The 110,821-nt window shown below is 35.7% G+C and overlaps 1 protein-coding gene across 1 annotated transcript; it reads right to left on the bottom strand.

Moving 5' to 3' along the window:
- Nucleotides 1-5,813: 5,813 nt before the first annotated feature.
- On the bottom strand, nt 5,814-106,578 carry LOC149780779 (membrane-bound transcription factor site-1 protease-like). Its single transcript, XM_089937856.1, has 28 exons — nt 106,411-106,578; nt 104,576-104,681; nt 102,390-102,511; nt 100,571-100,639; nt 96,698-96,746; nt 93,138-93,254; nt 89,161-89,270; nt 85,678-85,794; nt 84,561-84,628; nt 81,481-81,583; nt 80,719-80,795; nt 80,078-80,152; nt 78,732-78,896; nt 69,988-70,084; nt 68,485-68,532; nt 67,887-68,069; nt 64,025-64,101; nt 61,212-61,307; nt 58,751-58,830; nt 38,197-38,232; nt 37,222-37,378; nt 34,106-34,186; nt 28,786-28,829; nt 24,963-25,040; nt 23,672-23,815; nt 22,199-22,321; nt 19,002-19,128; nt 5,814-17,335 (listed from the first exon to the last, which is right to left on the bottom strand). The coding sequence occupies exons 1-28, from the start codon at nt 106,576-106,578 to the stop codon at nt 16,999-17,001; spliced, it is 3,054 nt and encodes a 1,017-aa protein (XP_089793982.1). The 3' UTR covers nt 5,814-16,998.
- Nucleotides 106,579-110,821: the final 4,243 nt, after the last annotated feature.

Genomic DNA, 110,821 nt, shown 5'->3' with positions numbered 1-110,821 from the left:
CACTGTAAGATACTATGAATGAATGGTGTGCTCTTGACACCAAGATGCTATGAATGAATGGTGTGCTCTTGACACTAAGATGCTGTGAATGAATGGTGTGCTCTTGACACTAAGATGCTGTGAATGAATGGTGTGCTCTTGACACTGTAATATAATATGAATGGTGTGCTCTTGACACTGTAAGATGCTATGAATGAATGGTGTGTTCTTGACAGTGTAAGATGCTATGAATGAATGGTGTGCTCTTGATACTGTAAGATGCTATGAATGAATGGTGTGCTCTTGACACCGTAAGATGCTATGAATGAATGGTGTGTTCTTGACAGTGTAAGATGCTATGAATGAATGGTGTGCTCTTGACACTGTAAGATGCTATGAATGAATGGTGCGCTCTTGACACTGTAAGATACTATGAATGAACTAGGCCACCGGAGCGGTCAACATTTTTAGTGATCGAGTGAAAAATATGTTGTTGACACTTTTAGATATTTTGGTTGAGTGAAAGTTGTGCTCTTGGCACTTTTAGGTACAATGGCTGAAGGTTATGCCCTTGGCACTCTTAGATACAACACTCTAAAGTTATGCTCTTGACAGTCTTAGATACAGTGGGTGAAATTTATTCTCGTGACAGTTTTACATACTGTCAGAGAAAGTTATGTTCTTGACAGTCTTATATACAATGGGTGAAATTTATTCTCTTGACAGTTTTACATGCTGTCAATGAAAGTGATGCTCTTGACACTCAAGCAGAGTCAAGACAAAAACATTGTGTGGTATGAATGTGGGACCAGAAATCCTATTCATCAGCACCAATTATAGCAAGATGTGTTGCATACTTGACAAACCTTGGTATCAGTTCAGGTGTAATCTCAGATAAACCGAAGTGTGCTAAATTTTCTTCTATTTTTAAACAAGGACAAAGAAGTAATTCTAGAAATTACAGACCCATTTTATCATAAATTTGTTGAAAAACATGTAGCACAACAGGTTGATGACTATTTTAATACTGTTTAACATAAGGAACAATCAGGCTTCTTTGAAGAATTTTCATGTCAAACAGCTGTCACAAAATTAACAAATTTGTGGTTTAAGAAATGAAAAATGGCAGCTTAACTGGGATAATATTTTTAGACTTGAAGAAAACCTCTGATCTGGTTTCATATGATATTCTCCTAAGTAACTATTAGTATAGATTTCATTGCCATACAGAAAATTGGTTCCTTTTGTATTTTTGTGACAGAAAGCAAGGGTTCTCTGTAAGAAATGTCCATTCAGTCTTAAGTTATGTAAGACGAGGTGTTCCCCAAGGTTCTGTATTGTGTTCAACAAGTAACAATGTCTGTACCCTGGAATACAAACTAAATTTGGACATTAAGTCAGTTGAGGAGTGTTGGAAACAAAATAGAATGGTTAAGTTAACCTAGAACAAACTGCATGTGTATGGGAACATCTAAAAATAACTTTTGAAGTTAGAAAAGGAAGACCAGTCACTGTAGGTTAATAATACTGCAATTGAAAATGTATTGGATGAGATGCTTTTAGGTCAGGCATGGACAACTTCCTACAGGATGCAGGCTGGATAAGTGAATTTTCAAGCCTCACCTTATGTTTTAACTTAATGGATAAAATCCGGTCATGGACGAGATCTGGCCCCATTGGTTGTATTCTGCCCACCCCTGGGGCAATTATTGAAAGACATCTCAAGTGGAAAAATTAAGAAAATAGTAATGTGAGAGCCTCGCATAAAAAATTTGTTTATTAGAATTAAGAAAGAAAAAAATTTTGATTAATAAAATTAAGAATCATCTATTAAAGGTCTCAAGAATTCATAACTTTAATGTTTACATACTTCCAGCGATTGTCTACTGTTCACCTTTATGGGGAAATCATACTAGTTCCCAACTAGCTACAAACACAAGTCTTCAAAGAGAGCAGCACAATAAATTTTTTATGCTTTTTTTTTTTCCTTTTGACTATTATCGAACAGAAATGGTTAAGAATCAATGAGAGAATAGATTCTCTGAAAACATTTGTGGTTTTTAAGTTATCGAAAGAGATGTTCCAGTTTACATTTACCATATAAATTCTAGAATAGGTATGCATAATCTAAATCAATTTCTATAAAAAAATTTGATTGTCCAAAATTTGCATTGAACAATTCAAAGAAACCCTTCAGCGATTAAGTTAAATCCTTAAGAAAATATATATGGAATATTTCAAACCTACAAATTAACAAACTGAAGATTGATGTCTTCACAACTGTTTGGGAGTTTTCTGCATTTTTGTTTTCCTTTAAATTATACATTCAGTTCTGGGATTTATTGTGATACTACTCTTAAGAATTTATTATACGATTGTATTTTTTGTTATAGTTTTAAAATATTCTTAATGGTATGTTTAAAAATTATATATATATTATATATACCTTTCGTACAATAATAACAGATATATGTCCTTTCATAATACATTTAGGAATGTTGATGTAGATGTGTTTGCTTGTAAATACATGTATTACTTCAAGCAAGAGAGAGCTTACATGAAGACTCTTTGCTCTAATATGACTGATAGTAAATTTCTGTCTATTTATTTTTTAATGTAGTAGAGGACTTCGTGGCGGGGCGGGGGGATATCAGTTGTACTCAACTAATTGTGTTAACTCTTTAAATAAAGTTATTTTTATTATTATTATTATTAATATTATTATTATTGTCAATAGGACAACTCGACACTTTTCTCAAATTCTATAGCTGCATCCATTAAGCTCCAGTTCTGCAGAAAGGGATGCATTCCTATTAACCACCATAACTCTAAAAAGAACATCACAAGTACAGAGTGAGCATCCCTTTGTAGCAAGACGTGGAATTCTATGTTTCAGTCTTGTTTTGTCTCGGTGTCCATGTGAATAATCCTCATTCAGTCCCAGCTCTTCATTCATTTTTGCATGGGCTCTGAAAATCCTATTTATCTGAATTATCTTCCCCTGGAGTGACATTTTGACGGGCAATGTTGTAATTCCTTCATCCAATTAAAGTCATATTTTAGTTGTGTATCTCTTTGCCCCTCAGGTCTTCTCAATGAGATTAAGGCATTACTGTTGTATTGGGTTAGATGTTAGTAAGGACTTTGCTTTATTGCCACCGATAATGAATATATGTTAAATGAAACTTTTTCAGATCAGATTCCAAATATTACTGAGGGTTTTGTTAGAAAGGAAACTCTAAAAATATCTAATTCATAGAACACTGGCTTTGAATGGCATGTTGGTAAAATGTTTAAAACTCAGCAGACTACATTGTTGAACCAATGACTTGCATAACATAATATCCATAGGTACAGATATTTTGCAAATGATTGCATAACATAATATCCATAGGTACAGACATTTTGCAAATGACTGCATAACATAATATCCATAGGTACAGATATTTTGAAAATGATTGCAAAAAAGCTAGACATACCCTGCCTATCAAGTCCAGAGATGAAAGCAGTATCACTAATTATAGAACTGTATCTGTTCTACTTATTGTTAGTGGAATTCTAGAGAGAAATATTTTCAATTCATTTTATGGCTTTTATAAAAACAGAAATGTATTTACTCCTATCATTCAGGCTTCTGTCCATATCATTCCTGCTGGACAGCACATCCTGGTTTGATTGCTCCCTGGATAAAGAATATTGATGATCGGAAATTAACTGGCATTTTTTTGATGAAAATCTATGCAAAGATTTTCTATCTGTTAATGATACAACTTTAGCCCATAAATTACCAGCATATTATGTTTTTAAAAAAACTCATTGCCATAGCTGTCATCCCATCTTGATAGCAGACTACAAGCTGTGGGTTTGAGAGGTCCTGTCATCATGTTTTTTTTCTACAAGACTTCCTATAATGTTTTGTTGATCAAAAATTAAAATGGTGCTTGTCATGGAGTTTATGTTTAATATATCCAAAAAAAAATGTTAAGAAAAAGGTATGAAGAGTTTGATTTATTGAGCTTATTTCATTCTTAATTTGTGAGCAGTGCCACATCTTTTGGTTTGTTTTACAATGTCAGAGCTAAAACGTCATCTGAAAGTGAAAGTATGTATGTAATGTAAGTATGCTGTTGTTTCAGCACATGATAGGCTACACAGTGACCAGTACATCTGATGGAGGAAGAACCCAGGAAGAATCACTGACCCAAGGGAAGATGCTTTCTCAGATAACACTGGGTCTTCGCGAGACTAACCCATGTGTACAGTGGTGATATGTCAGTGAAGGTGACTGCCTTAGACCACTCGGCCACCAGGGGCCCACTATGTATGGATGTATGTTATTTGGCACTGCCAGGATTGTAATGATGTGCCATGATACATACATATGTGTATTAAACAGAAGCACCATGATCAGCACCATTTTAGTTCAGGATCAACAAAACATTATAAGAAGTCTTTTAGCGAAAACCCTATGATGACCTTTTATTCAGGTGGAGTAGTGACAACAAGGTTTTCATGCTGGCTGCTGTGTCATCCACATTAGACCACAGATCAGAACCATTTTCATTTAAGGATTAAGTAGAGATCATAATAAGTCTTGTTGAAAACCCCATGTCAGTATGACTTTCCATTCCGAAGAAGTAGTGATAAAAAGATTTTCTGGATGGCTGCTGTGGTGGCCATACTGGACATCAGATTGGCCCTGTTTTCATTTATGACCAAACAGACATCATAAATAGTCTTTTAGTGAAAACTTTATGTTGTTATGACCATACAATCAGGAGTAGTGATAACTTTTTTAATAAAGTATCCACTATGTCGTGACCACATTGGATGTCAGATCGTCACCATGTTCATTTAAAACTGATTGGACATCACATCATCTTTTTGGTGAAAAACCACATGTCAGTATAACTTTGTTCAGAAGTTGTGCCAAAAAAGATTTTCAAGATGGCTTTTGTGGTGTCCATATTGGACATCAGATCAGTGAGAAGCACCATTTTCATATAGGATCAACTAAACCAATGGATGAATGTGTGAGTAAGGTTTCATGGCAATCCTCCAAGTGGTAATCTTTTGCTAATGGACTATTGATGGACAACAGACTATCCCTAAAGCTCTTCTGGTCTAAGAGAAGTATAGAATTCACATGCTTCTGTGTAAAGCATTTGTAATGTCACATAATGTTGTTGTCCACGTGTTCCTCCACTGTATAGAGAAGCGCCCTGTCAGTATATGCATAATACAAGCAAGACTAATGCTACACTAATTTCTCCAAGGCTATACGCATTTCATATTATGATAAACCATATATGCCAGTCATAGAATTGTACATTTCTGCCACACTGATTGTTCCAAGATTATCACTAACAGTCATTTTACATAAATATCTCAACCTTATTTTAATGGTATTGTGAATTCATTTATTTTCATGGAGAATGAGTTTTTGTGGTTTTGTTAAAAATTATATTTTCCTCTGAACTTAAATCTGTAAATTAATGATGGAGTCAAATTGTTTTCCCAGAAAGGTACAGTTTGTTGGACCTTCATGTTGATAACCTAAAGTAACCATGAAATCCGCATTATTCGGTACCTCCACAAAAAACTGATTTCTCAGTATCCTCTACACAAATTTTCAAATTCTGCAAACGAAAGCAAACCCTAAAAATTGAAGAGTCATTTCTGTGACTCGACTAAGACTGAAATGTTTGATTTTGTTTTAATGAAAGAGACATAACTCTATAAAATGTTCATAGGCACTGTTATTCTTGTAATTAGAAAATCACCCATTTAATGCAGGCAATATTAGAAGTTTATAAACACGAACTGACAAAACCCAGAAGTTTCATTTTATTTTCCCCTTGATTAAATGGCAGGTTTATCTTATTCTTATAAAATACATGCATCCAAAATAACAACCATCGACAGCAGGCAGTACATTAACAATGAAAAATAAACCAAACACACACATTTCTTAATTTCATAATCACAAGGCATCTTTCATTAATTTGCATTAAAAAGCACCTGCTTTATGAGTATCCACTGAATATTTGATAGCATTTCTTTTTATATATATATATATATATATATATATATATATATATATATATATATATATATATATATATATATACATATACACACACACACAATACTCTGTTGCTAGGGGTACAATTCTATTTGTATTGTGCTCTGCTCCATTTCAAACATCAAAGCTGATAACACTTTAACAAACTAATAAGAATTTAGTTGCAACTTATAACGTTGATCTCAACTGTAAGAACATCTTTCAAATTTGTTGAAAATATACTATGCCATATTAAAAATTGTTACTAGTTTTGACAACTCAAGATCTCAATTATTCTGACAAAGCAAAAGGTTAGTTTCAGAAGTACAATTTGTTGCAAATGACAGCCCATATGTAAATTTAATACAGATTGACCATTATTGATATCACTGTGGTAATAATTTTGCAACACACTGTGCATAAAACTGGTATTATATTCTTGTATCAATGAAAATATAAACTAATATCCAGTTATATTCATAATACATTGAAGAAAAATACCCACAATACCTAGTAAAGAGGGAACTGATTCATTCAAAAATGCATTTCTGTTCCATTTTCTGACAAATGCTACAAAGCATACTTCCAATGGAAACTGAAATTCATTTACTTCCTCAAACAGCTGGACCTCCATGTTGTCAAGGCCAAACTTGAAGGATGTACCTACTGGAGCCTTTTATAATAGGCTGTAGATAAATATCTTTTGAAGTGATTGATGTTAAATGCATGAAATCTTTAGCCATGCTACTTTTCTCCCATAAAATATTTTTACAACTTTGAAAGTTTTGCTCAGAATGAACTGTAACTTTTAATGATAATGGAAGCTTTACATCTTTCTAGAGCATCTGTCTCGGTTGCGGGAGGTCATGGGTTCGAACCCTGGCCAAGTCATACTAAAGATTTGTAAAAATGGTACTAGCAGTTGCTTCACTTGGTGCTCAGCATTAAGAGGTTAGTGTTAGGACTAGTCGGCCTGGTATCAGAATAATGTGACTGGGTGGGACATTATGCTACATGTCTGCGGCATTATGCCCCGGTGCTAGACATCACTATAAACTGCCACACTGCAGACATCGTAGCGATATGACTGAATTTTGTTTAAAGCTACGTTAAAAATCCAAATCACACACACACACACACATACACACACATATAAATCTGTCTTTTGCTTACCAGTAAAAGTTTCAGTTAATTTAGGAAAGATTAAAAATTTCCAGAGATTTCAGTGGATGTAAATGATATTATCAGCAATGAACTCTGATGTTAATGAAACAATAATGAGGTTATGATATCAGATAAGTGAAAAAATATGTAATAGGATATTTAACTATCAACCAGAGTCCAGTGAACATTCTATCCTATTTAAAGGATGTTCCAGTAAAACATAAAGGATCAGAGAAGGGTTATTTCATATCTGAACAGATCTGATTGATGCAATTAAGAATTTTGTATGATCTCCATTAGGACTCAGATTAATGAGTACCTTACCTGAAACTAAAGCCAAATCTGATAAATTTACTGACAATCACATCCATGTTTTCTCTTAATTACTTTTTGAAAAGTGACTAACAAAAGACTACAGTAAAACCTGCATTGAAAGACAGATGTCACTGGAGACTATATTTCATCTAATGGCTATTTAAAAAAAAACACCTGGGACCCAGGGAAGGTACTTTTAATGTGGGGTACCCAACCATAGATGCAATTTAGAATTTTCTTGTCATTTTAATATGAACTCTTTGACACAAAGTACCCTGGCATATAATTTTAAAAAACTAGCTTCCCTGGGTACCATGTTATATTTAAATGGAACATCCCTGAGACAAATTATAAAGTTAAGTCGAGACTTAAGGTAAATAAATTTTTTCCGTGTACCAATGTTCATGGTTTATGGAAAAATGAAATTTTTTTTGTGTACTTAAATGCATGGGTCAGGGAAGCAGTAAATTCATGGATCATGTATGGGGTCAATTAGTGGCTCGGGGAAGGCTTCTTATTGTTTCTATAGAAAAATTAAATATTTGATTTGTACCAGCCATGAAGATAATGAAAATTATTACATGAAAAAATAGTCTATTCACAGCATATCAATGGTTGATTTAAAGTCTGACTTAAATTTTAACTTGTTTTTTGCTATAAATTTAAGTTCAAACTTAAGTAAAAATACCAGCGCTGATCAAATCCCATAGCCCCAATGAACAGGACAATATATTTTAAAGCTCTTCCTGTTTTAAAACTTGGGCAAGTGCTAATTTTTGTACTTTAATCACTTTATCTATCTTGATCTAGCCTTTCATGCTCTCTGGGAATAATGAATGCTTGATTCTACTCCCATATATCTATTTAAAGGCATTTTATCAACATCAGTGTTCATTTCCTGTATGAACTGATTAAATGACAGTGATAAATATAAATTTAACTGATTATAGAGAGGATCAACTTCAATGTGCGGTAGTGCATTTAAAGCAAAACAATTATGCTAATGTTTGCATTTAAATGACAAAATGTAAGTTATGATCACTGTAGTAGGAGTATTTGTTAAATGAGGTGATATTTTCTGGATAAAATGAAGTTTTTAAAATTAATTTTGCAAGGAAAGTCAAAAGGAAGATTCAGAGAAGGAAAATTCACATGAAAGTGGAAGGATAACGTAAGCTGCTACATAGTCAATTGAGGTAATTTTTCCTCCAATGAGACACAAGCCAGACTCTGTGGCAGGAAAAAATGTCAAATATGACACAACTAACAAACAAATATTCAGCTACAGTGGGTTGATAAATTATCCATGACATTAATTCATCCACTCTGAAGCAAATATGTTTCAAAGTTAATGCAAACAATATCCCAAACTGACATAGGTTGGAATTCAGCTGGTGTATTTTTTAATGGAACTGACAAATTCAGCATTTAGTTAAACAAGTCTCGTGAGTTTTGGATCTCAAAAAGCCCATGAAATTCCTGATATTGGATTTACTAAATGCTATGTGCACTCCAGGATAAGATTGGTCTTAAACTTGTAGCTAATTATAAGAATAGATCAGGGCAAAAGACTTTGTTCTGTCAATAGATCGAGTATTGAAAGAAGTTTGGGAAGGTCTTGAACTCCAGTAAATCCATTCCATTCTTGCTGATGGAAGTACTAAGGCTACCATATCGAAGCAAGAAATATGTATATAAAATAGTCTGAAAGTAACAAAGCTTAAAAATTAAGCCCTTTGAAGAAATAATTTGGTGTATATTGTTCTTTTGTTTTTAAAATTGATTACAATTTATCTCGTGGAACCTAGGCAGGATTGAAATGTTAGGATGAGAGATTACAGATGGGACAAGTAAATTTTCTGAAATCACTTGTCCTGGAGAAATGATTGTGATAAAAATTTTATCACCCCTGAATACTTAAACTTTTAAAAAATTCAATCCTATCACATCACACAGTGAATTATATCCCATGATCAAACAAATGCATATATGAAAAGGACATTAAATAATTTTCTGTCGATCAATATTGCTTTTGCATATGTTTGATTTCATAAATTGTATTAATACATAGCATTATGGAAACAATAAGATAAATTATCAAATAATATCAAGCAATAGAAAACTTACAAACATTTGTTACAAATTAACATACAAAATTATTTCACACAGGTTTCTACATTTTATGTACAATATATAAAAAACACCATTAAAACATGCTGTAAAATTAAATATTTAACAGTACACACTACACAGAAAGCCTTGTTGCAAAGACAACAGAAGCTTAAACCTCCTGAGTCAGTAGATTCTGATTTCAGTGCTAATTATAGAAAGTAACGATAGCCATTAGTGATGGGTAACCATGCTCACAAAATCTAGGTCCATAACTCCTGTAAACACTGACAGAGACCGCTGCAGATTGAACTCCTTCAATGCCTCATCAACATAAAACTGCATACCGTATTTAAAATGCAACAAATCTCATTCAAGTTGCCGACCAACATCCCAATGGATGGATGGACTTGATTACCATGCGCCTCTGCCAACTTTGTCAAACAGGGACCTAATTACATTGAAAGATGTTGAGTCTACTTAGATCCTGAGGTCATTAAGGCTCTCTAATTTACTTAAGTGAATCTTAAAACATGGAATATATTCCTTAAACTTAGGCAAGTTTGCCTTTTTTAATTTATCCTCACCCGATTCATCCTATAATTCAAGTTGAATTTCTTCTTGATAATATACATATTATTGAAGTAGTGGTACAATGGAGCACTTTTCATATCTGACATTACTCTCTATCTTTCATAACAAAATAAATTATATTGCATAAAAGTATAAAGACTACACATGTTAGTACCTAATATTTAGTTATTAAATTAACCTCTCTCTTAAATGTTAACATGAAAAATAAGTCCCATTCTTTTCTGCACATGTATACAAATCATAACAAGTACATGATTTCATTTCAATCCTGTGTCTGCATAACAAAAGGCAAATAACAATTACTGTCAACATGTAAGAAGTTCATGATAATGGTTTAAATAATTCTTTTGTTATGCTCACTGATATATAGTCCAAACACTGCTTACATGAAACCAGGTACACAAATGCAATTCATACAGAAAGGTTGTTCCTTGCAAGAAAATGGTTCAAAATTTGATATGTTCTTTTCTACAAGAATTCTGCAAGAACCTGATTATGGACAATCATTAAATGAGTTAAATCTCACACTTTGTTTCCGATATGCTGGTATACATACTTATTTTGTATATCAAAATAGGAAAAGGTCCAAGGCTTTGTCCTATACATACTTATTTTGTATATCAAAATAGGAAAAGGCCCAAGGCTTTGTAATATACATACTTATTTTGTATACCAAAATAGGAAAAGGCCCAAGGCTTTGTCCTATACATAGTTATTTTGTATACCAAAATAGGAAAAGGCCCAAGGCTTTGTCCTATACATACTTATTTTGTATATCAAAATAGGAAAAGGCCCAAGGCTTTGTAATATACATACTTATTTTGTAAACCAAAATAGGAAAAGGCCCAAGGCTTTGTCCTATACATAGTTATTTTGTATACCAAAATAGGAAAAGGTCCAAGGCTTTGTCCTATACATACTTATTTTGTATACCAAAATAGGAAAAGGCCCAAGGCTTTGTCCTATACATACTTATTTTCACCTATTAACAGATTTTTCAATATCTTATTACCAATCCCAATTATCATTTAGATATGGAAACTGTTCAAAATATTTCATAAACTAATCAATTAGACATGAAAATGGTTCTAGTTCTTAAACTAATCAAATAAACATGGAAACTGTTCAATTTAGTTCATAAAACTAATCAATTAGGCATGGAAACTGTTCAAAATATTTCATAAACTAATCAATTAGACATCAAAACTGTTCAAAATATTTCATAAACTATTCAATTAGACATGGAAACGGTTCAATATAGTTCATAAACTAATGAGCTAGTATAATTACTTTGCAAAAGAAAACCAATATTATGTCCAAGAAACATTTGCAATTCTCTATGGGCTCAGATAGCACAATGGTCATGCTCTTGATCTTTCTCTCTGCAGTCCTTGGTTTAATACTGGATTCCTGCACATGCAGGGGTTAAATGATGACCGATAATGATATGTGGTTTTCTTTGGGGTTTCTCATTATCCCCACCTACATGACAACCCTATGCATCCATACTTCAAAGCAACCCTATTAATCCTATCCTGTTTAAAATGAGCTATGCATAGAATTCTTGTGGCCCTGGTGGCCATTGTGAATGGTAAAATATGTGCCATTTTCATTCTAGAGCAACTAGGAATCAAAAGAAGTCTTTCAGTGAAAACAGAATGTCAAAACAACCAACATTTCATGAGTAGCAATAACAAGATTTTTGAGATGCCTAACCATGACATGTTGGATTGGCACCAGTTTCATTCAGGACCAAGTAGACACCATATTAAGTTTTGTAATCATAATTCAATATAACCAGTTGTTCAGGTGGAGTAGCAATAAGACTTTCAACATGGGTACTATGGTGCCATTTCGGCTCCTAGGTCAGCAAAATTTTAGTATAGGACCAACTAGGCATCAAAAGAAGTCTTTTAGCAAAAACGCCATGCCAAAACAACCGTCCCCTCATGAGTAGCAATAACAAGCTCCTCAAGATGACTGCCATGGCATGTTGGATTAGCGTCATTTTCATTCAGGACCAACTAGGCATCATAAGATGTTTTTTTTGGTGACAATGTCATGTCAATACAACCACGCATTAAGCAAAAGTAGTGATAACAAGATAACAGCTATAACAGCAGTGATACTGGTCATCAAATCTACACCATTTTCATTTATAACCAACTAGATATTATGATTAGTCTTCTAGTGATACCCCATTTCAATATCATATAACCATCTATTTCATTAGTAGTAGCAATATAAAGATTTTAAAATGGCTATCATGGTGGCCATACTGAATGTCTGAGGGCACCATTTTCACTTAGGACAAACTAGGCATTAAAAGTCTTTTAGTGAAAATCCAATGAAGTACAAAACTCTGTCCAGAAGACAGAGCATCAGCAGGTTTTTCAAGATGACCGTCAATAAAGCCAAACTGGATGTCAGATTGCACAATTTTTATTTAGGACTAACTAGACAACATAAGAAGTTTATAGCGACAACCCCGTGTCAATACAAGCATCTGTTCAGTAGCGATAACAAGATTTTTAAAATCATCACCGTATTTGACATTAAATCTGCACCATTTTTCATTGAGCATAAATTAGACATTATAAAAAGTCTTTTAGTTAAAATCCTACACTGATATGACCATCCATTCAGGTGTAGTAACAATAAGATTTTCAAAATGGCTGTATTGGTGTCCCTATTGGATGTCTGTGGGACACCATTCTGATTTAGAGCCAACTAGACATCAAAAGAAGTCTTTCAGTGAAAACCCTATGTCAATACAAGCATCTTCTCAAAAGTGAAGCAAAAACAAGATTTTCAAAATGGCCACCATGGCAGAAATACTGAATGTCAGATTGGAACCATTTTCATTCATTTAGGACCAACAACACACACATCATAAGAAGTCTTTTAGTGAGAATCTCATATCAGTATGACCAACTGTGCAGGAGTAGCAAAAACAAGATTTTCAAAATGGTCACCATGGCAACCATACTGGAGGTCAGATGGGCACCAATTTCATCCAGGACAAACCATACCTTGGATTGAATCTGTCCATAAAGTTTTGTGGCAATTCTTCCAGTAGTTTAATGGAGTCATGATAACAAACAACAGACCTGGATGTGAGATGATGGGCAATGAATAAAAGGCAATCATTTAAGTTCTTTGGTCTATGAACAGCAATGCTAAAAACTGCAAGAGTAGTTGCACACTTAAAATTCAGTTATACACCGCATCCAGCTGCAAGAGAATCAACTCTTATAAAAGTCATGGGAGAACAAATTTTGTTTATGTATGCATCTTTAGATAAAGACTGTAACATGTACTCAGTATAACAGCAGTCCATCAATAACTGTAAGGCAAACTGCAGGACATATGCTAATAAGCCTGTATTATGCACTGCATTAAGCTACAAAACAGAAAGTGCAAAGACATTTAAAAACGTGATTTGCTGATCTGTGCATCTTGAGCCTATGGACATAATATTTACTAAGTTTCATGCAGGGCCCCTACAACAACAACAACTAAGTTTCATACCAATCCATAACAAACTGGAAGATTAGTTGTGCCAACAAGAGTGTCATACACTGCTTTAAGCTACAAGATAAAAAGTGCAAAACCTCAAACAAAACTTGGAGCAAAGTAATTTGTGGATATGTGCATCTACAGATGATGCCCATAATATTTACCAAGTTTAAAGGTAATCCATCATACACCATGACTAGTTGTGTTAATGAACACTACATTCTGCTACAAGAAAAATAAGGAAATAACTTTAACAACATGAGACACAATTGGGACATGATATATGTAAGCACATGAAAGGATATTCATACATGTATAAAAAACAATGAGTGGAAAATAAAGACATAATCTTCACACTGTCATTTAGTCATAAAAAAATATGATATGCATATTTCTGGATTAAAACTAACAAAAATCTTGTTGGCCTGTCAGAATAAGATTTCAGTTTTACCAATTTTTCACCCTCCATTTACTGACAGTGAATCATGGCTGCATGATCTAGATTTATTCTTTTGAGAAAAGACCTTGTTTGTATTAACCTGCAATATGATGTTATACAATATTTGATATGCATTCTCTGCATAATTAGTTAAATAATTTGCATTTGATGTAACTTGCTGTAATCTGAAACCAATCCTGATTAGCAAATAGCAGGTAAAAGTGTCCATTACAGAATAATACACTCCAGTCTATGTCCAGTAGGTGCAACAATATACTGGGAGAAACAGTGACTTAATCAACAACATGATTTGTAGCACTGTTACTTAAGAATGGAATTAAATGAAATCAGGTTTAAACATTTAAAAAAATCAGGAATTTCATTTTTTGTAATTTATCTTTTTATAGGAAATTCTTTATCATGAATTTATTTTTCATGAATGCGAAGCTATTAGGGTGTACATATGGAAAATGGGATAGTCCAGATAACTGAATTAATGACATTAGCTAAATAAGGATCTTCATCTGGATGTTGGATTTTTTCATGATTTTTTGGTAAAAGCTAAAAGTACAAAATATAAATATAAAATAATGTGTGATTAATGACATTTAATATATTACATGCATAAAAAAATGCATACCCATGTAATGGCATGAACAAATATATTTCAGACATTTTAATACGACAAAATACTATTTTAAGGTTATTGTTAGTTTTTATTAGGCAATGTGAGTAAGGTGTTTGGCTAAAGGTTATAGGTGTGCATTAGAGATGCACATACAATACTTGGTTTGGTTGGGCTAAGCCTGTTTCAATGTATTTTGCTTATAAGACAATACAGCAAAAATTTATTTCCTAAATTGCATCACTTCATAATTTTTCAAACTAATCTTAGGGATAATGCATGTCATCTACTTTGAGTTTTACTTGTTATGTTTCTATTTTATATTTTTCTTCAGCTTCAAATTACAAATAAATAAAATGAATTCCTAAAGTGTATTATTTTGCTAATTTACCTAACTTGTTTCACTGAAATTAAGGAAACTTTTATTTTAAAATTATTTTTAAAAATCTGTTTGAATTTTTTCCACAGGGGGCAAGATTTCAGCATAACCCAAAATGTGATTTTCAGATGTCCTGATGCGAGCTTACTTCCAATGCTTTAATAGGCAAACATTCCAGTGCCGTGTTTTTCTGCTTTTAGTAATGGTGGCCATATATGATGATGGATCATTATCATCTTTACCAATTTGAAAGGTTTCTATGCCAGGATGTTTCCTATCAAATTTGGTCAAATTCTGTTAAACAGATTTTGAAAAGAAATAATAATGAGATTTTTCTGAAACAAATTTATAACATGAGCTTTTCTATTTTAGCTATTGGAGCCATATTTGAAGTCAGATTGGCATCTGTAAAAACTTGCAAGATTTTTGCCAGTATGTTTTCTGTCAAATTTAATCAAATTCTGTTAAGCAGTTTTTGAGAAGTCATTAAAAAGGTTGTCTCTATTCTTAGCAACAGTGGCTATATTTGACATTGGATTCTGGCACAATTTGTTAAGATATTAAAGCTTTTCATACCAGGATGATCTGTGCAAAATTTAGTTCAAATTTCATGGTGATCCATATTAAATGCAATAACAAGATTGTGTCATACACTACCAGAAGGCAAAAGGTTAATAACTCTTAAAAATTGCAGGAACAAAGTGATATATTTACTTGCACATCTTTTGGTGATGATCATAATATTTTCCAAGTGTCATGGCAAGCCATGTAAAAACAGCAGTACTAGCTGAACTAATGAGAGCTGGATAGAAGAATGAACAGACACTGGATTAATACACACCCCTGGCTGTAAAGAAGAAACAGTATATAAGAACTAAAATGCCAATAGCACATCATGAAGACAGAGTTTATGCATTGTTATTTGTGTCTAACACTATTCTGATCATGTTATGTTTTTGGCTGTTCTTGAGAAAATGGGTTGTGTGTTCTTGACCTAAATATGCAACCTCACTGTTGTGTTTTCTATGAGTTCAAATTGAAAACACGACTCTAGTAGTGTTGCTATTCTATGTCAAATTGAATGTGGCCTTTGTTGTACTCCTTCACCTTTCTTTAGAGACCAATAATGTAATAATACCTGCCCATGTGGATGTTTATATTAACTAATGACATAACATGTGTTCCATATATTGCAATATTGCACCTGTGAATGGAATTATGTTAACATGTGAAATAAACAAGAATTGCATGGAAGGCATTATCTCATTTGTGAATGGCATTATGCTATTTTATCAAAAGAAAAAGTGTTCAGTGGAAGGCATTGTGAATTGTATTATGTTATTCTATCAAAAGAAAAAGTGTTTAGTGGCAGGCATTATCTGACCTGTGCATGGCATTATTAAGATGTTGGTTTGTGCCTAAACAGATGAGACAGGAATCCTGTGATATAAGGCTACAAACTTCAGGTATACAATAATATTGTACAAAAGAGACAGTAGAATACAATCACTAATGTAAAAAGATATTACTTTAGCATTTTTGAAGATGTTACTTCTGGCAAGTAAGTAATACCTATACTATACGATTTACAGATGAGGCAAAATGGAACATATATGACCTTAAGATAACATTCTATGACAAGGAAGTATGCAATGCTTAATATCATCAAAAGAATACTACATTCAGCATACACTTTAAAAAAATCTATACCAAATATAATTCATATAAACAAAAGCATTTCAAATTAAATTCGCATGCTTTTGGAATAAAAAATAATGAAGCATGAACTGTGTTAAAGCCTTTGAGTCCTATCATACTGATGGGACCTTAGTGCCATATATAATGTGGTGAAATTTTTTCATCCTGGGTCTCCGTCGTTTTGGTTTAGATTTTCCACGATAGTACTGATTGATCAAAAACAGCACGACTAAAGTCAATCCTACAAATGCCAGCACTGGAAAGACAGTCAAATTATCAACTTCCTGAGCAAAATGGCTTTCTTCTTTCAGTGGACTATCCAGATCAAATTCTGCTTGTTCTTTTATATCAGGACTTGGCATATGTTTGTTGATATCACGTTGATTATTTCCTCCTATAGGGACCTCAAAGCCATTTATAGATAAGAGTTTCTGGGGCTGATATAAATTCCTGGAAAAAAAAGGGGAAAATAAAGGAAAGGGTTTCGTGGAACACTTCTCTCAGTGAACTGCACTATAAGAAATGCTCCCTATGTAATTAAATCACATTAAAAAAATCTCAGAAAAAATCTTGAAGTTAGATTTCATGTGATTTTTTTCAATTTAAAAATACATATTAAAAGTGATAATTCATATAAATGACACTAGTGTCATCATGAAATGATAGATTTCCCTTGTCCTCCACCTATGTAATGACTCCTACTGAAAGTACCTAATGGTCTAGACCTCCCAATTTTATACAACTTATGCTACTACCATATGGTCCAGAAATATCAATTTTATACTACTTGTTAGTATCATATGGTTCAGAAATCTAAATTTTTATACTACTTAGATTTCCAATAGCAACATAAAACTAGACTTGTGTTTGTAAAACATACATAAACGTTCACTGCAAACACTAATAATTTAAGTAGCAACAATTTTTAAAACAAACACTTTAATTTTTATATATATTAACATCAAAATCTAATCAGGTCACAGAGAGAGAGAGAGAGAGAGAGAGAAGCATACTAAGTTTCTTCATCGAGTGTGTTTTGCTTAATCTTGCCAGCAAGGTCTTTGTCAAAAGTGTACCAGTCAAAAGTGTAGAAGAAAAAATAAAGTGAAAAGTTGCAGCAGTGGCCAAAAACCTAACAAAATCATCCATGAATTCAAATATGCCCAACAAAATTTCCTTGTTATACCTAACTTGGTTTTTACTCAAGAAAGTTTGAAAAGAGTGTCAAGTCCAAAATGTTTTTAAAATATGTTAAAACAAATATTAAAAATTACTGTAAGGGCATGAAAATAACAAGGTCATCAACACATACAATAAAATATGCCCATCAAAAGCAAGCTCTTGATCATGTACATGCTGTCTCTTTACTCCTGCCTCCTCATAAAGACCCATCCCAATATCAAGAGCTCGATACCTGAACTTGCTTCACTATTGCTGTTCATGCAGTAATTAATTTTCAACAGAAATTTAAAAAGAGTTGGGATAATGGGTTAAATTTGTAACAAAGTAGGAAATAATAGGGAGTCTGACAGAAAAGTAGGAAAAAGAAATAAAGTTGGAAAAACTATGGCCACTGGAAAGACAGTCAATTGTGCTAAGAAGCTACACGTAAAAAAGTGTAGTGTCCAAAAACAAAAACAAATTTAATCAGGTTATCTCCTGATGACTTTAAAAAGTGTAAAAAGTTTCATGACTCTTTTTTTTTTTAACCTTTGCACAAAATGGATTTAGGATAGACTTATGGATACAAGGACAGAAAGCATCAGAACAATATGACCCCTTCTGCTCTCACAGTGGTGGCATAAGTGCTGAATGTAGAAAATTCAAAGTATCAAAGGCACCTCTATGCATCTTTGACATGAGTGCAAAGTTTGGTGAAATACCTTGAACACTTTCAGAATTATTGTTAACGTGTTATTTGGACAAGAAAAAAAATTGTGGCAAGAACCAGACCCTAGCCAATGGCATCAGAAGGATAATTACTGTGCAATATGAAATAGAAGTAAGAACTGTGGCAAGAACTCATCTCCCAGCCAGCATACATCTAAAAACACTGTGTGTTTATTCCCTAATTCTACAACTAGATAAGTACAATAAATCTGAGTCATATACTCACGTGGGGACAGTGATATTAAGGGGCTGGGGCAAGGCCCATGTTAGACTGGGGCAGGGAGGGAGAGGTCTGGACTGGGGAGTCCCAAGGTGACCTTCTGTGACTTTGGAGTAGCGATGTAGGTGGTTCCCTGAAATGCAAAGAAAGAGTATTAGTCATGGTGCTGCTTATTTTGTCTTCAAATATTTGAAACTGTCCATGCAATACTGTATAAAAGTTGTTTATTGTCCTGGTGATGGAGCTTCTTAGTTCAATTATTACAATACTTTATGTGTTTTGATTTTGCACTGCTGTAAATCAGACAATATTCTTTATTATTTATTTAAATTGAATGAAATTTACAGTTTCAGTTTTGCCTAAAATTTAATGGATTATTAATAAAGTGAAAATAAAATAACTTCAAAGATAGCCTTCTATATAATATTAAAAAACATTTACATGGAAGGAGAAAGCAACTCTGTTAGTAAATTATGCTTCTTTGAGAATACCTACACCTTGCTACCACCAGAATCCAGCCCTCCAGGAATGGCAACAGAATGTCATTTTTACTGTCAGGGTATGGTGGTCATCATTGCCACAGCCAATGTTCCCACCAGAATCAATTTTGTTCTCTTAGAAGCTAGATCATGAAGAGAGAAACTCAAGAAAATTGACTGCATACCAGCCAATGGCTTCAATCGTTTCTTATATCAAAACATTGCTTTCATGGAGATCACATGAATCTCAAAAGTTGAAATTTTCTTGAGGCATATGTGATCTTTTGTCAAGCATATGACTCACTTCAGCCATCAAGACTTAAAGGGTTGTATAATCTTTTCTGGCCTCTACTAGATGAAAGTGGCATTGTCTGGCCCTAACACATTTTTTGGTGCATTCCAGGTAGTGCTTGAGAGAGCACAGACGTGGTACTGTATCACTTCATCTTTTGACATCAATAGAGAAGACAGAATGAATGACCACTCTGGCTGCCCCCAGACAGTAACCGGTTCAAAGCTATGAAACCTATTTGTGTCATGAGGACCTCAGAAACATCCAGCTGGAACTAGAGATAATTTGGGTCCACTGAAAAGAAATGCAACTCACCCATCCTGCAAGCCAAAGACAGAAATGCAACTCACTCATCCTTCAAGCCAAAGATAGGTTTATCAAAAACATGTTTAGTTGGACAGCAGTTTCAGCTCAAGCTTAAGCCATGTCAAAACACATGATGGATTCCACTTAGGAAAAATGTTAATGATCTGGTCTGTTCGGGTCAAAGTCGGCCAGCAAATCCTGAAAAATATAACCCTCTAATTTTCATACCTTAAAGTTTCCAAAATCATGGAGCTGTCGCGTGTGACAGTAATTGAAGCTAACTTCTCAAACAGTCAAAGAAAAGGTCAGCCAGTTGCAAGATTTAGGCATTCAAATGGATGATGCTGTTGCCTTTTGCAACATTCCTTAACAATGTGCCACTTTCAAATTAAATGCCTTTGATGTGAAGGGTCTTCCAGTTCATAAGATTCTGTCCTTTTCTGAAGGGCCAAATTTTTTTACAAGAAGCAGACATGATGAAGCCCATCTATGTAGGGATGGAAAACATGCAACCAGCATAGCTTGAACAGATGTGACACTGCCTTGATTTTCTTAGGGATGTTTATTCCTAGGACGAACAGATTATTCACTCAGGACTTTTCCCATCTGAGGGGAGCTACCAGAACTACTTTGCAGGTCTGGCCCATTAACTGTTTAATCAGTCTCAGAGCAAGAATAGTAAGTGACCACTACAGAATTGTAAGATTTTACAAGGACTATTTTTTCACAAATTTCATCCTTCAAGAAATGAAAGGAACCCATTAAAACCTTAATTTCTCGAAGGTTCATAAGAAGCACCCTCTTCTCTTGACTCCAGTTGTTGCCGAACATGGCAAAGCAGGGCAAAAGGTGAGAACCCAAACCAATGAGTTGACATAGCGAATGTAAATCTCTGGTTGGGTTTTCTCCACAGGAATTCACACTGAAAGAAACTGATTGTCTTGCCACTGACAAAGGAACTGTTTCATCTTGGTCAAGATCATAATACAATAATGTAGATGACTGGAAATGGGGTGCTACATGGCCAGTATAGTAATCTGCAGCGGACTCATGAAAATGCAAAATGAAGAATTATGCTGCTACACTGAGCAAAACAAGGGCTTGCAGAAGTTCTCCCACAGATATCCACTCCCATCTGGAGATAAACTCAGAAACTTGATAATCTGTAAAATTCAAATTGAAGGGAGATGAACAAGGTAAAGATGGGTAAACATTGCCTGACAAACAAAGTGCAGAGTTAAGATCCGACTCCTCCCAGTTCACTAGAAACTTCTGGGACAGAAAAGTGAAATACAGCTGTTCACATCCTTCAATACGATTCAATTTACAATGTGTTTTTATACAATATAACCCATGTACATTGCAGGCACTGCTGACAAAGTATGCCTGAACATCGTGATGATGCAGTAAATTTTGTTTGTAAATTCCCATGAGCTGGTACTGAGTCAGTATGGCAGTGCATGTAATTGGTAAATTGTTCCTTGGAATGCAAACCTGAAGGAATTTTCATGAAGCCAGATAAATAGTTATAAGGAAATATGTGTTGGTCAAATCAAAAAAGATTGGAAACTTGTCCTTTTAAAAAAAAGTCATACTGAATGTGAAGTTTCCATCTTGAACTTCGATGTAGTTACATATTTGTTGAACCTGCTTAGATCTATCACTGGACTAAACTTCTCTTCAAGAAAAGTCCTAGTAACTGCTCAAAATTGTGAAATGGTACAAAAAGGTACAAAATGAAAGATATTTATAAGGCCTCTGATAAAATTGACCTGATCAGGCACAAGTAGAAGTAGTAATTGTTGAATGATGAGATTTAGGACAGCCTTTCTATTCCATGAGCCTTTCTATTCCATGAGAGCCCACTCTTGTCTGACTACCATCTTGGTAAGTGGGTATGCTGTTGCACTTTTATGGCTAAAACAAGCCAAAGACGAGTTAATATTTTCACTCAGGAATGTTAGATTTGTGGTAGCAGATGTAATTCTGAAGAAATAATTATATGATGAGATTGTTCATTTCTGAAATAAATGATTTAAATACTGAATGTTCGATATTTTCTGTTGCTAAATGATGTCAAGTAAAAAATGTGTTTTATTCCCAATTCTAATCCCTAAGAAACTCACCCTCCATTCTCTGTGGCATTTCTGGAGTTGGAGGCAGAGTTATCTTCTCTTGGTTTGCAAAGACAGGTGGTGTGATATTGTGAGAAGTATACTCCAACAAGGCACTTAACATCCAGAAGCAGTCTAAAAAAAAAAAAAAAATTCTTACTTATATATGCTGCATGGATTATGAATAATTCATAAATAAAATATACTTTAATTCTTACCTGACTAGCCTTCATCATTTCATGCAGAAATAATTGCAGGCATACATGAAGAGAGACATCAAAATGGTGTCTGAACAATTTCATAAGCATGCTTCCCCTTAACTCCAAATTTAAGTGTCAATGGAGACTGTGCAATAAAAATGGATGACTTGGGTGGTAAATGTAAAGCAAATAAATCTAATTATTTGCCCCTCCCATATGACAATTTTTTTCCAATTATTTTTGAAAGAGTCAAACTGCACTGAATTATCAAATTGCTGAACAATTTTTTTAATAAAAATGTCTACAAATCAAGTTAGGTCTAAAGCAAAATATCTTTGATTCTAGTTTCCCAACCAACCTGTTTTCAACCTGCCAATCCTAATTTTGACATACCAACCATATAGAATTTTTCAACCAATAAAATAAAAATATAAAAGAAATGAATTCTGGACTTACTGAGTGCTGTGACCAGTCTGGATATAATATAATTTCCAAGAAACAGTATTCAACATCATGTTCAGTAACATACTATTTCTCCCAATATTTTTTTCAAGTGCCTAGCTGACAAAGACTAGAAAGCATGATTCAATAATGACTATCTTTGCCTGCTGTTCAATAATTGTGGTCAGCATCTAACAGTTTGATCAGATAAATGCAAATGAATGTGTGTGTGTGTGATTTGGATTTTTAATGTAGCTTTAGCAATTTTTCAGTCATATCGCTACAATGTCGGCAGTGTGGCAGTTTAAAGTGATGTCTAGCACTGGGGCATCATGCCGCAGACATGTAGCATGATGTCCCACCCAGTCACATTATCCTGACACCAGGCTGACCAATCCTAACACTAACCTCTTAATGCTGAGCGTCAAGCGAGGCAGCTGTTAGTACCATTTTTGTAAGTCTTTGGTTTGACTCAGCCGGGGATCGAACACACGACCTACAGCATCCAAGGCAGATGCTCTAACCACTAAGCCACCAGAGCAGTGAATGTAATAAGACAGACAGTACGGATGTAATATACATCATTGCTTTTCCGAGTAATACTAATAGGACCTTTTCTGAAAGTAATGACACTAGTTAATGCGAGCATGGTTCACTTTAGGTAAACTGATGGAAGAAATTTTTAAAAAATACTGTTCCAAATGACCAACCCAAATTTTATTTTAGCATAAAATCAGAAAGGTTTCTCATTTTGGCCTTAAAGAAGATGGTGATAAGATTAGCTCCATAAAACTATGGAATTTTTTAAATTAAATTTGAAGAAACCGTAACAATAAAAACATACCAGTCTGAAGATGGCTGTTGTCCAGGCAGTTAGAGTCCCCATACAGAACTACACGACCCCCTGACTTAGTGACATTGGTTTGATACAGTCCCAGAATTGGGACACTCTGAACTGTCACTGTCTCTCCCTTCAATACTTCATTACCTACAAAAGTCAGCATGATAATGTGAACATTGAGGTGATACACAGGTAAAGAAATATGACCTTAAGACAAAGCAAGTTAGTACAGTAATCAGATATTAGGAGTTTATAAGCTTTAAGCGTAAGTAGCGTCACATAAGCAGTAATTCAAGTTGGAACGAAAATAAAATTAGGCTTTAATTATTTTCTTATTTATAAAGATAGGTTGATCAGAATAATACTTTACAATGAGAAAATTTTAATGTGATTTTTACTTCACTTGTTTCTTAAGTAAAGAAAAGAAAGCATGTTTACATTACAGCAAAACTGCTCTCTTACACAGAAAAAAATGAAGACTATAAAACACTGCTTTTAGACTAAAATCTCATACAAAGTCTAAGAACAATGTGGAACATGGTATTACCTCCAAACTCTACTATGCTGTATGGCACCTGATAAATCAAAATTTTACATAACTCAAACTATCAGCAAGCAATTTATAGGTTCCTGCCAAATGAAGAAAAAGATTGCAGATCTATACGTTTTCCAGACCAAAAAGTAAAAATTTCCAGACTTCCCAAAGAGCTCTAAATCAGTATACTAAAACTCCCAAACGGAAAAAAGCAGTCATATTGCCGATTTCTGACGAAGACAGTTGTAATAACAAAAATTTAAGACATTTTAGTAATTTTTCAATTTTATCAGATATTTTCAAGACCTGGGAAAGCCATTTTCAAAATTGTTGACCTTTTCCAGAATTCCTGATGCACATAGGAACCCTGAATTAATATAAGTTGCAAAGGGAGGTACTACATGTATGTCTGTATCTACCATTGCTGGCAAGACAATAAAATGTTGAACAAGCTGATTGGTAATGTTGTAATGATGTCATTCTGGTTATCACAATTAGCCAATAATGCTGCTGACAATGAACAATCACAGCTGTTACCCTTTCAAAATTTATTATTCATAACTGTAAACTATCACCTGTAAATGTCCAATTAGAGACCAAGAAGATATATTTCTAAAATTCATTTTATTTCCCTAAAAAAAGCAATAGAACAAAAATGCTAAAACATTTGTTTATTCATTAGGCAAGTGTATGCATTTCCTTTTTTATTAAGTGGAAAGTTATTATTCAAGCTCAGATAACACTCAACACTAATACTACCTTGATCTTTCAAGTTCACTGTGATAAGTGTTCCCTCCTCTGGAAACTTGGCAATACTGGTACCAGATGCATAGTACACTGAAAAGAACATAAGGACATTAAACTTTAATTCTTAGAATTAAAAAACATCTTTCTGGTGTATCAGGACACATCCAGCTGTTATACAGATAGGGAGAAAGCAATGTTTAGAGTGAAACATATTTACTAAATACTCTTCATCAGGATCATAATACGTTGTGAGTACATCTTGCACAACCATCCCCCCACAAACTAAACAGATATTTCCTGTCTTTTGGCCTGGCTTGTTTAGCAATAGAAGTGATAAAAGTGTGTCTGTATGCTAAGATAGAAGCCAGACATGCTGTTTACCATTGGACAGAGTGATTGTTACTACCGGAACTATCTGTGCATGTTCTTCCAGGGATATAATTGCAGAGATTTCTTGGGACGGTGTGCCCATATTTTGATTGCACAAGTATTATCAAAGAAACAAATTTTACTTGAATGGCAAGGCATGAATTGGCCTGATTCTGAATGCTGATATAGAATAAGGGCTGTTCCAGTAAAACATATCTGGGACCCAGGGAAGGCACTTTTAATGTGGGGTACTCACCCAAAAATGCAAGTTAGAATTCTCTTATCATTTTTACATGAACTATGTGAAATCAAAGTACCCTGGTATAAAACTATGTGAAATCAAAGTACCCTGGCATATATTTTTCAAAAACTGTCTTCCCTGGGTACCATGTATGTTTAAATGGAACAGCTCTAAGCAGGTTCTGTACAAGGCTATGAACAGTGGTTTGATGGATGTCTTATGAAACCATACCAGAACCCATGGAGAATTCCAGCTCAGACAAAGGGCCAAAAGCCTCAAATGAGACAAATCAAAGTTTGCAAGAAGGCCAGAAAGGCCTCAGATTGTGATAGGAGTTAACTTCTCCTCATAGAGCCATAACAGGAAGTTACCTTTTTATGGTATTAAGGCTTTCATGGGAAAGGTGTGTTTCCACTTGTACCAGTGGAAGAAAACTCTCCATTTCTCATCATAGGCTTTCAAAATGGTGGATCTAATTTCGTGACTAATTCAATCTATCACCTATTCCACGAACAATTTCTTTCTGTCAGCTTGCTCGATATGAACCTGGTATGCAAGTTCAACATACATGGGTTTGGATGGAAAACCCACATTCACCAATTCTAAGTTTAATAGCTTGCTGATCTACGATTTTTCCACTTGAAGAGAGTGATGATGGTTAGATGGCACTCCAAAGTCCTCACTTTTTGCAATACTTTGTCAACTGGAGGGGTTTGGGGACAGGCATATGCATCAAGACCATTCCAATTATGTGAAAGAGCCCATGCTTTCAGACAAATAAACCATTTGCTGTAAATAGGCTGATGCCATGGGAATACTGAATCAACTATGATGGTCAGCCTATATTGGATGTAGCAGGCTTGGATGTTGATTTGCCAATAATAATGTCACATGAGACAATCCCAAACCAGAAGGCAAACATCTGGAGATTTTGTTCTCCATTCGCCTTCTGATGTAACTGATGGTAATCAACCTGTTGGATAGAACGAGAACACCCTCTCCAGATACCATTTCCTGCCACAACTAAAAATCATTTTACTATGGCTTTCAACTCCTCAAAGTGCCAGACTCTCTTCCCTTGATGCAAGTAGGGCAAAAGGTGGGCAACACTGGCTGTTGATCTTGAAATGGGATGCAGGCTGTAAGCATAGTGAGATCCTACCATTTGAAATGGGATGCAGGCTGTAAGCATAGTGAGATCCTACCATCTGATGCAGTGGGACCTCATAGTTTGCCACCTGGATTCTTTTGTCAAGTGGACAAAGTTTTGGTTGCTGATGTGACAGGAGAATCATATGTACTGATCTTATGAACAGGCAACCAAGGATGAGGAGATCCGTTGCTTTGAGGACACCCAAGAGGTAAAAAAAACTCTTTCGCTGAGATACAATTCTCTGAGTAAATGGTAGACACTTTCAGATGATTTTCAATGCACCTTCCTGAGACAGTTCAAGAGGGCTTCAACTCTATGCCCAAGTGAATGAAATGTTGGGATGGGATAAGAATGGATTTTTCTTTGATGGGAAGGAATCCAAGCTGAAGCAGAAGCAAAATATTAGAACATCCTTCTCATGGAGACCCAGTGAACGATATACAAAACAAAAAGGAGTGCCCTGAACTGCTATACAGTAACCAAAAATGCCAACCTCTGGAGTTCCTGGGAAGACATGGGATGGGGAATGTGAATATTTGTATCTTGTAGGCTTAAGTACCCCTTGTTAACAGCATTCAGAGCCAGTTTTGGTGTCTCCATTCTGAACCAAAGTGCCCAGATGAATCTATTAAGACAGCTTAGATTCATGATGAGACTAAGCTTGTCATTGGGAACTATAAACAGTCTGAAGTAAAATTTATCCTTTGAGTCTGCATTACAAACAATCACCACCATTCATTTTGTAAGAAGTGCAATTTTTTCTTGTTGAAGAATATTGGCTTTGTATGGTACTCTTGGGATATCTGTAATGATGGATGCCCTTCACGATGGGGGAGGGTGTTGAATTGGATTTAAAGTACCTCTGAGATGAACTGCAAGATCTACAGTATTCAGGGCATAGTCTGTCACATTACTTGGTAAAGTACTGGGATTCTGAAGTTACGTTACAAAGCCAAGAAATATATTAGTTGGTGTTTGTTTTCATTGACTTTAACAACACTTTAAATGCATTATTGGCTATATATCATGCTGAGGAAATGGAAGGTAAGTGCCCTTTCCAAGGACACACAGCTAGCTGTCCTGCGGTGGCCTGGATGGGTACCAAACCCATGACCATTGGATTACAAGCCTTATCTTCTATTAACTGACCAACTATGACTTCCCATATTATGTCAGCAATCCAACCTGATTGGGTGTTTGTTTGAAGGATGCCTGCTCTTTCTTGACTAACAGGCTGACTGATGTAGAGCTGAATAAGCAGCCACTGATGGTGTATGTGGAGACAGGCAGAACTCTGGTGGCATAAGCCAGAACAATACTTTCTATCAATGAGCAGAAGGCGGAGTCTGGATATCAGCATGTCAAGAAAGTAAGATGGCGCTTTCAGTGTAAATCCTCAGACAAGAAGAAGCTTCCTACAATGAATGTGATAACTAAGCTTGTGATGGAGGTTGTGTGGAATGGATAAGAAGGCTATGGGTTCCATGCAACTCCTATTCACTAGAGTTAGTTTTTTGGCACTGATGATTGCTCATACAACCCCAGACTAGTATAAGCACATACTACATGCATGGCCTGAACTGCTTCCTTGCATAAGCAGAATATTTGGCCCCAATCCCTCTATCCAAGGGCAGACAATTCTAGTCTTACTTCCACCTTGGCAAGCAGATGGCCTATTAGCACTTCTGTTGCCAAAACAAGCCCTAAAAAGTAACAAACATCTTTTTAGCTTCAGTGAGCTGTATTTGTGAGGCAGTAGGTCTCCTCCTTAGTATTACGATGAGGTAACGTATCTAAAGATGAAGCAATAAAGGTCTAAAAAGCATAGAATGTTATCTTAATGAAATACACAAATCCATCAATTATGGCAATAAAGTTATACTGCTTCCAAATAGCAAAAAAAGGTTTAAAATTATAGCTTATTCAGCAATATTTAAGTCAGGTAACAAAGTAAATAAATCTATTATTTGAAACTATCCATAACTGTTAACAAATGTGCATCTGAAAGAAGGAAGACTTTATTAATTAAAAAAATTATAATCAATTGCCAGTCTTTTTTTGTACAAACTTACTATCATGATCACCAAGAGTTAATTCTCCCTCAAAAACCTGGTCACTGTAAAGAAAAAAGATAAAACGTTCATACTGTAAACATTAGGTATGGAATGATTCATCGATGGATTGATGAATAACAAAATTCTACTTTTTAACATCTGTACTAATATAAAAGATTTGACTCTTTGGAATGCTGCCAATACCTCAAGTCAGATATCAAATGGGTTTCTCTCCTAGAGAAAATGATGTTCATTTTTTTCTAAACTTACAAATGAATGTATTTTCTACTGATGTGCATTTTTTAACTAAGTAAAGTGGACAATTAGTGAAATTAGTATAAATACTGTAAGCATGTTGCTTAATATTTTGCTCAAAATAGCTTAGAAGCTTGTAATCCTCTTCTACAAAAGGTCTAAGGATTGAGCTGACTGGACTGGTTCTTAGTTTTTCTATAATAGCGGTATTGTTAAAAACATTCATGAACAAAGGGAAATGGTGGAAAGATAATGGAAACATCATTTAAAAGAGTTTGATAATCCTCACATGGAAAAGGATCAGTATGCACAAACTCTACAGTCATTTCTAGTCTTAAAATAAATGCAAGGCTGACAAATAATGCTTACTGTGTCATCTTTGATAACTCAAAATAAGCAATGATTTAATTTTTTCTCATGTGCCTCAGTACAAGATAAAGTCAGATTACATATTGTCTATTACCCATATATTTTGTCTATTACCCATAAATATTGTATATTACACATAAATATTGTCTATTATTCATATTGTCTATTATCCATACATATTGTCTATTATTCATATTGTCTAGTACCCATAAATATTGTCTATTACCCATATATAATGTCTATTATTCATATTGTCTATTACCAATACATATTTTCTATTACCAATCCATATTGTTTATTATTCATATTGTCTATTACCCATATATACTGTATTTACCGTATATGTTGGGACACCTTATTTGTTGGGACACCATAAATTAATTTTAAAAGTAATTTTTTTGTGCACTGTATGTTCTGGGACAGATTGTTTTCTTCGAGTCGTAAGTTGTGGGACACCTTTTAAATCATTTGATAATTACATGTCAGAAAATGCACTCCAGCTGAAATTTTATTTTAAAAATATAAAACTGTGTACTTGAGATAAAACTCTTTAATCCACTGCAGCAGCATTTCATCAACACAACCCTTCTCCTGCACACGTACGATCTATTCTTTTGGTACATGAATATTTTTTATTAGCTTTCTCATACCGTGAAAAATTGTTAGAGGCAACACACCACCTGAAGCGAAAACTGCAAGGACAAAAGTCAGAATATTTCAAATTTGCACTAGCCTTGCTAATTCTCACACTTTTGACACCCATCTTATCATCAGTCCATCCAGGAATGCGATCAAAGTACACGAGAGTTTCATCCATGTTAATGATCATATTGTTAGCGAAATGACCCGTTTCTCTTCTGGCCTTCACGAATTCATTACATGATTTAATTTTCTCCAAATCTTCTGTTTGATGCTTTGTCATCGATGTTCGCGCATTAAGCACTATATTGTGTAACTTTAAAAACTGTTCCATTGTTTCACTTTATTTTCAAAATTTTCATGAATAGTGGCGAAAAGGAACCAAAGTTAGCTTCCATATCTCGGCCATCTTTGTATATTCAAAGCTAAAATATAAAAAATCAGCATACTTAAAAGAATCCATAGTCGGCTTCCGAGGTCAGCTTGCTTTGCAATAAAATAACCTTTGTATTGATATCCTTTTTAAAAAAATCGGCTTCCGAGTCCAAAGTCGGCTTGCTTTGTAATAAAAATAACCTTTGTCTTTGATGTCCTGTCGGTAAGTTCAAAGAAGAAGTTTACTGCTGGCTGCCAGTTGTGTTTACTTACCACCTGGGCTTCTATGTGATTGGTATCTGTAGTAATAATTAATACAAAGGTGCACTGGTGTCTGCGGGTAAATAGTAATGATACTTTTAAAAGATTGTCACTTGCACTCAAGTGAATGAGTTTTCAAATAATGATTTTTATTTGCGAGATAGTGTCATAAAGTAGACCCAGATATAAATTAATCTTGGCTATTTTGCACCTAACACCGTGCCATGCGTGAATGGCAGTTGTCTTTAATATATCGGTTGTTTATTTCCCTCTTGTTTGTGAAATCGTTTGTTTCTCTTCTAGCCTTCACAAATTCATCACATGATTTTATTTTCTTCAAATATTGTTGGGTCATAGACCTCTGTGCACAAAGCACTATATTGTGTCACTTTAAAATTTGTTCCATTGTTGCAATTTATTTTCAAAATTCCCATGAATACAGTTAAAAATGAACCCAAGTTTACTTCCATATCTCGGCCATCTTTGTATATTAAAAAAAAAAGTAAAAATCGGCTCACTTCACAGAATCCATAGTCAGCTTCCAATGATGGCTTGCTTTGCAATAACATTTGTATTGATATCCTTTACAAAAAAAAGTAACCAAAGTCAGCTTGCTTTGTAATAAAACTAACCTTTTGTCTTTGATGTCCTGTTGGTAGGTTCAAAGAATGAGTTAACTGCTTGCTCCCAGTCGTGTTTATTCACCACCAGGGCTTCTATGTGCTTGGCATATGTGGTTACAATTAATACAAAGGAGCATTGATGTCTGCGGGTAAATAGTAAGGATATTTTTGTAACCCGAGCTGGTGAAAAGATTGTCTCCTGTACTCAAGTGAAGGTGTTTTCAAATGACAATTTTTATTTCCCACATACTGTCATACAGTAGACCTAGATATAATTCAATCTTGATTATTCTCCACCCAACACTGTGTCGTGCGTGTATGGCATCTTCAAGATATTGGTTGACTATTTCCATTTTGTTGGCTCCAGTTTTCAGTCAGATAACATGTTCAACCTCACAAAATTGTTTCTCAGTGTTCATGTAATGAAAAATGTGGTGCGTGGTATCGGACATAATTGATTCACGCTACAATATGGAATCCTACACCACTTATACGGATTTCGTGGAAATATTTTATTCTTTAATGCTCATGTTGAAAAAAGGAATAAAAGATAATAACACAAGGTTAGTTTCTTTCTTTTAATTATCACTTAAGCGTTTTATTTATCTATTCTATTGCAACATGCGGGGGGGGGGGGGAGCACAAATTCAATACAAATTTATTTTGTTTCTTAAGTCTTGGGACATATGACCAAAGTGAAAAAAAATGTTTCACCGTAAGTTCTGGGACAGGAAAAAAAATAATTATTTTATCATGTCCCAACATATGCAGTAAATACGGTAGTGTATATTATTCATTTTGTCTATTACCCATACATACTGCCTATTATTCATATTGTCTATTACCCAGACATACAAATACCCATACATAATGTCTATTATTCATTTTGTCTATTACCCATACATATTGTGTATTACTCATACTATTACACGTATATATTGTCAGTTATTCATATTGCCTATTAACCATACATACTGTCTATTACCTATACATACTGTCCATTATTCATATCGTCTATTACCCATATATACTGTCCATTATTCATATTGTCTACTACCCATCAATATTGTCTATTATTCATATTGTCTATTATCCATACATAATGTCTATTACTCATACATACTGTCTATTACCCATACATACTGTCCATTATTCATATTGTCTATTACCCATATATATTGTCCACTATTCATACTGTCTATTACCCATCAATATTGTCTATTATTCATAGTCTATTACCCATACATAATGTTCATTACCCATACGTACTGTCTATTACCCATACATACTGTCCGTTATTCATATTGTCTATTACCCATATATATTGTCTATTATTCATACTGTCTATTACCCATACATACTGTCTATTACCCATACATACTGTCTATTACCCATATATACTGTCCATTATTCATATTGTCTATTACCCATCAATATTGTCCATTATTCGCATTGTCTATTACCCATTGATAATGTCTATCTTCCATACATATTACAGTTTAAACTGGTATTGTGCTTATAAAAGATGAAGACCCACAATGTGCACACACACCAAAAAGTCCCCCAAAACCATACAAATTTAGAACTGAAAATGAAATGCAATCAAGTCAACTACTTATTTATACAAACATGCACACCAGATTCATACTTGCCATATCCCAGTCAGTGTTTTTGTTTTTTTATATTGAAGAACCAATGTTACTGTATAGAATCCACATGGATTCTTTCAATGACAGTGACTTTGAAATGGACCTTTTGAGCCCAAAATAAATCTCCTTACTCCACACGCAAGCTATCCACAAAGTCTAATCCATGTATGTGCTTCAGAACTAATATAATTGTACAGAAATTATTTTTCTACATGCAGTCACAAAGACCTCAAATATTTACATTTTGTCACAAACCTCTTTAGGCTATTTTCTTACATTAGTGCAAGCTTTTTTTGCCATTAATATTTATTCAGTCTGTTCCTATACCTGTACCCCTATAAAACAAATTTTTCTGTTATTGTTGTTGTTGTTGCTGTAGGGTTTAACGCCACTTTTCAGCACAAGATAGGCCATACATGGCGGCCAGTATTAATGGTGGAGGAAGAACCCGGAAAAACCCCGGAAAGAACCACCGACCCACGAGAAGCTACTGGCAAGCTTTCTCACATAACCACATTAGCTGAATCCGAGACTCGAACCGACGCAGACAGAGGTGAGATGGCAGTGATCCGTAACAGTGAGCGCTTTAGACCACTCGGCCACTCAGGGCCCCCTGTTATTGTTGTATGTATTTACCTATTAAATCAACATGAACTACTAAAATAAAAAAAGAAACAATAAGTTGGCCATGGAACTTTCCCACATGTGGAATTACAGCAAAGCCAGTTCTCCAGCTAGACAGGAACAGAAGAACACCCTTGCCTTACCTTCTTCCCTCCATGTCTTCCCCAAAATCATTTTAAGGGCCATCTACTTCTTTATGTTGCAAAAATAAACATTTATTAAATGAAAAATGGACCACCATGGCTAAATAAGTGCTTCTATCATAAAAGGTGCTCCTCTTACTCGCCCCTCTGTAAAGAATTCCCAGCTAGAGCACTGGGTAAGTTATCAAAAGTTCACATGGCCCAATCAAATAAAACAAATTATCCAATGTCCTTTACCCTTGACCTTGCGATCCCATAATTTGTAGAATTTGTTCGTCTTTTACGCAGTCACCCGTTTGTAAAGTTATGACTTTGGGAAAAAATTCCGATAGACAAATTACTGAAAGAGAAATTAATCAGAGGTCCTGCGTGAGTAGTAATGTAATTATCCATCCCAAACCTGAAAGCCATTCCCAATGGAGCCAACAGTTCATTGAGAGCTGGAATATTGGCACCGCCAGTGTCTGGCATCCACCACTGCCTGCAAATCACCAAAACAAAATTAAAATTGACTACCTGGGCTGAGATAACAAAACTATTCATTAAGATATAATTTCTACAAAATCAAAAAAAATTCCCTCTTAAAACAGTCAAATTAAGAATAGAAGCTTGTGTTTATCATATAAATATCACAGTAATAAGATGAAAAATAGATGTTATAACATTTTGAATTTTTTTTATGCCACATACTGTCATGAACAAATAACAGCCTGGGAGCTAGAACTTTGAGTGTGTGTGTGTTTGGATTTGTAGTTTTAACAATTTTTCAGTCATATTGCTATGATGTCTGTAGTGTGGCAGTTTATAGTGATGTCTAGCACTGGGACATCATGTCACAGACATATAGCATGATGTCCCACACAGCACACAGTCACATTATTTTGACACCAGGCCAACTAGTCCTAACACTAACCTCTTAATGCCAAGTGCATAGCAACGCAGCTGCTAAGTAACATTTTTTAAGTATTTGGTATGACTCAGCAAGGGATCGAATCCATGACCCACATACCTGAGTGAGCTGGAACTGAAACAGACAAATTTTAATGTCATGGTGAAATTACAGACATTATGAAAATATTATGTAGCCATTTGTTGATATATTGACATTTACAACTGATGCACAGCTGGTGGCAGATCCTTGAAACTCTGCAATTGGTCATTACACATTAAAACTGACTGACAGCTGGTGGCAAATCCTTGAAACTCTGCAATTGGTCATTACACATTAAAAGTGACTGACAGCTGAGATTCTTGGAGCTTTTCAGCTGGTCATGTACAATACAAACCGCTCCACAGCTAATGGGAGATGCTTGGAGTTTGGAAATCAGTCATTGACCATGAAATTGACAGCTGGTAGCAGATGCTTGAAGGCTGGAAAGAGCTGATGATGAAAGGTGTGTTCCCTTCAAGAGTGGATGAAAAAAGATTGCTCCACTTCAAGAGTGGATGAAGAAATTAGTGCTTCACTTCAAGAGCAGATGAAGAAATGAATGCTGCATGCCAAAAGTAGATGAAGTAGTGCACCATTTCATGAGCAAATAATGGAAGGAGTGCTCCATTTCAAGAGTGGATAAAAAGAGTGCTGTATTTTATGAGTTGATGAAGAAAGGAGTGCTCCACTTCAAGAGTGGATGAAGAAAAGATTGCTGCATTTTAAGAGTAGTTGAAGTAGTGCACCATTTCATGAGCAAATGATGGAAGGAGTGGTCTATTTCTAGAGTGGATAAAAAGACTGCTGAATTTTAAGAGTTGATGAAGAAAGGAGTGCTCCACTTCAAGAGTGGATGAAGAAAAGAGTGCTGCATTTTAAGAGTAGATGAAGTAGTGCACTATTTCATGAGCAAATGATGGAAGGAGCGCTCTAATTCAAGAGTGGATAAAAAGAGTGCTGAATTTTAAGAGCTGATGAAGAAATAACTGCTTCACTTCAAGAGCAGATGAAGAAATGAGTGCTGCATGTTAAAAGTAGATGAAGTAGTGCACCATTTCATGAGCAAATAATGGAAGGAGTGCTCCATTTCAAGAGCAGATAAAAGGAGTGCTGTATTTTATGAGTTGATCAAGAAAGGAGTGCTCCACTTAAGAGTGGATGAAGAAAAGAGTGCTGCATTTTAAGAGCAGATGAAGTAGTGCACCATTTCATGAGCAAATGATGGAAGGTGTGCTCTATTTCAAGAGTGGATAAAAAAAGAGTGCTGAATTTTAAGGGCTGATGAAGAGAGGAGTGCTCCACTTCAAGAGTGGCTGAAGAAAAGAGTGTTACATGTTAAGAGCAGATGTAGTTCGCCATTTCAAAAGCAGATGATGAAAGGAATGCTCCATTTCAAGAGTGGATGAAGAATGGAATACTCCACTTCAAGAGCAGATGAAAAAAATAGTGCTGCATTTTAAAAGTAGATAAGAAAGTAGCACATCATTTCAGAAGCAGATGATCAAGGGAGTAATCCATTTCAAGTGTGGAATGAAGAAGGAATGAACCACTTCAAGAACAGATGAAAACAGGTAAAAATCATGAGTGAATGAAGATAACATTGCCAAAACCTTCTATTAAACAGTGTAGTTTATACAGCCATTTTACTGGACTTCATAAGAACCAGCCTTTGCTTAATGATGACAACTTTAAACATTTTTCTTCTGATTATAATAATATACACTGCAAATCATGTTTTATTTACAATTTTTCAAGCTATTTTCTTTCTATTAACTACATTGATTTTGTAAGTTTTTATTGTCCCCATGAAAGTATTTTAATAACAAGTAGATCTGTGTTTGTAAAACATGTGTAACCCCACTGCACAACAAAATGTCTAAACAGTTAAAAATGTAAAGATAACTTGCAAAAGTGCTCTCATGGCATGAAAATCTGATGAGTTCATTTCATAATGCACAAAATCATGTATACCAAATTTAATTTGTGTGCACCGCCTCATTTTGCTTACCAGCAGTAACAAAGATTTTGTCAAAAATGTCAAAGTCCAAAAAGTTTTAAAAAGTGTAAAAAATTTAAGATTGTTGCAATGGCTTGAAAATCTAGTCAGATCATCTTGGATACAAATATTCCTACTAAACATCATTTGTTTAACTCAAGTGGTTTTGGCATGATTTTGCTAACAAAGTTTTGTATTTAAAAACAAAAGGTATATATCCAAAAAGATCAAAGATCACCTACATGTGTACAAATAAGTCTACCACGTTTCATTTGACAATGTAAAGCAATCATGGTAAAAGCTTGCTGACAATAATGGATGGATGAACTCAAGATGCCCCTGCTGTAAGCAGTGGAAGCATGACAATCACGATCTCAGATTTGTATGTTGCCACAACAATCATAATGTCAGATTTTTATGTTGCCATAACAATCATGATGTAAGATTTTTATGTTGCCTTAACAATCATGGTGTCAGATTTTTATGTTGCCATAACAATCATTATGCCAGGTAAAACCATTATGCATGGGATGGCCCTCTACTAAATGAAAATACATATACGGTGTGCAAAATCATGTTATGACTGTACCTTGTATTTTCATCATAGAATTTAACCTTCTTCATGACAGAGACATTGTACCAGTCTGCTAGAATTATGACTGACAGGCCATTGTCTATATCTCTCTTTAGTTTTGTCACTTCCTCTGGAAAATACTCTTCCTCGGCATCCACAATTAGCAGGGTACCTAGAAATTAACATTAATTAATGCACTGTGCGATACATTATACATTTAAATTGCAACATCATCAAAGAGAAAATACTTGTTTTGCAATGTTAAACAGTCACAGAATATGAAAAAAGTATTTGGTTTCAGATATGAAGCCAGGGACCAAAACCCTTATAAGCATTATGGGAAATTATTTTACATTGTAAACCCAGTATAATCTGTGCAGCAACATAATTCATTACCTTAGCAAACAATTAACAATTTACTAACCAATGTGAAGTTTTATTCACAGACTACTGTCATTCTACGGAACCTTTTGGGTCCTTTGTATTATTTGCATAACTAGACCCCTTAATTGGTCTATGTAGGCTGATTTAGAAGCTAGGGTATTAAATTATTTATTTACAATTTCAGAATTTTACTTTTTAATTGGCAACATATAACCATTTTTATGCTAAAATGCTAATACAAACATCATAGTGCAGAAATGAAAATAGTAACAACAAATTTAACAATTAAATAAAAAAATGACATACTGATATGAATCATGTTAAAACAAATAAAAAAATTAATTAAAACAAAACTGCACCAATAATAATAATAATAATAATAATAATAATAATAACAATAATAATAATAATAACAATAATAATAAGTCATTTTAAACCTGTTTATTCCTATTTTGAATTAAAATGAATTGTAACCATACTGGATGGTTAAAGCTGGCAAAGCTATGAACCAAAGTAGCTGATCAATGAACTTTATGATTTTAAAGACAACTTCATTTTACATATGATTTAAAAAACAGTAGAGACAAAAAAAATGCCACAACTTACTGTATTGACTGGCATCAAAACAAGTAAATGGAGAGCCTAAAAAGAAATTGTAAAAATCATTGAGAAAAAAAATACTGATTTCCATCTGATACATACAAGTATAAAATACATATGTCTTAACATTTAAGTACTCACATGGGGAATAAAATACATATGTCTTAACATTTAAGTACTCACATGGGGAATAAAATACATATGTCTTAACATTTAAGTACTCACATGGGGAATAAAATACATACGTCTTAACATTTAAGTACTCACATGGGGAATAAAATACATACGTCTTAACATTTAAGTACTCACATGGGGAATAAAATACATACGTCTTAACATTTAAGTACTCACATGGGGAATAAAATACATACGTCTTAACATTTAAGTACTCACACGGGGAATAAAATACATACGTCTTAACATTTAAGTACTCACATGGGGAATAAAATACATACGTCTTAACATTTAAGTACTCACACGGGGAATAAAATACATACGTCTTAACATTTAAGTACTCACATGGGGAATAAAATACATACGTCTTAACATTTAAGTACTCACATGGGGAATAAAATACATACGTCTTAACATTTAAGTACTCACACGGGGAATAAAATACATACGTCTTAACATTTAAGTACTCACATGGAGCAGCAGGGAAGTTTAACAGACCAGTGCGTCCAGCCAAAATAAACCTTCCTATGAGAACTTTCTCCGTAGAAGCCTCAGAATTCAAAAATAACGCCTTCTACGGAAGCTAATTTTCATGCATTTCAGACCGGATGCATCGGGTGGTCGCGCCGGTGTGTTAGTAAATATAGCATCCGAGACAGGAAAAATAAATTACCGGGAATAATTTTTTGTGTTAATTTTTTTGTTGTCATTAGGGGCTGCTTTTTCATGAATAAATTTGATCAAGACCAATTCGATACCGACTTCGTGGATCATGAAGATTGATCGTGATGAAACCGTGCGGCGTTGCCTGAGCGCGGCTGAATAAATTTTTAAACTTATTTATATCCATGTCGCCGTTGCACCAGGTCTGATGAATATTTCTCAGCGTGTGCGTGTCTACGCCATTGAACACCGATAAAATATTGCAATTGTCCCTAATCACCTTTGGGATCTGCGTATATCTCTGTGTTACGTAAATAACATCGGTGTTCTTGTGTCTGCCACGCGAGAATATCCTAGCCGGGTTGGTCTGCTTGTCCAGCATAACATCGTCGAATACAACAAGATTATTAATATCGCCGTCCAAATTTTCCACGGATGGAGCTTCATTGATGTCTGTGATGAATTTGATTGTGCCTTCGTCGGTATTGTCGCTGAATTCTTTTAACACTTGATAACAACGCTGATCATCAACGGATGGTGCAACCAAATACAATTTGTCCCATTTTAGCCATCGCATGATCAAATTCAATAACAATTGCGTTTTACCAGATCCTGACGGGCCAATGATTATCATTCTAATCGAATTCGGTAATGCCGCATGATGTTTTACCTGCTCGCGTCGTTTCGTGGCTGAAAAATCAATTACATTCATGTTACTAGAATACATGGATCTATATTGTGTTAAGTGTCACAAGCACACAGCTACGATAAATCCAACCGAAATCGTTACACGCAACAACAGGAACGCAATTGCAGGAGAATGCGAAGTTTGCAAGACACGCAAGTTCAGATTTGTAAAAAAAAAACTAGAAGAACCGGAGGAGATATCGCAGCCTCCTTGTCAAATCTACCCGGAACTCCCTGGGCAAAATATCCCGGAGAAAAGCATCTGCCAGGGTATAATTATTGTGGACCCGGAACGAGGCTCGATATCAGACTCGACGATAATGACCAACCAAAACAAGGTGAAGATCCGGTAAACGCAATCGATAACGCTTGTTACTATCACGACCTCGCGTATCGCAGCGGAGATTTACAACAAAGACATCTCGCTGATATCAAGCTAATTCACGCGCTCTGACAAAAGTTTCAAAGAGAAATTAGCAACATGGGTGGTAAAAGGCGCGATGAAAGGTAAATTAGTACTCGGCGCTGGTAAATAATATGGAACAAATATATTATTCTCCGCGAGGATTTTGGCGAGGAAAATCAGCAATTGCCAAACTCGCCAAAGCCGCTAAAGTAAAACAATCCGTCGCTGAATCGTGGCTATCGAAACAGGCAATCTGGCAAATATATCTCCCTCCGCCCAAGAAAATACCGTACGCGAGTTTCACCGTCAGCGTCCCCAATGAGGTCCATCAAGCGGATCTGATGTTTCTTCCTCACGATACCGTCGACGGAGTCACATATAAATAAGTTTTGACCATCGTTGATATCGCTAGTAGGTATAAAGAGGCCGAGCCATTATCGAATAAAACAGCAACGGAGATCGCTAAGGCGTTTAGCGAAATTTATTCCCGATCCCCGTTAACATGGCCGAATCTTCTCCAGGTTGATCCAGGTCGAGAATTTCTTGGCGCGGTTACTTCATTGATGAAAAAAAATAATGTGAAAATCCGACGCGGTATCGTAGGTGTTCATCACAATCAAGCTATCGTTGAAAGATTCAATAAAACTCTCGCAGAACGATTATTCGGATACCAATACGCGCGTGAATTTATTCAGGATAATCGATCTCACGATTGGGTATCAAGATTGCCTCATGTAATTAACGCACTGAATAACGAAGTAACTCGAACGATAGCAATGAAACCCGCAATTGCAATCACAAAATCGAATATACCCCTAAAGCGAGACTCCACAATTCAGCCTGTACTAGGTAGCGTCACAGTCAGATATTTATATAAAGAAGGCGAGGCTGAAGGAGGCAGAAAAAGAGCAACCGACCCAACCTGGAGCGTTACAACTCACAAAATATCCGCCATAACAAGATCGTCAGGAAGACCAGCGATTTATATCCTAGATTCGTTAGCGCCTCAACGCGGATTTACCAAAGAAGAATTACAAATAGTACCCAAAGATACTCAACTAACATCAGCGTCATTAAGATAATTTACTCGAATTCGTCCTAGCTGAGATAATTTTCTTACTCTCGACACGGCTAAATACACTAGATTTGACCAGGAAATTCTATCATCGACGATCCAAACTTGGCCATCTACGGTCAATCCTTGCGACGAGTGTATCGTTGTTGCGTATCCTAATTTCCACGGTGATTTTTCTGCATTTATCGCGTCATTAACAAGACTAATATCAACGAAGATAATATCATTTAGGACCAAAATCTTTTCCTTTCCACATGGCAAAGTAATATTAATATTTTGTCGTCGAGTATTAGCGGGCCTGTAGCATAACGGTACCTGCAGCGTTGGAAATTTCTCGCAATGCAGCTTGAATAACATTTCCTGAATAATATCACGAACAATTTTTCTACTAGCAACGATCAGATGATCGGGACGCCACAAATTTAGAAAATCGTTCATCGGAGTCTCGTCGATTATTTTTCTCATGACGTCACACTGAATCTTATTCGGTTGTAATCGAATTAATTTTTTGAATTCGGTCAACAAAATATCCGTAGATCTATAATCAGCGTCGATTTCCTCGTAATAATCAACAAAATTTCTGAGCCATTCATGAGGCGATTCACCATCAATAGGATTAGGTTGGCCGTGATCTCCGCACATTATCACAGCGGTATTTTTTCCTTCCAGCCAAGCTAATATCGATTTTAGTATATCTAAATTTACCGTGCAAATCTCATCGAATATTATAATCTTGTTGACATATTTGTCTCCCATTCGCACTGAGTCCCATGATCCACCGCTGTATTTGAAATAACTGTGATACGTGCACGAATTAACGCCACGCTGCTTTATTTCTCGCGCTAATCTATGTGTCGGAGTCAATACAATCATATTGGAGTTCGTAAATAAATTTATTACTCACGTTGTTTTACCGCTACCACCAGGACCATTTAGGTAGACGAATTTGCTGCGTGAAATTGGGTCAAATGCAGATGCGGCTGTCGAAGATTCCAGAATCGAAGATTCTCCAAATTTATCTCGATGAAATTCATCGCGATCTTCGACATCGGCGTCTTCACAATAATCTAGGATATCCTCGTTTTTTATCCTCCAAGTTCCCCATGAACTACCATTGGTGATTAAATTTTCTAGCCTACACTGGTATTTTTTATCGATATAAAATGAATCCGTTGCGACTCTTACCGCGATATCAGAAAATTTGTTTATCATCGAGAGTAAATTTATACTGACATAAGATATTGGATCAGATGCGCTTAATTTTTTGATAAATCTAAACATGGCATCGGAATTATTATTCTCCGCAGATTTACTATCTGTGGGATAAAATTTAACAATACGATCCCGCGGAAATATCATTACCGACTGCGACCACGCATGTGAATTATGATCGACAATCTCGATTGGTGCTCCTCGGGATCTATACGGCGATGAATATAATATTTCTCCCGATAACGTTTTCACCATGATTGGAAATTTAAGTTTTTACTCAACGCAGCTACATCGTCCACCGATGCACCATCAGCGACGGTCTTCGCCCACGCGTTAATTTTATCCAACCTCAACTAGGTCAAACCAGATCCACGTCGAGCGTTTTTCATATGTTCGATAACACGTTCAGCCACGCAATTTATCATCGGCGATTCTTTCATCGCAGGTAGATTTTTCACATCCGGATTATTATTTAGCCGATAAATTCCATAAACAACTGCACTAGATGGATATGCCCTAGCATAATAAGGGCCATCGATTCCCAGTAATAATCCAGGCTTAGAATTTTTATCGAGAATAACATTTTTCTTACCGCCACGCACTGGATCTCGTTTATCGCGAATAATCCAAGTATCGTCGGGCATCTGTGCGATAAATTTTATTCCAAAGATAAATCGCTCTTCTTTGTGTTCGGTTTTTATGTACTCGATTATTTTCTTAGCTCGCTCCAGGTTCATCGTGGCATCGATGGAATTTGTTTTCCATGTCGACCAAGTGTGAACGGCTCCGTCATCGAAAAATTCTTTCTTCGCCAGATCAGCCTCAGGTATAATATATTCTGCCTCATCAAGATCAAATACATCCATGATTATATTTTAGACAAATGTTTAAATTATAATGAATCAATGCAAGTGGATATTAATCGGCTCAACAAAATTCTGTGACAAATCCTGCAGAGGCGATTATTGCGGCGCTCATATACATGCAATTCGACGTGGCAGTAAAGGACCACAGCGATGTTTAGTTTGTCAAGTTGGCATGCGAGGAAAAACTCGGTTGTGTTTGGCCTGCGGAGGAAAGAATTATCGGGAATTGCGGCGATATTATGAAAAAAGATCCTCGTCGGTGATAACATGTGAAGAAGATTATATTAATCGATTCAAGGCAAATAACGATTTAGACATATAATTATTATATAATGAACTTGAAATCAGTGATTCCAGAAACAACAATGACATGCGAGTTTAAATCTCATCCAACGATCGAGGGATACGAGGCGTCATCAGATGGTGTTGTCAGACATATCAAAACGAAGAAACATGTTGGTAGAGTTGGCAATTCGGGTTATTTGATATGTACCTTCAGCGGGGGTAGAAAAGGAAGATACACAAATTATACCCTTCATAGATTTGTGTTCGAGTGTTTTCACGGACCCATCAAGAATAATTTGGTAATCGACCATATTGACGGAAATAAACTTAACAACAAACTGTCCAATCTTCGCGCGGTAACTCAGAGTGAAAATTGCATATCCGGCAATACCGGCCGCGGATATCGACCAGCTAAGGCGGTTAAATCAATAAATAAAGAAACAAATGAAGAAATCATATTCACATCGATGAATGCCGCTGCAAGGTACTTTGGTATTCACATGGTCTCAGTGCGACGTGCAACAGAAAAAATAATCAACGCGACATTTTCCTATCGATTTGGTGAATGGATCGAGTTTTCTTATATTCCGATAATGTCAGACTAAAAATAAGGAATCGGAGATTCTTCAGGATTTTCTAAAAATTAATTAAATATTACAAATTTGTATAATGAACGAGAAGAATATAAATAACATCATCGAGGCCATCGAGGATTTAAAAAATAAAAATGTAAATTTATCCTCAGATTTAGACACAGGTAAAATCCGGTCCGAATTTGAGACGATCGTCCAAGGAAAACTCGAATACAGATACACGCTACCGTCAGAATACAAATTTATAAAGAAAATCCAGATTGCGATGTACCAATCTCTTGCGACTGTCAGCGATGATCAAATCGAGGATTTTGTTAAATTATCGACGCTGGTAGAAAAAGTTAGGTCGAGTTTGTCTGACGAATATGAGTCAAGAAAAATTACCAGCTCGCGCGTCAGGCAGCTAAAAAAGCTGGTCGATGAAAGTAAAATTAGCATCAAAGATTCTTAAGATTCTTAAAAATCTTTGATTTTCATTCTTGCCACAAAAAAAAACCAAAATTTCAAGAATCTTCGATTCCAATTCTAATTTTTATTATTTTTTTAAATTCATTTTACTGAAATTGTACAATTTTCTTGTTTCTGACTACCATTTACCCCAACAAATTTACGAAATTATATAAATTACTCAATTTGACGGGTATTTACCCCAGCAGATTCACGAAATTATATAAATTACACAATTTGATGGGTATTTACCCCATCAAAAACATAAAATTACACAAATTTCTTAATTTCCCTGATTTTTATTATTTTTTTTTATTATTTACTAAATTAATTTATTTACTGAAATTGTACAATTTTCTTGTTTCTGACTACCATTTACCCCATCAAAAACATAAAATTATATAAATTACTCAATTTGACGGGTATTTACCCCAACAGATTTACGAAATTATATAAATTACTCAATTTGACGGGTATTTACCCCATCAAAATTAAGAAATTTACTAATTTTGAAAAATTTCCTGGTTTTTATTTATTTTTTTGGTTATTTTTCTCTGGCGGGCAGATTTTTTACGATCTCACCAGCAAGTTGATACTCAGCGTTTCTTTGCGTATATCAAGTAAATTTCCATTCTGGTCCGTCAGTTTGAAATTTATCTTCGATAATAATCGATTGTGACATCGCAGATAAAACGGATTTACTGGCTCTTTATTATCAAAAAACCCGGAGATGCGCTAGGTGAAAACGAATATAAGATAAATCCCTGCTGTGCCTGCTCTGACACAGACGAATCCACGTTGTAGCTACCTTCAACGACGTCCGCGTGAAGATAAATCGCGATAACCTCCGTTATACTGACGATACCCGGCGAGATATGCCGCCCTTGTCCGGCAGGATCATTATCGTGTTTGAGCATCGATTCTGATTGTATTTTTTTAGTCCACGCGGCATGTAATTTCGGAAATAAATCATCGATGGTATCAACGACGGATTTTCTCATTTTATCAACATCATAATCGGGAAATTTGAAATTTGGTAGCGTTTCCTCGGTTAATCCAAATACTCTCATGAATTTTTGTTTTTCTCCTGAATTTCTGATCAACTCGAATTTGCTAATAGGAAGAACATAATCGGCAATTGATATATCGTCGATTATCGCCCGAATGAACATGTTGTGATAATATTCAACATCATTCGCGAGTTGATTTAAAATCTTCACGCGTTCGATAATTTCGCTACATGAACCTGATTTATTTAAGATGCATTCATGAAAGGATTCCCGCAATAAATTTAAATGTAATTTATGTTCTTGAATAAATTCGTCGAGGGTTCTTCTTATCAAGATGCCGTCTATGGGGAATATTGTCCTGTTAATATTGGTAGCGTCGAAGATTTCGACATCTGGGGGAATTTTGGGAAGAGGCAACCACGAGAGAATTCTTTCGTCCCTAAAAGTAAAAGCGAACATCACCAGGTTAAATTTGTAGCTGTTCATGAGATTGATGGCGCTGTGGATTATAGGTTTATGTCTGATATCTCCGTACCATCCTTCGTCGGTGGTAAAATCTGATTTTTTTGGCTCCGGTAGTTCTGGAGGAGCTTCTTCGTGCCAACCTGGAATAATAAAATCTGGTTTTTCTGGTTTTACCAGAGGTGCGATTTCGGGCCAACCTAGAACTGTCCTAATCGATGATTGGTAAATATCGACGATATATGGCGATTTTACCTCGATTATCGATGACAGCGTTGGTTCGTGTGCTAATATTTTTATTCCTGGTTTAGCATCGCCGGTTATATTCGATATTCTACTGGTAAGTTCCTTGTCGATTTGCTCAATTTCGTAACTGCCTGTTGGTATGCCAACGACGATCCAATCGGGAGTTCCATCGGGACGGTTTTTATTGGCAAAAACAAGCGAATTATTCGATGATAATCTACCAAATGATTTCGACCTAACATTGGGCCAGCTATTATAGACGCGTAACTGTGACAGCGCAATTTCCTTGACGCTAATTGGTATTGGAAAATCGATACTAAATTCTGGCCTGGTTGAGCTTGCCGATATCAGCGTTGTTATCGGCGGTGTCGTGTTTGTCACGATTTGAGTTAGTTCCGACATTATTGATATTCATTTGTTCAATCTCAGAGTAGATATTTACCATCACGGAAAATTCGAGATCGGATATAACTCCGTCGTTGAGACTCTCAGAAAGCAGCGATGATAATTTCGAATACGCCTCGTTGACCTGGGATAGTTTACTCGTGTACAGAGATAATTTTTCATTTGTGCATGAGGATATTTTTTTTGCGATAATGTTGAGAACACCAGCGATCGTTGTTGTCGACGAGATTATTATCGTTGCTACGATTGGCGCGATTGTTGTCACCGCGGATAAGATTATTCCCGCACCGGCGATTATTGCACTTACCGCGTACACAGCAACATCGATGGCAACTAATCTACGCTGGTATTTTTTTATTTTTATCTGATATTCGTCGAGGAGCTTTTTTAACGAATCCTGCCATGAACGCGCCTGATTGTATCGGTAGTCCGATGCAGTCATTTTATTAGTTAGTTTATCTAACCAATTGCGTGTATTCCGGATAAATATTCGAAAATTACTTGACAATTGGCCATCATCATGGTTCTAATTAGTGGTTCTAGCCTAAAAGTTTTTGTTGTATCTTTAAATATAGTCATAACAAAAAACCCAGGATAATATTCACGAAAATCAGAAATTTCGTCCATTATTACATTGAATTTTGCCATCAAGGTGATAATATATACTCGATATACGCCAGTAATTGGCGAAGTAAAGCTAAATGTGTTATTCTCAGGTGTCCACTCAACATCTTGTATTTTTACCACAAATGGTACATGGCAGGGAAGATTTTCTGTTTCTACCTCCGCTGGTATCGAAATACGCGCTAATCTTCCAAGATTCATTGACGATATATCATCTTTAATATTGGCAATATCTGAATTCATGTAGATAAGATTCGTTAAGGCATCGTTGGCTCTTTTAGTTGCGTAGATAAGATTCGTGTTAATATCGCTAATTTTTGTGGTTGCGTCGAGAAGTTTTGCACTTAAATCTCGAATTTCTCCGTCGTATAACGATATATCAACCTTTTGACGCGCCAATTCACGTACCACGTTAATTTCCTCGTTGATTTTGATAATATCCTCGTTGATTTTTTTCGTTTTCTCGCTGATATCATCGTGCGATGTTTTATCGCTTTTCTGACTCATTACGATATTTATTTCGGTAATATCGGCGAGAATATTAGTAATATCCTCGTTGATTTTTCTTACTCTCTCGTTGAGATCATTGTGCGATGCTTGATCGACTTTTTTCTTTGCTAGTTCGTTTGCGGTGGTGGAGATATTATCGACGGATGTTTTTATATCTTCCTCGATTTTTTTACTAAATTTAGTTAAGGTATCGTCGAGTTTTTTAAGATCGTTATTTAGCCTGTTAAGTCTTTTTGTCACTCTGTCCTGAAGATCGTCGTATAATGTTTTATCAGCCTTTAGAAGCAACGTTGCTGATAGCTCGTTGTCCTTTTTTTCCACATCCGCGATATTAGCCTTCAGGGGTAACTTCGCTATAATATCGGCGATATCAGCGATGGATTTTGATACCGAATCTGACAGGCTAGTAAATTGATTGATACGATCGTTATATTCGTCTCGCTTGATTATATCAGTTATTTTGACGTTGCTTGTTTGTAATCTTCCTTCGCGGCTCTGAAAAATAGCAACTTCGCCAGGATCCACTTCTGACAGCGATAGAAGATTGTTAATATCATCCCTGGTTGCGAATTTTGATAGATCGACGTCAGTCACTTCTGCTTCCTTCTTCCTGTAGATAAATCTACCGTAAATATCAACCATGATATTTATCTACGGCGTATTTAAATACGATCCTATGATACGGGTCGGATGATTTTGAAATTGCATCAAGGACATTAATTGATTCAGGACCGCATATCGGTGGATCCATTAACGTCTGCGTCGGAAGTGTCGAATACCAAATTGGAATATTTAACTTTGACACGTAATCGATAAATTCTTTTGGTGGAGCTAGTCCGTACGAGTCAAAGTAAACAACTTCACGAGGATTAATCGCGTAGGCGACCCAGTGTGCGCCAGGGCCAGTATTTGAATCGAGATTTATTATTCCTGTCTCGGTGGGGTTTGGTTTTTCTGGTAGTTGATCCCGCATAAATACGCCTCTGAAAAACTTTATTTTTTTATTTTTTGCTTCGTTGAATAAATCTAAATTTGAATAGGCCGTGCTAATCTTAGGCCGGATCCGTATGGGGGGCGTCTTAGATAGAGGCCGCTTTCCATTTTTTTACCATATCGCCCTCCCATTACTTTGTGTACTAGTTTGTCGCCTACAGCTCCGGCCGCACCTAATCCTATCGCTTTTGCAATTGCCGGAAGAGCCCCGGATAATAATCCAGGAATAGCGGCTAGGAAAGGGAAAATTCCACCTGTTTTGACCATGTCTCTGATGGCACCTATACTAAGATTCACATGAACGCCAGAATTTGCTGATTTGGCTTTGGTGAAACGTTCACGTTGATTCTTAGTTAGCGACAGTTTGTTAGGCCCGCCCTGAATTTGATCGTTTTTCAGGGTTAATTTCACACCGCATCGCTTTGCTGTTGCTGTTTGGAGTTTTTTCATCTGACCCGGGGTCAGAGTTACGCTGACGTGTTCGTATGGCATATTAATAATCGTTTAATCTAAATTTAGAAATCTTCGATTTTGTTACATTTTCTCGACAGGAGCGTCGATGACTCTCATTCTGCCACTGATGCCTTCCAAGATCATTGTTCTATCGCTGAGAATCACTGCAACTGCTTTATGTAAAACACCTCCAGTGTCAATTCTTGCTTTGAAATGGATATCAACGACGGATTGCCTTACCAAATCGAGATGTTCCAGGGAAAAGTAATAGATAGGATAAAATTTATTAAAATCCAGCTGCGATATTTGCAATCCGGTATCGATATTTTGATCGCGACCCATGAAACTTAGCAAGCGATGATACGCGCGGGCCGTAGAATAATTTTCAAAATCAATCGATATTTCCTCGGATGGTTCTTGTTGGCCATTTACTCTCAGTGATACGTTTGTTGCGCCGATACTATCAAATATCACGTGACTGTATATTTGATTATGTCTACTGGTACGCAAAAAAGCGATAAAGATATGCCTAGGCGCAGAGGTACCTTGCTGCGATGCAATTCGCCAGGTAAAATCACCATTAATATTGGTGTTTATGGAATCTGTTGTTGTTGTCAGCCATGACATGATAGATTTACCACCTTGGTTCATAAACGACAATAATTTTTCTTCTTCGATAATTGATGGGGTTATCGCTGGCATCCACAAGGTAAATTTTAATAATTTTACCTGGCCGCCATTATTCGCGGCATCATTGGCATGTTGCAAACCAGTAGCGGGATCAATAGTAAATTCTCGCCAGATAGCATCGTCGCTGTCCCCCTTTCTGACAAACGTAACGGTGTGTTTTGCTCCGTAGATAATTTTCCTGAAATGCCTACAAAATCCGAATATATGGGATAACGGAATAGCACAAGAGAATCTTCTGCGACCTCCTTCTAGCATAAGTTTTCGCGTGGCAAATCCGAGGTTGTAATTAGGATTAGTATTAATAATCATATCTTCGATACCAGCGGGAGCAGCAGGAGTGGCGCGATCAACCGGTCTTCTAACAATAAACGGATTACTATCGGGATGATCAGAATTATCCTTGGCAAACATCATACTAGGGCCAGCTGATCTGGTAAAATCATCCGAGTATCTAGCTAGGCCTATTATCGTCGTTGCTAAGTCAACATCATTAGTAATTGACTCAATCTCTCTTCCGTCGATCATGTAAGTAGCGTTTTTGAGTAATGCCATAATGCCGTTGTTAACAAATCCGACCCTAAAATCTGCTGCATAGGCGGTATTATCTGCTTTAACAACTTCCCCGACAACTTCGATATATGCCTCAGATGGAAGAAAATATCTTGTTGTATCATGAACTTGAATTTCCAAGCGATTAGATGTGTTTGGTTCAACTGCGTCGTACGAGAAATACTGGAAATCACGCACGGATGTATCTCTACCTACAGGCTCGTCCATGTCGAACACTTCGTTTGACACTTGTGCGAACATTTTATTATTAAGAATTTCATCTAAAACGAAGACCGCCGCCTATGAAACTTGTGTTTGCTACTTCCTTTGCGAGATTTGTGTTAGCAACTTCCTGTGCTAGTTCATTTATTTTTTTATTTGCTGCGTCGTTTATAGCTTTACTGATCTCGGGGGGCATTTCGCTGGTGCTAAGTAATTTGACGGGCTGTTTTTTTTTACGCACCAAATTTGATATTTTACCTTTGACAAAATCGAAGCCTTTACTTGCCAAATTACCAATACCAGAAATGACGGTCTCGCCAATCTTTCCTATTGCTTTTGATGCGAATTGCTTAACTGTGGGTCCGATTTTAGGGACTACTCGCGTGACGAGGCTTCCAACAATATCGCCGAATCCATTGCCGTGAATATATTTATATACAGGCAATCGAGAGTTAACTATGCGGACCTGTCTAGGTCTGCGCTGATGTTTGTGAACAATCATGTTATTTCAATTGTGTTGTTTTAATCGATGAGTTCGTCAACGAGTTCTTTGTAAATGTGGGAGTTAATAACACCGCCGCGAAATAATCGCTGGCAAATATCTGAGGCCTCGTTGATTATTTCATGAGAGTTATTTCCGGCTCGTTTTCCTCCTATTAATATTTCGAGGCGAGATACGTCGTTGACAACGCTGTCAGGGCAAACGGTATATCCGCTTCCTATTTTAGGATCTTGTGGTGGTGGCGTACCTGGGGGGGGGGGGGGGATAAGGATCTCCCCATGTTATCCCGCTAGGATGTTGTGGAAACGATCTGCTTGCTATTAATTTTTTATATTCGCCGACTTCCTCTAAAAATTTTAAATATTCATGATCGTATATATTTATTGGCCTCCCTAAATTACCAAAATAAATTACTGCCGGCCAATCTCCTGATGTGATTGATCCAATGTGCTCTTTTTTCACATATGTTCTTATATTCTCTGTAGTATAATTCGCAGCGGTATCTAATATTTCACCACTATCTTTGATATATTTGATATTGTCTTCTATCAAATAAATATTAGCAGGTTTACTGTAATCAATCTTCTCTCTTGAACGAGATGCAATTTCTTCCTCAGTTAATGTTCGATCTCCCTTGTCCGCAGGTGGTTTGTAATCGCTTGGTTGAACTATTGGTTCTTGGTCGCTCTTATCTTTTTTCTTTGGTTTTTTCTTTTTTTCCTGAGGTCGACTTCTTTCTTTTGGTCTGGCTCCTAATTCCCGTGGTTGAAATTCTTCTTTTAATTCCTGTGGTGGAAATTCAAACTCCTGTGGTTGAATATCTTCTTGTGGTTGAATATCTTCTTCCTGAGGTTGAACTTTTTCTTTTGGTTTTGCTTTTCTTCGTGAAGATTTAGGCTTTTCTTCTTTCTCCTGTCGTCTTTTTTCTCTCGTTTGTTTAATTTCTTCTTTCTTTTGTTGCTTTTCTTCTTCCGCTAGTCCCTTATTATACCGCGATTTTTCAGCCGCACTTGATAAATATAAATTATAAGTCGGATCGTTTTTACTTGCTTGTGTTAATCCAAATTTAGCTCTGAATAATGTATTAATCCAAGTCTCGCGACTTTTTAATTTTTTTAGTCCTTCGCCTGTTAAAAAAGCGCCTCGTCTACGGTAGGAATCTTCGGCAAACGCACCAAATTTCACAAGATCATCGGTAGATTGAATCGGCATTTTCATTATCGTATTCCAACCACTATCGGTAAAATTTTTCTTAATTTCATCGAGAATAATTTGTTTTCTTATAGTAATATTTCCTGGTCCTTGTGCCTTTGGTTGTATTCTTGGTATTTGTGCTGGCAAATCCGGTAATATTCGAGTATGTTCCTCAATATCTCTCAACACAGAAAGAATTCCGCGTTTTCTGATATCCGGATCTTTCACATCACCAAGAAGAACTTTTTCGGTTGTTTCGGTAACTGGCTTTAGCCATTTCGACGATAAATCGGTAATTTCATATTGCGTATCTTCGTGTGCTCGGACCTTTTCCTTGAACAATTTTTTTGCTGGAATAAATTTCTTTAGTGCCGCTAATTGTTCTCGCGCTAATCTAGCAGAATGAGGCTCTCCAACTGTGCTAGTTTTCCGACTCATATTATTTTCAAGTATATTATTTTAATGCGACGTAAAATGGACAAAAGCAGCCCCTAATGACAACAAAAAAATTAACACAAAAAATTATTCCCGGTAATTTATTTTTCCTGTCTCGGATGCTATATTTACTAACACACCGGCGCGACCACCCGATGCATCCGGTCTGAAATGCATGAAAATTAGCTTCCGCAGAAGGCGCTATTTTTTAATTCTGAGGCTTCTACGGAGAAAGTTCTCGTAGGAAGGTTTATTTTGGCTGGACGCACTGGTCTGTTAAACTTCCCTGCTGCTCACATGGGGAATAAAATGTAAAAATAACATGGCTTTAAACTTATGGAATGACAGAGTTGAAGAGTGATATGACATTCTGCAAACCAACTGAAAGTAATTACAATGGATTTTCAGGTCTTGTTACCTCTTCCTCCTAATTATTCCTAACAATTTACCAAGATGCAGTATTAAGATCACTATGAGTCTAAATCCTGAATCATTACAGTAACATTGCAGCAAGGATGGAAGGGATTGATTGTAATGTGCCAGGCAAGTATTTCCGGAGCAGGACATCTCTGGTATGAAGGAGTTTCTTGGGACACAGACAGAATACTGGCCAACTCAGTTGTTAGAGTAGTGTGGGGGTCACTTATTTTTCCTGCCTATGTCTGTCACTAGATCAAGCAGATCACTCACACAGAATCTATACCTGCAGTTTATTTTATGGATCAGTTTTGGTATGTGAACCACTGAACTGGAGGCATAGGCCCATATTCCCTCCCAGATGACTGAAAGGGTGTGGACAGCCATGCCTCTGGGTCTGAGAATGGAAAAATAAAGGTAAGCAGTTTGTTGTTCCACATCATCACAAATAGGTTTAGCATTGGTTGGCCCCATGGCGCACAGACTTGATGGAAGATGGATGGCTGGAGAAACCATTCAATGAAGCAGATGACCTGTTCTTGATAAGGAAAAAAAGCCTACCCAAGATGTGTGGGGCATGTATGTCCGTATGATGCAGGGCACACCAACAAAGGTACTCCCATCCCATAATGCAACAAAGGTACTCCCATCCCATAATGCAACAAAGGTACTCCCATCCCATAATGCAACAAAGGTACTCCCATACCATAATGCAATGGTTCATTGATTTTGTGTGGGTCTGAAGAGAAGATACTTAAAATGACAAAATAAACTTTTTATTGCTTTATTTCTTCTTTCTTTTATTAATGTGTCAAAAAAGTATAATCTATATACAGGCAAGCAAAAGATGTCAGTCAGAGAAAAAAAAGTTTTATCACTGCACCAAAAGCATACTGGTTGCCCGTCTATAATGATACTGTCAATGCCTTTTGGAAGAGTCATATCATAACCAACAGCTAAACTCATGGAATGTTTATGCTGTATGTCTTCCAGGTATGCAGTTGTTGCTGTGGAGACGGTCATACTAAAGTGGAACATGGTGCAGCTCAACATCCCAATGAAGAAGAGATGAGAATGAGGCTGAATGGAATGTGTGGAATTAATACAATACCCTTTTTTTGATTAAATATCAAAAGCCTAATAGCTGGCAGGTAAGTAACAATTCTGTCAATGCCTTCTGGAGAAGATGAACCAGACTGATACAAATTAGAAACTCTATACAGAGATGAACAAAATAATAAGGGACAAGATCCAACTTCTCCACAATGACTATCCTCTCTCTATCGAAATGGAGTTAGAGGAGGTTGTTCACATGATGAATGACAGCCAAACTTTCATAATGTTTATGTAGTTCATTGTCAAGTTATCCTGACATCACTGTAGAAGAGGCCATACTGAAGTGGAACATGGTACAGTCCAACATCGTGATGAAGACCCAAGACTTAGACTGAGGTTGAATGGAAAGGTGAGGCATTGGCACACTACCTTGTGGTACTTTAAGTGAAGGTATTTGCATGATACTGTGCAAATAGGTATATAGAAATATCCATTAGACAGGTTGAGACTGATTGCACATTCATCACATTGCACAGACAGGAAGATGGACCTTGCCGTCCCAATTTTGAACATCAGGGCAGAAATTAGATGAGTCTGCTCAGTCCATAACAAGTTTTGAAGCAAGAAAAAGTCTGGAATTGAAACCTGTGCAGTCTGGTTATCATACAAACTCCACTGCCTGCTTTACCTATTTCATTAAAATGTCCACCTTGGTGGGATCTCTTTGGATCCTGGTCATGAAGGGGGATGGCAGAAGAGGAAGGTGCTGGAGAACAAGATCTCATGCCACTCTAAAACAACTTGGATGTAGACCATCATTTGTTGGAAATATGCTGAACAAAGTCTGGCCAGGACAAAAGAGGTCCCATGCCCACAGGCAAGTCACCAGTGGATGGGAGGGATAGCAAGTCATTAATGGTTTTGCTGTCATGAATAGGGTATGGTAATTATTTGGGCAGCCACCAGAGGCCAATGAGGTTCAACTCTCACCTTTGCAATACTATACTGCATTGACAGAACTTGAGAAAGTAAACTAAACATGCCAGCCGATCCTGAGATAGCTCAGCATATGCTGACTGAACAACCTACCTGAGCCATGAGACCAGTGCTTGAGAGGTTGTCTTGCTTTCTCACATGCTGGTAATCATGGAATGATACCCTTTGATAGTGACTAAAGCTAACATCTCTTCAAACAAGAAAATGAAGAAGTTATCCAACTGAGAAATTTAAGTTTGGAGGGTGTGATGTTATTGTCCTTACACCAGTCAAAGAAAATGCAACACTTCCCCTTGTATGCCTTCAATGCAGAGGACCATCTAGCTGTGGAGATCCCCTCCATTACTGAAGTGCTGAATTCTTTTTCATGCAAGATTCCCTCGACATGAGCCAGGTGTGAAGAAGGAGTTTGATCAACAACAATGTATCACCAGTGACCTTGACTTCTTGAGTAGCTTGGGGTCACCAAACTCTTCCTGGGAATGTCCATCATGAGAGTAAGTAGATTGCTGATGCAGAGGAGAGGAACAATCAAAATGTTGACCCAGGATTTGTCCCAGTGGAGAGGCACAATTAGAACTAGCCTACAGGTCTGGCCCCTTATCTCCTAAAGTACCTTCTGAAACAGGACTATTTGGTGATGGGGAACAGGGAATGCAAAGGCACATGTCCCTTCCCATCTGTGCCAAAGAGCATCAATGGCCCAGGCCAAATAGATCCAAGAATTGAGAGAGGAAGTGGATCTTGATGTCTCCATTTTAAACTCCGAGTGACAATATATTGATCTGTTTCCCTTCTGAACTTTGGAGTGAAAACAAACTGATTGGGCTGGCTCAGGTCTATAACCAGCCTGTTTCCCATTGCCTTTTGGTCCCAGAATGAGTCTCCACTGCCCACTTTGAAAAGAAAAGCTGTCTTTCTGTAAAATGTTAACCTTCATGTGGCCATCTGGGACATCCTTCATGAATGGGGATGGCAAAAACTGGGGGTGGGGTGGGGTGTAGAAAAATGAGATCTGCAGCCTCTGAAACAACTAAAAGGTTGATCCAAGTATGCTCAACAAAAAGAGTCTAGTGCCCATAGGTAGGCTGTCAGTGAGAAGGAGGAGTCACTCTTAAGTACCAGGTTGGTGGAAGAAGAAAACTAGCATTTCTCTATGCCCTCCTGGCCTGCCTGCAAAACTGAGGGACCTGATGATGCCCCTGATGTGGCCAAAAAGAGGAAGGGGTGGGCTAGGACAGTTTAAGTGACTCTCATGTTACCTGCTTCCTAATTTTCTCAATGCAATTCTCAAACTAAAGGGGTAAGCTGAAAGGAAGAAAACCTAGGGCTGTCATATGATGAGGTTTAGGTGAAGAAGAGTGCATGAGTGCATTTCTTCTCACCATATCAGGAAGCATTCTGGGCATTAACCACTGTATGATGCACAGCCCTAAAAACTGGCTTTAAGACATATGGACTCCAATGAATGATCACTTCCAGCTTTTTCTGCCAAAAGGAAAGTTGCCACATAAGCCAAGTACAGCAGTGAGCAAGTTGACACAATGTGCCTCATCAGCTTGGACATGAAGTTAAACACATGTCTATCAATCTTGTAAAACAGAAAGGCAGATATATTGACAGCAGAGATATCTTTAGCCATATATGGGATGTCAATTGGTATGTGTCCAAAAGGTACTCAAAACAATGCAGTGAGAACATTGCTGCCTGATGGCTCACTGGACAAAAAGGCTTTGGCATTACTGGGGTCTTGGATTTTATCAGAAAGATGTCTAGTAAATTTTGCAAATTTTGATGACTGTGGAAGAATTCAAAGAGACAGGTGTTTATTTTCCTCTAATCAGAAGCCTCGACCTTGTATGAATTGCTGCCTTGAAATTAAACTCTGTTCATAGCTGGATCAGAATGCACAATCAGTTCAAAGATGTCCACTTCTCTGCAGGGGTCTCTACTGTTTGGATATAGCACATCACAAGGCAACAAGGATGATGTACCCTCACCATGAATGTTGTGGAATCTGTTGATTGGCAAACAAAGCCAGCCCAGCTGTATCCAAAATAGAATTGGGTCCAGATGGTGATTGTAGTGCTAGGATGGAGTGCTGGTTGGACTGGACAGATGGACAGTAGGCACAGAATGTCTGGTCAGTATCATATGGAACATCAACAAGTTGTGTCAAATTGGGATGGCTAGAAAACCATAAAAATGGCCAAAACAGACAGAACTGTTAGCTGCCGAGCCTGATACCCATAACAGTATATGCAGCATCAGATGTTATAATTTTCATCACAACTGTGTGGGATCTTCATGGTTGGTATTGGTGCCATGCACTGCACACATGCTTAGACTAGAAGATGAATAATTAGTACATGACAGGCATGTTTCATGGTTGTCTTTAGCAACCTTGAATTGCCTGTACTTCTTTCATTATGACATTTCATCCAAAACAACAGTTGTTGTTGTTGTTGTTGTTGTGGGGTTTAACACCATTTTTCAGCACATGATAGGCTATGCATGGCGGCCAGTATTAATGGTGTAGGAAGAACCCGGAAAACCCCGGGAAGAACAACCGACCCACGAGAAGCTACTGGCAAGCTTTCTCACATACCCACATTGGCCAAATCCTAGACTAAAACCCAAGCAGACAGAGGTGAGATGGCAGTGATCCCTAACGGAAAGTGCTTTAGACCACTCGGCCACTTGAGGCCCCCTCCGAAACAACAGAGAAAATGACCAAAGTGCAGTACACACAAATGAAGTTAAACTAGTGATGAGAAAACTGAATCATCTGCAATGTCTACTATGCTATTAAATAAATACACATACGAATATCCACAACTTGTTGGTCAATGAACTGTTTACAAATAATGGCAAAAAATATAAATAAATTCACCTGAAATCCACAAGTGATGTATACACATAATATATCAACACTAAAACTGATTAAATCAACAAGAAATATAGATGAATGGCTTGAAATACTCAATAATTGTCAGTGGAACCTGGAGGTACATGGAACTCTAGTTACAGTCCCAAACCTATGCATGACTAGTAGGCATCCAATATATGGGTGACCATCTAGCGAGGGCAAGGGGAGGTAATTTATAAGTGTTACTGCCCTCTGACACTATGATCTACAGCCAGAAAGATTTTTCATCATTTGGGGTGAGCTGCATTTGAAGCATTGGAGATTTTTTCTCTCAGCCTTCATGCCTGGATGCTCCTACTAAATTTGGTTTAAACTGGTTAAGTGGGTTATTTAAAGCCCAAAATAGCACATGTCACATGCATAAGCTTACTTGGTCTTAAGGCCAGGGGACTTAAAATAACATCAATTTGATTGAAATAATAATAAAGTTTTCAACTATTCAAAGTCAGCTGTACTTACCGAGAACCTCCACAAAGTAGCCATTGGTTCTTAAATATTGGTACATATCTTTGAAGTTGGTGTGAATATGATCCCCATTCCTATAAAAATAATATCAAATGAGCTAAAATAAGTCATACACAATTTGTCTCCCTTTGGATATTCAGATTGTGGTCTTACATGGAGCAAGAAATTAAAATATACATGTACTTTTTTGCCTTTACATCAAGATGTCTCTCAAGGTCATGAAATGAATTCTCTAAACAAGAAAACCAGGAGCAATACATTATATACCCACCCCATATTTAATAGTCCCTTATGTTGGCACTAATAGGGTATGGTTGACCCTGAAGATTAACTTGATAAACAGAAACCATTATTTTGTTATCACACATGCCATGACATTGACTACAGACCTTTAGACCCCAAAATCTAAATGTTTTGTTTTCTAACAAGGTGCAAGCCATCCACAAAGTTTGGTCAAAGAACTAAATCTAGAACGAAGTTATCACGCAAATCTAATTTTTCTTTGATCAAAAGACCTTTTTCTTAGTCTATGTGCAAGCTCTTCACGAAGTTTAGCCAGGTTATGTGGTCTAAAACTGAATTTACTAAGTACAAAAATAAGGTTTTTATTCTTTCAGACACTATGACTTTGACCTTTGACATTTTGAACCTAATTTCATCTGGCTTCTTTCTTATGCAAAGTGCAAGCCATTCACAAACTCTGGTGAAGGTGAATGGCTGAAAACTTAAGTTATTGTAATGAAAACACTTCATTTTCAGCAACCATGACCTCTGACCCAAAACTTTATAGGCTTCATAACTACCCAAAGTACAATGCATCCACAAAGTTTAGTTCAAGTCTGTGGTGTGGAACTAAAGTTATTGTGTGAAAATTATTTTTCTTCTCTCAGTCACAGTAACCTTGACCTCTGAAATTGTGACACCAAATCAATTCTTTCTCCTCCCACGCACCATTGTTTATTTTTTCTATCACAATGACCTAAACCTCTGAACTTTTGACCCCAAATTAGTAAGTATCTTCCATACAAACTGCAAGCCGTCCATAGAGTTTGGTCAACAGAGCTGGTGTAAAACTAAAGTCATTGTCAGGAAATGAAAAATGTAACAGACATAAATACAAATGTTTGTGCATACATACAAACATACATACATACATACACACACACACACACACGTATACATATGCATGCATGCATGCATACATACATACATACATACATACACATACATACATATACATACATATGTTTGAAAGCAGCAAAACACTTTTAATATTTATTCATGCATGATAAGATTCTGAAGCTCTGAAATCCATAATTACATGTTTCTCTGGAATATCCAGTTAACTACATCTAATGCAACATGTGGGAAGTTTGTTCAGAAGCATAGGCAAAAGAGGCACATTTTTTTTGTTTTCTTGAAACAAAAATGGAACTTTCTGCAACAAAAGGGCATTATTTAAAACCAAAGTACTTAATGTCAACAACAATTTAGGATGTCATTTCTTTGAAGGTAAAAACAAACCAACAGTAGATTTATATGTTTAGACTACATTATATAAACATAACAAGAGGCTCAAGTGGACCTCAGAGTGAGCAACAGGCTTACATAACTTAACAATTAATCATTGCACTTTCCTAGTACGTGTACTACTGAGAGAATATGACATTATGTAAACCATTTTCCAGCCTTAATACCACATTTTGAATTTATTTGTTTAGCTGGTCTCCAAAAAAATCTATACAAAGATATAGGCATAATTAATACACACAGCTCTAGCTCACAATAAAATTAATTCAAGATCTTGAAGACATAAACGTATCTACCAAGTTTAATCAAAATGGGATAGCAAGTAGTCTATAGAGAAGTAATAAGCTCAGCCAATTAGATGTAAGATTACTCCACTCAAATAGAAAGATTTCACTTGTTAACAAATCTGTATAATAAAAAAAAACATTCTGCCGATATTGCCAAGTAAATCTGATAAATTCATTCTCTAGAATGGTAACAAGCTGTCACTCAGATAAGATTAACTAATATATATCCATCAATCATGGCAATAATCAAACTCATTCAACAACTCAATGATATAAGAGCATGAACTTTGATGAAATTATTATCATTAAAAATGCCAAAACCCCACATTATTATGTATGGATCTCAGTCATTATCAAATGTGTCTGAGACCATGATGATAAAAGCCAGTATTCCCAGTATTCCAAGTTTGATCAAAACTGAATCTGAAACTTAGCATCCAAAGCAGTGACAAGTAATTGTCACTGGATGGATATATGACAGACACAGGCTCACACCAAAAGCTCACACACAAGAACAGAAAACAGCACAATTTAAAAAGATACTTTTCTGATCTGGTGAAGCAAAGGGGAGAGAATCAGGACCAAAGTTGGAGAGAATCCCTATTTTGTTCTCGAGCTGAATAAAGTCTACATCTTACCAATCTAATGGATCATTCTTCATTCTCAAGTTGTCTCGTGGGAAATATCCAGGTGGATACCTCAGATTGTGATACTGATCCCACAGAATTCTTTGACTGTGATAAGATAAAAAAAAAGATCTTAAAAGGTTTGTGCTTACTCAAACTTGTACTGACAAAAATACAATTAAATTCAAATGGCAAACAAAGTTCAAAACCTCAAGCATAAATTTTATTTTATTAATGCACATATACAAATAAATATAATTGCGACATTATTACTCTGCCATGATTTTATTTCCTTAAAAAAGTAACAATTTAAGAAAATTTTGTTCTCCAAAAATGCTTACACAATGATATAAATAAAAACTCTGCTAACTCTAGCATCATGCCCTTGGAAAGGTAAAACTCATCTCTTTCCCTTCTATGTACCATATAGACAAAGAGATGAAACCTTCATTCATTACCTATCCTTCCCATCGCTATGTGGCTACCTATATAGTGAATGTTTACCAATTTAAGTGCTATATAGTAATCTCCTGATTTACGTGTATTTGACTCACCCTTGTCTCATGCTTACACGAATTAACATTAACACCCAAGCAGAAAATACACCCCAAGATGTATGTCATTCGCATATACACACAAATGCACAGCTTGGGTTTCCAAGAAGGAACCACCAAATTTTTATGAGTCTGACCAGTTATATATTGATGAAATTCGTGTGCAGTGAGGTGAACAACGGATTTACAGTAATGTGATTCAGTAAGTATTCTTAAAGAAACATAATTAATTTCTTCATCAAATATGTTCTCCAATCATATTAACATTGATTTATCGATACTTTTTCCATATTGATACACATACCAATGCAAGAAGTGAAGAACTGATGACAGAAGTCCTTATAAGGATAAACTTCTCCCCTAACGAGAAGGAAGCAGAACTGATGATTGTGTGACATGCGATGTCAAGAAATGAATAATGAAAGATGAATTATGTTTTCTTTTAACCCATAAAAGATCCTGAAAAATCCAGCAAAAGCTATAAACCCAAATTAATGAGCAGGTTGTGCTGTCATTAATTTGGTCATTGGACCCACTAAGTTCAATTCCTTCTATGTAAGGCTAGGTGTCAGATATAAAAGCTTGAGAAAACAGACTGTGCATGCCAGTCAATGTATTCAAAAATGTCTCAGATCAACATGTTGCTCTAAAATTAATGAGCTGTGAATTTTAATGAAGCATCTTGGGTCTTTGACAGACTTCGGTGCATGCTTAACATATCACCAGCTTAAGTCAAGACATGAAGGCTTGAGAAGTCATGTCATGTTTCTAAGTTTTCGCCATGAAAGATGCATTTTTGGGTGTCCCATGTGTGTCTTCAAAGTACTTCAGGTAGTGACTGACAGCAATGACTGGATCTTCCAGTGTTACCTCTCTTGATTTAGCAATTGAAGGGAGGTGAGCAAATGGCTACCTTCTCTTTGTCAGCAGATAGTATCCTGTTTTTGGCAGGTATTTTCCTGGGAAAGTCCTGATTCAACAATGACTTGTCCCACCTGAGAGGGACTATTAGTAATACTCTGCAGGTCTGACCCCTAATGTTCTGCATTATTCTCATCATCAGAACAGTTGGAGGGAAGGCACAGTCCCAAAACCTGACCCAGTCAACATATAGAGTATCCAGGGTCCAGACAGTAGAGTTGAAGGTGAGTAAGTTGTGGTTCCAACTCACTGGACACATCCTAAGTGCATAAAGTAGCTGAAGGACCAATGAAAGAAAATTTTGTTTGTTTTGTGGGGTTTAACACATAAATATACAATACTATAGATGAATGGCAAGAATTCAAGTTTATTTCTGATGGACGATGCGAGGAAATACAGTGTAATGATGGTCAATTTGCTGCGAAAACCTGAACTGGTAAACATCTACAAAATGATGGGAAGCAGAATCAAATGGTGAGTTACATTTGTCTATATGGTATGAAAAGTTTATTTTAGTACTTCTGGAAGCACTGGATTCAAGTGGTAATTGATTTTCCTAACGTTAATGTGATCAAGGAATGCATAAAATGAAAGTAGTGGCTGTTCAGCAACTACAACAAATAAGGTAGATGAAATTTTGTGATACAGCTGTAGAGAATAGGTTTCAAATGTGGCTTAACTAGATATAAAATCTATAAAACAAGTTGAACAATAGTACCAATCAAAAGTAATTTGTATTGTGTGAGAAACTGATTTAGAAAATAAATATATTTCATGTCTAACGATGATGACTTAGAGCTTTTATTTATTATATACTATAAAAGATGATGCAGTACCTAATAAACCTTGCAAATAAAATGCTGCTAGGTGTTATACCACAATATGTGTTGTTAGAACACTTACTGATACCAAAGAGAGGATATTTTCTTGAAATAAGTGAACAATGCATATATTTCATTGAGTGGGTAAAAATACTTAAGATTTTCAAGCATGAGATGAAATATGTCCATTTTTCACGTGGTGCAAGCCAATAATATTTTATGCTCCAACATATTGGCCAGTAATATATATATATAATAGGCTGAAGTAGCAGATATCATACTGGCTCATGTCAACTTTTTAATGTTCTGCTGTGTTTCATGTATATTCACACCAAAAACAGAAATATTAACATTATCCTCCTTCCCATTTCAAGGTAACACATAAAAATATAAGAAAAAGTATTTGCCCCTTATGGATTTGAACTCTGTTCGTTGGAATGCGATGGAGTCATACTTATCACTAAACCATGTCTAAATATAGCATAAAATAAGAAACTTATTCAAGTGAACAAAAAAGATCAATGTTTACCTTTTTGATGGCGTAGGGATGATCTTGACCTTCATTGGAAGTTTCAGCTTGGACACTCTTGGTTCTGTTTCATCAGCCTGCCATGATTTATCACAAAATTCAAATATAATTTCTCATTAATTTGACTTTAATCAATATGAGTATTACTGGACTGATATAATTCTATATCTCTATCATATGTATGTGTTCAATAGTTATAACCACAGTCATGACTTCCTTATCAAAATATGGTTAGAACATCTGCACTCAATATATTTTGGCCGGCTTTGGTGTTTTACGGCACAGGAACACATGAAGGTTATTTAGTGCTGGGCAATCGAAGAGTATCCAACCCAGGCTGATCCGGTCATTAGATTTGAGTCCTCACACTTTGGTCATGAGGAACATGCTGACCATTAAGTGACCATATTAAAAATATAAGATGGAATGAGTATATAATAAAAATGATTGTCAGACACATATTTTGTCTTAAATGGCTGATATGGTATTTGATACAGATGCACAGTCTACGTTTCCCTATCATACACTTAGAGTGGAACTATTTAGGCATTTTATTGGATGTCAGTACATTGGTATTCTTACACAAATTGAAAAGAACATTTATAAATTACAATGCATTTGGAATTTCATCGTCACTGTAAAGCTAACATTATTCAGTAAGCATGAAAGAGGTGATATATAATATATACAAAATCACATTAATGTTTTCATGCAGAGAAAATAACTTTTTTTGATACAGCGTATGACAACACATCTGAGCCTGACAGCCTAAACATATCTCCACACCGTATCAAACTTGTTCTTTTCACCAACAAAGAACAAAACATGCATGGGTTCTGTGTATTGATCATTTATAGTGCTGGATTAAACCATGATTAATTTGACAAGATTTTAATAATCCATTCAATATTGATCAAAATTAAGGAAACAAATTATGCTTAGGTGCTTCAATTCTATTTTGTATATTGAAGATTTGTTTATTTTTGTTAGAAATGTACTTTTTGTTGGTACTTAAATTTTTGGCAAGTATGCCTAGGATGTCTGTTTTCGTTGAAAGCAAAATCCCTTTCCTTACCTCTTAAGTCTGGAAATTTACAAACACAAATTTCCTCAAAATTGGTACATTATAAATAAAATAAAATTCATGGTATTTAAATCTATTTCTATTATATTTTTCTCTTCCAAGTACTTATAAAATATGAGTGCGAATGAATGAATTTGGTCAAATTGGGTTTTTGAATTTCTATTCGTGCATTGCTATTAGTTTTTACTGATATGCTACAAATTCTATTAATACAGTAGATCTGAGAATATATGAAAAGTGAAAAAAATAAAGGAAGGTACATAACAAGTACTGAACCATATATATAACTGTCATGAGTTTGGAAAAGAACTCATTTAATATGGTACTGAAATATGTAACAACCGAATGGACTCAACATATTATTTCACTTTATCAATCTTGTTCATTTTACAAACTCAGAACAAATGCACTTATACAGTATTTTTGTGTTTATCATATTCATGAAACTTGACTGTACATAGATATTTATGCATTATAAAAGAAACTAGAAATGTGTCCTGGCTAAAATAATGCCCCCACCTACATCAAATGATGCAATTTAAGGGCAAAGGTATTATTTAAAGATATTGATTGTTTCGAAATTTATTTTGTGTGGAAACAAAATTCAGCAAAGACATGATGTGATAGGATTGACAAACTTGTGTGACAAAATTATGCTCCCTCCACAGTGATTTGATGTGAAGGGATGGATAGACTTGTGTGACACTATATGCTCCTTCCAAAAAGTGACTTGATGTGAAGGGATGGACAGACTTGTGTGACACTATATGCTCCTTCCAAAAAGTGACTTGATGTGAAGGGATGGACAGACTTGTGTGACACTATATGCTCCTTCCAAAAAGTGACGATGTGAAGGGATGAACAGACTTGTGTGACACTATATGCTCCTTCCAAAAAGTGACTTGATGAGAAGGGATGGACAAACTTGTGTGACACTATATGCTCCTTCCAAAGTGTGACTTGATGGGAAGGGATGGACAAACTTGTGTGACACTATATGCTCCTTCCAAAGTGTGACTTGATGGGAAGGGATGGACAAACTTGTGTGACACTATATGCTCCTTCCAAAGAGTGGCTTGATGTGAAGGGATGGACAAACTTGTGTGACACTATATGCTCCTTTCAAAGAGTGACTTGATGTGAAGGGATAGACAAACTTGTGTGATACTATATGCTTCCTCCAAAGAGTGACTTGATAGGAAGGGATGGACAAATGTGTGTGACACTATATGCTCCATCCAAAGAGTGACTTGATGTGAAGGGGTTGACAGACTTGAGTGACACTGTATGCTCCCTCCTTCGAGTGACAAGATGTGAAGGATGGACAGACTTGTGTGACACTATATGCTCACTTCTTAGAGTGATATGTGAAGAGATGGACAGACTTGTGTGACACTATTATGCTCTTTCCAAAGAGTAACAAACATGACATGATGGGATAGACAGACTTGGATGACACTATATGCCCACTCCGTAGAGCGAAAGGCATGATGTGATGATATAGATGTAATTGGGTAACACTATATGCCCCCGACAGTGAAATATGATGTGATGGGGTGGACAGACTTGGATGAAACCATGTGCCCCTTCCACAGAGTGATAGACATAGCATGATGGCACAAACATACATGAGTGACACCATTGCTACCTCCACAGAGTGACAGAAATGACATGATGGGATGGAAAGACTCTGATGACGCTAAAAAATACCCTCTACAGACTGACAGACATGACATGATTTAATGAACATACTTGCATGATGCTATATGCACCCTCCATTGATTGACAGACATGACAAGATGGGATGGACATAATTATGTGATACTATATGTACCCTCCAGAGTGACAGACATGTCATGATGGGACGGACTTACTTGCATGATGTTATGTGCACCCACCATAGATTAACGGACATGACATGATGGTATGGACAAACTTGTGTGATGCTATATGCACCCTCCAGAGTGACAGACATGACATGATGGGACGGACTTACTTGCATGATGCTATTGGCACCCTCCGGAGTGACAGACATGACATGATGTGATAGACATACTTGTATGATGTTATATGCACCCTCCAGAGTGACAGACAAGACATGATGTGATGGACATACTTGCATGATGCTATATGCACCCTCCAGAGTGACAGACATGACATGATGGGATGGACTTACTTGCATGATGCTATATGCAACCTCCTGAGTGACAGACATGACATGATGCGATGGACTTACTTGCATGATGCTATTGGCACCCTCCGGAGTGACAGACATGACATGATGGGACAGACTTACTTGCATGATGCTATATGCACCCTCCAGAGTGACAGACATGACATGATGGGATGGACTTACTTGCATGATGCTATATGCACCCTCCAGAGTGACAGACATGACATGATGGGATGGACTTACTTGCATGATGCTATTGGCACCCTCCGGAGTGACAGACATGACATGATGTGATGGACATACTTGCATGATGCTATATGCACCCTCCAGAGTGACAGACATGACATGATGGGACAGACTTACTTGCATGATGTATATGCACCCTCCAGAGTGACAGACATGACATGCTTGATATGATGAAGATGGACAGACTTGGATGACACTATACACTACCTTCACAGTGACAGACATAACATGAAGGGATGGACAAATTTAGATGACTTTTTTTTTGTACTTATGGCCTATTGTAACCAATTTTCAGGCATCTAATCCTTTGCTTGATACAAAATGAATGTTAAAACTGCAGAACTATTACATATATTTACCTCTGGAGGTGATTCTACTGTGAGAGTGACCTGTCCCTGAGCAACTCCCTCCCATAGTGCAGCATATTTTGAGACGGAGATCGATACTGCCAAGTACCCAGACCAGGGCCACAAGACTTTTGAGTATGTGAAAGCAACATCCAGGTAATTTCCAAAATGAGGAGCATATGGCTGCCATATAGGCTACAAAATATCATAAGCCATTTGTATCAAATGAATTTAGTACAAACAATGCATAATGTAAGTCACAAGTTTTTAGGTATGTAATTAAATAGTCCATGAACTTTATAGCACAATGATGCTCATGATACATCTTGCATAAAATGATTTTAAAATTTACAGGTATTTTATTTGCTTTTCACTGACATTTTGAAAGTCCATTATTCAAAAAGTTTTAACATGCAGGTCTAGGAAGTTGACAGAACATGTGGAAATTAAATGGGATTAATGTATCAACTTGTTTGGCTCAGTGCAGGAACATGACTTCATGGACATATTTTAAAAATGTACACTCACCTATCATATCACTCAATCAAGAATTAACATTTCTGATTTACAGTATTTGATTGGTCTTAATAAGCACTGTTTCTTGTCTCACCTTATCAATAATTTTCCCTGAGACACCCATTCCATTAAGAATAGTTACCTGGAAAAATTAAAAACAGAGATTACATGGAATTTTTCTATATTTCTTCCTGATAAAAATTTATTAGTAAAATATAAGCAAAATGAAGGAAAGAACCCTCATCATTGTGATTATTTGATTTTACTGTGTTCAAACAGAATTAGAATTATAATACATTACAATATAAAAATTTTAAGAACCATATTGTAAATATTTTAATTATCAATAATCACTTTAAGGAATTAATTTGAGAATAACTGACAGTCCAATAAACCCATATAATGTTAACCCTCTTATTTGCTCTTTAATGGATTTGTTTTTCTGTAAGTTTGCACTCTACGGAGTATATAAGAGATCATTCAAGAAAATTAACAGGCTGGATTTAATTAGCAAAATATCTGTATTTACATGGGCAATAACTAGAATGGCCTTTATAATAAAAAGATTGAGAACTGTATGGACATATATGTTTTTTTTTTGTAATGCCTGTATTGGAATTTCAAGCTTATGTTTGCAAATGACATCTGCCACTACATCACATCAAAAATATTAAAAATACACAAAAGACTGAAATATTGTTATAATGTTGAAAATCTGATCAGGTCATCGACATTTACATCCAGCAATCATACCAAATTTCATCTGTCTACCTCAAGCTATTTTTAATAAACTGTGCCAACAAGTTCTTGCAAAAAAAGTCTTATTTAAAAAAGTTGTTGTTGTTGTTGTTGTAGGGTTTAACGCCATTTTTCAGCACAAGATAGGCTATGTATGACAGCCAGTATTAATGGTGGAGGAAGAACCCGGGAAAACCCCGGGAAGAACCACCGACCCATGAGAAGCTACTGGCAAGCTTTCTCACATACTCACATTGGCCAAATCCAAGACTCAAACCCATGCAGATATTTAAAAACGTTACAAACTGTGTAAAATCTGGAAAAACTACTGTAATGGTCTGTAAATTGAATTAGGTCGTCAACATATGAATACAAATATGTCAGCCAAATTTATATTGTCTACCTCAAATGATTTTCACTTAACTTTGCTAATGAGGCTTCTGTATAAAAAAAAAGGCAAAAAAATGAATGTATTAAAAAAATGGAAAAATTATTGTAACTGCCTAAAAATTTGATACAGTCATCTACTTATGACACAACAAAGAGTGTTGAATTGCATACCTATAAATTTAATAGTTTTTGTGCTATTGAGCTATAACAGATTTGGAATGGATGCACACGAGTACAAAAAGGACAGTAGGAAAACAACATGCCCTCTTCTGCTGTCACTGAAGCAAAAAAAGAAAAATTTATCACTAAGGTTCAGTATTACACCGTCTTAAATGTGAATATCTCTATTACAATACTTATACAAATTTGACTACAAAAATTCAGCCCAAGTTCTTGACACTGATACTACCATTTGTTTTACAATCTCATGGATATAAAAGGATTTCATTAGATAAGTATCTATCCTTACATTGACAATAACTGGCATGGCTCCATAATACACCGGCTGAGAGCAATATGGCCACATATAGGGACACTCAGTAAGATCAAGGTAACTTGGACTCAAACTGAAAATAATGATATCACAGTTATTCACAATCTAAATGTATCCTAGATAATTATGTCCCTATGATATAACAGTACTTGTCTCAAATAAATGTATCCTTGATAATTATGTCCCAATGATATAATATTTGTCTCAAATAAATGTATTCTAGATAATTATGTCCCAATGATATAACAGTACTTGTCTCAAATAAATGTATCCTATATAATTATGTCCCAATGATATAATATTTGTCTCAAATAAATGTATCCTAGATAATTATGTCCCAATGATATAACAGTACTTGTCTCAAATAAATGTATCCTAGATAATTATGTCCCAATGATATAATATTTGTCTCATATAAATGTATCCTAGATAATTATGTTCCAATGATATAACTGTACTTATCTCATATAAATGTATCCTAGATAATTATGTCCCAATGATATAATACTTTTCTCATATAAATGTATCCTTGATAATTATGTCCCAATAATATAACAATGTTTGTCTCATATACATGAATCCTGGATAATTATGTCCCAATGATATAATACTTGTCTCATATAAATGTATCCTTGATAATTATGTCCCAATCATATAACAGTACTTGTTTCATATAAATGCATCCTAGATAATTATGTCCCAATGATATAATACTTATCTCATAAATGTATCCTTGATAATTATGTCCCAATGATATAACAAATGCTTGTCTCCTATAAATGTATCCTTGATAATTATGTTCCAGTGATATAACAGTACTTGTTTCATATAAATGTATCCTAGATAATTATGTCCCAATGATATAATACTTATCTCATAAATGTATCCTTGATAATTATGTCCCAATGATATAATAATGCTTGTCTCATATAAATGTATCCTTGATAATTATGTCCCAGTGAAATAATACTTGTCTCATAAGTGACAATGCTATGAATCATCGTCAAATATGAAAATAAATTATTATAAAATGAAATAACAGATAGTAATAGAAACTTTTCTTTCACTCTAATGACCGTCATAAATTTTTCATTAATTAAGAATTTAAAACAGAAATTTCCATTTTGCCTACTCTAGTCCCCAAAATCAACAATATATATTCCCCTCTCCCCTGATCATGACATTCTGCCAATTCTAGTCTCCAAAATCATATACAAATATTTATCCTACCCCTTCTCCAACCAAACACTTCCTGTCATTCTAGTCTTCAAATTGAGATACATATTCCTTCCACCCCCACTTGTGACCATGACATTGTCCTCAATCAATCCAGTTCCCAAAATCAGCTGTATATATTCCACCAACCACCTCCATCTGACCATGACATTCTCCTCAATCAATCCAGCTGTATATATTCCACCAACCACCTCCATCTGACCATGACATTCGCCTCAATCAATCCAGTTCCCAAAATCAGCTGTATATATTCCACCAACCACCTCCATCTGACCATGACATTGTCCTCAATCAATCCAGTTCCCAAAATCAGCTGTATATATTCCACCAACCACCTCCATCTGACCTGACATTATCCTCAATCAATCCAGTTCCCAAAATCAGCTGTATATATTCCACCAACCACCTCCATCTGACCATGACATTGTCCTCAATCAATCCAGCTGTATATATTCCACCAACCACCTCCATCTGACCATGACATTCTCCCCTATCTAGTCTCAAAAATCAGCTTATCAGAGATGCTTCCAGGATTTAATTAAAAGGAGGCGGGGATTTCCCCCATGTCACAAAAATAATGGGGAGTAGAACAAAAAGGAGGGTTAGGAGGATATGGTCATAGTTCAATATTTACCAAACACTTCAATATCCATCTCTCTTTCTTCCTGTTCTAATCTTTAAGACCTCTATTGAAATCAAAATCTTTAAAAGACGCTGCCTCTAGATGTAGAAGCATTGATCTGTTGACTGTTTCTGAGCTTAATCTGTTCATTATCTGTGTATTCATATTTTTCCTTACTGAGAACCCCCTTTCACAGCCGGATGTCTGAAGGGTCATATACATGGCTAGCTTAGTCAGCTGGAATAAGTTTGAAAACTGTTCTTCATGGTTCTTATGTACAATTTTCCACAGCTCACAGTTAGTGTTTTTCATATACTTCTGATCCAAAATAAGCTTTTTCACTAACTTTAACTTTCTTGAATTAGCATTTTACTGACTGACAGATTTATTGTCCCATAATGCTGTGTTGGGATTAAGTCTATTAATGCCATAGAATACTGGTTCAAATAGAGTTATTTTGATCAAATATATATCTTTCCTTCTTAATTTCATTTTTAGATTCTTATTTATTTATCTTCATCATTATGCTTGGCCAATATGTTTTTTTTGGACATGATAACACACAGCTAAATTGTGAAAAGAAATGAAAAGTATACTTTACTTTTAAATTGTCTGCATTTTAATTTGGCCTGTTTGTCTGCAATTCTAGATTTAATTTTGTTATACCACTGAAATGTCAGGTGGACCAGAGTGCCATCTGTTTTGTCCTTCCAGCATGTATATTGGACTCGTATTTAACGCCATATTCGGGTTCAAAATCATTCATTGGTATCTCCATTAACACTTTCCCAGCCCCAATAATACATTATACTTCCTAACTTTAACAAAAAATTGCCTTCATCACTATGATCAACCAGTATTTGCTGAATGAAATCGTCATCTAAGATGAACCATACTGGGAATCAGCAATTTTTGGAATTCTAGAGAGCCCGTATTATAAACATGCATTTCTAAAACTTTATTGAAGTAGTGTTCAAACTATGACAGAATGCTTGTTAGGGGGCCCAATGTGTTGATGATATGTAGTTTAACAATCATTTATGTCAAGCCAAAAGAAACCAGATGTGTAAACAGTTACAAAAAATGGCACATTTTCATATGCATGACTTTAAACCTATTTGTTAGAGTTCTCATGCATCACCACACTGCAAGTCCACAAATTCATAAAAATTTTGTACAAATCACATGATTGCGCATCCTGGGAGTATTTCTGTGTTCCACCCACTCCCTCCATCTGACAATGATGTACTCCCTAATCTAGTTGCTCAAATCAGCTGTACATATTCCCACACTATATAAACAAATCCCAGAAACTAACCCATTTGATACGGTGGTCATTTACAGAGATGGGATTGTGGCTGGTTTTGGGGATGTGTAGCGAATGATCCTGTATCTCCTCATCTCTATTCATCACATCTTTGAGGGTGAATTTGAGATTATTTATAAGATAATGGTTGTTGCAGAGAGAGATGAAGGGGCACCTTCCTTGAGCTACCTGCCTTTACAATCCCTCTCACTTGCAACTTAACAGCAGAGGTGATTTGAAGAGAATGGTTCACAGGGACAGGGCATGATGTGGCTTGGACTAAGTTAAGTGTGAGCATGCAATGTGAACACATAAGATCAAGGTTAGTGGATGCCGTCAATGCATTCACCATTATATGGTGGGTCAGCCTATTAATTACCTTCAATATTCAAGCTGTTGACTCCCATGCATGTTCATTGCTGGCATTATCTGCAAGCCTGAAAATCGCCAGTGATGCCACATCCAATAATGAAAATGTTGCCACTATTTTATAAATGAGCATTAAAATGGTGTGCAAAATATCAAAATCCACCTTTCAGTATGCAGACAAGTTAGTCTGGTCACAGCATAGTACTTGTCTAATGCCATGAGATCTGCAAAGAAGGCATCAGAATGGGTCACCTGTGAGATGCAAAGGATACTGGCAGTTGACTCTCATAAAAAAAAGTTTTGAAAATGTCTATCACTGATTTTGGCAGTTAGCCTCTCAGCAATTGCATTCAATTTCCCTGACTGCAAGAGAAGATGAAAGGAACAGGGCTGGCAGATACTCTGAGTGTTTGGCAGCAGCAGAATAATTCCTCTACTGCCGCCTTAAAGCTATTCTCAGTCCACTCCACAGAGGGATCTGAGTATGAACCATCACCAGGTTTATCCCCACACTCATTGTGTTGGCTATCCTGGATATATGGATGATATATTCCTGGAGGCACAGATGAGACATGGTCATGATCTGTAACACTTTCACTGTACCATCCAAGATGGTTTGCCATGAGTAAACAGCTAGCCATATCTGCAGGATGAAGTTGTCCAAATGGCAAAGACAGCTTGCTGAAATCAACATCAGCCAGTACAGTGTCTTGTGTACGAATGGCAGTGTAGATGGCTGTTTTCTGATGGAATACATGTAATTTTAGGCACGTGAATGGATCTATCAATAAGGACCCTGACGATGTCAAGATTACAATGTCAAGATCACTGACAATGTTAATGTTCCATCGCTCTATTTGATGAGGCATTGGATGATATGCTACAGAAGCCATATGGTCATCGAACGGTATGGAACTAAAGCTGGATGTCTGAATGGTATTGTTGGCAGCCATTACAGCATCAAACTGAAGTGTGACTAGACTTCATGGCTAATTGAAGTCATTTATAAACCACAATGACTCGGATTTAAAGGCCCTAAGGCTATGCTCAGACATGGGGGGGGGGGCGCTTATGCCCACTGGGCTGCATAGAATTCGGTGGAAACCTCCCCAAAGTGTCATAATTCTTTACTACAACAAAAGAAGAAGGATGGGGGAAAAAATTGGGCAGAACTTAAACAATTCTGTCATCATTTGCTGTACCAAATGATGTCCCTGTAACTCCAGAGATGGCATGGGCAGCGGAGAAGTCACAGCTTTCTCCTTTTCCCCAGATGTAATGGTATCAGTAGGTAATGTACGTCATATCATTGTTGGAGAAGGGACCCCAATGAAGTTCCCCACCAGGCTGGTCAAAGACTCTAAATTAGGGTGAATGCTCAAAACATTAGCACTCAGTCCTTCACTTTTCCACTTTTCTTCCCGTTTCTTGCAGTTTTCCTTAAAACTGTTGGCTATGTATTCTCCACCCATCATACATACATGCTGCAATTACATGCTGATGAATACTTTGTACTGGCATGACAGAATTCTTGCTAGCTTTGAATTTCTTGCATTTAGCACACTTCCTTGTCATTGTTAATTTTGAAATGGCAAAGAAAGCAGAAAGAAGAAATTAATAGTGTATGGTTTTACGAACACCAGAGATACCAACTAAAACAGTGGTGATAAATAAATATGTGTGAACACCAACTACAACAAGTCCCATTACAATGTAGCCTTGTAGCACCATGTCTTCAGAGAATTTAAAAATTAAGTCCGCATATGTGAAAAAATCAATGGTAAAAATTTAAAAAATAATGTATACCACCTGTAGAATAATCCATAATACATTAAAAAATAACAAAATCTTCAATGGAATGGGTGAAAATCAGCACAAATTTCCAACTGATTCATTAGGTGATGTGAACGTTGTTCAGAAGCATGGGAAGGTAATGTGCAAGAGATATTTCTCCTTGTCTATATAATATAGACAGAAATGATGAATTTTTATCTTTGGAGGGCTGGATTCAGGTGGTAGTGTGGCTTATATTCCCAACATTAATGCTATTGGGAAACATATTCAATGGAGAATGATTTAATAATGTTGAAGTTGATATGGTAACTCTTGTAATGTTCTTCATAATTTGCCTTATTCCAAACATTTTTAGGATACTGACATTATTCTGCATTACTGCTACAAATGTAATAAAAATAATCAAATATTAAAATCAAACAAAAAACTCAAAGTTCGCCAGCTGATCAAAGCTTCACTAAGGTTTCTACAAGCCTGTCAAGGAAATCATTCTGCTTAGGTGGTGTAAACAAGTAGAAATAGGCTTACATTTAGGTAACAACAAGTCAAACCAAACAGCTTCCGAATCATCTGGATGCAAACCTGGTTCTATAGAAAAAAACTGTATCATTCCTTATGTAGGTACAAACACCACCACCACTTCTATTCCTACTGCATCTTGGTATGTAGAACTATATTATGTATATTATTTTAAAAAATAATGATTTTAGTAAGGGTCATTTAGATAATGTCATGTTTTTAATGTTAACTGTCCTATAAATGGGTTGTACTGTAAAGATGACTCATGTATAACACGTACTATTCATAAATTCCAAGGTCAATGCTCTGGAAAAATTTAGTAGACATCGCATGATCAAATGAGGACATTCATACTGCAGAAAAGGTCAGACTGATCTAATTTCTGATTGGCTAGAATTGGATTTTGCTTATTGCAAATCTTTATTTCAAAATAACAATGTTTTTATTGAATGCCTGGAATCACATTCTTGAAAATGCATATTAGTTTGATAAATTACCATTATGAAATGCATATTCACTCATTCTTAAACTTGATACTGGTCTTGAAAGAGTATTGAGAAGATTGCTTTATTTATTTACTTTAATATCATTTGTTGGAACTACAGTACCATAACATTTATTAAAAGATCTGGATATATTAATATTCTTTGGATTTACTGTAAAGGTTTTTCCATTAAAAAATACATGGGACCCAGGAAAGGTGTGTTTAAAGTGGGTACTCACCCATAAATGCAATTTTTTTATATTTATCATTTTAATATGAACTCTGTGAAATCAAAGTACCCTGGCATTTATTTTCAAAAACTGCCTACCCTGGATACAATGTATGTTTAAATGGAACAGCCCTAAAGCATTCAGGGACATTCTGGATTTATATCTTTGGATTTACTGTGAAACATTCAAGGACATTTTATATTTATAAAGTTTTGGGATTTACCAAGGATTCAATTATTCCTTTACCTTATAGAGTGTATGACTTTTTAGCCCTTCAATATAAAAGTAGCAAAGTTTCCCAGAGCAGTGCACTATAAATAGAACACCTGTTACATATTCGACTCCATACACATAGGCCTGCCTGTTAACTGTTAAGCAGTGTAGTATATGTGACATTTAACATCAATCTTAACCATTTCAAATTTTTGGTACACATACATTATGTGACGAAAGATTTAAGAGTAAAATCTGATCTTTAAAGCTGTATCATTATTTTTACGGAATTTTTTTATGTACTTCAAAATCTTGAGAGAACTCATTCACCATCAAGGCAGTGAAGCCATGTGACCAACCGTTGCTGCCATTTCTCATACTCAAAATTTACAAGTTCTCTGTCTGCATCTACATCACTAAGTCATCTGAATTTGATAATTATTAAAACTAATTGCTGCGTACATCAATATCAGAGCCTTTACTTAAGTTAATGAAGCTTTCATAGTTGTGATTCTAATCGTGAAAACTTTGTAAGTACTGAATGAAATCTGCATCCTCCATTTTGGAGAGTGGAGAATATGACCCAGATACTTTAAATAGCAGAATACATCCAGATCTTAAACAGCGACCATGTGATCTGATATAATGGTCAATCACACCAATGAATGTAGTATCTAACAGGGGTTTTTCCCCAAAGGTGGCACAAGGAAAACCCATTCAAAATGGCTGATGTTTAAAGCAGGTGGTAAATGGTGCTTCCATGAGAATGGTGTAAAGGCATCAAAATGGAGCTTGTATGCGAATCGGGTAGAAATGTCAAAAAGCACTTGCATGAGAATGGAGTAGAGGCGTCCAAAGGTGCTTGCATGAATTAAAGGGGTTAAAGGACATTTGGAATTAAAATATTGATTCTTCTGTGGTTTTAGCACATAAGGATATTACACTTTTCATTCAGAATAACTTTAGAATGTATCCAGATTGATACAAATTTTTAGGAATTTTAGAAATTCATTAAACACTGTCAGTTATTATTCATTCTTTCACTTTGTATTTTAGGGAAATAAATTCATATTTTAAATTCAACAAAACTTAATGGTTGTCACTCTTTCTTGTTACGTAGTTTAATCCCCCAGGTCATAACAATCTAATGACGTGATAGTTTTAAATTCTAATTTCATAATCAGAGTTAGAGCTGTCAAATTTTTTGAAGACTTCTATCAGACACTCGTCTATTGTAATCAGTTATGCAGGTACCTGTTGAAAGGGAAATTATATTAAATGTGTACAAACCTAAAGTCTGCATTTTTTTTAAAAATTCACAGTATCTGATATATCTCACTACCTAACTTCATCTTCTACAAAATCCAAGAATTCATCATCGTTGTCTGAGGCAAAAAAATATGTTTCCAGTCAGCCGATCATTCCTGTTTTTCATTGGCAACCCTAGCACTTTTTCCCCTAGGTGCTTAGTACAGTATATACAATGATCATTATAATATATATCATGTGGAAAAAAAACAACCCTAATTTTAAAACCAGTGCACCAGGAAACACACATATATTTTCTTTGCCTGATAAAGTTTTGAAATCCTCCATCATCGTCTAGTAAATCTTTAATCGGCTGAGGTTTGAACATGCAACCTTCTGCATCTGATGTGGATGCTCAAACCACTTGGGCCCCCAAGTGGTACTTTATTAAAAGACCTCCTGACTTAAGAAACCATATTTTGCCAGTGGAAGGAAAGTTGTTCAAAACAGGCTTTGTGGTATTATCTTTTATTATGGAAAAGTGAAGTCCACTCTTGAAGGCAGAATTGTTCAGTAGGAAGACAGTAAAGTCTTCTTCCTGTCCAAACATTCTGAACCACTGGATGAGATTTCCTAATCACTAATGGATGCATATTGTTGATTCTATGTGTGCATATTGTTCTATTATCCTTAACGTACCTGGCCTGAGGTTTATAGGTGCGCAGAGTTTGATATGCACGGATGAGATCCAATCTACCATGTCCTTGTTCAAACATGTTGACATCAGGAAGACGCCGGGCTGAGGCAATTAATGCTTGCTTCATGCTGGCAGGGTTGATGATGTTTATCCGGTCAATAACAGCGCTAAAAGAAAAACAAAGGAGACCCAAATGGGTTTGAGATCACTCAACTGACTGACACCTGCCAAACAGCCATATGCAAAAGTACTTGACCAAAAAATGAGGGACAGTAGGATATTTGATATGTCAAGACAAGATTTTTTATCGAGCTTTTTTTAAATTTCCATCCACATCTGACCAGCATGATATTGAAAGGTCTCAATGTCAGGGTGCTTTCTGGTAAAGTTTTTCAAACTTTGTTAAGCAGATTTTTTACATAAAGTGTTGTAAATGTCTTTCTGTTCTTAGTAATGGTGACCACATCCGATAGACAATTTTTTACATAAAGTCTATCTTGAATGTTAGAATGGTACCATTTGTACTTCATACCATCTACATGTCAAAAGATATATCTGAGTGGAAGCAGCGTCACTCTCACCACTGATGCAAAATTCAGACCGAGGCCATTTTAATAAAAACAAAACAAGCAATATCCAAGTCATAAGAAGTCTCTTGGAGAAACCTTTTATTGATATGACCATCCATGCTGGAGATGTATTAACAATAAGAATTTTAAGATGGCCATCACAGTGGCCATGCTGACTGCCATATTCGCTTATGACCATCCAAATGTCTTTCAAGGTCCTTGAGTAAAAAACCCTAGTCAATATGACCACCTATTTAGGAAAATGATGATAAAATTTATGAGACAGCCAGCGGCCATATTAGATGTTTGAAGAGTACCATTTTCATTCTGGACACACTACACTTCTGAATAAAACTGTGTACTAAGTTTCTAAACTTTCTTCCATGCAGTTTAGGAGAAGTGAAAATAAACAGTTGGTAATGAACAACTGATAGATGAACAGATGCAGGCCCATCACATAAGCTACTCTAGACTTCAATCAGAAGTTTATAAGTTAGTAATATAACCTAGAATCAGTCAATATGTGGGTTAAAATGTAGCCATTTTAGGCATACAAATGACTGATTTCATTGGAAGGAAAACTTCATGGCTTTGCATTATCTCCTATCTGCCATAGATATTGGAGGAAAATATGTGTCACAGATTCATGGATTTGTTTATTCCATCGAAAATAATAAAATCCATTTTAAAACAAATTTTTGTTTTAATTTTAAGGTTCTGCAGTAAGGGATACTATCAAAAGTACAATAGTTCTGCAGTGTCACTGTGATCATACTTACCTGGCAAGAAGAGTTACTGCTCCTGCCACAACAGGTGAGGCCACACTTGTCCCAGATAAAGATCGACACCCTCCTCTAGCGTAAGAGATAAAAGTACACTTTAGATACAATATGTGTTTTTCTGATTAAAATTTTATCTATTTGACAACTGTTTATGTGATATTGTTTATGTGATTTTCCACTTTGTGTCATATGTGCATAGATCTACTAGTTTATGTTTTGATAAAAAGTCATTTACAGCAAAGTTGGTCTTTATTTATGAGTGATCAGGAACCTGTTATACCATATCAATTTAGCTAGCTAGATTTACCATAACACAGCAATTCTGATTCATTTCATTTCAATAAAATGTAAAATGTAAAATGACTCAAATGCTCTCAAGAGCCAAACTGCTCAAATCTTGAACGAGCAACTCTAGCTATTAAAACAAAAAGAACGAATTAATAACAAAAGTGTCTTCAGGATGTACTAAGCAAAACTGAAGAATTGCACAGGTTAAACAGAATTTGCTGGGAATTTTAAAAAAATCACAAAGATGAATGTAATTTTATTTACAATGTGGTAATGAAGAAACTCAGTGTAATTCACAGTTTGAAGGTGCAAGGAAAACCTACTTAAGAAAAACTAATTATTTTGCTTACTTGAGAGCAGACCCTCTAACAGCTGATCCATAAGTGACAATATCTGGCTTCATTCTTCCATACCCTCCAGGTAATTCCTGAAAACCAAAACCAAAAACCAAAATAATACAGAAACCTAAGCAATAAGAACAAATAAATATAATACTGGTTATGGGTACTTGACGTATAGATGTGCCAAAGCATTGTTGAAAAATATATGATTTTATACTAAAAATCTGCAGTAAATCAAGATTTATATAAAGCATTGTGTCTGTATTGCAATGAAGCTTTGCAAAAACTAAAAATACACATATGTAATGAGTCAAGCAGTACAAAATCTGTGGAGGTTCAATTTCATCAATGTTTGCAATAATACCATAAGTTTGCCAAAGTACTACTGGTTTAGCTTCTTGATTTTATTTCTTAACAACAAGGAGGGCTTCATTTATATAAGCAAGTTAAAAATGATATCCCTTGGTAATCACAGTGCTAAATATATGTGTGTGTGTGTGTGTGTGTGTTTGTGTGAGACAGAGAGAGAGAAAGAGAGAAATGTAAAAATATTTTGAGACTTTCATTCATCTCAGATGGTTATATTGTCTTCCAAACATTTCTTGTGCAGAGACTTTAGTCTGTTCCGAGAGTCTGAACTAATGAATGTCTCTCAAAGTGAATGTGTACTATAATACAGGAAAACTGACAAGGGATAAAAAATTATTTCTAACTCTCTTCCATGACTGGTATTAAGAATTTACAATGCAAAAATGACAATTAAGAACTTACCCAAGTTGTCATTCCTCTGGATGAGAATCTTGCGATCTGGTTTTCAAAGTTGATTCCACCCACCCCTATCACATCCATCTGATCAGCTGGGTTATTCAGTGTTCTGTTGTTTTTTAAAAAAAATTGTAAAAAACTTATTTAAATAATGCCAGCAAAAAATTTCACTGCTTTTTTCTGGAATGATAAAAACAAGAGGTCCAAGTCTGCATGATATCACTTACCTTTTTTATATTACACAATAGCTGGCCATTTCACTAAGTATGCTTGAACTGTATTGCAAGAACACTTCCTATATAAAATATAATCCCATACTTCATATCTTGTAAAATGTACCTGTTTTTCAAGTCTGAAAAAAGCCTTTCCAAAGACAATTAATATGCACAGTTTCTTGCTCACAATCAAGCTCATCTAAGGTTTTGATGATATGACCTATTTACAAAGTTTTATCAAACCTAGGTCAGAAATATAGTTTCTACATTATTCACAAGACTAATAATGTATTACTATTTTATAAACTAGTTATATAATTATATAATAATCATCATCTACTTTGAGCAGCTATGTGCAACGTATGGCCCATGACCTGGTTCTATCCATTTATTTACATCATAGAGCATGACTTTAAAGATCACATATCCAGGAAGTTGTACATCCAAAACTTCAAGTATCACCTCTTGTATTGAAATTTTATATTTTTCTTCAGTTTAAGTTATAAATCATTTATCATAATTCTTAATGTATACATCATTAATAATGTTATTTAAGAATGTGTTCATTTCCAATGTATGCATCTTGTTTTCTAAATTTAATTTTGTATAGTATCTGAAATTTTTTCTGCAAGGGGAAGAACTCTGCATAACCCCAAACACATAATTCTAAATAGCCTTTACCATAGGTTAACTCCCATGCTCTCCCCAAACAAGAAATCTTTTGTTGATTGCATATAATTGAAAACAATTGTGGCAAGGTTTTTATATCTTCATTTACATTTGATGGTAAATCAGCATCACTCATCCCACCCTAAAAAGCTCATATGCCACGATGTTATTTTGTCAAAGTTGGCCAAATTCAGCTTGGCAATTTTTGTAAGATAAAGTGGTGTAAATGTTTTATACTTTTACTATTACCAGCCAAATTAGATGGCAGAACAAGATCATTTGTATAAATCAAAAAGGTACTCAAGCTGGAAAACTTAACTGTCAAATTTGATCCAAGTGTTACTGATGCTTAAGTTTTATTAATGTAGTTGTTTAATTGACTTTCCATTGTTAGTTGTTGTTGTTGTTGTTGTTGTAGGGTTTAACACCATTTTTCAGCACACGATAGGCTATACATGGCGGCCAGTATTAATGGTGGAGGAAGAATCCAGAAAAAAAACGGAAAGAACCACTGACCTACGAGAAGCTACTGGCAAGCTTTCTCACATACCCACATTGGCCGAATCCGAGACTCGAACCCACGCATACAGAGGTGAGATGGCAGTGATCCGTAACGGACAGCGTTTTAGACCACTCAGCCACTCGGGGCTCCTTCCATTGTTAGTAATGGAGGTCATATTTGATGACAAGCTGGCACGATTTGAACAAATCTGAAAACCTTTATTGCCAGAATGCTTCATTTCAAATTTAGTTAACTGAGTAGTTTCTGAAAAGATGTTAAAAATTCTGTATATTTTTAGTAATAGCAGCCATTTATAATGCCGGATGCATTATTCATTCAAATTTGTAAGACCTTCAGGCCAGGATATACTTGTAAGGAAGCTTTCTATCAAATTTAGTCAAATTCTGTTGGGCATTTGTTTTTTTGACAAGAAGTGACTTAAAGATTTTATCTAGTTTTAGTAATTGTGGCCATATTTGATGGTGGCACATTATCATTTCAACAAATATGATAGAACTTCAAGCCATTATGTCTTCTTTCCAATCTGAATGAAATTCTATTTTTGAGAAATATTTGTTTTAACGTTTGTTACATTTTTTTTAAATGGTTGCCATATTTAATGACAGATCATTTTAACAAATCTGAAAAAGCATCATGCTAAATGTGGGCAAGTTCTGCTAATCTTTTTAAAAAAAGAACCTATTTGAAGGTTTTTCTATTTTTAGTAATGGTATCAATATCTACCATCATCATTTCAGCAATCTGAAAAACTGTCATGTGACATCCTTTCAAATGAGGTAAAATGTTGTTGGGGAAGATTTTGAGAAGTAATTTAAAAGGTTTTCTATTTTAAGTAATTGTGATCATATCTGAAGGCAGACTGGTATCATTTGAATAAATTTCATGTCAATATGTTTCTGTCTAATATTGTCAAATTATGCAGTGTTTTTTATTAGAAGTCTACTTTTTATAATGTTAGCAATATTTAATGGTAATCATTGTCATATGAACAAAACTTAAAAGAGTTCCAAGCCAGGATGCTAGCTTTCAAATTTGGTCTAATTTGGTTGAGTGGCTTTTGAGACGCTGTAAGTAGCAAATGTGAACCAATGGACAATTCACAATTAACAAAAGACCATTCCATAAATTCACCTGGCGCTAGAGCCAATTGAACTAAAATATAAAAATCTCGCCCCAAAAGACTGTCAAACAAATGTGAAAGTAAAATTGCAAAGCTGTGAAATTCATTATCATATGCTTATACCATATTATATTGATGATAAAAGAAAGAATATACCCTATATCAATAACTGCATTCTAGACAACATTAATACATGACAAAAAGACTAAATCCAGTCCACATCTAAGTGGTATATAAACTCTGAATATTTAAAAAGCATGAAACTTAAAACAGACTACAGGTGTTATTTTATCTTTTATTATGAATGTCTACAGCTATAGGAAAATGTATGAAAAATGACTGCTGAAGACCTATTCAAACTAAAAATTACACTTGGCAAAACTCAGTGGTCTTTTGAGACAATCAGCAATGTCTACAGTTGAAGTAAGAATTTGCTACAAAGTGTTTTGGACAAGAATGCTGTTGATACCTTAACTGTAATTACTTTAGGACATACAAATCTTTGAATTATTAGCAAAATTATCCTTTGAATTCAACCTTCTTAGCAAAAGTCACATACCCATAAAGAGGTCCATCATTGCCTATGGCAGAGACCATGATCACTTTATTGGCTGTCAACTCCCAAACCTGGAAATTGAACAGTGAAGTACATTTCAACACTTAAGTCAGACTTGGGTTCAATTACAATGTAACTGAGTAATTAACTACAATTACAATGTATTTGTAACTGTAATTATAACGGAACTTCATCAATAAGTTTTACTGCAATTGAAGGTCTAGAGTTGCTTGATTGCTCAATTACAGGTCAATTAAAAAAAGCAAAGAAAAATGCATTTTTTTTTAATTCCAAATAAAATTTTTTTAAATGAAAAAATATACATATTTATTTTAACTGCCAGGTGTTAGGCTAATAATATAGGAATAAATATAAACTAAGCAATAAAGCTAAGTTTTAGATAAGAAAACTATAAAATGATTTTACTTAGTGTACAGTGAGATTAAGACTTAGGTTCAGTCACAAGTTAATTAGTGTAATTGAGTAATTAATTACACTATAATTGTAATTAAACATCACCAATATGGTGTAATTGTAACTGAAGTCATAACTCTGAGTAATTGAAATTGTGATTATAATATACATCTGCAAGCACATCATAACTGTAATTCTAACTGAACCCAAGCCTGCCTTAAATATTTCAGGATGATTCATCTTCTTTCTTTAGATTTGTCCTCTGTGAAATTTAAATTTTGTTGAATTTTCAAGATAGAACTAATGGTGTATGTAGAACCTGTGATATTATTCATGAAATGTTTGAACATAATTTGAATGACTGTGTTCATTTGCTGACAACATGTATGCAGAAATCACAAATAACCACAAAATGTTGTTGCATACAAGGAATTCAAGTATTTACATATTTATATATATGTGAAAATGCTAAATTTAATATGAAATACATTGTTCCAATAAATCAGTTATCATTACTAAATACTGCTTCAAATTTCACACCGACAAAGATCAAACAACCACTACATATAAACTGATGCAAAATTAAACATCGCTATATTCCGTGTTTTATCTACTTGAGATAGTCCCAAAAGAAGCAAGGTTTACAAACCACAAAATATCAAAATTCAATTACGGCGAAAAAACTTATTTTATGGTAGATGCTCACCTTATCTACAAAGGGATGATCCATAAAGTCTGGCCCACCAATGCTAAGGTTTAGCACATTTATCTTCTTCAGTATAGCGTAGTTAAAGGCATCCAGAAACCAGGAAGTGTAAGAAACCTTGAAAAACATGATTAGAATTTAAGAGCTTGTAATAGGCAATTCCTGAATGGTCATGAGAATAATCCAAAGTGTTTTAAATGTTGTAAATAATATAACTTTGGAAAGCATGATGCATATATAAAATGTGATGAACCAACATTCAATCATGATTGTTGTTGTTTGTTGTTTGTTGTTTGGGTTTAACACCATTTCTCAGCACAAGATAGGCTAAACATTGTTGCCAGTATAACTGAATAAAAAGTCTGGAAAAGCAGTTGTAAGAACTACCAACCCTAGGAAGCTACTGGCAGCTTTTTCACATACCAACACTGGCTGAGCCCCGAGACTCAAACCCATGCAAGCAGAGGTAAGATGGCATTGATCAATAAAGGTGCATGCTTTTGGCCACAAAGGGATCTTGTTCAATTATGGAACATCACTTTAGACAAATTACCCCCCTTCCCAAAAAATAAACATTATTTATTTTACAACTTGAAAGAAACTGTCATTCTTTTATGCAAAGTAATTCATCTTCAAACAAGAAACTTTATACATGAAAGAATGTAAGGAATATCTTATACGAATACTAAGATATCATACAGTTAACACATTAACCCCTGGAGGTTTTTGACATTTTTGCCTGAAAATTGAGTAGGAAACACATTTTGAAACTATTTCTGAATAGATCTGAAAACACCAAATCCCCAGTGATCTTTCATTAACATACTGCCTAGTTGTGTTAGAAATATCATTTTTCATTGGTTATTTGACTCGAGCATGAGCAGAAGGGTAAAAGTTGGAGTTCTTTTCTTTTTTCTTGACTCATGCATGAGCATAAGTTCTTTTTTTTTGTTTGCTAAACGAGACCACTCTTTATTCCAAATGCCCATCTTATCCTAATTTTTGCAAAGGTGCATCTGTCTGTTTGCAGTTCATACCAGTTTGCCTCAGATCTGAGACTGAAAAGTCTAAAATCCGGACACAAAATTGGATTCTGACCACGGGCAAATTTTGGGTACAAAAAAGTCGGGTCCAAAAAATGAGCTTTTTAAAGCTGTATTTTGTAATGCAACTAGATCGGATTATTTGGTATCATTGTAGAGCTACATCTGTCTACCTTGATATAATACCACCCACTTTAGTGTATCCTGCATGACCATGATGCTACAGAGCTTGGCAGTAGGCTGCTACCTCCTGCCCTGTTAAGTCGTTGCTAGGGGTTAATGTGTTAAAAGAGCACATACTGAAAAAATACAAAATTCTAAAAAAACCATTGAGGATTGCCATCCTTGTAAAAACACAACGTTTGGACCCATAAGTGCATGTTAAATATCTGGGCTTATGTAGATAACTGATGTCAAACATTCAGGTTCGAAGAGTGTCAGTGTTGTTTTTGAGTTCTATAAATATTGTACAGGAATAATGTCTACATATTTGAAGAACTGTGGCTGTTACTGCTTATAACTCCATATAAATGTTGGAGGCAAAGACCCACATTCCAGAACAAGAAATATGTCTTGTGGAACAACTGTTTGTACAGATTGGATTAGTTTGATCCAGAAAACGGAGAAAGAATATCAGACTGAATATATATATAATCAGGTCTGATGCTTCCAACCTATGGAAAATGGCATAATGATACTGTTAAATCACAGTTTAGCACTTTACTCAACAGTTCTTCATTGCACATTGTATGGACTGCCCATGTATACAGCAGTGCATCACACTTCAAGAATTTTAGTTTATATTCCCAACCCATTACTTTTATTTTCAGGTGATTTCACATCATATATCAGGACCTTTAAAATTACTATTTAGTAGAATTATTCAAGCCAAAATAGCAGTGACTCTCGTATATTATAATCCATCAACCTTTAGCCTGTTGAAATTCACCGTGAACTTGCACTGACAGAAGTGTAACTGTGATGGTGAAGGATTCCAAGTATATTTTTACCCTGATCAGACCTGTACTTTACCCACAATGCATCGAATGAATTCAGTTTCTGCTTACAAAATTTTAATTTGAGTTTTTGGAGAAAGAAAAATTATGCTTTTTTTGATGAATGTTTGTACATAAAACAGTGTTGAGGCGCAGTATCACAATACAGGTCATAACTTCAGGCTCTTCTAAAATTATTATCTGAAGGAAAGAAATAAAATTTTCTTGTTGACAACTTTATTAGACTCTGAATACCTAGCAGCCTGAGGAACTTGGCTATCACAAATACCATAAAATAACCTACTAACAGCTTCAAACACAACCCACAAACTTTAAAAGTTTACTATTTCTCATTATAAAACTTGATGTAATATTATTATTATTATTATTATTATTATTATATTAAACTGCAATATGTATAGGTTATTTGCAGTTTTCCTTTTCACATTCACCACTTGTATGCACTTCAGAACCATTCCTGCTACAGCCATGAAACTTGAATGAAAAATTTACATTTTATAAAAACTTTGAAGACAGCTGGAACATTGTATTATTAGTGTAAATGGTAAATAACATTTTTGCTAAAATTCATGTTGTTTATAGTTGTAATAAAAGTATAATTATTGAAAATTAAAATAAAAGTCGTATCAATATAGTTAATGTGTGGAGGTATTAGTTATATCAATAAGTTAAAAAATATGTCAATTTATGTTGCTTTTCATGTCATGAAGAGCTGTTTCATAGGTGGACACTGTCAATTAAAGACTTTTCTCTATAAGGTACTGATAGTATTTGAAATCTTTTCATAATCATCATTGACAGTCAGAATGTATAAACATATTTATTTTTTAAACTGACATTTTCCCCCATGTATCATTTAAAAAAGTGTCTTTCCCTCTGTTGGTTATGTAGATTATCTTCCAAAGACAGCCTTGAAACATTTGGATATTATTGGATGTAGTCTTTACATGCATAAAATGGTTTTAAAATTTAAATTTTTTAATTACAAATCTTGGGATGGGATCACGCAACTAAAAAGAAGCTTGTACTTTTTTACACTCTATCCCACCCATCAACGGTAATGACCACATTACATACTTTTGTCAGCAGATCGTGCATGACAGAACCTTCCAATACCAACAGCATTCTGCAGACCCTAGCTATGTAACAAAATTGATTTACAAAAGGGCCATTCATTATATGAGATCACTTTATCCTATCAAAAAATGGGTCCACTGTAAATGTAAAAATGTTTTACATAGAAGATGTCATCAATATCAGGAATTAAGGCAAGAAATGTTTGCCAAGAACTGTTAAATAAGCAAGACTTGGGTAAATATAGGATCTTACTACCATTTTATGTGAAAACAATCTGATTTATTGGTGATAGAATGTTACCTTTTACTTATCTGGTTATTGGTAATAGAATGTTACCTTTTACTTACCTGGTTATTGGTAAAGACACGGAAAACATAAATATCAGCATCTGGAGCAAATCCTAGGCATTCTTTGGAACTGGCAATTACCCCTGCCACAAATGTACCATGACCCAGACCTGTAATGAGAAACATTGTCTCACCTATGAACTGGCAATTACCCCTGCCACAAATGTACCATGACCCAGACCTGTAATGAGAAACATTGTCTCACCTATGAACTGGCAATTACCCCTGCCACAAATGTACCATGACCCAGACCTGTAATGAGAAACACTGTCTCACCTGTGAACTGACAATTACACCTGCCACAAATGTACCATGAGCCAGACCTGTAATGAGAAACACTGTCTCACCTGTGAACTGGCAATTACCCCTGCCACAAATGTACCATGACTCAGACCTGTAATGAGAAACATTGTCTCACCTATGTTATGAATACTTGATTTGTTTTGTGTGCTTGACCTTTGTCTGTGATTGAAAGTAAAAAGTTGTTTACTCCTGGTCATTTTATTGTCGTGTGACAGAATGAGTTAGGATTTTGAGATTTGATTCACAATACTGTAAGTTCCTCTTAAATTTTTTAATTGAAACCACTGTGTAACAATTTGTTTTTGTTCCTGGGTAGTAAGTGTTATTTCCTCAAAAGTATAGAAATGGCTATTGTTCCCCACAGACTTTGCTTTTGGGACTATTTCCAATGAGAAAACAGGTAAATTTGTGTCTTTTCGTTCACATAAAGTCAGAAGAAAAAAAACATGAATCACAATTAACATATATTTATACTAAAGTAATACAAAAATGACCACAAATGATTTAGAAGTGAGTAGTTTTTTGAGATGTACGATTATAATATAAATCACTTTCACGATTCAGCTCCCAAATGTAGTCTACCATCATGTTCTCGATATAGTGTCCTTGGTAGCGGTATTCAGTATATCCTGGTGGAAGCGTTCACCTTGCTCCTCCAAGTAAGCTCCCATGTTCTCCTTGAATTCATCAAGATGACCATCAAGGATATGGACTCTGAGGGACATCCTTCAGCCCACTGTGCCGTAGTTCTTCACCAGTCTCAACCAGCTCCACATAGTTTTTGGCTTTATGATTGCCCAGGTAGCCCTGAATCACTGCAACAAAACTGTTCCAAGCCTCTTTCTCATTACTAGTGAACTTTTTGGGGAATTCATCGCACTCCAGGATCTTATCTGTGGTCCGACAAAGACACCGGCTTTGACCTTTGCCTCAGACAGCTTAGGTAAGAAGTCTTGAAGGTACTTGAAGGCTGCCGACTCCTTATCTAGAGCTCTGACAAATTGTTTCATAAGGCCCAATTTGATGTGCTCTGGTGGCATCAGCACCTTCCTGGGGTTCACCAGTGGCTCCCACTTGACGTTGTTCCTCCCCATAGAGAACTTGGTCCGCTGTGGCCAGTCCTGCCTGTGGTAGTGCACATTGGTGTCCCTGCTGTCCCAAAGGCAAAGATAGGAGGGAAACTTGGTAAAACCACCTTGGAGACCCATCAGGAATACCACCATTTTGAAGACTTCAATGACCTCCCAGCCATACTTATCATACTTCAAGGCATCCAGCAAGGTCTTGATGCTGTTGTAATCCTCTTTGAATTGCACTGAGTGAGCTAGGGGAAGGGACAGGTACTTGGAACCATTATGGAGCAGCATGGCTTTGATGCTCCTGGATAAGCTGTCAATGAAGAGGTGCCACTCATTCTGATAACAGGTGATTCCAACTGCCTCGAACAGACTGGTCATATTGAGGCAGCAGCAAAGCCAATCATGACAAGTGAAGAAGCTGGAAAAAGCTTGGCAACGCTTCCTCTGATCTGCAATTTGCACACTTTCATCCAACAAGTTCCACTGCTTGAGCCTAGATGTCAAAAGCAGGGTACTGGACTTGGTGAGACCAGGATTTCTGAAATTGTCATCTGGATCTACAACATCTTCCTTGCTGCTATCTTCTAAAGATGGCTGCTCTCTCTCCGGAGGAGTGGGTACAGGGAGTTCAGGGCAGTGTGGAACCTGGGTGATGGATCAAGGAAGGTCCGGATACATGATAGCAGGTGCATTCTTGGCAGTCCAATGTTTGGAAGGCTCCACCATGCAGAAGTAGAAGTTGCTTGAGTGGTCAGCGGGTTCCTGTCAAATTCTTGGGATAGTTAACTTCATGGCTCTATTCCCCTCTGTACCATCCTAAAAAAACCCATTTATTTCACCCATGACTAATGTGTAAGACATTCTCACAACATTTTTCACATACGATATATTTTTTTAATAACATTGAAAAATTGTATAAGTTTTCAAAGTTAAAAACTTTAACAATTTTAAAAATGTAACAAATTTTATAACATACAATTCAGAGCAACAATTGTCCATCTTACCTTCCAGACTTTTTTGCAGTGCTCGCAGGTGAAATGAGGTGCCCAGGGTTTGTCTTGATCCCCGATAGGTATGCCAAAATATACCTCACACATCTTAGCAGATGCTTCCACAGAGTACTTTTTCGCTCTTGTCTTGATAATTTGGCCACAGACATAGCAAAATACATCTGCTGGATGCTTGCAGCCTCTTGATGCTATCTCAGAAAAATGCAGATGTGTATCCACTTAGGCAGCTGGAACTAAACTGAACTGGTGGGCTTATGGCCCCTGTATTTATACTACATTTTATTTCTGGAAAGTTCTAGAAGTTACTCCAAGTTTACTCAGCACTGAATCTGTCTGGAATGTTTTGGAAAATACATTGGTTCTGTAATTTGAATAAGCCTGTAGCTGGAATAAAGGTCAACTCAGACAGTGCTTACCACACCTGACCGTTGATAATTATTTAATTAGGGTCATAATCCCCTATAAATGGTAAATCCTAGTCACATGGCCATAATGAACAAAGAAAGGAAACCCAATCAGGTAATGCTTCTCCAAAATGCTACCACAAACAGCACATTATTCACCTGCCCCACACAGATTACTGACCAACAGATCTTGCAACGACCTGGACCTTTGGTCAAAGTATGTGGTCTTGTACTAAACTTAGTGTCAAAACCATTTACTCATCAGAGCAAGCATATCACAGAATAATTGCCTTAACTTCATAATGGTTCATTACAAGCATGACAAGAATCTATCAAAGGCTTAGGAAACGTGCTGTAACCCAAACCCTTATACCTAAAATGGTTGACACAGCTGCTGCCACCAGAAAAGTGAATGCTGTGTCTCACTTCTCACTAATGGCTATTGAACAACTGTAAAATTATTGATCACTGTGGTCAGCAGAAGAATTGTTGAACGAAAAGCAAACACTAAACAACTTTTTAATTAACAAAATGACCAATAACTTTAAGTAAGTTCCATGGAAAATGGTAGCTCACCTGCATCCTTGTACTTCTCAGTAACACTGTTGATGCCACCAGCAATGGTGAAAAAATAACTATCATATCTCACCATGCTTATGTACGTGATGCAATAACCATTTCTGAGTATCATTTTTCAAGCACAGCAGTGGCAACTTAAATTACTGTGATATCTGCATTGGAAAGAGTAAGACCCATTCTTTCTGCTGATGATTTACTTGTTTTCATGTGACTTTTTGGATTTATTTAAAAAATCTGTACAATGATGAGGAAAAACAAAGGAAAGAAGAATAGAGGTACTGATGACATTTTGGTTAAAAATGAAGAATTACTTCTGCATTAAGTGTGGATTTATGTGAGAGTAATTGTGTCAGCAATTATTTTGGGATGCAAGTTTTGGATACATTTTCTGGGTGAATGTTTGCAGTTCCTACTTTTTGGAACAAGATTTTTTTTTTGTCTAAGACAACTATGGTAGTCTCTAATTTAACTTAAAACTGTAACAAGTATCAATGGCGTCACTTTCATGGCGATGTTAAATTATGTAATGGAGTGCATTTTCTCCCATATGAATTATCAGCATACTTGCCAATGATGGAGAATAAAATTGGTACTGTACATACCATCTTCCAGTGTTTTCTCATTGGTCCAGTTGGTCCTATCCTTGATTCTCCCGGATTTGAAGTGAGGATGGTCTTCTGCCAGACCAGTATCAAAAATAGCCACCTTAATACCGCTACCTAGAAGAGATAAGATTAACTGTATAATGTATTTATTTCTGTATAACATACAGCCTCAACTGCAAACCACACAGACTGATCTGCTTACACATTATGAGTTGGCAGATCTGGGTCTATGCTGAATTGTGTTTTAACTGGATAAATAAAATATGTATAATTTGATCAAGAAGAGTATGTGAACAGCTCATTATATGTCTGTGCCATGTTTAATAGTCCTCTATGTAAGCAGGAGTAGGGACGGTTGAAAATGAGATTGTTGAATATAGGATCTCAAAGAACTGAACTTCCGGTCATGGTATGAAGTCTTGAACCAAACTTGTGCTTTAGAAACCATTATTTTCTTATTAGAATGACCACAACCATGACCATTGACCTTCAGACACTCAAATCTAGTTATTACCTAAAATGCAAGCCATCCACAAAATTTGGTCAATAAAAGTCTACACAAAACCAATTTTTCTTATAACCACAATGACCTTGACCTTTGATATTTTCTCTTCAGAAAAACCCAATAATCCTCTTCCATGCCTTAAATGCAAGCCCCCACAAATATTAGCCAAGGTATGTAGACCAAAGCAAAAGTTATCATGCACAAAAATCTTCTGTCATAGTGACCCTAAAAAAGAAGTCTTTTTTATCCAATGTGTATATCTTCCATAAACTTTGGTGAAGGTACATGAACAAGAAAAACTTTCTGCATAAGCCATTATTCCTCATCACAATTTAATTTTATTGGGCTTTTTGCTGGGGAGTAATATAGTTTGGTATCAGTGAGCTAAAATGGAGTGAAACTAGGTTCTCCCAATTTCTGACACTCGAATCATGCATGTAACTTGTTGAGGCTATTCTTAAAGATAAACATGCCATTCCTCCAATTTCTGAAAGTGGTATCATTGTGTCTCTTCTTTTATATTGACAAATTATAACTGTCAAAAAAACAAGACTGCATAATCATTTGACAGCTTGATAAGTATGCAGCTTCATAACTTCTGCTGCAGAGAAAAATGCTCACTTTCCAGGCCACTCAAAGACATATGACGTCTATTCTCCAGTCAGGTCATCTAGAAGATGTCTCAAATACCTAAAGGGATCAGAGATGACCTCTCCGGTGCAAAAAGAAGTAGCTTCCTCACATCTCTTACCTATCTTCCTAAGGTATTATGATCAGATAATGTACTGGAAGAAGATGCCAATTTTTTTTATAGTACAACCTGTTTCTTCAAAAATACTTACCCAATCATAATAAACATACACCCACCAGGTTTTGGTAAAAATCCCTGTATCAAGTGGAGATCACTATCTAAGAGCCAAGTTTTAGCCTGGGAGGGTTTGGATTTACAGGCTGTAGCAGTTCTCCTAAGGTACTATAACTGGACAATGTTTTGAAAGAAGAAATATAGCCTCCATATACAGAGAGGTAAAATGTTAAGCATATCAGGTGTAAGATCATCCCATTAATATGTATGGCCCCTATTCAATTTTGACATTATCCAAGATCCTGATGATATCAGCCCTTATTCAAATTTTGATCAAAATCGGATCAGACTTATGGCTTCCAGAGTGGTGATAAGCTCAGCCAATCAGATGCAGGATCACTTCATTAATATGCATGGATTTAACTCATTATCAAAATTGTCCAAGATCTTGATCCTATATGCATATATTCCCATTCTGAGCTAAACTGGATCAGAAATATAACAGAGAATCGCAACAAGCCCAGTTAAATGGATGCAAGATTTCATCATTAATATGGATGGATCTTGTTCATTATCAAATCCATCCAAGATCCTGCTGATGTAAGCCCATATTTTATGAATGATCATAATCAGATCAGAGATATATAGCTTCCAGAGAGGTAACATGTTCAGCCAATCAGATACAAGAGCACCTAATTAGTATGCATGGATCTTACTCATTATCAAACTCATCTGAGATCTAAATGATATAAGCATATATTCGAAATTTGATCAAATTCAGGTCAGAAATATGGTCTCCAGAACAGTAACAATCTTAGCCAATCTGATGAAAGATCACCTTATTATTATGAAAGGATTTTGATGAGGTAAACCCATATTATAAGAGTCTGATTCAAATCAGATCAGAAATATGGACTTCAGAAAGGATACAAATAGTTTTTGATGGATGGATGGCACACAAGTAACAACAGATGATGGATGACAATGACACACAAGAATAAACAATGGAGGACACATGATGCACAATGGATACAGGGCTATACTATAAGGTTACTGGGCCTTAGATCCAAGTATAGTGAAAAAAACTGAAAATTAATTTCTGAAAACAAAAAAACAAAGAGATAATAGATGAAATACCAATATGAATGGAATGCAAATGGAACACAAATGGAATGCAAACACAGTGAAAATTAAATCTAGATTTGGCTGTTGTTGTAGGGTTTAACACCATTTTTCCGCACAAGACAGGCTATACAAGGTGGCCATCATAAATGGTGAAGGAAGAACCTGGGAAATCCCCGGAAAGAACCACTGACCCACGAGAAGCTACTGGCAAGCTTTCTCATACCTACATTGGCGAACCTGAGACTCGAACTCGCATAGAGAGCAGTGAGATGGCAGTGATCTGTAACAGTGAGCGCTTTAGACCACTTGGCCACTCAGAGCCCCTTAGATTTGGTAAAATTACTTGTAATGAAGATGGTGTTACTCGACCAAAATATATTTCACAAATGAGGATTATAGTTGGCATATATATTTCAAAGTAATATGAAAACTCCATCTTGTGAAAAGGCATAAGACCTCTTAAGGCATGCTGACCAGGCATGAACATAAATTGGCAACTGATGACCAACAGAAGCTGGTGCCAATCCCCTCTCCAAGGGGAGACCACTGTAATCTGACTGATGTCATAGCAAACAAATGATGTTTCAGCACTTTTAGTACTAAAAAAGCCAACAGAAAAGATTAAGGTCTTTTTCACTTTGGAGGGCTGGATTTGCAATTGGGTAATGTAACTATATATAAAAAGCACCATAAGTACTCGCTTATAAGTCGAGTCCAACGGTAAAAAACACCCCCTATTTGCCATCACATAATTAACCATCAGATAAGGGTCAGTGTTGTTTGTTCTAATGATTACTCCTAACAAACTGCATAGACCCAGATATGCCAGCATATAATGTGACAGCATATCAGGATCTGTGCAGTTTGTAGTAGGACTCAAGTTATAAGCAAGTATATATAGTAGTTGTGTTCTATTTCTGGAAATATGGTCAACTTCCTCCTAATTTACTCTAACATCACTGAACTAAATTAGTAAACATACTTAGTCCTACAATGTAAGACATATCATATGTTATTTATGTTTTAGTTCTGATGTCCAAAACATAAATATCAGTGTCAAGGTCTTACATGTAGGGCTACAAACATACCCAAACACTTTGCAGTGACACAAAGTGGACATACCTGTATAACCCATGTTCCATAAAATCTCAGCCTGCAAGGCACTGCAAATCTGAAATTCGATTAAAAAAATAGATGTACAGCTCTCTTTATTATAATGCACTTTAACATCACATGATTTCAGATTTATAACCCAATGACCAAAATTATAAAAACATCATGTTTTTAAATGTTTTGTTCTTTGTTAGAAGTCTGAACATCTATCAGCTGAAATCCTTTTATACGAACCTTTGTACTTGATTTTGGACATCACTAGAATTTGTTTTTAAGAATCAGCCATTGATTTTAAATTAGATCCTGTAAACCTAACAGGCAATATATAGCACATCTGAAATTTCCCAGGTCTCTAATAAGCTACTATTATAGCTGGTCTATGCAACTATTGTATTTGGTTACAGTACATTGGGCTGCCAAAATTGCTTTTAGCACTAAAGCCACTCCAGCAGATTAAGGACGTTAAATACACTTCGCTAGTCAAGCAGGCACATGTAAGACGTGCCACCTCTAATGTGATGTGATGTGATGTGATTTTGAACGTAGCTTTAACAATTTTTCAGTCATATAGCTACGATGTCTGCAATGTGGCAGTTTATAGTGATGTCTAGCACTGGGGCATCATGCCGCAGACATGTAGGATGATGTCCCACTCAGTCACATTATCCTGACACCAGGCTGACCAGTCCTAACACTAACCTCTTAAAGCTGAATGCCAAGCGAGGCAGCTGTTAGTACCATTTTTGTAAGTCTCTGGTATGACTCGGCCGGGGATTGAACCCATGACCTCCTGCTTCCAAGGCGGACACTCTAACCACGAGGCCACCGGAGCAGTTTGCCACCTCTAATCATATGTTACCTGTTGCTGTCCAACTGTCAATGAACAAAGGTCTACAATAAGCCCATGTGTTTGTATTTGTCATGCAAAACTAGCAACAATGAGCCATTAAAGATTATGCAACTAAAATACATCACAGACTTTGCTACATCCAAAAATGGTCTGTCTTCAACATAAAATCTTGGAACATTTCAAAAGTAGCAATGACAGGATGTTATTCTGTGCATGATATACGGGTGGACATTAGCCACTCTGAGAATACAGAATGTGCCAAATAAACAGTACTTATTATATCTGGATTAGTCATTTTTGCTAGTTCTGTTATTTTGTGCTTTAGATTTGCTAGATTTGTGCTGCAGATGGTGTAACATAATTCAGTTGCTGATCAGCATGTTATCCGACTGAAAACTGGATGTAATAAAATCACCAACAAGAGGGAAATAATCAATTGAGATCTTGAAGACAACTGCCATTCATGCAAAACACGATGTTAGATGCAAAATAATCAAGACTGAAGTATATCCAGGTCTAATGTGTGACAGTATCTTGAAAATAAAAATCATTATTTGAAAACACATTCACTTGAGTGTAAGTGACAATCTTTTCGCCAGCATGGGTTACAAAAATATCTTTACTATTTACCTGCAGACATCAATGCTCCTTTGTATTAATTGTAACTACAGATGCCAAGCACACAGAAGCCCGGGTGGTGAATAAACACAACTGGCAAGTGAGCAGTAAACTCCTTCTTTGAACCTACCGACAGGACATCAAAGACAAAGTTTATTTTTATTACAAAGCAAGCCGACCTCAGAAGCCAACTTCGGTTACTTTTTTTTTTGCAAAGGATATCAATAAAAACTTAGGTCATTTTATTGCAAAGCAAGCTGACTATGGATTCGTTTAAGTGAGCCAATGTTTTTTTTTGAATATACAAAGACGGTCGAGATATGGAAGCAAACTTTGGTTCCATTTCTCCGGAATTCACGGGAATTTAGAAAATAAACTGAAACAATGCAACAAATTTTAAAGTGACACAATGTAGTGCTTCATGTATGGATGTTGATGTCCCAGCATCACCCAGAATAATTGAAGAAAATGAAATCATGTGATAAATTTGTGAAGGCCTGAAGAGAAGCAAATGATTTCGCAAATGAGAGGAAAATAATCAACTTATATCTTGAAGACAACTGCCATTCACACATGATATGGTGTTAGGTGCAAAATAACCAAGAATGAATTATATCCAGGTCTACTGTATGACAGTATCTCACCAAAAAAAAATCATTATTTGAAAACAAATTCACTTGAGTGCAAGTGACAGTCATTTTGCCAGCACGAGTTACAAAAAGTATCATTACTGTTTACCCACAGACATCAATGCTCCTTTGTATTAACTATAACTACAGATGACAATCACATAGAAGCCCGGGTGGTGAATAAACACAACTGGCAGCAAGAAGTAAATTCTTCCCTTGAAATTACTGACTGGACATCAAAGACAAAGGTTATTTTTTTATTACAAAGCAAGCTGATCTTGGAAGCAGACTTTGGACACTCTGAAGCCTATTTTTTTAAAAAGGATATTGAATACAAAGGTTATTTTATTGCAAAGCAAGCTGACCTCAGAAGCCGACTATGGATTCTTTTAAGTGTGCCGATTTATTATTATTATGTTTTTTGAATATACAAAGACAGCCATGATATTGAAACTAACTTTGGTTCCTTTTCACCGGTATTCACAGGAATTTTGAAAAAAAATTGAAACAATGGAACAATTTTCTGAGTGACACAATATAGTGTTTCATGCACGGACATCAATGACCCAGCGTAGCCAGGAAAACTCAAGAGAAAATAAAATCATGTGATGAACTCATGAAGACCAGAAGAGAAGCAGATGATTTCACCAGCAATATGATCATTAACATGGATGAAATTCTAGTGTACTTTGATTGTATTCCTGGATGGACTAAGGATAAGATGGGGGTCAAAAGTGTGAGAATTAGCAAGACTGGTGTAGATTTGAAAACAATCTGACTTTAGTCCTTGCAGTTTTTGCTTCAGGTGATGTGTTGCCTCAAACAATTTTTCATGGTATAAGAAAGCTAACAAAATATTCATGTACAGAAAGAATGGATCGTATGTGTGCAGGAGAAGTGTTGTGTTGATGAGATGCTGCTGCAGTGGATTAAAGAGTTTTATCTCAAGTACAAAGTTTTATATTTTTAAAATAAAATTTCAGTTTGAGTACATTTTCCGACATGTAATTTTTGAATGATTTAAAAGGTGTCCCAAAACTTACGAGTCGAAAAAATGATGTGTTCCAGAACATACAGTGCACAACAAATTACTTCTAAAATTAATTTATGGTATCCCAACAAATACGGTGTCCCAACATATATGGTAAATGGTGTTTTAAATGGATGGAAAGATGTATTTGATTTACAAAATTGACATCATGTTTATTCCTCCACTGATACACATACACACACATATCAAACTGTCAATAACTCACACTATACCATGGTTCAGTATAAAATACAGTCGTCAATATTTGGCGAAATATTTGTGAAAATTTAATCTTTAGGTTGCAAAATATTTTGATAGTGGCATAAAACATTCACTTTTAAAAGTGACATAAAAAATACACTTCAACAGAATCTTCTTATTTATCCAGACATTATCTGTGACTGATAATGAAATCCATACGGGCAGTTTATTCTTGCTCTGTCAAGGAAGATAACTCTGCTCAGTGGTTAATGTGCTGGATTCACAACAAATTCTGCCACAGCTGGCTGCTGTTTTATTTTGGTGCGCAAACACTTTACTTCCAATACTTGTGGCACCAAACAGTCTTTCATACTCTGATGTGCTACTGAACACCAATCAATCAAATCAATCAATCAAGAAATCCCTCTTTGTTAAAGATACTAAAATATACTCCTTCCCCAGAAAACACTAATACTATCTAATGATTTCACTAATAAAAATCATGATACTAAAATACAATAATCACAGTGGTTGATGCTGAAAATTAGAAGTACCTGTTTAGGCACGGCCCTCAGAAGTCTTCTGTTACGATATCGCACTGGGGAATGCCAGTAGGCTGCACCCTGTAAAAGGCACACAAAACTGTAAATTTGCTTTTATTCTATGATCTACACATTATATACATGTGACCTGCAAAATTTACTACTGAACTGGCAAATATTATATAGAAGACACCTGTATATATTAACACCTGAACATAAAGGACCACAAAGATCTTTTTCCTTCAATTCATTTGCATATTTCACCTCAAAATAGAGAAACCAAATCCAAAAAGGACAAAATTTTATGAGCCCTTAAGAATCCATGAGATAAAGGTTTAACTGTACATAGGTGCAGTGAGGTTGGCAGGGTTGTCCATAGATGCTCTGAAGACAAAATGTTTAAATAAAAACAATGGGTATGAACCAGTTATTCAGCATTCATTACTGACAGATCACATAAGAAAGCCTGGGTCTGCAGGTTCAGCTCATGCCTAAATCCCTAAAATCTGATAAAAGGGCCAGCTCATGCCTAATTCCCTAAAATCTGATAAAAGGGTCAGATCAGATTTTGAGGGCAAATATTTTGCATGGTTTTAGTTTTGTTGATGGGAGAAATATACTTTTTTTCTTTAACGACTTCACATTATGCAATTCATAATACTGAATATAAATAACTCAACATTAAAACTTCTTTCTTCATTTGAGTAAAATCTTTATGTAACATAAATTCTAAACATATTCAATGGAAGGAACTATCTGCCTTACCAACATTTCACAAAAAAAATTAGAAGTTAATGATGGAATGCCTAGTCATGATAGTCAGGCCTACTGTAGAAAAACAAAATGCTTCTCTAATATTTATACAGACAATTGTGTCAGGGCTCTTGAAATTTTGTATTCTGTATACACTGTATCTTAATATATCTTGCAAAATGGGACTTTTTAAATTGTTTTATTAGTTTTGAATTTTAACTTCTATTTTGTCAGTAAGCTTGCTCATTTCCGGCAACTTTAAAAAGGATTATTTTATTTATGGCATTTAAAGTTTCAGGTGCAATCATAATTTTTGGATCGCTCCACTGGCCTAGTGGTTAGATTGTCTGCCTTGGATGTGGGAGGTTGTGGGTTCTGAACACTGCTCAAGTCATACCAAAGACTTATCAAAATGGTACAAGAGGTTAGTGTTAGGATTGGTCAGCTTGGTGTCAGGATAATATGACTGTGTGGGACATTATGCTACATGTCTGCAGCATGATGCCCCAGTGCTAAACATCACTATAAACTACCACACTGCAGACATTGTAATGGTATGACTTATAAATTGTTAAAGCTATGTTAAAAATCCAAAACACACGCACATAATTTTTGGCATATTTAAACTGTTCAAATTTTTTAATTAAATACCATGCCATTTGTTTAAGGTCAACTCCCAAAACCTCCATTATTACAATTTTTGAAACAACTTATAACAATATTTAAGGCCCTTTCAGTTGTACTTATAAAATTTCTTGAGCAGAAAACAGAAAAATGATAAATTACACAAATTCTGGAGATATTAACATCTAAAATATTTTTAAGTTAGATTGTGTAGACAGAATCAATGAAAAATGGTGATGTAGATGTCACTCTAGCTGGCACACTAAAGTGCTTGGAATAAAAGAAATGAATCATTTTTAAAGTTGCTGGAAATGAGTAAGCTTACTGACAAAATAGAAGCTAAAATTCAAAACTAAGATCTACCCAGTACTTTCAGATTTATTTATTGAGTAAATCTTTGTCAAAGATTTACAGCACTAAAATGAAGAAAAATGAATGTTCAACATTTACGTACTAGAGACAGACTTTTCCTGTTCATAGGCCGTGAGTGGAATGTTAGACTAGATAAGTTCCCATTAAAAGGCCGTGTTTGCAGCTCCTCTCCTGTGACATCTTTTTCTGCCATATCTGATTCCTCTGAAAGGCAAAGGTAAATGATTTGTGAGGTCCAAGCTACATCTGCACTAGCCATCTTAAAAAGTCTTTTGGGAAATATTGATACAACCAGTCATCTAGCAAACATAGCAAGCATAGCACTTACAAGATACTGAAGATGGCCATTATGATTACATATGGGAAGTCAGTTGAGTGCCATTTTCATTCATGATCAACTAGATATCATAAGAAGTCTTTCAGTGAAAACCCTATTCTAATATAACCATTACTTCAGAAGTAGTGATTTCATATTGGATGTCTAAGCAGCACCATTTTCATTTTGAGCAAACCGGACAAGATAAGAAATCGCTTAGTAAAAACCTTCACTGACTAGACCAAACATTCAGAAGGAGCAGCAATAACAAGATTTTAAAGTTGGCCACCAGCAATAACAAGATTTTAAAAATGGCCACCAGCAATAACAAGATTTTAAAGTTGGCCACCAGCAATAACAAGATTTTAAAGTTGGCCACCAGCAATAACAAGATTTTAAAGTTGGCCACCAGCAATAACAAGATTTTAAAAATGGCCACCAGCAATAACAAGATTTTAAAGTTGGCCACCAGCAATAACAAGATTTTAAAAATGGCCACCAGCAATAACAAGATTTTAAAGTTGGCCATCAGCAATAACAAGATTTTAAAGTTGGCCACCAGCAATAACAAGATTTTAAAAATGGCCACCAGCAATAACAAGATTTTAAAGTTGGCCACCAGCAATAACAAGATTTTAAAGTTGGCCACCAGCAATAACAAGATTTTAAAAATGGCCACCAGCAATAACAAGATTTTAAAGTTGGCCACCAGCAATAACAAGATTTTAAAGTTGGCCATCAGCAATAACAAGATTTTAAAGTTGGCCATCAGCAATAACAAGATTTTAAAGTTGGCCACCAGCAATAACAAGATTTTAAAAATGGCCACCAGCAATAACAAGATTTTAAAGTTGGCCACCAGCAATAACAAGATTGTAAAGTTGGCAAGCAGCACCATTTTCATTTAGGAACAACTAGGTATCATAAGAAGTCTTCTGGTGAAACCCCATATCAATATGACTTTCCATGCAGAAGAAGAAGAAGAAATCACAAGATTATTTAAAGATGATTGCTCTGGTGGCCTTATACAACACTAGATTGGCACTATTTTCAATTAGAACCAGCTATACAGCATAAGAAGTCTTTCAGTGAAAACCCCAATTTGAATGACCATCCACTCAGGAGGAATAGTAATAGCAAAATTTTCAAGCTGGCACTGTGGCAGCGATAGACACTAGACCAACACCATTTTCATTTTGGACAAACTAGATGTCATAATAAGTCTGCTGGTGAAAATCCCATAGTAATATGACTTCTTTTTTGGAAGAGTAGCAATAACAAGATTTTCAAGCTGGCACTGTGGCAGTCATAGACAATAGGCCAGCACCATTTTCATTCTGGACAAACTAGACAGCATAATATGTCTTTGGGTGAACATTTCATATTAATATGACTTTCTATTCAGGAAGAGTAGCAATACCAAGATTTTCAAGATAGCTGCTGTGGTCACCATACTGGACAAAAGACCATCTGACACCACTTTCATTTAAGGACCAACTATACATTTCAAGATGGTCTTTGTGACAGCCTAACTAGACCAAAGGATGAATGTGTGTGTATAAGGCTCTACCTATCACAATCCTTGATGTTGTTAAGGAGGAGTAGAGACAACAAACTTGTGCTAATGGAAGAATGGACAAAGGACAACAGACCAACCCATTTGTTCTACTGATCTAGCAGAGCAAAACTTAACAACGAGAGACTTTGACTTAAGTCTGATAAAGCTGTAATGATTATTGCAAAAAATACCCAAAAAGTAAAAACAATCATTGCTCGGTGACAAGAAATTATGCTGGATTATAAAAAAGATCAAAAGTAAAAAATGGATTTGTTCAGAAGTATTTCTTCATAATGTTTTTTTCTCTCCAAAAGTTGCCTTAACAATATAATGTAATGGGAAAGTAACATTAATTTGTGATATAAACATAAACATATCATAAAGAACAACAAACCATCTGTAAACTTGAGTGTCCGCGTGACCATCTTGTGGGGTGTGACATGCTTGACAAATGGATGATTCTCTAATGCATCAATACCCTCTTTGTGCTGGTCATTTAACTACAATGAAACAAAAAAGACTGACAATCTGACTGAATCTGAGGAAAGAAGAGAAAAACATTTGCTATAACAATGCATAGTTCCATAAAACATGCATCTTTGATAGCCAAGTATCTGATAACGCTATCTACGCCTTGGCATAACAAGCAGACATTTCTGCGCTTCAGGTCTGTGAATTTCATTGGATACAGCACTGTATCTGATCAAAATCAAGTTGTTCAAATGTAAACACTGTTCCTACCTGATCGAGACAAGGGGAGCACACAACTTGAATGGACTGATAAATAAGCAATTTTCCACTGCTGGTCTGTGTTTGCACAAATACCTTTCACTCAAATACACCTGTAATGGCTTCCCTCTGGTACATAGTCATACTGTCCATGTTAAACTTACCAAGTATCCTTTCTAGGTCAATAGCCACCACCGTTTTCAGCCAATGTACAATGCATCATTCTATTGGTTAGTCGGCATTACATACTAAGGGAGGCAACACATGAAATCCAATAGATGTTGCTAGGACAAAGCACCAATATAGCTGTTCAATTTGCCAAAGTGTAGATAGGGTTAATGGAACCTTGGCTAGCAAAGATGTAAAACATGAAACAACAATATAAAATTATATACAGCTCTCCTTTATTATAACACCCTTAATCATAATGAGATTTAGGATATAATGTATGCCATTACCCGATCTAAAATTCGAAGTGTTTTTTTACTCTAAAAATTGGCTAATGAAGAAAAAACATTCCAAGACACTGTGTATTATTCAATCTGCAGGCAGAAAGCAACATTCATTTTTCCGCAGTTCATCATCTTAATGTATATAAAATCCATAAGTAATTGTGATTTTGACTCAATAATGAATTCTACATGTACACTGCCAGTATATTTGCAACCACATGTAGAATACAAGTACATATGGCTGATACACTAAAAAAACTGGGGGTTAGAAGGCACCTAGTCAGTGTGTTATTAATATTAACTCAAACTATGTCTAATTAGAAGACTTCGGTAGAATGTCTTCATTTTCAAAATGCAATTGCTGACATCTATAAATGCAAAATTACAACGAGGTGACAATTCTATTTTTGTACATAAATGCTGTTGTTATCATTTTCATTGCATTTTTTTCATCTCTCCCTCCCTCATCCAATTTACATTCTGACATATACAAACTCATCAAGTTCTCCATCTTTTATGTTATAAGGCAGTTAGGTACACAGCATGGGTGGCAATAATGGACCCCAAGTACTGCATTACAACTTTAACTCAAGATTATTTCTGATTCTTTTAAAATTCCTGTTGCTGTCAGAAAGGTGATATCTCTAGCAATCTTCTGACTCAGACAAGATTCATTGTGCTTTCTTCTACATATACTGTTATTTTTTCAAAATGAATATAGTTTCCCATTTTTTTCACTTTCTTGATTAAGATTTTAGGACACATCTATATATTTTGACATTGTTTAGTGCATGCATTTATGTAAGTGTGCACATCTATGCTCTCATATACATCGTTTTCCTACAATGTTCAGAACTGGCTGAATTCAAGAAGTGTTACTCTATCAATAACGTACTTACCATGGATTTAGAATAATGATCACTCCCACCAAGACATGCATGGATAACTGGACAATGTGAAGGTACAGCATTAAATCCAAAAGAACTGATATAATTTATAAAAATTTGAGGTCACTGTTTCCATTGTTCTGCACTTAAATGTAATTTACCTTAACCAAATCAAAATCACTGGGATAATCAATAGCTGGATTGTCTCGTGGCATGATTTTCCAGGATACTACTCCCGAGTCTCGTAATGCAGCAGCAAGAAAACGCCTCCGAGCCTGTGTTCTAAAGTAACCATTGAAAGACACAATGTACTCTGAAACAGAGAACATGTCATGAATAAAGTTTTCATCTTTTCTTTTTCCTCTCTCTCCTCCCTTGCTCAATATACGTCCAAATTTACACATTCATTTAGTTTTCCATCTCTTACCTCTAAAGTGGTTTGGTACATAACATGGTAATGCTATGTCTTGACTGTGAATCAATCCATATTGAATTGTACACACACACACACAAATCTGAACAGCATTGCTGCCACTGTTGTTATCCAAAAACTTATACCTATGTTTCATCATTTGTTAATATATGCTAGACAACAATTAAGCCTTGGGTTAAAAGATTAACTCTAGATGTACAACAATGAATCCATTGCCTGTAATTTAAATTGATAGGACTGTAAATTACTTGAATCTGCAATGCATATACAAGGTAAAGTTATAAGTTAGACAGCTTAAAGATTGACATTTCTTTAAATGAAGGACATGTAGAAAACTGCTAGTCCTCACTGGCCATTTTCAAGTCAGAGGTCTGTCACAAGAAATGAAGTCAGTAACTTTATCTTATTTTTGGGATATGCATATATTAAAGTACTTTATGTGGACATCAGATGCTACTAATGACCAGTCTGGGCAAAATTCCGCACTTCTGATGTTAGTTTAGTTATAAGAAATGGCGTCAATATATTTCTGTCTTAGTTTTGGACATATTAAAGTACTGTGTAGATTTCAAATGTTACTAGCAGTCACTGAGGAAATATTTGGTTTGTGTTCTCTACAAGTCAAGAAACTCCAGAGCAGGACCATACTTCACTGTCCTCCAATGAATGGCATAAAGAGCTTTTTAGACTAGATCAACCATAATAATTTGGACCCAATTTCAGGAATCTTTAGTCCACTGCTGTATGTAAATCAGAAATTTCATCGGTTTGATTTGTAGAAGTCACATAATAGTCAGCCTTGGAAGCTGACCCTAATCTTGCTCAGACTGACATGTCATCCTTGGAAGATGACCTGGTTTGGCTCAGACTGACATATCAGCCTCCTGAACTGAGATAAACTTCATTATATTTCATTGTTCTAGCCCTTCCAAGATCACCAAAACAATGTTTTCTGTCCTTGATCAAGAATGATTTTCTTTAATTTGCTTGTAATATGCAATCTGAGGGCAAAGGCTAAGTAAAACTAGTACTAGCATACAATAAACAACTATGGAATTTGTCATGGATCACGGACAATGGACATGAAAAAATGCAACCTCTTAAACTAGGAACTGCCCATTATGGATTCAGCAGGCAAAATAATGTGTATAAAGTGAGTTTAGAGAGTATATGAGTTGTAGATGCATTGATTAATGACAGCTGTCCTCCATCTCAATTACCTCATCACACCACCATCTGGGTTTCTAATAGTACTTAAAAATGATAAGTTGTATGACTGGCATAAAACAACATTGAACTCTGAGAAAAACTGAACAACATGTAATATTACTGCTCACCATGATTAACAACACTGCTTGAATACTCCACTGAAATATGCACTCCATTTCCCTCAGTTGTGGTGTTGAATCCTACACATGCTGACTCCTTGGTAATTCTGGGCCATGCTGTTGGTAAAATCTGTAGAACCAGTGTCAAGAGAAGAACTACCCTTTTGGTCTTAAAGCCCATCCTACATGGCATTCTGTCCCAAACGTGTCACTTTCTCATTGTTATAACATTGAAATGTTACTGCTCATATATTAATTCAAATGAAGCTAATAACGAATATCGTTATATAGCTTATAGCCAAATGAATGTATTTTTAACTTTTTTTGGGATTCCCATGTATGATGCACTGCCATTTTCAAAATTTCACCTTAAGCATTCTGATTCATGTGGTCATCTCTATCACTCATTTTTTTCAATGCTGCTTGTTGACTAGTCATATATTTTCATGCCAAAGTTTATGTTCTTTTAACTGTAAACTGCTTCTGTGAAGAAAAAAGAAAAAAAAGAACAATAAAATAAATTATACAATACTGTAATTGATATCTAGCTATTAAGTACATGAACAAGATAAGCTCATAAAATGATAAAGAGTGGACACCAAGAACAAATATTTACTCAAAATAATTTCCTTATTTTTATCCAATATTCTTACCTTGCCAAATACTATTACTGTAACTGTTTTTAAATCCCTTCATATTATGCAAAGCACCTTTATCTTAATGCTTTGATATGGATGTCTTCCAACTGCAATTGCTCTGTCATAATTTAATGCCAATACATTGTAATGATTACAAAAAACATTTGGTTTTGTGGGTTTAATGCCACTTTTTTCAGTAAATGATATGCTACAAAAGATGGCCAATATATTTAGTGAAAGAAGAACCTGCAAATAAAAATTGACCCATGGGAAGCTACTAGCAAACTTTCTCACATACCCATGTTGGCTGTGCTGAGACCGTAACCCATCTAGACAGAGGTGATATGTCAGTGACCTATAAGGTGAGTGCCTTAGACCACTCAGCCACAGATGAGTAGATACGATTGAAGAGTATATCTTTTCCAACATGAACTGTCTTTGCTGCCAGTGGCTATATATGGTAAATTAACATACTCATTAATGTCAATTTATTAAAAACATTACAATAATTAGCATTGAATTGCAATGCAATGTACTTGAGCCTATCAAAAAGACTGTTTTCACAAACAGTTTCTACATTATTCAATAATGGTCTGTTACTGACATGCAATACTACTCCATTCTTGAAAGGACAAAATCAAAAGGTACTCAAAAGGTACAAACCAGATTGAATGTCACACACTGTGTTATCACAATGAAAGCTGCACATATTGAGAAAACAAATTACCAGAGATATTGTAAACACTTAATTACACGTATTTGGACTCCAATTTTTGATCTGGGACACAGAAAATCACTGAGGCGGGAGTCCTCCGTATGCATGTAATAGGTGTGCGGCAAAATTCAAAGACTTGCCAGTCCTGCTTCAGCCACCCGCTTTGTGTGAAAATGTTGATCAATTAGATGTGCTTATATTTACAATGACAGAATTCCATGACTGAAAGACCCCTTGATGTACAAAGATGTTGCCATTATAAGAGTACACCAAAAAGAACATGATGCAATAGCTGGGCAGCAAGTTCAAAGGTTTGACTGGCGGCCGGATCAAAAATGTAGATATTTACAGTGATTGAATTCAGAGCCAGAAAGACCCAGAGATGTACATGTGGTCATTTATAAAAGTACATCAAATAAACAAATTTAGCTATCGTTATTGTGTTCATTTCTGAATGTATTGGAATAAGCAGTGCACGAGAATCAAGACATGTTGAGACTTAGACAAAATGCCATTCATAAATTTGGATAAGTATTTTGGGGTTAAACGGCAAACTTACAAAGATTGCAACAAGATCCAGAAGAGTGTTAAAGCTGCTAGAATTGATAGTTCAGATGGGACAGTAGCTAAGTGTAAGAAAGTGTGTGATGCATAGCTTAGTGTCTGGAATAAGTCCTTACTTGGACTGACAAAATTCAGTATCACTCTGATGGAAGAACAAGAGCTATTTAAGAGGTACACTGACTGACCATACTTTTTTAAATGCTCCTCACCTTAGCCCGGTTAGTTCTAGGACACACAGTACTAATTCAACTCCAATAGTAAACATATGGAAACACCATCATATTCAAAATTCAATAACTTAAAATTTCTGGGTGCCGATGATGAGACCTATAATTCTCCATGCACATCTAACCTTGGTGCAAGCTTATGTGTGGAGAACACCATATGACCTGTGGCATTTTGTTTACATGTGCATGAAATACATGTTATTGATTCTGCACCAAATGAATCAGGTGCTACTTTCATTATTGAGTACTCCTGAGTCAAGCCTGTAAGAATGCTAAAATTGCATCAGTAGAAATTTGTCTATATTTTTTTTAAATTACATATAGGATAAGCTCTCAAAAGATATTTTTACTAACATTTTAATTTTAATTATTAACCAATTATGGACCACCAAACCCGTAAATACTCTATTATTTCTTCACCCATTTCTAGACTGGTTCACAGTTCTTCCATATAATTAGTACCGTGTGTCCTATTGTGTTGTAGCGAAATGTATTCATCAATATATCAGTAGTTAAGCCTAGTTTTGATAATAATTACATTGATAAACTCTTGCCCATTCACAAGCATATGTTTTGATAGCTGATTGTGGTGTTCTATGTACACTCTGTCATGAGTTGGGGGTGGGGTGCTCCCAATATTTATTTGAATTACTATGGAATTCCCACC

This window comes from Sinohyriopsis cumingii, chromosome 16 (assembly GCF_028554795.1).
Source record: "Sinohyriopsis cumingii isolate HCF-2022 chromosome 16, ASM2855479v2, whole genome shotgun sequence".
In the NCBI taxonomy this organism is placed as follows: Eukaryota; Metazoa; Mollusca; class Bivalvia; order Unionida; family Unionidae; genus Sinohyriopsis; species Sinohyriopsis cumingii.
This window is presented reverse-complemented; position numbering and strand designations above follow the sequence as displayed.

Bases quoted from the DNA above. Each gene is read 5' to 3' on its own strand.
- LOC149780779 (XM_089937856.1), bottom strand. From the start codon at position 106,578: ATGTTCTCTGTTTCAGAGTACATTGTGTCTTTCAATGGTTACTTTAGA. The intron at 81,584-84,560 runs GTATGTGACTTT...AAAAAACAACAG, and splicing joins AATGATGGACCTCTTTATGG to AACACTGAATAACCCAGCTG. The intron at 61,308-64,024 runs GTAAACATTGAT...ATCTTATCACAG, and splicing joins ATCCCTACGCCATCAAAAAG to TCAAAGAATTCTGTGGGATC.